At 39.0% G+C, this 144,179-nt stretch overlaps 2 protein-coding genes across 5 annotated transcripts; both read left to right on the top strand.

Annotated features, from left to right (window-relative positions):
* Window positions 1–11,173: 11,173 nt before the first annotated feature.
* TACSTD2 (tumor associated calcium signal transducer 2) lies at window positions 11,174–12,988 on the top strand. Its single transcript, XM_059898866.1, has one exon. It carries the CDS (start codon window positions 11,289–11,291, stop codon window positions 12,258–12,260), a length of 972 nt encoding a protein of 323 aa, XP_059754849.1. The 5' UTR covers window positions 11,174–11,288; the 3' UTR covers window positions 12,261–12,988.
* A 25,576-nt stretch (window positions 12,989–38,564) lies between these two features.
* OMA1 (OMA1 zinc metallopeptidase) lies at window positions 38,565–120,627 on the top strand. 4 transcript variants are annotated; one of them, XM_059898824.1, is made up of 9 exons: window positions 38,565–38,677; window positions 46,960–47,478; window positions 49,922–50,150; window positions 53,348–53,521; window positions 53,621–53,728; window positions 56,506–56,634; window positions 59,790–59,864; window positions 100,799–100,948; window positions 119,034–120,627. In XM_059898824.1, the coding sequence occupies exons 2-9, from the start codon at window positions 46,979–46,981 to the stop codon at window positions 119,241–119,243; spliced, it is 1,575 nt and encodes a 524-aa protein (XP_059754807.1). In that variant the 5' UTR covers window positions 38,565–38,677; window positions 46,960–46,978; the 3' UTR covers window positions 119,244–120,627. The 4 variants fall into 4 exon arrangements, with proteins under 4 accessions (XP_059754807.1, XP_059754825.1, XP_059754836.1 ...); XM_059898842.1 differs by lacking the exon at window positions 119,034–120,627 and adding an exon at window positions 101,532–101,687; XM_059898853.1 differs by lacking the exon at window positions 119,034–120,627 and adding an exon at window positions 91,881–91,974 and having other exon boundaries at window positions 100,799–100,866.
* The last annotated feature ends 23,552 nt before the right edge of the window (window positions 120,628–144,179 follow it).

Below are 144,179 nucleotides of genomic sequence, written 5' to 3'. Positions count from 1 at the left end.
TGATCCCCGGTCGGGGAACTAAGATCCTGCATACCACGCAGTGACCAAAATAATAATAATAATAAAAAAAAGCAGACATCTCGAGTTAATGATTTTAGTGCTTTTCTGTGTATGGGAAGATGTAAGAGTCTGGGCTCATTGAAAGTATTCCTTAGATATGCATCTTAACTATCTAGGGCCAGTATTCAGGGCACAGAATGCTTCCTGTTTTTTTCCGTCCTGAATTCCCCTCAGGGTGCACTGTGGGTGCGTGTGGGTTGGCCGCAGTAGCTGGTGGCTTGATGCGAGAGAGGGGGCTGCAGGAGGCAAACATTCGTTGTTTTGTGGAATGGCAGGCAACATTCCCTTTCCAAGCGCTGAAATCAGGATTTGAACTCAGGCAGCTGGTTTTTAAGTTCCTTCTAAAAACCAAACTGCCTCATGTTTTCACTAACTGGCTGTGTGACCTTGAAGAAATCATTCCACCGTCTCTGTTAAATGAGGTGAAGGCACTGAACTCTATCAGAGATTCTAAATTGGGAGTGGGAGGGTCCTTGAGATGGATAAACTTCAGGGACTCTACCACCTCCACTGGTAACTACAAAGTTTAGTGTTTGTGCACAGTTGCATTTACTTGAGGTGGGAATCCATCACTTTCCTCAGAAATGGATTCCATAACTCAAAATAGATTGGAACTACTGGACTAGTTTTCTTGGAAAGTCATCTCCAACTTTAACATTCTTTGATGTTACTAGGTTGGGTTGTCATTTTTGTGCCTCACATGTTATCTCTTCAGCTGTCTTTTCTGCCCAAATATTTCAGTTGCCTTTTTAATGCAAATGTTATCTGTTGGGTTATATTTTTCTCCTCATCCCTAAAGCATTACATATTCATCACCGACAAAAATGAGAAAAACGTACAAACTTAAAAGCAAGTTAGGTTTTTCTACTGATGTATTCTGCAACTCTAGGTACATAACCCATATTAGTGGGGAGGGCAGGAACAGTGCTTTATAACCCTTTATTGTAATGATTCATATGTTTCTATGGTATTTATTCAACATATTTGTATTGAGACCCCACTAGGCAGCCATTGCTGTGTGGACCGTGAACTCCTGAGAGTCAGGGCTTAGGTGTTATTTGTCTTTCATCCTCTCAGCCTGGTACAGAGATGGTACATGGTGGGCACTCGGAAAGGGTTTGGAATGACTTAATGATGCCTGGCTGACTGGCTGAATGGATGTACGGGAGACTAGTCACGTGGGCAGGGAAAGGAGGTGCAGGGTACTGAGCAGGTTGGTTCTGTTGGCTGCTGGTTGCCTTCTAATCAGTGGCCTCCATGTTCTTGGAGAAGCCGTTGAGCGCAGCTAATGGGGAAATGGGAGGCCAGTCCTCATCTTCCCATCAGCCCAGTCATGGTTTGAAAGGTTATGGCTGAAGGTTAGCTGATGGAGCCAGGACTTCCCACGTGAATCCAAAGAAATGAGTCCAATTTCTTGCATCCTATTTAGGCCATAGGAACAATGAGTGCTTTCTGGCCCTTTGTTCCCACATGACAGAACAGTGAGTTCTCCTCTCTCCCGCCTGGCCTGCACATTCTCCCTAGACTTCTGAACTTTTCCTCTGTCCCACTCCTCCTCGCCACTACGTCTGTCCCCAGTGTGAGTCTAATGACTCACAACCACTGAGAGCAGTAGTGGAGTACAAACCCCTCAGCACACTGGCACCTGGGAGAAGATATTTGCAAATGATGTGTCCCCTGATAAGGGGTTAATACCCAAAATATACAAAGCAACTCAACATCAAAAAGACAAAAAAACAAAAAAAAAAACACAATTAAAAACTGGGTAGAGAACCTGAAGAGACATTTTTCCAAAGAAGACGTACAGATGGCAAACAGACACATGAGAAGATATTCCACATCAGGGAAATTCAAATCAAAACCACAATGAGATATCACTTCACACCTGTCAGAATGGATGTCATCCAAAAGATGACAAGTGTTGGCAAGGACATGAAGAAAAGGGAACGCTTGTGCACTGTTGGTAGGATTATAAATTGGTATAGCCACTATGGAAAACCGTATGGAGTTACCTCAAAAAAATTAAAAATAGAACTGCCATACAATCCAGCAGTTTCACTTCTGGGCATTTACCCAGAAAAACAAAAACACTAATTTAAAAAGATATATGTATTCCAACGTTCACTGCATTATTTACAATAGCCAATGAAACAGTGCCCCTCAGATCGGGACTTGAACCCAAGTGCTGGGACTCGAACCTGGCCAAAACCCAGGTTGGGACTTGAACCCACGGTCTTTTAATTAGAATCACTCACTTGGTGTCTGGACTTACTGAGGCTCAGGTTCTTTGTGTCTCAGCACAGAAGGAATTCAGTGAGAGGCAAAGTGATAGGCAAGAAGTAGATTTATTAATGTAGGACGCTTGTAAGAGTTGTAAGCGGGCAGGTGAGGGAGCTCTGCCCTGAAGATTAAGTGGGCTACAATTTTATAGTCAAAGGAAAGGGGGAGGGGAAAAGACCGTCTTCTTCAAGTAGACATGAGGCTTACATCACTAGTTCCTCCTTCTTATCAGGCAGGAGAGTGTCTGACCCTATGAGGTCAAACTAGGATTATCATAGCTCTTATTCAAATGAGTAGAAGGGTGGTGACATTTTTCTTCCACTTAATGGCCTGAGGCATATCTCGTGCTTTTATCTATGGCTTTATAGTTAAGCAAGCCTGCTTCGTTCCACGACGTTCCAATAGCTTTCTTGAGTGATCATTTACTTACAGTGGTCTCCTAAAGTTTCCTAGGATTCCCTCTCTATCTATAGTCCCCTACTGGGACTTCTACAACTACCTATATAACTAGCCTATTCTATCCCTGTCACCAAGGTATAAAAGCAACCTAAGTGTCCATCAATAGACAAATGGATAAAGAAGATATGTTTTATATATATATGGGTATATATATATTAGAATATTACTCAGCCATAAAAAAGAATGAAATCTTGCCATGTGCAACAACATAGATGGACCTGAAGAGTATTATACTAAGTGAAATAAGTCACACAAAGACAAATACTGCATAATCTCACTTATATGTAGAATCTAAAAAAATAAAACAAAGCACAAAACAAAGTGAAAACAGACTCATAGAATCAGACAATAAACAAATGGTTGCCAGAAAGGGGGTGGGGGGCAGGTGGATGAAATAGGTAAATGGGATTAAGAGGTACAAACCACTAGTTATATAACAAGTCATGGGGATGTATAAGAAATAATACTATAATAACTTTGTATGGGGGCATATGATTACTAGACTTATGGTGATCATTTCACAATGTATACGAATGTAAAATCATTATGTAATACAGGTGAAACTAACATAATATTGTATGTCAACTATATGTCAATTAAAAAAATTTTAAAAGACAAACAGCCACAGAGGTAGGGAAGAGCAGAAGTGCAAACAACAGAGGAGAGATGACTTTGATGCCTTGATTTGGCAGCTGTAGAAGAACAAGAGGTTGGGATGTAGTTTGAACTTGTACACTAAGTGTGGTGGAGTTGAAAACCTGTGGGTTTGGGAAATTCACATGGTCTGTAACAGCATGGTGTAACAGAAAGAGCATAATCTCAGAGCCAGACAAGATGAATGTGAATTCCAGCTCTGCTGTTTACTGTCTTTGTATTCTTGGGCAAGTGCCCTTTTTCTTGAGTTTTCGTAAGTGAGAATAACAGAACCTAGATGTTGCAAGGATAAAGATAACACATGTTCAGAAGCTGACCCATAATAGGCTCTCAGTAAATTGCAGATACTATAAACATTGCCCAGAAACCATGTGTTTCTAGAAAAGAGGAAATTGGTAGCCTGGTAAGGGACAGTTTGGATTACACCTACCTTCCTAGGCAAAGGAGTAGAGAGGTGAGACAACAGGAACAAGCCCTCCTCCACGGCTTCCTGGGGATCCTCTGCTGGCAGCCTCCCAGTTACACACATCATTTGCTGAACAGGGGCACTGGTGGAAACGCCACAACCCAGGGTGTGAGGTCGGCACAGGAGAAAGGATGAGGGAATAGCGATGTCTCACAGAGACAAAGGCAAGGGAAGAGGCAGAAGGAAACAGGAAGAGAACTGGGGGACAGGAGAGCTGGCTTCAAATACATACCTGAGGAACCACTGAGTGGAGGGTGAAAATCACTTACTATTTAGTGCTCTGAGAATGAAAATTCGGATCAGTTTGTAAAAATTACAGAGGCACAGAATTTTCCTAAATATTATGATGAACTTTCTCATAAAGCTGTTCAGGACTAGAGTGAGTTGTCTTGTGGGGAAGAATGGATGATTCATCAACCCAGGTAATGCTTAAACACCTGTTTAGGATTTGGAGAAAAGATTCCTCCCTTTGGGTGGGAGACTGGGATAAATGACCTCTGAGATTTTTTTCAGTAATTCTAAGGAGCATCACTTGGGCCAGGACTGCCCAGAGAAGCAGGTTAGTGCAGGGTGCTCTCACCACCTGCCCTCACCTTTGGAACAGCTAGAAGTGCTAAGAAACAGCACACACCTTCACTCCCCTCTATGGGGAATCACACATCACCTGGCCGGCTCAGGGAAAGGAAACACCATGACTCATAGACGTGGGGTTCAAGAAACATGGCTGCCTGGGGAACGTTGTGATAAGATTTCCCAATCTCTCCTCATTTGTTGCCAAATCTCTCTGGAAACTGATGGGCCCAAGAGCCAGTGAGATGATGATGATGATGATTATTTTAACCTTTTTTTTTTTTTTGGCTGCGTTGGGTCTTCGTTCCTGCACGCGGGCTTTCTCTAGTCGCCACGAACGGGGGCTCCTCTTCATTGAGGTGCGCGGGCTTCTCACTGCGGTGGCTTCTCTTGTTGCGGAGCACGGGCTCTAGGTGCGCGGACTTCAGTAGTTGCGGCACGCGGGCCCTAGAGCATATGGGCTTCAGTAGTTGTGGTGCACAGGCTCAGTAGCTATGGCTCGTGGGCTTAGTTGCTCTGCGGCATGTGGGATCTTCCCGGACCAGGGATAGAACCCGTGTCCCCTGCATTGGCAGGCGAATTCTTAACCACTGTGCCACCAGGGAAGTCCAAGCCAGTGAGATTAACTACAAAGTTACTGGGTATTTTATTAGCTTTTCCCCAGTCATAAAGCCCTGGGGAAAGAAGCCAATTACCGCTATAGGAAGAGACCACAATGAGAGGGGAACCACTTATGGTTTGCAATTCATGGCGAGGAGATTGTGACAAGATCATGAAGAGAAGATCATGGGCAGAAGATACTGAAACGACCATGACACAGACTTTCAGGTGAGACTGTAGTCTGATGAACTACAAAAACCAAGCACAGCCATAGACGTCACAGCCAACCTCTCCTAAAAAAAGAAGTCCCACCAAAATGAGCAAGCGCAAACAGAGACACATGCTGTCTTGCCAGAAAAGTGAAAAGATCAGACTTTCCATTCCCTAGGCAGCCAGGTCCCAAAACACACCCAGTCTGCCATCCCAACGTCTTTAAACTACTCTCACTCATTCAACACTTTTCAGCAAGAGACCAAACTGTGCCATGGAAAAGTGCAGATGATTGCGTCACCAGACCTGGGTTCAAATCCCTCCTCGAGTGATTCCTCACTGAGTGATCTTAAACCTCAGCTTCCTGATCAGATGAATGGGGACAAGAATATTTATTTTGTAGAGTTGTTGGGGGGATTATATGGAATTTATAAAGTGCCCGGCACAATGTTGGTGATCAATAAATGCTAGTTTGTATTAAGAGAAACTATGGTAATGGAAAAAAAAAAAGTAGAAGTAAAACCAGAAACTTCACCCCACATACTTCCTCTAAAACTTAATTTGAGGGATTAACTTGATTTAAAATTTTTTATTATAAACATTTTCATAACAGCAAACAAGGAAATACAGAGAGTGTTCCCATCGCCTGGCTCTTTTGAATTCTAATAGTTTGTAATACTTGAGTCGCATTTTTAAAGAAACGAAACATTGAAGATAGAGTCCTGTACCTCTTGTCTATTTGATTCTCTGCACCCTTGTCCCCAGCCCCTGGGCTGACTTCCCATTCTTTCTGTGGTTTGTTTCTTGGGGCCTCTGTCCTCTATCCCGAGCCAATGATCACCACAGCCACCTTCTCTCTCTGCATTTTCTACATTCTGGCTGAAGGATCACCTGATTCCTCCAGGGCTCCAAACTCCCTCTGAGGAAGAAGGGAAACCCTGACCAGCCTTCAGGCACTGTCCACTGTCTCAATGGCTGCTCCTTACAGAGCCTGAAGCTGACCCTGGCCAGGCCAGAAAGAAGAGTGAGCGCTCTTGCCAACATGGCACAAGGCAGCTTCATAGACATTACACCGCTGAATCCCCCCAACATCCCTAAGAGGTAACCATTACCCCTCTTCTACAGAAAAGGAAACCAAGGTGAAGAACCTGCCCATAGCCAGGCAGAATTCTAATGTAGGCTGTTTTTTCAGCAAAGCGGAGACATCAGGGACCACTCCCACTCCAATGTGAGAGGACCTAGTGGTTAGTGGCGTTAAGTCCTAGCGTTTTCAGATGTGAGCTCACTGGTGCACCTTACACAATTAGTTATTTTGTGCTCCTCACAGAACCAGAACTTTCTAAAAAGGATTCGTACAGTTAAGGGAAAGAAAAATAGTAAAAGACAGCCCAAGGAACATGAGATGAGAGTCTCACCTCTCCATTCCTTCAATCCTCTTCCATCTTAATTAATTTATATGTATATCTGCAGTCAGGAGACCTGGATTCTAGGCCTGGCCTCTCCACTTATAAACCTGTGACCATGAACGAGTCCTTCTCTTCCCCTCCACAGGTCTCTGCTTCCACATCAGTAAAATAGGGATAATAATATCTTCTCTGCCTACACCCAAGGGTGTTGTAGGTATTCCAACAGAAAATGGGAGTAGAAATGCTAAACCACTATCTGCCTCTAGATATTCTCCATATTCCTGTATCCAGTGGGGGTGGGGGAATGATAAGTGTTCTTGGGCAGCTCCCCTCCCTAACACCCAGCCCCTTGGACCATATGGTCAGCAATCCACACAATCACCAGCTTTGTGCTTTTATGATCTCAAAACAACCTCACATTCCTGAGATGGCTGATAATGACAGCTAAGATTAATTCCGTTTAGTATATGCTAAACATTCTGTTGGGTATTTTATATTCTTTATCTTGAATCATTAAAATAATTATGGATGGTAAGTATTTTATTTTTATTAATCAAATGCACTTTTATTTTTGCATTTTGTTTCTGTGAATCACCTCCTTAAATATAAAACTGATGTGTTGGTATTGGTCTGATACCAAGGAAAGTCAGATAATCAACACCAGTTTAGAAAACAGAGCACAAGAATATATGAAGTATGAAGTTCAATGGGAGAAAAGCATGTTCTTAAGAACAAGGTGAGAAATCACCCTTTTCACAGATGTTGGGGAAATGTAGGCCTTATTATCCCCATTTTATAATTAAGGAAATTGAGACTCAGGAAGATGAAGTAACACACAGGCACTGAAGTGATATAAAACCAGAATGTGAGGCAAAGTATCACTAGATCCAAAGCTCATTTTCTTTCACCTATACTACACTGCTTGCCTCCAGAATCCCTGTCTGCTCTAACCTTCATCAGACTACATCTTTCCTCCCTACAGCTAATAAAATCTAGGATCATGCATAAGAGCAAAAATAACACTCATGTATCATTACCCAGTCTTCCTTGAAACTGGGTATTTGAAAGGTGGGTTATAGTGGGGATAGAGGTTCGTGGCTGGGGTAGGTGATGAGAATTGCACTAGAAGGGAACTACTGAAATGGTCAACTTGAACATTCCTAGGAGCGTATATTGATACTACAACACTTTGGGCACAACTCAATGTTAATTAAGCCAATAAATATTACTGAATGCCTAATATATGCTGGTGCTGGGGCTACAGTGCTCAGATGTGGTTCCTGCCCTTGATATACAGTTGAGAAGCCTGAGTTCACGGCATGCTTTTGTTAAACATTTAAAAATTTTAGAAAAACCCCACAAAAACACATGATGTTTTGCAGACCTAGGCAGGAAACTGACAAAGGGAGAAGGGAGAATCAGAGTTGGGGCTGCTCTTAATAAACTCATCTTGGTATTTGTGTGCCTGTTGGAGAAAGTCTGCCAGAACCACAAAATTTAAGAAAGTGTGTATGGGGGGGGAGGGGAGGTCATCTTTGCTTCTCTCCATCTTCCACAGAAGATATTGAGGATGGGTTCCTTTTATCCTCTTCTTCCCAACACGTAACATGGCTAGAAAATCCAGAGGTTTGGAGACCGCAGAACACAAGCCCAGGTAAGGCCCAGGCACTGGGGTTGTCCTAGCTAAGTAGACACCACTGTATACGTTCCTCAGCCCTGAGACCCCTTCCCCATCAGCTTTCCTTTTGCCAGCATGGGACCCATTGGAATATCAAGCAGGTGGCTCTCAGTTATAGAGGATTGTGGCTACCTAGTCAGTAGCTGGAAGAGTGAGAAGATAGGATAGATATTTAAAAACTAAAAAGGCAACGTATTATTTTTACAGTGTCTTACAGTTTACAAAGATTTGGCATCTACCATCTCATCTATTTACATTTGATTCTCAGAATGACTTATGAAATAGAGAATTACTATTATCTCCATGTTAGAGGGGAGGCCAGAAGCCCAGAAAAGTTGGTGTTGTCATTCTGGTGTTATAGGAATTAGGAAAGCACAGAGAAGGGGCATTGCCCTGAGTGCAATAGGAGGACCAATCAGGGAAGGCTTCCTGGAGGTGACCCAAAAGCTGAGTAAAAAGCACAAAATTATTCACTAAATAGGTGAAGAAGGGGAGAGTCCAGGTAGACGACTTTACAAAGGTTTGAAAACATGACGAAGACTGGAGAGGCAAGCTGAAGCTAGATAAAGATGGTGATGATGGTGGTGACCACAACAACAGTTAACACCTATCTACGCTTACCAAGTGCAGATACTGTTCTAAGCGGTTTATTTAGGTTCATTTACATTGATTCTAACACCTACCTTCTTAGGTAGGTAATTTATCATCCCATTTTATTTACAGATGAGGGTAGGAAACTAAGGCACAGAGCAGTTAAGTAATGTAACTTAAGAAGTATGCCCGGGACTTCCCTGGTGGCACAGTGGTTAAGAATCCGCCTGCCAATGCAGGGGACAGGGGTTCGAGCCCTGGTCCAGGAAGATCCCACGTGCCGCGGAGCAACTAAGCCTGTGCGCCGCAACTACCGAGCCTGCGCTCTAGAGCCTGTGAGCCACAACTACTGAGCCCGCGTGCCGCAACTACTGAAGCCTGGGTGCCTAGAGCCCGTGCTCTGCAACAAGAGAAGCCACTGCAATGAGAAGCCCTCACACCGCAATGAAGAGTAAACCCCACTCGCCGCAACTAGAGAAAAGCCCATGCACAGCAACAAAGACCCAACGCAGCCATAAATAAATAAATAAATAAATAAATAAAACGCTCCCAATCTTTAAAAAAAAGAAAAAAAGAAGTATGCCCAAGATCACATACGATCTTGTGTGCTAACTTAACAAGTATGAATTTTATCCTAAGAGCCAAGGGCCCCTCTGACTCTGTGCCTGAAAAGTTCTCAGCAGAGAGGAGATGGGCACAGATTTGTGATTTAGAAGGCCTTCTCTCATTCAGGGTGGACTGTGTGTTGGCGAGGGGAAAACTGACTAGGCTCCTGGTTCAAGAACCTGAACAGAGACAGTGCAGTGTGGGTAGACAGCAGAGGAGGGTTCCCACAAGGCCTGGTGCTTGTGGGTAAGAAATTGCCCGCCGCATGTCTCTGTTTTCTCTGCCTGTAAAGGCAGAATGATATATATCCACCTACCTGCCTCAGGAATTGCTAGAAAATTAACGGGGTAGAGGCCTGGCTGGCTTTCATCTGTTAAACAACACCCTTGAACCACTGCTGGTGTTCTTTAAATGGTGAACATATAAAATGTGCTTTCACCTGAGGAGCCGGGAATAATTATAGCTTGCTATTTATTGTTAATTTTACCACAGCTTTGAAACCCTGGACTTTCTCGATGAGTCAGAAAAAGAGAGGGCAACTCCTCCATCCCATGGAAGTAGCCACACAGAGGCAGTCAAGCAATTTCCCACGGGCTCTAGCCTTTCATTATTTGCAGTGGTTCAGCTACTTATATGGGATATAGTGAAAGAAAGCAATGCTTTGCTCTTTTAGAATCAAATTGTACAAAGAACTCCTTATAGTCTTGCTGATTCTTTGAAAGAATTTGTTCCTTTTCATCTCTCTATACTGAGTACATGCATAAATATTCCGGGTTTGCATGTGTGAAGGAGAGGGGGAAAAAAGTGTTTAACAGAACTGTTAAACTGTACACTGGCCACCAGGACACCTGGGTTTTACCCATGATATGGTAACAGAACGGCTCCCTAACCTTTCTTCAGATTTTGCACCACTCCGTTTCCATAAGCATTTGTTTAAGGTCTCGGAAGAGCCAGGCAGAGTCCCAACGGCACCTCCGAGGAATCTGAGGAAACTGATGGCTGGGCGACTTTAAAGTCTCAACTACACCACCTTTAAAATGCGTCTGATACAGACTGCATACCTGTCAGGACCTGACGTGAGGATGAGATAATGTTTGTAAACTGTAAACTATATAAATGTGTGCTATTACGGGACGCGGGGAAAGAAGCGAGGAAGTGAAAGAACTTAAAGCAGGGACAAGGGCTGGGAAAGGGAGAGAGAAAAGCGGGGGAGGGGGACAAAAGAGTGACAATCCCACGCCATACTTCTCAGTACAACTTCTGAGAATTCCAGCCCCGGAGAGCGGCCGGGACGCCCAAGGTCCTCGGCTGGAGGCCGCGCCTAGGGCGGGTCGCTCGGCAGGTGGGGCCGGGTGGGCCGGGGGCGGGTCATCGCAGCCCTCAGTTGAGTATCGGTTTTCCTGTTCCGGGCTTTCGGTCCAGAGGAGACGGGACAGCCTCCGCTCCCCTGATCCTACCGCGGGCTGCGCAGGGCGGGCTGGGCCTTCCGTGGGACTGAGACGGGGATGGGGGGCGGCGGGATGTGTCACCCAAATACCAGCGGGTGAGTCGCCGGCCGAACCAGCCGGGCAGGTCCGGTGGAGTATAAGAGCGGGAGGGGGCGGCGGGCGGCAGACGCCTGGAGACCTTCTCAGAGGGCGGAACCGGAGCCCAGCGCAGTCCCCAGCCCTCGCCAGCCCGCGCCCCGTCCGCGCTCCTCCGCCCCACCATGGCCCGAGGTCCGGGCCTCGCGCTGCCGTGGCCGTCGCTGCTGCCGCCGCTCCTGCTGCTGGCGGCGGTGATCGGCCACGCGGCCGCGCAGGACAACTGCACGTGCCCCACCAACAAGATGACCGTGTGCGAACGGAGCGGCCCGGACGGCCGCTGCCAGTGCCGCGTGCTCGGCTCGGGCCTGGAGGTCAACTGCTCCACGCTCACGTCCAAGTGCCTGCTGCTCAAGGCGCGCATGAGCGCCCCGAAGAGCGGCCGCGCGCTGGTGCAGCCGAGCGAGCACGCGCTCGTGGACAACGACGGCCTGTACAACCCGGACTGCGACCAGCAGGGCCGCTTCAAGGCGCGCCAGTGCAACCAGACGTCCGTGTGCTGGTGCGTGAACTCGGTGGGCGTGCGCCGCACGGACAAGGGCGACCTGAGCCTGCGCTGCGACGAGCTGGTGCGCACGCACCACATCCTCATCGAACTGCGCCGCCGCACGGACGGCCGCGCCTTCAACCACTCGGACCTGGATGCCGAGCTGCGGCGGCTTTTCTGGGAGCGTTACCTGCTGCACCCCAAGTTCGTGGCGGCCGTGCACTACGAGCACCCCACCATCCAGATCGAGCTGCTGCAGAACACGTCGCAGAAGGTCGCCGGCGAGGTGGACATCGCCGACGCCGCCTACTACTTCGAGAGGGACGTCAAGGGCGACTCGCTGTTCCCCGGCCACCGCGGCCTCGACGTGCGCGTGCGCGGAGAGCCCCTGCTGCTGGAGCGGACGCTCATCTACTACCTGGATGAGAAGTCCCCCCAGTTCTCCATGAAGCGCCTCACCAGCGGCCTCATCGCCGTCATCGTGGTGGTCGTGGTGGCTCTGGTCGCCGGCGTGGCCGTCCTGGTGATCACCAACCGGAGGAAGTCGGGGAAGTACAAGAAGGTGGAGATCAAGGAACTGGGGGAGATGAGAAAGGAACCGAGCTTGTAGGTACCGACGGGGTGGGGTGGGGTGGGGTATCGGATTTCAGCAAGGTCCCAGACGCAAGTGAGTCACGCTCCTTGATTCTTGGTCCCAAGGAGGCCTTTCTCCCCCCAAATTCCTGCCGCCCCCCGCCGCCACCAAATTTAATAGATCCTGTTCTCGGGGTCACTTCTTTCTGACTTTTGTCCCGAAGGAAGCATTTCTAAAATTCCTCCCCTTTCGGTCCAACCAGAACCCTGACTCGAAGAGTTAAGGGAAGTTTGGCATAAGGTTATGTATAAGGATCAAGTGTTTGTATGACAACTCAGCATCGTTTACGTGTGACTCAAAATCAATGCTGAAGGCTAAATGCGTTTAGATGGGAAACAGCGCTTTTACTGTCTTGGGTTTAAGTTATTTGATTAGCTCCACTTGTATTGTGGCTTTCCTGATGAGGAGTTCGCTACTTGGGCCCGTGTAGTATCCTCATTTACCATCGTTTGTACTGATATTACCGACCACACATGTTTGTCATCGGGAAAGAAGCCTGTTTCAGCTGCCTGAACACGTTTTAGATGTCTTTGTTTGCCGGCAGACTTCGGCCCAGAAACTCAGCATCTGTTCTTCAACTTGCCCTTATTACAGCTGATACTAGTAATGTTTCTTTTGTAAAATGTTTGTATATAGGTTGTCTTTGATAATGCTGTTGTGATTTTTAAAATAAAAAGAAAAAGAATGTAATAAAATATGAAAAAGGAACAAACCAAAAGATGGAGTTTGTGAAAACTTGCTCCAGGTTTATATCACTTTGGTCTCCTCTAATTTCCCACTACTCAGATTTCTTATTTCAAATTCTAACACGTTTTAGCAGGATGGGTCATTTCCTATAGCCACTCTGGTGTTTCTGAGATCCCTGAACTGGCAAGTGTAAACACAGGTCTTTCTAAATAAGATTGTTTGGAAACCCCCTGCAGGAGGGTGGGTCTGAGGGAGGAAGCTAGAACCAGCTGCTGTTGTTGGGAAAGGGGACCAACCTTAGGTTATCTCTAAATGAGAATTCTCCCCTGGAGAAGGAAAACTCTACCTTTGTTTCAGGAGCTGTATCTCCTTTGAATCCCTGCCATACTTGGAAGTAGCTGTGCTATTCACATTTAGTCCTTGGCAATTGACTTAATCCCAAAGTATTGCGGCTCTGAGTTAAATGACTTTCTTGCATAGTCATAGCAAGTCTGTAGCGGGCTTATGCTCTGGCTGTGTGTGCGTATGCACACCGTCTGTTTTCCTAAGATTCTACTAGTAATGTGCTTTAAAAACTTTTATTTCATTTTAGCTGCAAAAAATCTTGTCTCCTTCACATTTATCTCCTTGTTTGCACTCATTTCTGTGAAGCGGGGTGTGTTAGAAGGTCACTGTGGGGTAGCCTACAGGTAAACAAATTACTGCAATTCCTGGGAAATTGCTGCAACAATGGGCATGCACAAAGGACAGAGTGGTTCGTATATCCAACCCCAAATAGCTAGATCCAGGATATCAGTTTCTTTCCTGGAATCCATCTCACGTTCCTCCTCCCACTTCCACTCTGTGTCTGTGGTCTGTGCCGACCACTCAAGAATGAAGCACCAGTACGAACTGGGGCGAGGGAGCTCTCAGCTGCTGCCTTGGCAGCTTGGGGCCGCGGCTGGTGTGTGCTGGTGGAGTGATACCTTATGATCGCCAGAGTCTCTAAGTCTGTAAGCATTCCTGCTAGGGAGAAATGCCCATCAGGCTCCAAACATCCTCTCAGGCTAAAATGGGGCTTAACAAGGGGAGAAGGCTGATGTGGGTTGGCTTCCCCAAAGTGGAAAAGGCAGCTTAAGTGCCTGAGGTTAGAATGGGAAACTTAACAGAGTGAAACCACTCTCAGGCAACCCCCTACCCCCACCCCCCCAGGTCACTGAAATTCCTTAGCTAAAGGGACCTTGGCAATCACCTCTAACCTAGCCTCTCATCTTACAGATGAAAGGGTTAGTGACTTCTCAAGATTAATGTTTCTGTGGCACAGCTGAAACTAGACAGTCTCTTGATCCCTCGTCCAGTATTCTTTTCACTACATCACACTGCCATTGTTTCAAGAGTCACTTCAGAAAACTATCACTTGGCATTTCTCTGCCAGTCCAGTGGTTAAGACTCCATGCTTCCAGTGCAGGGGTCATGGGTTCGATTCCTGGTCAGGGAACTAAGACGTGGCCAAAAAAAAAAACAAAAAACAAACTATCACTTGACTCCCCAGAAAATAAACAGATTAAGGATTGAGTGGGCAGCTGAACAAAGGAAAAAAGTCCTGAGAAAGCCCATTCCTTCATCAGAATGTCACTTCTGGATAATTTCTAAATTTCTGCATTAATTCTGGACTATGAATCCTTGCACTTTATTGCACTTCATGGTTCTAAAAGCACTTTCACATGTATCACCTCTGAGGCGTTGGTTTACTGGTAATAACCCAAGTGTTGACAAACCTGAGTTCAAATCCTGCTCTACTGGGCAATAAGTCACTTAACTCTCCCCAGTTTCCTCATCTGTTGAAAACTATAAATCTCTATTACAAAAAATTAAATGAAGGTAATTGATGGGAGTGCCTAGAATGATCTGGGCACTTATAGTTCAATATATCTTAAATTTTTTCCTCTCCTATAGATTATATCCATTTCACATGTCAGAAAACTGAGGTCCAAATAGGCTGAGTAACTCATGATCACACATCCTCCATGTGCCAAAGCCAGAGTTTAGAACCTTTGTTTCGGCTTTCTAGCCCAGGTTGCTACCCCAGATACAAGACAGGTTGAGACACATTTCTTATTCACTTCTTCCAAGGAAGAGCCCCTCATGCTCTGTTCTGAAACTCAGGCCTCTGCCAATCACAGGATTATATTATCCAGAACCGGCTATCTGCAGGGGTTTAGTCTCCACCTCCAGATTTCCAGCCCCGCCCCCCAAATTAACATTTACTGTTTTGGGCACAGGCCTGGGGCTGCCCTTGGAAGGAATGAAAAGAGCAGGTGTGACTCACCTAGCATGTCACAGCTTGTCTTCTGAGCCCTGTGGGAGGCTCATCAGATTTACTTGTTTCGGTCACCAGGTCACCAGTCACCCGGGGCTTTCTCCACTCTTGCTATTTCCTTAATTGGAGCAATTGTTTTTTTTTTTTTTTGGCCATACCTTGCAGCTTATGGGATCTTAGTTCCCCGACCAGGGATTGAACCCAAGCCCTCAGCAGTGAGATCACCAAGTCCTAACCACTGGACTGCCAGGGAATTCCTGGAGCAATTCTTTAAATCATGTAATTTCTCCCTGCTTACATAGTTTTGGCTTCACTGTTTTTCAAATAGAATCACAGAATGTCAGAGCTGGAAAGAGGATCATTTAGTCCAAGACTCCATTCTACGGATGAAGAAACTGAGGCCCAGAGAGGAGAATAGATTTACCCAAGTCTGGCAGATAGTGGCAGAGCTACCCTACAACTCCAGTACCCTGCTTTTGTCTTGTCTAATGTCTGTTCCACTTGTCTCTCTAGTTGGTCTCCTGTTTATTTTCACTCGATCATTTCTGTTCTTAAATTGTAGTGGTGATTCTTTAGCTTCTTAATATCACTTAAATGGGAGAGATACTTTGGTTAAGTGTAAAATGTGTGGGCTTTGAAGTTATCGGCTTTTCAGACCTCTGTTTTCTTATTTGTGAAATAGGTGAGTCTTATCTAATATGCTTGGTTTTAAAGATTAGACATAAGAAAAGATTGAGTACGTATTTAGTAAATGATCACCCTTGTTAGAATGACAGCAAGACCCTCAAGACCCAAGGGAAGTAAATAACTAGTCATGGTTGGACTCTCTTCAATGCAATGCAAACAGCAATTCTAGTCCAGTTCCTTAAGGGGACGTCTCTGTCCCTAGGTGTCTGCTATTAGGGGGACGAAAGCAACCTTTGAAGCTACCTGTTTACAAAGGTGAAGCCACGGTCCACCTGGTTTGTATAAAATAGCCGTCAAAACCAAGCAAGATACTCACCTTTGACTCTGATATGAGAAAGAAATAAATGTCTTTGTTTTCAAATTATATCATTGCTGGGTCTCAGTCTTTTATTTTATAATAAGAGTCTTTTTTTAAATTTTAATATAATCTTTTACCAAAACAAGTATTGGTGTCTATATTATTATTCCTGTAACAGACAAAAAAACTAAGACACTGAAAGTTCAATTACTTGCCTATGGTCACACATCTAATAAGTGGCATATCTGGGTTTAGAACCCAGACAAATTGGCCCTTAAATCCAGCTTCTTAACCAATGTGCTATACTGCCTCCTAGACTTTGTAAATTTGTAAGCCAGAGTATATTAGTTTCTGTTACATCAAATTACTACAAATCTAGTGGCTTAAACAATACACACTTAATATCTTACATTTCTCTAGGTCAGAACCCTGACACAGGTCTCACTGGGCTAAAATCAAGATATCTGCACGCTGCATTCCTTTCTGGGGATGCTAGGGCAATTTTGTTTCCTGCTCGTTCAGGTTATTGGCAGAATTCAGTTCCTTTTCAGTTATGGGACCTTTCTCACTGGCTGTAAACTGAGGGCTTTCCCCAGTTTGTAGAGGCAGTCCACATTTCTTAGCTCATGGCTCCCTTTCTTCATCTTCAAAACCAGCAATGGCAAGTAGAGTCTTCACATTGAACTCTCTCCATTGTCCCACCTCTTTCTGGCCCAGCTGGGAAAAGTTCTCACTTGTGAGGACTCAAGTGATTAGGTTGGGTCACTCACATAATCCAGGATAAGATTATCCTCCCTCAAGGTCTCTAACATTAATCATATCTGCAAAGTCCCTTTTGCCATGTAATGTTACATATCCATAAATCCTGGGGATTAAGTTGTGGGCACCTTGACAGGGGAGGGCATTATTCTGTCTACCCCACAGAGAATAGCCCCCCAGATCTCTGCTCTTAACCACTATACTGTACTACTTCTGTAAAATTGCAGGGCAGAGTGCATTTTTGTATTTAATGACAAAAGAGTTCTTTCCCCCATGGCCCTCTGCTCTATCCCTTTTTGAACAAAGCCTTTGCAAGGAAGAAAATGAACTCTTGGGAGAATTATTCCTGTATCCCACACAGGGTCATGCCTAGCACTGAGTAGGCACTCAGGAAATGTGTGTTAAATTGAAACAATACCAATGGCTATCATTTATTGAGCACAGATAATGTGCCAGACATTGTCCTACAAGCTTTACCCTGATTATCTCATCCATTTCACAATAACCCCATGAACGTTAAGGTATGTTCTGTTTTTCCTGTTTTACTGCTGAGGAAACCAAGGCATTAATAAATGACTTGCCAGAAATCACATAGCTGTCAAGGAATACAGCTAGAATTTAGATCCAGGGCTACCCTCCTCGGAGTTTGTGCTTTATTACTATGCTCTACAACACTACAGGGTAAAGAACCATGTTCCGTGCCAAATAGTGATGGTGCAAGTTGGGAAGCTTATTCTTAGGGACCGAGAGGGAATCCCTCTAAGGACCACTTGGGAACTGAACAGATTTCTTCTGCAATCAATAGCGAATCCTGGTAGACGTCTTCCAGTTGTAATTTCTTTCCTGGAACCATTCTCTGTCATTGCTAAATACCATCAGAGGTTTCATTATTGCTTTTTATGATGAATTCTAGGAAGAAATTGTTCAGAGGGTGGGGATGAGTACGGGGGCCTAGGTTCATTCAGTGTTAGGGGATTACACTGAACACAGGAGAGCTGTGTCCCTGGCTCAACAGAAAGCTAGACACCCTCCGTTTCAGTGGAAATTCTCAGCTCCACGCTGTACCAGGAGGCCAAACCAAGAAGGGTAAGGAGGGAGAGAGAAATGTCCCAGAGCGACAGTCTGAACACTCAGCTAACCAACATCCTGTCTCCTTGGAAAGACAGGGACAAGAGTCCCTTGACTAGATCAGTTTAACCCTTTAGAGAACTTATGTCCTCATGGCTCCCACACTGGATGTGACTCAACCTCTTTGCTGGTCCCGCTACTCTCAATTCCCTGGTTCGTTGGTACTGTTGGCGGAAATATTCTGACCACCCAAATATTGGGTTGGCCAAAAAGTTCGTTCTGGTTTTTCCTTAACATCTTAATATTTTCTGTAACATTATCACATGCTATGAAAACACAACTTGATATAGAAGGTGTCGATTCAACTAGGTCAGCAGATGAAGCTTGATGTCTTGGTTCTCTCCTTTTAGCTGTGTGGCCTTGAATCTGGTAGTTTACCTCGCTGGTCCTCACATTTACCTTGTATCATGGATCTAATAATATCCACTCACTCTGGTTCATAGCACTCTTGTCTTCCAATCTCACCTCAGTGGAACTAAGGTAAGTATGACCAAAAGGCCAGTTTGACCAGTACTGGGAATACTTGGAATGAAGAGGTCCTGAATGACTGTGGGTGGTTACCCTGAAGCCATCCCAAACTGGACAACCTATGTCCTTAAGGATGCTGAGATTTTATCATTCACTCATTCCTTCAAATATATTTTGTCTCATTTTTTACCAGATACTGTACTAGTTTGGGGAATATATGATGCATTGAATAGACATGGTCTCTCTGGTGTTTGTTTGTTTGTTTATTGCTTACCTGGCATCCCCACAACCTTCTTAATGAGGAAACACACCCATTGTGTGAGTCTTGGTGACAGGCTAGATGCTCCTGGCTGATGGAATATGGGCATGTGACCTGGCTCAGCCAGCTGAGCTCTCCTGTCTGGGACATTGATCTAGAGGACATGAAGCCGTATGGCCACTTGATAAATTAGTCACAGCAGCGTTAGCTTTGCCAACCATACAACTGCTCCACGGGTGTCAACTGTCCAGTGACAGTAGCACCAGTGGGCCATCCCAATCAGACTGTCCCATTGCTTGCCCTGGGCCATGTTCCTACTGCCCAGCCAACATAATTTCCTGACCCTTTCCTGAATCTTGTTCTCCAGTCTTCCCATTGATTCTGTGAATTTACCCCAAATCCTCCAAAAAATTCCTTTTATGCTTGAGTTTAGCCAGAGTCAGTTTTTGTTGCTTACAACCAACCGTCCAACTGGTAGAGTCCCTGCCTTTGTGGAACTGAAAGGCCAGAGGCAGAGACAGTCATTAAGCACATAATCATAAAGGTAAGGGCACAAGTGAAAAATGAGATAAGTGCTCTGACGACGAAGAGCATATATGGAAGTTCTGACTTCCCCTACTCCATAGGGGGAGTCACATCCTTAAGGAATTGATGCTTGATCTGAGATTCAAGGTATGAATAGATGTTATTTATGAAGGAAGAGAAGCATTTTAGTAAAGGAGAACAGCATGTGCAAAGGTCCTGAAGCAGAGGGAGTGTGGCTTATCTGAGGACCTCAGATTAGGCCAGTATGCTGGAATGTGGATAGCAAGGAGAAGGGTAGTGCTACTTGAGGCTGGAGAAGTGCGCTGAGGACCGACTATGGAAGGCCTTTCTAGCTAATATTTATGCAAATTAGCATAGGGCACACCCTTTGTGCAGACAACCAGAAAAAGGCATACTGTCTAGCTGGACTTAACCCTGTAGTGCAAGCCTTGGCAAACGGGCTGGTGGGAACCTTTCTGTGAAGAAAAAGGTGCTCCTTCCCCCTTACCGACACCACCTTACCCCAACCCCATTCAAGAGTACAGTAAAATCATTGAACATACACACACATACACATACATTTATACAGGGAGTGACATAATCCAATTTTAAAAGATCACTTTGGGGGCTTCCCTGGTGGCGCAGTGGTTAAGAATCTGCCTGCCAATGCAGGGGACACGGGTTCGAGCCCTGGTCTGGGAAGATCCCACATGCCACGGAGCAACTAAGCCCGTGAGCCACAACTACTGAGCCTGCGCGTCTGGAACCTGCGCGTCTGGAGCCTGTGCTCCGCAACAAAAGAGGCCACGATAGTGAGAGGCCCGCGCACCGCAATGAAGAGTGGCCCCCGCTTGCCGCAACTAGAGAAAGCCCTCGCACAGAAACGAAGACCCAACACAGCCGAAAATAAATAAATTAAAAAAAAAAAAAATGAAGACCCAACACAGCCAAAAATAAATAAATAAATAAATAAATAAATAATAAAAATAAAGGAATTCCTAAAAAAAAAAAGATCACTTTGCCTGGAATATGAAGAATAGACTGAAAAAGAGCAAGGAAACAGTAGAAGACCAGAAGAGAATCTCAGGTGAGAGATAAAGGTAGTTTAGACTGAGAGCATGTGTAGAAGATAGTGATGGTGATGGAGAGAACTGAGTGTATTGGAGGGACATCTAAGATTTAAAATCAATAGGACTTGGGGTGGATTCTACATGGGGGTGGTGAGGAAATGGGAGGTGTCAAGAACATTTCCCTGGTTTCTGGCTTTCATGATTGGTTGGTGGTACCATTACACAAGACAGAGAACACAGGAATGAGAATGTGTTTGGTGGGAGCGAAATGATAAGTATGGTTTTGGACATGTTGAGTTCACCCAGGAGTTGGATGTAGATGTCTGGCATATTTTGGGCTGCAGATGGGAATTTGGGAGGCACTGGCATATAGGTTTTGGGAGACACCTGTATGTAGGTAGTACAAAAAGCCATGAACATGGATGTAAGTGTCTAGGGGAAAGTGACAGACTGAAAAGGGGAGAGAGCTAGCTCCAGGCCTCCGATGACTTTAGCACTTCAGGACAGGAAAGAGGAGGATGAGCTGGTAAGGGAACCAAGAAGGGTCAAAACCAGGGATGGAGACAAAAGGACCAGCCCAGTCTGGTGCCAGGAGATAAGACCAAGTCAGAAGGCGGGGCCTACTGAACAGATGGGGAAGGGGAGCATTGGTGGGAGCAAAGGTCCAGATCAAGAGAGACCTGAGTGTCTGCCACTTACAGTTTTCGTCCAGCGGCTGCCTGCTCTTTGGGGACAACCACCTCGGGAAAAGGAGAGGGTTGGAGTAGACAGTTCAAGAGATTAATCTGTGAGTGTGTTGGGGGAAAACAGGGGGATGAGATTGCCTGGGAGCAGCTTCTGGCAAAGCTCCTTGTCAGCATATGATCTTGGATCAAGTTACTTAAACTCCTCATGTCTCAGCTTCCTCACTTGTAAAATGGGAGCAATAATGTACCACCTCCTTCCAGGGCTGGTGAGAGAAGTAACTACATTAGTACGTGTGAAGCACTTAGACTAGTGCCTGGCACACAGGGGGCACTCAAAAATGTTAGCTCTTATGAATCAGTGTGTTAAACTTGAATACACAGTGTCCAATGCAAGCTCCACCAAGGGGAAGAACTGTTTCCTTCTAGTTATCTCTGTACAGTTCATGGAACATAGCAGGTGCCCAATAATTAATGCTGATTCAATGGTTGGACAGATGAGATGGGTGGAGACCTCCTGGAAGGGCTAGCTCTGGCCTGGGAGTTTAAATGGGGGCAAATATGTCCCTTTGACATCTGGGATTAACTGTCCAAGGTGGTAAATTTCATATGATTCTACCCATATCTCACCACTCAAAATAATATTCAGGAGCAAAAGGAAGAAAAAGAAAGCTACTTAGAACTCCAAAAAGGTGTTTTAAGGAAAAGCAATGTGGAGCACATTTAAATAATTTGTGAACTAATAATAATTTGTAGAACTAATACAAAACAATAAGCAAGGAAAACACAGTCAGCACAATAGAATACACAAAAAGTTAATAGCTTTGGTATATAGAGAACCGAGACAAATTATTAGAAAAACAAAGATCTAATCAAGGCCTCAGCTAGGTAACTTTGTGCAAATTAGAAAGGGTACCCCCATCTGGGCAGATAAATTAGAAAAAGGCACCCCATTTATTTGGACCCAGTTTTATGGTGCAGGCTTGCCAAGTGCACAGGTAGGTAGGTACCTTTGTAAAGAGAAAATGATTGGAGTCAGACTTGATTTTGGCTACCGCACCCCTTGGCCTTGGTGCAGCACATACGCAGAACGATCTTAAAAGATGGCCTGTCTTCAGACAAAGGTCATGAATAGACAATTCTGGAAGAGAAACTAGAAATGATAATAAACAACTTTAAAAAATATATCTAACATCACCAGTTAGTTATCCAATGTGTTCAAAGCAAAATGGGTTAAAATCCTTCTTCTATGAAATTAATAAAACTGGTATTACTCAGAGCTGGTGAGGTAGGTGTTAACTGGTATAATTTTCTGGAGAACAAGTTGACAATATCCACCAAGAACATTAGAAACGTTTATTTTCATTGACTTCCCAATTCCATGTCAAGGAATTTATTTTAAGGAAATGAACAGTGATACAAACAAAGTTTCACATATGAGACATGTTCCCTGCAGCAATTTTATAATAACAAAAAGCTGAAAATAAATATCCAACAACAAGGGGATGGTTATACATATCCACAACTCCCTGAGACCGAATGTATTTCAGAATTTTCAAATTTTAGAAGAATAATTTGGTGCAAATATATATATATATATATATATATATATTTTAACATCTTTATTGGAGTATAATTGCTTTACAATGGTGTGTTAGTTTCTACTTTATAACAAAGTGAATCAGCTATACATATACATATATCTCCATATCTCTTCCCTCTTGCGTCTCCCTCCCATCCTCCCTACCCCACCCCTCTAGGTGGTCACAAAGCACCGAGCTGATCTCCCTGTGCTATGCGGCTGCTTCCCACTAGCTATCTATTTTACATTTGGTAGTGTATATATATGTCCATGCTACTCTCTCACTTCATTCCAGCTTACCCTTCCCCCTCCCAGTGTCCTCAAGTCCATTCTCTACCTCTGCTTCTTTATTCCTGCCCTGCCCGTAGGTTCTTCAGAACCATTTTTTTTTAATTTTTCTTTAGATTCCATACATATGTGTTAGCATATGGTATTTGTTTTTCTCTTTCTGATTTACTTCACTCTGTATGACAGACTCTAGGTCCATCCACCTCACTACAAATAACTAAATTTCGTTTCTTTCTATGGCTGAGCAATATCCCATTGTATATATGTGCCACATCTTCTCTATCCATTCATCTGTCGATGGACACTTAGGTTGCTTCCATGTCCTGGCTATTGTAAATAGAGCTGCAATGAACATTGTGGTACATGACTCTTTTTGAATTATGGTTTTCTCAGGGTATATGCCCAGTAGTGGGATTGCTGGGTCATATGGTAGTTCTATTTTTAGTTTTTTAAGGAACCTCCATACTGTTCTCCATAGTGGCTGTATCAATTTACATTCCCACCAACAATGCAGGAGGGTTCCCTTTTCTCCACACCCTCTCCAGCATTTACTGTTTGTAGATTTTTTGATGATGGTCATTCTGACTTGTGTGAGGTGATACCTCATTGTAGTTTTGATTTGCATTTCTCTAATGATTAGTGATGTTGAGCATCCTTTCATGTGTTTGTTGGCAATCTGCATATCTTCTTTGGAGAAATGTCTATTTATGTCTTCTGCCCATTTTTGGATTGGGTTGTTTGTTTTTTTGATATTGAGTTGCATGAACTGCTTGTTAATTTTGGAGATTAATCCTTTGTCAGTTGCTTCATTTGCAAATGTTTTCTCCCATTCTGAGGGCTGTCTTTTCATCTTGTTTATGTTTTCCTTTGCTGTGCAAAAGCTTTTAAGTTTCATTAGGTCCCATTTGTTTATTTTTGGTTTTATTTCCATTTCTCTAGGAGGTGGGTCAAAAAGGATCTTGCTGTGATTTATGTCATAGAGTGTTCTGCCTATGTTTTCCTCTAAGAGTTTTATAGTGTCTGGCCTTACATTTAGGTCTCTAATCCATTTTGAGTTTATTTTTGTATATGGTGTTAGGGAGTGTTCTAATTTCATTCTTTTACATGTAGCTGTCCAGTTTTCCCAGCACCACTTATTGAAGAGGCTGTCTTTTGTCCATTGTATATTCTTGCCTACTTTATCAAAAATAAGGTGACCATATGTGTGTGGGTTTATCTCTGGGCTTTCTATCCTGTTCCATTGATCTATGTTTCTGTTCTTGTGCCAGTACCATACTGTCTTAATAACTGTAACTTTGTCTGAAGTCCCAGAGCCTGACTCCTCCAGCTCCTTTTTTCTTTCTCAAGATTGCTTTGGCTATTCGGGGTCTTTTGTGTTTCCATACAAACTGTGCAATTTTTTGTTCTAGTTCTGTGAAAAATGCCAGTGGTAGTTTGATAGGGATTTCATCAAATATGTAGATTGCTTTGGGTAGTATAGTTATTTTCACAATGTTGATTCTTCCAATCCAGGAACATGGTATATCTCTCCATCTGTTTGTATCAACTTTAATTTCTTTCGTCAGTGTCATAGTTTTCTGCATACAGGTCTTTTGTCTCCTAAGGTAGGTTTATTCCTAGGTATTTTATTCTTTTTGTTGCAATGGTAAATAGGAGTGTTTCCTTAATTTCTCTTTCAGATTTTTCATCATTGGTGTATAGGAATGCAAGAGATTTCTGTGCATTAATTTTGTATCCTGCAACTTTACCAAATTCATTGATTAGCTCTAGGAGTTTTCTGGTAGCATCTTTAGGATTCTCTATGTATAGTATCATGTCATCTGCAAACAGTGACAGCTTTACTTCTTCTTTTCCAGTTTGGATTCCTTTTATTTCTTTTTCTTCTCTGATTGCTGTGGCTAAAACTTGCAAAACTATGTTAAATAATAGTGGTGAGAGTGGACAACCTTGTATTGTTCCTGATCTTAGAGGAAATGCTTTCAGTTTTTCACCATTGAGAACGATGCTGGCTGTGGGTTTGTCACATATGGTCTTTATTATGTTGAGGTAAGTTCCCTCTATGGCTACTTTCTGCAGGGTTTTTATCATAAATGGGTGTTGAATTTTGTCGAAAGCTTTTTCTGCATCTATTTAGATGATCATATGGTTTTCCTCCTTCAGTTTGTTAATATGGTGTATCACATTGATTGATTTGCATATATTGAAGAATCCTTGCATTCCTAGGATAAACCCCACTAGATCATGGTGTATGATCCTTTTAATGTGCTGTTGGATTCTGTTTGCTAGTATTTTGTTGAGGATTTTTGCATCTATGTTCATCAGTGATATTGGCCTGTAATTTTCTTTCTTCGTGACATCTTTGTCTGGTTTTGGTATCAGGGTGATGGTGGTTTCGTAGAATGAGTTTGAGAGTGTTCCTCCGTCTGGTATATTTTGGAAGAGTTTGAGAAGGATAGGTGTTAGCTCTTCTCTAAATGTTTGATAGAATTCACCTGTGAAACCATCTGGTCCTGGGCTTTTGTTTGTTGGAAGATTTTTAATCATAGTCTCAATCTCAGTGCTTGTGATTGGTCTGTTTATATTTTCTATTTCTTCCTGGTTCAGTCTCAGAAGGTTGAGCTTTTCTAAGAATTTGTCCATTTCTTCCAAGTTGCCCATTTTATTGGCATATAGTTGCTTGTAGTAATCTCTCACGATCCTTTGTATTTCTGCAGTGTCAGTGGTTATTTCTCCTTTTTAATTTCTAATTCTGTTGATTTGAGTCTTCTCCCTTTTTTTCTTGATGAGTCTGGCTAATGGTTTATCAATTTTGTTTATCTTCTCAAAGAACAAGCTTTTAGTTTTATTGATCTTTGCTACTATTTCCTTCCTTCCTTTTTCATTTATTTCTGATTTGACCTTTATGATTTCTTTCCTTCTGATAACTTTGGGGGTTTTTTGTTCTTTTTCTCTAATTGCTTTAGGTGTAAGTTTAGGTTGTTTATTTGAGATGCTTCTTGTTTCTTGAGGTAGGATTGTATTGCTATAAACTTCCCTCTTAGAACTGCTTTTGCTGCATCCCATAGGTTTTGGGTCATCGTGTTTTCATTGCCGTTTGTTTCTAGGAGTATTTTGAGTTCCTCTTTGATTTCTTCAGTGATCTCTTGGTTAAGTAGTGTATTGTTTAGCTTCCATGTGTTTGTATTTTTTACAGATTTTTCCCTGTAATTGATATCTAGTCTCATAGCATTGTGGTCAGAAAAGATACTTGATACGATTTCAATTTTCTTAAATTTACCAAGGCTTGATTTGTGACCCAAGATATGATCTATCCTGGAGAATGTTCCATGAGCACTTGAGAAGAAAGTGTATTCTGTTGTTTTTGGATGGAATGTCCTATAAATATCAATTAAGTCCATCTTGTTTAATGTATAATTTAAAGCTTCTGTTTCCTTATTTATTTTCATTGTGGATGATCTGTCCATTGGTGAAAGTGGGGTGTTAAAGTCCCCTACTATGATTGTGTTACTGTTGATTTCCCCTTTTATGGCTGTTAGCATTTGCCTTATGTATTGAGGTGCTCCTATGTTGGGTGCATAAATATTTACAATTGTTATATCTTCTTTTGGGGTTGATCCCTTGATCATTATGCAGTCCTTCCTTGTCTCTTGTAATAGTCTTTATTTCAAAGTCTATTTTATCTGATATGAGAATTGCTATTCCAGCTTCCTTTTGATTTCCATTTGCATGGAATATCTTTTTCCATCCCCTCACTTTCAGTCTGTATGTGTCCCTAGGTCTGAAGTGGGTCTCTTATAGACAGCATATATAGAGGTCTTGTTTTTGTATCCATTCAGCTAGTCTATGTCTTTTGGTTGGAGCATTTAATCCATCCACATTTAAGGTAGTTATTGATATGTATGTTCCTATTACCATTTTCTTAATTGTTTTGGGTTTGTTATTGTAGGTCTTTTCCTTCTCTTGTGTTTCCTGCCTAGAGAAGTTCCTTTAGCATTTGTTGTAAAGCTGGTTTGGTGGTGCTGAGTTCTCTTAGCTTTTGCTTGTCTGTAAAGGTTTTAATTTCTCTGTCGAATCTGAATGAGATCCTTGCTGGGTAGAGTAATCTTGGTTGTAGGTTTTTCCCTTTCATCACGTTAAAGATGTCCTGCCACTCCCTTCTGGGTTGCAGAGTTTCTGCTGAAAGATCAGCTGTTAACCTTATGGGGATTCCCTTGTATGTTATTTGTTGTTTTTCCCTTCCTGCTCTTAATATTTTTTCTTTGTATTTAATTTTTGATAGTTTGATTAATATGTGTCTTGGCGTGTTTCTCCTTGGATTTATCCTGTATTGGACTCTCTGCACTTCCTGGACTTGATTGACTGTTTCCTTTCCCATATTAAGGAAGTTTTCAACTATATCTCTTCAAATAATTTCCCAGTCCCTTTCTTTTTCTCTTCTTTTCCTGGGACCCCTATAATTCGAATGTTGGTGCATTTAATGTTGTCCCAGAGGTCTCTGAGACTGTCCTCAATTCTTTTCATTCTTTTTTTTTTTTTTTATTCTGCTCTGCAGTAGTTATTTCCACTATTTTATCTTCCAGGTCACTTATCCATTCTTCTGCCTCAGTTATTCTGCTATTGATTCCTTCTAGAGATTTTTAAATTTCATTTATTGTGTTGCTCATCATTGTTTGTTTGCTCTTTAGTTGTTCTAGGTCCTTGTTAAATGTTTCTTGTATTTTCTCCATTCTATTTCCAAGATTTTGGGTCATCTTTACTATCATTACCCTGAATTGTTTTTCAGGTAGGCTGCCTATTTCCTCTTCATTTGTTTCGTCTGGTGGGTTTTTACCTTGCTCCTTCATCTGCTGTGTGTTTCTCTGTCTTCTCATTTTCCTTAACTTACTGTGTTTGGGGTCTCCTTTTCACAGGCTGCAGGTTCGTAGTTCCCGTTATTCTTGGTGTCTGCCCCCATTGGCTAAAGTTGGTTCAGTGGGTTTTGTAGGCTTCCTGATGGAGGGGACTGGTGCCTGTGTTCTGGTGGATGAGGCTGGATCTTGTCTTTCTCGTGGGCATGACTGCATCTGGTGGTGTGTTTTGGGGTGTCTGTGAACTTATTATGATTTTAGGCAGCCTCTCTGCTAATTGTTGGGGTTGTGTTCCTGTCTTGCTAGTTGTTTGGCATAGGGTGTCCGGTACTCTAGCTTGCTGGTCGTTGAGTGGAGCTGGGTCTTTGCATTGAGATGGAGATCTCTGGGAGAACTTTTGGCATTTGATATTACATGGAACCAGGAGGTCTCTGGTGGTCCAATGTCCTGAACTCGGCTCTCCCATCTCAGAGGCACAGGCCTGACACTCGGCCAGAGCACAAAGACCCTGTCAGCCACACTGCTGAGTTAGAATTCAGGCTTCTTTTATACTAAAAGGGGAGAGCGTATGGCTGGTTGTTGCAAACTTCTGGGATGCTGGGATCCTTTGCAGCTGTCCACCTAGGTCTGGTCATAATCGTGCGTGTATTATTTAGCACCCTCAATAGGGTCTGGAGCAACATCATCAACACATCCAGATTTCTGCCATGAAACTTATTAATAGCCACGCTAATTGGTATAAATAGACCATAAATAGCTGTAGGCCACTTCAGGTCAGTTTTGCCATCAAATGGGTTGGCACCAAACTTTCAAAACAGCTTTCAGTTTTCAGAGCATTCTGAATTTGTGGATAAGGGATTGTGGATCTGTATAAATCATGGTTTAATTTTTGAGGAATTTTTAATAGGGGAAAGTGCTCACAATATATTGTTAAGTGAAGGGCAGGGGGAATAGTACCAAAGTGACACAATGACCCCGCTCCATTTTTAAAAAGAAAAATGGGAACACATTTGTAATTTAAATGCAAAATTGGCTGTTTTAAATCCAAACTGACCATAACTGCTTTTGTTTTCCTCTTTTTTTCTTCTTTCTGTTTTTAATCTTCGAGTGCAGTGGTATAATTTTTATCAGTGTAGAAATCAATCATTATTCCACTTGGTTTTCTTTGAACAGTCTACTGGGGCTGGAGAAAGGGAATCCCTCCTTGGCCACCGCCCAGTTGGTGAAGGAAAGGATAAGCCTTTGGATTTACAAAGGGAGGCCCCTTGCTTGGGGAACAGGAGAAAGAACCCAAACTGATTTGTATTAAGAAGTGGGAGGATATTTTTTTGGAGTTGGGTAGAAGCTGGGGGATGAGGGTGAGGTGGAGAGGATGGAGAGGCAAGGAGGGGAGATCATTCAGCATGGGGTTGACCCCTGTATTAGTTTCCTGGCTCCACCATAACTATGTACAACAAATGTAGTGGCTGAAAAATAATAGAAAGTAATCTCTCACAGTTCTAGAGGCTAGAAGTCTAAAATCAAGGTGTGAGCAGGGCCACATGCTCTCTGAAGGCTCTAAGGAAGCATCATGTTCCTTAGGTCATTCTTCGCATCCTCTAGCTTCTTGGCGCTCCTTGGCCTGTGGCAGATAGTTCCAATCTCTCCTTCCTTTGGCTGTCTTTCCTCTGTGTGTGTCTATGTCCAAATTTCCCTCTTCTTATAAGACACCAGTCATTGGATTGGGATGCACTGTAGTTTAGTATGATCTCATCTTAACTTGATTGCATCTGAGAAGAACTTATTTCCAAATAAGGTCACATTTATAGGTTCCAGATGGGCATATATTTTGGGGGGATACTATTCAACTCCATCCAGACCACTAGTGTGTGATTTGACTAAGCAAAGGCAATTCTAATATTCCATTTCCTTTAAAGGCAGTGCCTGCGGAATGAACGAATGAATGATGAATACGGAACTGTGATGTAAATTTCCTCCTTGTCTTTACCCCCAGATTTTCAGGATAAGTCGGCTATGCAAGTGTGGAAATCAAGGAAAAGGCATCTCTTTGCTTCTGTGGGATAAAAACGGGACACCCATGGGAAGTGAAATCAGGAATCCCGGAGGAGGGACCCTGAGAAGGTAAGACCAGGAGTGTCCCTGGGGGCAAGAGCCAGGATCTGAACTGACACCAGGTTACAGATACACACAAAAATAAAACACAAAGATTCATCAGTGGGGATACTGGGGCTTTCCATTTTCTCCAAATATACTTTTACATATTTTCCAAATTTTCTATGATGCTTATAATTTGCTTCAATAATCAGGGGGGAAAACGTTATTTAAAAGAAGGACAATTCAAGGTGATGTATTATTTAGATTTAAATCCAGATCTTCAGAAAATGCCTAAGGAACTGGCAAACTGAGCTCTTCCTTTCTTTAGTCTCATCAGACCGCTCAATACTATTAAAGCAATAATCTTCATCCTCCATGAGTATAATTATCCTCTTCAAATTATTCCCTTTGATCAGCCTGGGTGTTTTCAAAAAATTATTATTATAGTTTTATTAAGAAATCCCTAGGTAAAAGTAATTACCAGTCTCTCTACTAAAAATTAATCAGGACATATTACCATTGTCCAGTAGCCACACACACACACACACACACACACACACACACACACATACAGCAGCCATAAATTATATTTGGTCATAGCCTACTTTACCACACTTTGAAAAACAAATGAAGATTCAAAGTTGTGAATGAACAGACATTAGTCATCTACTACTTTTCATCACTATGCTAGAAACCAGTATAGAGCAATAAACAGAATTTTTTTCTGTTCTCAAAGATCTTACATTTCAGCTCAGAAATAGTGTTGGGACGGGGAATAAACTAAACAGGCAAGTACAATCATGTGAGATAAGTGTTATGATAAGGGAATGCTGGGCTATGAGAACATCCATCAGGTAAAACTGATGTAATCTGGGGTGGAGGTGGGGATCAGTTTAGGGAAGGTCTACTTGAGAAAGTTTAAACTGAGACCTGAGGATAAATAGGAATTTGTCAGGTATAAGAAGAAGAGAAGGGGAAATGGATCAATCAAGGAGGAAAGCAGATATGTAATACTTGATTGTATTATTAAGAACTATTTCAGGTGCAAGTGTTTGTTAGCAGCGAAACTCAAACTAGTTAAGCAAAAGGAATTTGTTGACTCATGTAACTGGAAAGTGAAGGAGAGGTATTAGCTTTAGGCATGGCTGGGTCCAAGGGCTCAAATAATGTCAGGTTTCTGTTTCTCTCTTTATATCTTTATTCTGCTCATGGCTTGGCTTTCATTCTCTAGGCCAACTTCCTCCTCATCTAGGGCAATAGGGCCACCAGCAGCTCCAGTCTCGTATTTTATTAATTTAAGAGCCACACAGAAGAACTTTTTCTCCTTCAAATTCCCATTGGAAATAGTTTTTGTAGATCTTAACTAAGCTAAGGATCTTGAGAGGAGATCATCCTGACTTAGGGTGGGCCCTATATCCAAAAACTGGTGTCCTTATAAGAAGATAGGACACAGAAACACAGAGAAGATGGTGATATGAAGACAGAGGCAGATAATAAGAACCTGCTGTATAAAAAAATAAATAAAATTCTAAAACTAAAAAAAAAAAAAAGACAGAGGCAGAGACTGGAGTTATGCATCTACAAGTCAAGGGGCTCACTTGTACGGGAGCGTGTTAGTGGTTTCATCCTGGGATTTGGAGTCAGGAGCCAACTTGGGTCTCAGAGCCACCACTTACAATCTCTTAGTAAGAAAAACATAAGCATGAAGTGCTGCTGGTACACAGAAAAGTGGGGCAACTCACCAGGTCTGCTGCAGATGCATGCAGGACTTGCCAGAGGGTGTGATTTCTGCCCTGTGTTTTGAAGAATGAATTAGCCAGGTGACAGTAGAAAAGGCATTTGTAGTAGATGCCAGTGGTGCCCACTCATATCTCCCTGGATGTTGGCATCTGGCCCATAACTCTGCACACGCTGGTTCTGCTTGCAACAGCCAGCATCTGCATTCCTCTTCTTGAGGCTTTTGGATCCCTCAGAAGCATATGCAAGATGCTGGAAGTGCAGAGAATTAATCACCCCCCCCCCCCCAGACAGCACTCAACCAATGACTGGCTGGAGTTGGTAGATAAATAGCCAGGCAACTTTCTCCTCCAGTTAGGAAAACTCTGTGTGTTACATAGTCTCCCCACACTCTTCAGAGAGACTCCACTCCATTTGACCCCATCTGTAACTAGTTGGGTAATGCATCATTTATTGGCTTCCTTCCTTTTCCTGTCTCACTTCTCTGCTCCTCAGCTGGTGCTACCTGGGATCATCTCCCAAATAAATTACTTACATTTGATTCCTTGTCTCAGGGTATCCTTCTGAGGGAAACCCAAATTAGACAACATTCCACATAGAAAGGACAGCATGTGCAAGACCATAGGAATATAAGCATGGACATCTCACAACACATTTAAGGGATTATCCAAATTATTTGAGAATCTGCTGCCTGGTCTCTTGGTCTAATGGGTAAATAATTATCCAGGGCTTAGAAATAAATGGGTACCGTTTTGTAATGACCCCTCTTTTATTTTAGGAATTGTTGGAGTTCAGAAGAATGGCTGGGGATTGTTAATTTTCCCTGGAGCCCTCACACCTACACAGTGCCTGGCACATAGTGTGCCCTCAGCAAGTATTTTTTTGAAGTAATGAATTTTATTGTGTTGAAATTGGGGTATTACAAAACTCCAGGGCTTACTATACAACACCCATTCAATAAATGTTTATTGAACAGAACTGAAGGACACTGGAAAGCCAAGGAAAAGCCTTTCTTTGAACAGGCATTGTGCCACCTGGTGGTGACTTTGAGGAGGGGGCCTTTGCAGGCACTGGTTGTGTGCTCTAGAATTTTGAGAACTTTTAGTTAGGGTGCAAGGTTGTAAGCTGAGTTCTTTGTAAGAACAAAACAACAGAAATATTTTAAATGTCCACAACAGGGGAATAATAAATTAAGTGATGTGATATCATTTACATAGAACACTATGCAGTGATTAAAATGAATTAAGTTGATCTATATACATTGATATAGAAATTTCTCCAAGACTTGCTGTTCAAGTGATAAACTGAAGTCACAGAAAATACATATAATATGATGTCATCATATCAAAAAAACTCACCAAAATACACCCCATATCTTTGCTTGTTTGAGAGGCAAACTCAGCTACAGATTGAGTGGGATGCTTAGATGATTTTTAAGTCCCTTCCAGTTCTGAGATTCTGTAATTTTAAGATGACAAGTCAAAGTTTATAGTTCCTTTAGAAAATATACTGCTTTGACTCATATAAGAAAACTGTAAAACTTTATGGAGGGACATAAAAGAAAACCTGGATAAATGGAGACATATGCCAGCTTCCTGGACTGATAGAGTCAACATTGCAAAGATATACATTTCTTCAAAATTAATCTAAGTTTATAAACAACAGCAATAACAAAATCAAAATCTCAATGCAATTTTGGTGGGGGAGGACTTGAAAAAATTTCTAAAGTTCATCTTAAAGGTCAAATGTATAAGAAGAGCCAGAAAATATTTGAAAATAAAATCTATATTATGAAGTTAGAATAATTAGAATCTTATACTAGTGCCAGAACAGACAGACAAAGGAAAAGATGTGGATTTATGAGAATTTAGCATGTAACAAAAGCAACACTTCAACTGAGTCAGGAAAGGATGGGTTGTTCAATTAATTGCTGGGACAGCAGTTACCTTGGTATCCTCACCATGGGAAGGGCATATGCATGTGTCTTTTGTAAAAGCTCCACTGGCCTAATCATTCAGAAAATATTTTAGGTTATATTTTTCTATCCTACTTTGCACCAAAATAAATTCCTAGTAGACTAAAGATTTAGGAACAAAGTCATTAAATATTGATACTAGAGGAAAATATTGGTAAATACATAATTTTGGGATTGAGACAGACTATAAATATGACCTCAAAGGCAAAAACCAAAATGAAAAGATGGATAGATTTGTCTATACCACAATTTTAAAAATTATTTATATATGCAGACATGAATTAAAGTTGAAAGGCAACTGTCAAGCAGGGGAAATATTTGCTACGTGAACGACAGACAATTCTTAAATATATAAAATATTTTTACCAGTCAATAAGATAAAAATGAATGTTTTTATAGAAAAACGGGTTAAGGCATGAACAGGCAATTTGCTAAAGAAGAAATTGAAAGAGCAGATAAGCATAAAAAATTGCTTACATTGTTAGGAATCAAAGGAATGCACATTAAAACAACAGTAAGAAATGTTTTATTCTAACAAAGTTTTAAGTATTTAAAGCAATTTTATTTTTTTTAATTCTTTTTTTTAAAACATTGCTTCTTTTTTTAAAATTATTTTATTTATTTATCTATTTTTGGCTGCGCACGGGCTTTCTCTAGTTGTGGTGAGCAGGGGCTACTCTTCGTTGCGGTGCATGGGCTTCTCATTGCGGTGGCTTCTCTTGTTGCGGAGCACGGGCTCTAGGCACGGGCTTCAGTAGTTGTGGCTTGCAGGCTCCAGAGCGCAGGCTCAGTACTTGTGGCTCACGGTCTTAGCTGTTCTGTGGCACGTGGGATCTTCCCAGACCAGGATTCGAACCCACGTCTCCTGCATTGGCAGGTGGATTCCTAACCACTGTGCCACCAGGGAAGTCCTAAAGTAATTTTAATTTTACTTTTCAAGAAGCTTACGTATCAAAATGTTAACAGTGATTATCTTTGGGTAGTGGGGTTAAGTGTACTTTTTTTTTTTTTTTGCTTTTCTGTGGTGTTATTTAACTTGTGTAGTAAAGAAATAGTAGTTTGCACTGACTCTTAGAAAAGTGCTCAGCTGGGATCTCTGGAGAACTAACCTCTGGAGAGTGAGCGAGGATGTGTCCAAGCTGTGGCTTCCTCTTGGGCCCAGCCTGGAGCTCGCTGAGCCATACTGAACCCTCTTGGCCCCCAACTTCAGGAAGTGGGTCTGGTTGGCTGTGTTTATACAGAGGTAGGGAGACCAGTCAGCAAGCTAGTGCAATGACAATCCAGGTGGCAATTTCTAAAAATTACACACTGTAATTTGGTGTGACAATTCTATTTGGGCAAAAAAAAAAAGAAAGAAAGAAAAAGAAAAGGGACTTCCCTGGTGGTCCAGTAGTTAAGACTCCCTGCTTCCACTGCAGGGGACATGGGTTCAATCCCTGCTTGGGGAACTAGGATCCTGTATGCCACACGTCAGGGCCAAAGAAAAAAAAAAGAAAAAAATATTATGTTATAAATTTAAAAAATGAAATGGCCTGCCTGTTCATGTTATATGGGAAGAAGAAGGTAAAAAAGGAGAAGAAAGTAAAAAAGTCAAATGTGGATGAAGAAAATACTGAGCTAATTTTTGTTGGAGTGGAGTATGCAAATGAAGATGTGGCAACTGTCTATGTGGGGGGCATTTCAGATGCAGAGCCAGCCATCTCCAACATCTGGAACAGTCAGGCCTAGCACGTATTCAAGAAAAAGGAAAGCCCGCTTTAGTAAAGACCGCCCGTGCCTTGCAGACTATCACGTATGTGACCCTCATCAAATCCTGTGCTCATCTCACCTGGCTCTCAGCCCGAATCTAGATCAGCAGAGTCCTCTTGTCTGTTGAGCTTCTGTCTATGCCTGGTGCTAAAACAATTCATCCCTCATAATTCTTCAGAGTTAGTCTCTCCTTTAATTCAGTATTCAGTTTCCAGTACTTCCTCTAGGAGGTGAGAATGAAAGTCTTTCTGTATCAAAGCAGCTTCTACTTCTGGAGAAAACTGAGTTGCCTTAGGTTGGGTTCCCCAGAAAGAGATTCTGAAAGAATTCTTTGTGTGCAGAGTTGCTGGAGAGGAAGGGAAAGAGGACTGGGCAGAAGAAGTGGGGCTTCTCCGCCAGTCCCATGGAGACCTGGGATGGCCCTGCAGGGTTGTCCTCAATTGAAATCCAAGGGTCAGGCCTTTGTCCCCACAGATTAACCAGTCATTGGATGTGCACTGTCCCTGGAGAGAAGGCATATTCTTGGATGAGGCAGGTGTCTTCATCCAAGGGAAATCTCCAGAGAGGAAGCCATCTGAATTGCTCTGGCAGACTCTAGAAGAAGGAAAGAAAAGCCCAAGGGAAGTGGGCTTGCTGGAATGATTTATTTTGTGGAGCCAGAAGACCAGACAGAGGATTATGTTCCATTGGAGGCCCAAAAGACAGATAATATACAAAGACAGCAAGGAAGGCACTGATGAGAGGAGTACCAGCTAGGGATGATGGTAAGAGAAGCAATCACAGGGCTGGGCTTGATAATATCCAGGAGGATGATAGCATCCTGAAGTAATAGAAGCCAAGTGGTGGCTTTAACCACCAGAAGTCTGGGGGCTGTAATTACTATAACAGCTGGCAAGGTCAAGGGGGCAGCCTTAGGGGGCTTGATCCACCGAGGTTGTGAAGGTATTTAATAATACAAGGTGTCCCTAGGGGAAAAAATAGATGGGCAGCCAACTGGGTTTTGCTTAACATCTATGACCGGAAAAACACAAGAATGGAGGAACAGGGCTTCTCTGGTGGTGCAGTGGTTAAGAATCCACCTGCCAATGCAGGGGACACGGGTTTGAGCCCTGGCCCGGGAAGGTCCCACATGCCGCGGAGCAACTAAGCCTGTGCACCACAATTACTGAGCCTGCGCTCTAGAGCTCGTGTGCCACAACTACTGAAGCCCACGCGGCTAGAGCCTGTGCTCTGCAACAAGAGAAGCCACTGCAATGAGAAGCCTGCGCACCGCAATGAAGAGTAGCCTCCACTCGCCGCAACGAGAGAAAGCCCGCACACAGCAACAAAGACCCAATGCAGCCAATAAAATAAAATAAAATAAAATAAAATAAAATAAAATAAAAAATAAAGAATGGAGGAACAGGTGTCTCAGAGTTGTTACCCCAATAAAAAGTCATGTTCTTTGCTTAATTCTCACATCTGAGTCAATTTTCAGACCCAGACCACAGAACCCATTGACCAAAGAGGTGGCTGGGTCCCGAGGAAGAAGAATCCTAAAACACTGAAACAAGTATTTACAGTAATGATTGCTCCATGGCCTATGACCATTTTCTCAGCTAACTATATATTGGGGAAAGAGGAATACCCAGACATTTCCCAGAGTCTGAAAGGATCTTGTTACTCAGAAATCCAAGTGTTATCAAGTCCTCTCTCTAAGACTGGGGACTTCTGGGGGTCAGGTAATAAGCGGAGTCCTGGGTAACATCCAGCTTACAATTGGTCCCTGGGCCCATAGACCCACCCAGTGGTCATTTCCCCAGACTCTGAGTGCATAACTGGGAGTATATATATTGGGAAGCTGAAGCAAGCCCCACATTAGGTCCTTGGCCTTGAGTTCTCATGTGGGGAAGACCAAGTGAAAGCCTCTGAAACTGTCCCCTCCCTATCAAGTCGAGATAGTAAATCAAAACCTGTATTTCATCCAAGGGGAAGCGGGGGATGATGGTGGAGTTAATGCCACATGAACAACCCAAAGGATGGTTGTCCCTGTCATATTTCCATTTAGTTTGCCTGGCTGGCCCCTTCAGAAACCAGGAGGATGGCTTACAAACTACTGCAGACCTAATCATGTAATAGCCCTGATCACAGCTGTTGTGTCAGCTCTGTGATCCATCATAGTACAGGATCTGGACCACTTGGTCAACCCACAGAATGTCACACCCGTTTCATTGATGACATCATGCTAATCAGGCAGGATGAGCAAGAGGTGGCTAGTATATTGGAAACCTTGGTAAGAAACATGCACTTCAGAGGGTGGGAGATAAGCCCATGAAGATTCAGGGAACTGCCCCTTCAGTTTTTAGGGAACCAGTGGTCAGAGATATGCCAACATAGTTCCTTTAAAGCAAAAGGCAAATTACAAAATATAGACAAGCAAGATAAAAGAAAAAATTACTTTAAAACACTCTAAAAGTGATACCTAAAAATAGTGTTTATATCCTTTAGGATGTTCTTCATTGTGCATAGAATATAAATATAACAAACTGACTTTGAAATTATGGATCATGTCACTATCTGATATCTTATTTATTTACTTGTTTACTTGCTTGTTGTCTCTTTCTTCACTGTGATATAAGCTCCATGAAAGTAGGGTCTGTCTTGTTCTCTGTTTCCCTGGCACTTAGAAGGCACTTGGTGCCCAATAAATATTTTTTGGTGGAATGAATGAAGTGTACTATACACATTACTTTGTAGCCAGCTATTTTCAACTATCTTCCAGATGCTTCAGGTTATTCTTCATCTTCCTTAGAATGTGCCATGTGGAAACAGTTTTCACAGTCCAAAGACTACTTCTATCAGTGCGACTTCTGAACCAAGAAACCTTAGCCTTTTGGCAGCCCTCGAAACTCCTTCCTTTTGGTCAGCACTGCCTTAGAATCTACAGCGGGCACAGCCTTGCCTGGATCACTCATTAGAGGGACCCAAGTCAGGTTCCAAGACCTGAGCAAGTGAAGATGTTCCCAGGCGAGCAGCTCTGCCTGCAGCCACGTCCCTCCTCCGGCCACGCGGGGGCGCTAGAGCGCCACAGTTCACATGGGATCGGGGCCTTCTGGGAGGAAGACTCTGGGCGGGTGTATTGACTGCCCGGTGTGGGCGGAGCCAAAGGCGTCCATGTCCGAGCCGACGGCAGGAAGTGAAGAGTTCGGGCTCCTTTGGCGGGGCGTACGCTTGCGCATAGGTCGGGTCAGAGGAATCTTCGTTTTCGACACTGCTAGGGTCTGTCCTGGTGGGGGTCGCCTTTGCACGGCTGTTAAGAGTGGGCCGGGCCCAGGGGAGGGGGCAGAGTACGGGAGTTGGGGTGGGGGGAGCTTGGAGGGGCGCTGGGGTGAGGAGCGGGGACCCTTGGGGACCCGGCTGGGTTGGGGTGGCCAGGCCTGGGGTGGAGGAGGGACGACGGGGAGCCGGGCTGGAGTGAAGCGCGGGGGCAGCGTGTGGAGTCGGGGGAGAGGGAGAGTGGGAAAGGAGGACGTGGCGGTAAAGTCTCCTTTTCCCGCCTGATCCCGTCCTGGTGTGAACTGCGGGGACCCCAGGTGCTACCCTGGCAGCGCGGGAGTTGCAAATAGGCAGGTGGCTGCATTTTCCGGGAAGATAAGCTCCCTCTCCTCCCAGCCTTCTCATTAGCGGCCCTTTTTTAAAAGTTGTGTTTTTTTTTTTACCGCAGTATCGTGTGCGTCACAGTGACACCTTCACCCGTAGAAAACCGCTTCCAGCCGCTTTTGGCATCTTGAGACTCAAACCATCTCTTTTACCTGTTCCCTCTTAAAGCAGAGAAAATAAAAGTTTCCCTACCCAAACCCCGCAGTGAAAAATAGGAAATTCCCTGTCTCAACAGTTGTAGGGTATTTAAATAATTTCTTCATGAACTTGTCTACAGATTCACTTTTTGTGCTCCTTAAATAATGTCACTTGCCTGCGTAAAGTGGAACAACAATTGTGTTGTGCCATACAGTCCTCAATGAGAAATTTTAGTCCAGGGAGATGAAAATACTTCATTGGGAATTCAGGGATTGAACAACTATAGTGACTCTGACCAATGCCATGTAACCCTCACTAAAAGGATTTGGGTCCATATCCATCATTCTCAGCTGTGGTGAAGGGGTGCAGTCTGGCATTTGGAAGCTTAAGAACCAACTCTGTTGCCTTCCAATTTATTATTATTTTTTTAAGCCTTCCATCATGTGTGTACTTTGCTTGAATGATTATTTTAAAGTACATGTTCTATTTTTGCCAATCTGACAGCTGTTTCCATAGAAACTAGGGAAGAAATAGTCACTTTCAGAAGAGTTGTTAAAACTGTCTTCCCGGCTTCAGCTGTGAGTGCCAGTGAGCGCTGTACTTGCTCATTCTGAGATGGTACTTAAAGAATTAAGGATCTGAAATGTTCGTAGAGGCTAACAATCCAAATTGTTTAATTTTCTCACATCATTAATTTAGTAATCCTGGAAGTCTGCCAGCTATGTTTGTTGACCTGCTACAGTTCTTTGAAGAGGATGTGTCAGCCCTGATTCTTCTGCTCTGTGTAGTCTAGTGATTGGATCTTTGAAAATGTATAAATAGTTTTCTTCTCCCATTCTTTACCCTTTCTTAAGGATAAAGCAGGGATTACAAAATATCAGGCACTATTTCTGTTTCAAGTGACACTTGTCTGATATAAATGATAACGTTTTTGCTTATATATGTACTACATATAGTGTTTGGGGCTTTTGCTAACTTCTGTGTCAGTAGAATAAATTTCACGTTAGTTGTGAGCTATGAGCAGGAGTTTGCTTGACGTGTGAACAGAGCTAAGCAGTGTAAATAGATGTGCACAGAGATGAGAGCTTTTCTGAGAGGTGTAAGTAAATCAGTGGGTCTGGAGCTTTGGAATGGGTGAAGGAGGGGTAGGGAAGGTGCCTGGAGAAACAGTGGGAGGTGGTATTATGAGGGGCTTGGTCTACAATATGCAGGAGTTTATTGAAGCCCATGGAAACCAATGGTAATTACAAATATAGTTGCCTTTATTGATTTGGGGCTTACAAAAGTAATAACACATCCTGTAAAAGTTTAAACAGCACGGAAATATATACGATGGAAATACTGAATCCCTTGCAATCATCCCGCCACCCCAGATAACCACTGTGAATGGTTTGGTGTGTATTCCTTTAGATTTATTTATATTTGTATATACTAGTGTGTTTTAAGCATTCCTATGTAAAAAATTTGAGTAATTTTCAAATAATTTGATATATAGATAATACTATTTATGAAAATTGATGTTCTGAAGCATCTTTCCAGATAATATTGTATTAGCCTAGACAGAGTTAGATTTATATATTTTTCCCTGTAACTTTTATTATGAAGATTTGAAACACTAAAAAAAACTGAAAAGAAATTTAATGAGCACATATATAACCACCACTTAGATACAAAGATTGTTAGCGTTTTTCTGTATTGCCTTTATGTTCTGTGTGTATGTCTGAATGTTTTTTTTTTAATTAATTAATTGATTTATTTATTTTTGGCTGTGTTGGGTATTTGTTTCTGTGTGAGGGCTTTCTCTAGTTGCGGCAAGCGGGGGCCACTCTTCATCGCGGTTCGCAGGCCTCTCACTATTGCGGCCTCTCCTGTTGTGGAGCATAGGCTCCAGATGCGCAGGCTCAGTAGTTGTGGCTCACGGGCCCAGTTGCTCTGCGGCATGTGGGATCTTCCCAGACCAGGGCTCGAACCCGTGTCCCCTGCATTGGCAGGCAGATTCTCAACCACTGCACCACCAGGAAAGCCCATGAATGTATTTTTATTATAAAATTTGAAAGTTTTATTCATCATGAAAAGAGAGTTCAGCAAGCATTTCAGGTATAAGATATTCACCTACATAACCACATCTTTATCACCTAAGTAAATAAGCAACTCTTATCTAAAATAACCTAAAAGCAAATTCATATTCAAATTACCCCAATAGTTCCAGTTGTCTTCTAAAACAAATTTTTTTTCTTTCAAATTAGGATCTAATCAGAATTCACACATTGCATTTGGTTGTCTCTTTTTAGTACCTTTAAAAAAAAATAGCTTAATGTATAGTTGATATACAATAAATTGGACATATTTAAACTGTGCATGTTTTGACTTATGTGTATATCTATGAAACCAACAACACAATCACAATAGTGAACATTTTAGTTGCCCCCCCCAAACTTTGTAATCCCTCCTCTTGCCCCTCTTTACCTTTCCATCCTCTGATTTCTCTATAAGTATAAATTAGTCTGCATTTTCTACAGTTTATATTATATAGCTGAAATCATAGAACATGATTTTTGGAGAGAGAGTAGTGTTCTTTCCTGTGTATTTTTCTTCCTGTGTATGGGTCTGGCTTCTCTCACTTGCTAGTGTTTTTGTGTATTGCTCTTGTATTCTGCCACCTTAAACTCATTCTAATAGTTTTTTTTGTAGATTTCTTTGGATTTCCTGGATAGACAGTCATGTTATCTAGGAATAAAGATCATTTTACTTCTTTATTATCTGGATGCCATTTATTTAGTTAGTTATGTATCTGTTTATTTAATTCTGTTGCACTGGCTAGCATCTCCAGTATAATGTTGAATAGAAGTGGTGGGAGCAGACATATTTGCCTTGCTCCTGATCTGAGGAGGAAAGTATAATCTTTCACCAGTAAACATACTGTTGCTTATAGGTTCCTGTAGATGTCCTAGTTACTGAGAGTTTTTATCAGGGTTGGTTGTTGGATTTTATCCATTACTTTTTCTGTGTCTTTTGAGATGATCATGTAGTGTTTCTTTCTTCAGTTAGGGTGAATTACATTGATTGATTTTTTTTTTTTTAAACATCTTTATTGAAGTATAATTGCTTCACAATGGTGTGTTAGTTTCTGCTTTATAACAAAGTGAATCAGCTACACATATACACACGTTCCCATATCTCCTCCCTCCCGCATCTCCCTCCCTCCCACCCTCCCCATCCCACCCCCCCAAGGCGGTCACAAAGCACCGAGCTGATCTCCCTGTGCTATGCGGCTGCTTCCCACTAGCTATCTATTTTACATTTGGTAGTGTATATATGTTCATGACACTCTCTCACCCTGTCACATCTCACCCCTCACCCTCCCCATGTCCTCAAGTCCATTCTTTAGTAGGTCTGTGTCTTTATTCCCATCTTGCCACTAGGTTCTTCATGACTTTTTTTTTTTTCCCTTAGATTCCATATACATGTGTTAGCATACTGTATTTGTTTTTCTCTTTCTGACTTACTTCACTCTGTATGACAGACTATAACTCCATCCACCTCATTACAAATACTTCCATTTCATTTCTTTTTATGGCTGAGTAATATTCCATTGTATATATGTGCCACATCTTCTTTATCCATTCATCCGATGATGGACACTTTGGTTGCTTCCATGTCCTGGCTATTGTAAATAGAGCTGCAATGAACATTTTGGTACATGACTCTTTTTGAATTATGGTTTTCTCAGGGTATATGCCCAGTAGTGGGATTGCTGGGTCGTATGGTAGTTCTATTTGTAGTTTTTTAAGGAACCTCCATACTGTTCTCCATAGTGGCTGTATCAATTTACATTCCCACCAACAGTGCAAGAGTGTTCCCTTTTCTCCACACCCTCTCCAGCATTTATTGTTTGTAGATTTTTTGATGATGGCCATTCTGACCGGTGTGAGATGATACCTCATTGTAGTTTTGATTTGCATTTCTCTAATGATTAATGATGTTGAGCATTCTTTCATGTGTCTGTTGTCCATCTGTATATCTTCTTTGGAGAAATGTCTATTTAGGTCTTCTGCCCATTTTTGGATTGGGTTGTTTGTTTTTTTGTTATTGAGCTGCATGAGCTGCTTGTAAATCTTGGAGATTAATCCTTTGTCAGTTGCTTCATTTGCAAATATTTTCTTCCATTCTGAGGGTTTTTTGGTCTTGTTTATGGTTTCCTTTGCTGTGCAAAAGCTTTTAAGTTTCATTAGGTCCCATTTGTTTATTTTTGTTTTTATTTCCATTTCTCTAGGAGCTGGGTCAAAAAGGATCTTGCTGTGATGTATGTCATAGAGTGTTCTGCCTATGTTTTCCTCTAAGAGTTTGATAGTGTCTGGCTTTACACTTAGGTCTTTAATCCATTTTGAGTTTATTTTTGTGTATGGTGTCAGGGAGTGTTCTAATTTCATACTTTTACATGTACCTGTCCAATTTTCCCAGCACCACTTATTGAAGAGGTTGTCTTTTCTCCACTGTATATGCTTGCCTCCTTTATCAAAGATAAGGTGACCATATGTGTGTGGGTTTATCTCTGGGCTTTCTATCCTGTTCCATTGATCTATATTTCTGTTTTTGTGCCAGTACCAAACTGTCTTGATTACTGTAGCTTTGTAATATAGTCTGAAGTCAGGGAGCCTGATTCCTCCAGCTCCATTTTTCGTTCTCAAGATTACTTTGCCTATTCGGGGTCTTTTGTGTCTCCATATAAATTGTGAAATTTTTTGTTCTAGTTCTGTGAAAAATGCCATTGATTGATTTTTGAATTTTTATTCAACCTTGCATTCCTGAGACAAACCTCACTTGGTCATGAGGTATTGTCTTTTTAATATATATTTGAATTAGATTTCCTGAAATATTATTAAGAATTTTTGTATCTATGTTCATGAGGGATATTATTCTGTAGTCTTCTTGTAATTTTTTTTCCTGTCTTTGGTATCAGGGTAGTGCTGGTCTTATGGAAGGAGTTGCAAATTATTCCTTTTTAATTTCCTGGAAGAGTTTATATAGAATTATTATTATTTCTTCTTTAAATGTTTGGTAGAAGCCTTTTGGTTCTGGAGCTTTCTTCATGGGAAGGTTTTTAACTATAAATTCAATTTAAAAATTGGGTATAGGGCTCTTCAGGTTGTTTATTTCTTCTTGAGTGAGCTCTGGTAGTTTGTGTTTTTCAAGGAATGTATCCATTTAATCCAAGGTGTCAAATTTAAGGTTTTCTCTTTCATTGGTTGTAAGAAATTTGATATACCTTAGAGTAGTTTCTTTTGTGTTTCCTGTGTGTGTGGTTTGTTAAACTTCTTGGATTTGTGGGTTTACAGTTTTCATCAAATTTGGAAAATTTTGGCCATTATTTTTTCAAGTTTTTTTTTTTTTTTCTGTCTACTATTCCTCCCCACTTTTTAGGGACTCCATTTACACATATATCAGGTCACTTGAGTTATCCCACACCTCAGTGATGCTGTATGCATTTCTTAAAGTCTATTGTCTCTCTGCATTCCATTTTGGATAGTTTTTTATTGATACGTCAATTTGTAAGTCTTTATTTATACAATGTCTAATTTGGTGTTAGTCTCATCCAGTATAATTTTTATCTAAGACATTATAGTTTTCGAATCTAGAAATTCAATGTCGATCTTTTGAAAAAATATATTCCATGTCTCTACATAACATGCCCAAACTTTCCTTTAACTTCTTAAACATAAGCAATATGTATAACTAGTTTAATATCCTTGAATTCCCAGCTTCATCTCTTTAATTTAGGAGGACCATTGGGCTGCGCTTGGTTTCCCCTCTTTGCATAGTGGCCTAGAAACTCTCTCCAGGCAGAAGGCTGGGGCAGTTGTAGGGCTTGCCTTATTTGTTTCCCATTTCTCAGGGATGACTGTTCTTCGTTGCCTGATGTTCAGTATGTTGAAACCATTGTTTTACTTATTGTGTCTGTTTTTTTTTTTTAATTGAAGTATAGTTGATTTACAATATTGTGTTAGTTTTAGGTGTACAGCAAAGTGATTCAGTTGTGTGTGTGTGTGTATATATATATTTCAGATTATTTTCCATTATAGGTTATTACAAGATGTTGAATATAATTCCTTGCGCTATACAGAAAGTCCTTGTTGCTTATCTGTTTTATGTATGGCAGTTTGTAACTGTTAATCCCATACTCCTAATTTATCCCTCCCCCCTCCCTTTCCCCAACAACCCTAAGTTTGTTTCCTATGTCTGTGAATTTGTTTCTCTTTTGTATATAGACTCATTTGTATTATTTTTTTGGATTCTAAATATACATGATATATAATATTTGACTTATTTCACTAAGTATAATATTCTCTAGGTCCATCCATCTTGCTGCAAATGGCAGTATTTCATTCTGTTTTATGGCTGAGTAATATTCCATTGTGTTGATGGGCACTTGGGTTGTTTCCATGGCTTGGCTGTTGCAAATAGTGCTGCTATGAACATTGGGGTGCATGTAGCTTTTTGAATTAGGGTTTTCGTCTTTTATGAATATGTACCAAGGAGTGGGATTGCTAGATCATATGGTAGCTCTATTAGTTTAAGGAAGCTCCATACTGTTTCCCATAGTGGCTGTATCAATTTACATTCCCACCAACAGTGTAGGAGGGTTCCCTTTTCTCCACACCTTCTCCAGCATTTATTATTTGTCGACTTTTTGGCGATGGCCATTCTGACCAGTGTGAGGTGATACTTCATTGTGGTTTTGATTTGCATTTCTGTAATAATTAGCGATGTTGAGCATCTTTTCATGTGCCTGTTGGCCATCTATGTGTCTTCTTTGGAAAAATGTCTGTTTAGGTCTTCATATTCTGTCTGTTTTTTTGGTTATTTTCAGTGACAGGATAAGTCCCTTTTACTCTGTATTGACCTGAATCAGAAGTGCCAGTATTATATTTGAACGGAACAAATTTGTATTTTATTTTTATTTATTTATTTTTGCTTTTTTTTTTTTTTTAGGTTTTTAAAAAAATATTTATTTATTTTATTTATTTTTTTGGCCGCGTCAGGTCTTAGTTGCGGCACACAGGGTCTTTGTTGAGGTGTGCAGGATCTTTTGTTGTGGTGTGCGGGCTTCTCTCTAGTTGTGACGTGCGGGTTTTCTCTCTCAGGTTGTAGTGCTCGGGCACCAGGGCACGTGGGCTCTGTAATTGTGGCACAGTGGGCTCTAGTTGAGACACACGGGCTCAGTAGTTGTGTCTTGCGGGCTTAGTTACCCCGCGGCATGTGGGATCTTAGTTCCTGGAGCAGGGATCGAACCTGCTTCCCCTGCATTGTAAGGTGGATTCTTTACCACTGGACCACCAGGGAAGTCCCACAAATCTGTATTTTTAAAAATGCATTTTATGTTAGACTTTACTATTCCATTAAATACTCTTTCCCCCCATTACTGCCAATTGCTGAAACTTAGTGCTGTTTTTATTTAATCCATTCCTTATTCCCCAAATAATATAGCTGTTAAAATAAAAATAGACTCACCCAACTAAAATTAAAAAATGAAAAGAAGAAAAAAATCCAGATTTTGAAAGTACATGTTGTTGAGTTAAAAGTTAGTAAAACCTCTTTGGTTTTTATTGTTAAGAGGAGTTGGTGCAGGGGGCAGTGAGTAGAAACCCAAGGTAATTTAGTTGGAGATGTGTTAAAGGAAGAACACCTTTTTCATAAGTGTTATATTCCCAGTTTGGTAATAAGTATTTTGCTTAGATATTTATAGTTTATATTTTGTGTTCCAGATAATCAGGCAAAACAAAGATGAGCTTCATCTGTGGACTGCAGTTTGCTGCTAGAAACTGTGTTTTCTTCCGATTGAATTTACTGACCAGCTGGAGAAAATGTAACACACAAGCTGTAACCTCACTGGACTGTCATCAAGTGAAAATTAACAATATAGTAAATAAGTCTCTGGGCCTGGGAGTAAATCAGGGTGATAGATGGACATTTCTGCCTGAAAACTTTCATTTCTATAGGACTTTTAATAACAAAAGAACAGGCTGCCTCTTGAGCACCAGAAGTAAGGAAATTTGGATGATTACCCAAAAATGTACTGCATGGAATAACTCTTTTTCAAGACAGCTACTGATGAAAGACGTTCCAGTAGTTCCTGCTCTTTCAGTGGTGCATCCTGTAAACTGTTTACCCACAAGAGACATCAGGAGTTTCCATACTTCTCCGCGGTTTCAAGCTGCTCCGGTTCCTCTCTTGTTGATGATTCTTAAACCAGTGCAGAAGCTACTGGCTATCATTGTGGGCAGGTAAAATGCTCTTTAAAATATAAACTCTTAAAAAGTATCTGTAAAACTCACTTTTAAAGAAAACTTGATAGATTTCCCTCCCATAATTAGCTCAGAATTCAGTTTCTAGACAGTTGGTTCTACTCAGTTTTTTTATGTATGCCTTAATAATCTTAAAATCATTTATTGCATATTATAGTACAGAAATGTGATCTTTAAAAGTTATTCTTGTATATTTTATATAGACACTATTTAAAAGGTCTTATATTTATGATTACAAGAATCAGAAATGTTTGTTATAACTCATGTATAAGAACTGTACTTACAAGCATTCCTTTTTAGTTCATGGAATTTGAGACAATGGATCATGAAACTGAAGAACTTTGCTTACTTAAGAAAGGGCTCATTCCTAGCCACGTTAACTCTTAATTAGTATTTATTATTTATTTATTTATTTTTCTATTCTGTTTCTGACAAATCTTTTATTTTCTCTTTGTGATCCTTTATAATACTTAATGTTTTTACAGCTAAGTGATACTTCATATTTAATTTAAAACTCCCCCTCATAATTCTGTTTTCTCTTATTTGCTCCATGAAGATTGAAGAAAGGTAAAGTTAAGCATTGTCTCCTTATAAACTTTTCTTATGTTTGATAACTATGAAGTGCCTTCTAGCCTTCTTACTTCCATGCTAACCAACCCAGTTTTCTTTTTATCAAAAATCGAGGACCTGTACTCTGTAATTTATTGTGTTCTTTATGACTAGGCTTTGGCACTCAGAAAATATACAGCTAATTTAGCTCTCAATTTAAGTAACGACTATCAAAGAAAGCCAGAGCTAGACAGTAGTTAAAGAAGTAAAAACAGATTTTATTCAGAACTTCTGCAGTAGGAGAAAAGAGACCTCAGTATAGAACCAGAGTCAGCTCTGAATACACCATGGGCTATGTGGGCAGGGCGGGGGGTTGGTAGATGGAAAACTACAGAGAGGAAACATCAGGAGCAAGGGGGGATTCCACCCAAACTGACCTACTAGAGTTATTGCTGAAGGCAGGTGAGGGTGATCAGGTATCACCTGGGGGATGATGAATGATAAGGACAGATTGGGTATCGTGATCAGATATGGAGGATGAGGGATTCTGACTTAATTGACCTAGCAGGATTCTTGCTAAAATTGGACAGTGCAGAGGTGAACACAGCAGTCCAAAAGACAAGGCCTATTTGAAAAAGAGTTCAGGGGAGTCTGAGTAGAGTTTGGGGGAGGAGAGAATCTTTGTCACAACTCAGCCCAAGTTCTTGGGCCAATAACACTTTTTCATACTTTTAAATTATTTATTTATTTTTAACCTTTTGTTGATATTACTATAGTAAATCACCTAAAATTTTATTTTAGGATATGTTTTCATACATTTTAAATAATAATGTCATAAACTTTTAAATTGGAAATAAGTATACTTCATAGTTTGATCTGAATCTTTTTAGGTTGAAACACTTTAAAGGCATTTTAGGTGTGTCACTTAACAAGATTAAGATAACTCAAAGAAGTTATTTTATAAAATAAATTTTGTCAAGAGAATGATGTATATATTTTAAATTCTTGTTGTAATTTCACAGATGAACTCATAGGGAAAAAGTTCTGTTCCAGTGCTGAAAACATTACTGGTTGTCAAAATGTCCATGAACCCTTACAAGCAGCAGAGAGTATATTGTTGCCTGGTAGAATTGGACCTCCCCAGATGTTATCTATAAAATCTCTCATTTCCGTATTTACAGTGCTTATGCTCTTTTTATTACCTCTCCTTTGTCATGTTCTTGAGGGGTTAGTGGAGTTTCTGCTACTGAGCAATACTTGTTTCTATAATCAGTGCTGAGATAGTTTCCCTTGTACCTTACTGAAGTACTGGCAGATTGTGTCAGATGTCTGACGAGCAGTGGGGGCAGTGGTGGTTAAAAGTATAGATTTGTTGTACCGTAACGCCTTCAGATGTTTATTTGGGCAGTTCATCCCTATTATATTGCCTTCCTTGCCTCATTTTCCTCTTACTAACTCTACAGCCTTGTATAAATTGTTTAACTTCTCTAAGTCTCCATTTTCTCTTCTGTAACAGGATTATTATGAAGATTAAATGAGATGATATACGTATAGCATTAGAAGAGTACCTTGAACGTGCTAAACAGTCAATAAATGTTAATGGTAGTTATAGTAAAACAGCTTCTCATTTAGCGTTTACCTTTAAAATAACTGAAGAAAATTCAAATGAGCATTAGAATTTTTAACTATAGCTCCATATAATTGATTACTTTTTCATCATTTAGCTAAGAATTTTTAAAAACTGAAAAAAACATCTATACAGAAACATATAAAAATTTGAGTATTTGATGACAGAATTTTAGCATAAGCATTAAGTTTTGGTGATATGTACTGATTCTATTATCAGAACTTTGAATTTTTCTTTTTGCTCTAGGGGCATAAGGAAATGGTGGCAGGCACTTCCTCCTAACAAAAAGGAACTATTTAAAGAAAGTGTAAGGAAGAATAAATGGAAGTTATTCCTTGGTTTGAGTAGTTTTGGATTGCTTTTTGTAGTATTTTATTTTACACACCTGGAAGTGAGTCCAGTCACAGGAAGGAGCAAGCTTCTGTTACTGGGGAAAGAACATTTCAGACTTTTATCAGAACTGGAATATGAAGCAGTAAGTAGAAAGAATTGTTTTTAACTACATTGCTTGATGTAATACTCAAAGGAGGAAAGTTTCTTAAATATGAAAGATGCACTAGTTTTTAATTTTAATCTCTGATAGCAAATTAGCATTTTTTCCGAAAGGTCTCAGACCTTTCATGCTTAGTATTCCTACTGCCTACATTGCCTTTCCTCTGGATCACCCAGCTAACTCCTGCACATCACATGTCACCTTAAATGTCACTTTCTCAGGAAAGCCTTCCTTGATTATCCTGACTGGGTTAGGCAGGGTGGCTACGTTAGGCTCTAGGGGGTATCCTTCATACAGACTGCATTATGAATTAGTCATTTGTAGCTATGCTCTGTGCTTGGCTATATTGGGGCTAGGTCTCCTACTGTTCTCTTTGCATACTGTCCTTTTCTTTTAAAACACTTATCATGAGGGTAACACCATAATTATTTGCATAATTATTTATTTGTTGATCTGTCTCCCTTTCTAGACTAGCTCCAGGGGGTCAGAGACCCTGTCTATTCTGTTTATCATTTCATCTTAAGTACTGGCACAGTGTACAAAATAGTGCTTAGTATATATTTTTTGAATAAATAGGTCTGTAATTTGAATTTTTGTACCTTGAAAATAAAGTAGAATAAGATATTCCCCCCCACCCCCCACACATCAATTTTGGCTATTTATTATATTTTTTGAATGCAAAATAAAGTTGGAATTCAGAAGTCATACCTCCTTGGAAAGTATAGTCACTCAAGTAGTTAAACATTTTATACCACTAGTGAGTTCCTTGAGGACGGATCATCTTTCTATCTCTCATGCTTGGCACATAAATAGTATAGACAAACCTCATCTTATTGTTCTTCACTTTATTACACTTTACAGATGTTGCATTTTTTTTTTTTAATTTTTATTTATTTATTTTTGGCTGTGTTGGGTCTTCGTTTCTGTGCGAGGGCTTTCTCTAGTTGCAGCGAGCAGGGACCACTCTTCATCGCAGTGCGCGGGCCTCTCACTGTCGGGGCCTCTCTTGTTGGGGAGCACAGGCTCCAGACGCGCAGGCTCGGTAATTGTGGCTCACTGGCCTAGTTGCTCCGCGGCATGTGGGATCCTCCCAGACCAGGGCTCGAACCCATGTTCCCTGCATTGGCAGGCAGATTCTCAACCACTGCGCCACCAGGGAAGCCCCCAGATGTTGCATTTTTAAAAATTGGAGGTTTGTGGCAACCCTGTGTCAAGCAAGTCTATCGGTGCCATTTTTCCAACAGCATTTGCTTACTTCATATCTCTATGTCACTTTTCGGTAATTCTTGCAATATTTCAAGCCTTTTCATTACTATTATATTTGTTAGGCAAAAAAGATTATGACTTGCTCAAGGCTTAGATAATGGTTAGCATTTTTTAGCTATAAAGTGTTCTTTAAGGTATGTACATTGTTTTTTTTAGACATAATGCTGTTGCACACAGTATGCACTGGGAAACCAAAAATTCATGTGACTTGCTTTATTAAGATATTCACTTTGTGGTAGATATCTCAATAAAGATATCGAGAACTGGAATTGAACCCACAATGTCTCTGAGGTGTGCCTGTATGTGCTCAATTAATATTTGTTGAATTTATAACCTCACTTGACAGCTTTGTCATGGTTAGATTTTTATATATTTTTATTTCAATTGAGCTTCTGAGTTTGTTAATGAAAAGTTACCATAAAAAAGGAAATAATGGTTTTTCACTAAAAAGACTGTTCTTAATAAAGATAAGACCAATCTCTTCTATACAGTTTATACAGAGATTTGAGATGTTTCTTAGAATAGTCTAGTTAGAAGCAAGTTTGAGGAAAGTGTTCTGTTAAGATTGAGAAAGGCCTAGTGTTAAATTAGTGTTATCTTCTACCATTTATATCACTAAGAAGCTTTAAAAAATTATATACATGTACATATATTTTTTTTCTTATTTTTTAGCCTACTAATGTAATACCTGCTTGTTATGAAAATTCAAACACATGCTCTTATAGGATTATTATAAAGTACTATAATTACATACAATTTTTTTTGTTGTATCTACTTCAGTGGTTTTCTTTGTTTCAGACGGTTTACATTGGTGACTTGTGCTTTTAAAAAATGCTATATAAAGACTTTTTTTTTTTTTTAATAAATTTATTTATTTATTTATTTTTGGCTGTGTTGTGTCTTCGTTGCTGCACGCGGGCTTTCTCTAGTTGAGGTGAGCGGGGGCTGCTCTTCATTGCGGTGTGTGGGCTTCTCATTGCAGTGATTTCTCTTGTTGCGGAACATGGGCTCTAGGCGTGTGGGCTTCAGTAGTTGTGGCACACGGGCTTAGTGGCTCCGTGGCATGTGGGATCTTCCCGGACCAGGGCTCGAACTCGTGTCCCTTGCGTTGGCAGGCGGATTCTTAACCACTGTGCCACCAGGGAAGTCCCGCTATATAAAGACTTTTAAATTCATGTTCTATAAAATCATCTGTTTTTAATGCATCTCAAGGAGGAAGGTTATGGACTTCTTGATTCATATATGAAAGAAATTATACGTTTTATGGAAATTTAATATTTTCAGAACATCCTCACTTTTCGAAGTACACTTGAAAGAGTCTCATGAATATAGCTTCAGAAAGTGTCTTCATATGGTGGTTAGTCTTAATTAGCATAATATAGAGAAAATGATATGCCCATTAGTTCTAAAATTTTAGTAATTTCAATCTGTCTGGCTAAAACACTTTAATGAAGTGTCCTTTTTTTGGTGGAAGTTTAACTTTCTTATTAAGTATAGGGTGTTTTTCTATTCAGTATGTTATGAAAGTAATTTTCTTTTGTATTTTACTTTCTTATATGAAATCTTACTGTTCTCTAGGCAATGTTTTGTTTTCTAAAATATTTAGGAAATTAGAAATAATATTTAAGCATTTTATTTGTTTATAGGCTAATAGAAGAGTAAAATTTTTATTTCAACCAATTTATATGAAAAATCTTAGTTATTAGAATTTATTCTCTTTGTGAGAAACCAGATTGCCTTTGCATAAATAATTCAAATTTGAAATTTTTTGAGTATTTAATATATGCATATTTTTACATAATTAAAAATTAAAGTGTTCAACAATAAGTGCCATATAACACTACTTAAAGCAATATAAACATTTTGTAGAACTAACACTCTCTTAGAGACTACTTTTCTTTTTAATCTTTCAGTGGATGGAAGAATTTAAAAATGATATGCTAACTGAGAAAGACGCCCGATACGTGGCTGTTAAAGAAGTGGTTCATCATTTAATTGAATGCAATAAAGATATTCCAGGGATCTCTGAGATCAATTGGATAATTCACGTGGTTGATTCCCCAGATATAAATGCCTTTGTGCTTCCAGTAAGTAAATGTTACCCAGCCTAATTTTTAATTGTTAAATTTAGCGTCCTTGTTTTTTATGTTGTTCTAATTCCTTACATTATTTTCATTATGGTGCAGAATGGACAAGTGTTTATCTTCACTGGGCTTTTAAATAGTGTGACTGATATTCATCAGCTATCCTTCCTTCTGGGCCATGAAATAGCACACGCAGTACTTGAGCATGCCGTAAGTACCTAAAATGAATGTTCAGTTGTTGAAACACTCCTTTGAAATTAGCAAGTTAAATCTTTTAGAGAACTGAATCTTTTCAGTTATTTTTTATGATGGAATTTTAGTTTTTAGTAATTGACTTATTCTGTTACCTGAGAAAGTATGATTGGGTAATTTTGAGAATTTTTATCGTCTTTAGTGTTTGATACTGAATAATTAGTGTTTCTATTAAATACTATTTTTATCACCTGTCTTTTTTGCTAAGAAGTGATTATTCTCAACCTGTAATTATTTCAAATTAGATTTTAAACTTCCTATAATTATTAACATACTTATAATCTAGTCAGAAAATCAACTGTAGGAAAGTGATATTACTATTCAAGTGGTAAATGTTTTCTTACTTTTTTATTCATTCTCAGAGGATAGCTTAGAGCATCTTTGAAAATGTCTAGAATGATATGCCATGTATAATTAATGCAGAGTAATAATAATGATACCTTGCCATTTTACACTTTACTGAGTTTTTTAATACCTTCTCATTCATAATTTTAATACTATCCTCATGAGGTAGGTATTTAATATCCCTATATTACAGGGGTCCTCAACCCCCGGGTCGTCGACTGGTACTGGGCCGCACAGCAGAAGGTGGGCGGCAGGCGGGTGAGCAAAGCTTCATCTGCCGCTCCCCATCGCTCGCAGTACCACCTGAACCATCCCCCCACCCTGTCCGTGGAAAAATTGTTTTTCATGAAACCGGTCCCTGGTGCCAAAAAGGTTGGGGACTGCTGCTATATTATATACGAGGTCTCTAATGTTTAAAAAGACTCTAAATAACATGACTAACGTGACAAACTGGCAGAATTGGAACTTTAATCAAGGTTTTCTGTTTGCAAGTCTGGCACTGCTTCCTTTTCCTACAGTTACCCGGCTGTTGGCAGCACTTTTCTCATAGATCATGGAATTCAGGTCGATTTATACCCTTGTGAATATACATCTGTTTGACTTGGTATGAATCTAGAAAAATAATCTATTTGTTTACTCATATTTTTATTTTTATTCATTAAAAATTGTGCATGGCTCATTTGTTCACATGATTAGAGAGAGGTATATTTTTTAATTGAAAACACAAAGGTAAATAGTGGAAGGATTGTGAATATATCAGAAATGAAAGTAATATTAACTTCAAGTGGAAATGATAATGTTATTAATCCCTCTAAAAGTCATCTCAAATTCTGTCTTTTCCTTAGAGTATCAAAAAGATGAGGTGGGCCAAAGTTGTGCTATTCTAGAGTGCAAATAGTAATTATCTCCTTTGTTTCTTCTGAGTTACAGGAAAATAGAAAAAAATCTTTTCCTTAAACAGATACATACAAGAATAAATCTAAGCAGTTGAAATACGTTATGTCTTTCTAGAAATGGCTTCATAACTCCAAAGTCAATCAATTTTGGCCATTTTTAGTTTTTAAAAGGTGTTCATTTCAGTACATTAATTTTTCTGGCCTCTAGGCCAGTGCCTTATTCAGCATAATGTTGTCATCTCTATCAGTGCAAGAGCAATAATTAGACAAGACATAAAAAGCAAATGGTCTTAAAAATAGTAAATAGTTATTAATATTTCTTTGTTAGAGGTCTTAGACACTGTCAATACTATGTTTTCTCTTTTAGGAGTCTCCATTTTATGTTTTCATTATTTCACAAATACAAATTTAAAAAATTTTTTAGTTTTCTAAGATTATGTAATAACAATTATATTCTTTAGTAATTAATTACAAGGATTTTCTCTTCTATAATGACTTCATCATTTAGTGCTAAAATAATTCCATAATTGTTTTTCATGAGTCTTACAATGAAGCAAAGAATGCTTTGTGAGGGCAGATTATATTAAGAAGTATTCTAGGTGATTATTTTTAGTTGTTAGCCATGTTTCATACATTCAAGTAATGATTCCTATATTATCAGTATCAGCATTACAATAACATTTATTCAGCAACTTTAGTGAGGAACAATGAACAGTCCAGTGCATTAAACTTATATTTAGTTATTACTACTCCAAACAACTATTTTAAGTAAAACATTTTTTGGTTACTGCTATAAGTAAATATAAAAAATCATATAACTAAATTTCCTGGTGGGAAATACCAGGCTGATAAAGTTACAAACTTGCATGACTCTTCACATATTAGGTCATGAAGTCAAAAGACTTTTATTTAAAAAATAAATTTCTAATATTTTCCTGAATTGTTCCTTGTTTTAACTGCTTCATATGTTAGGTAGTGTTTGGTCTCTGTCTAAAAGTATAAGCATAATAAACACATTTATTTGATTTTTTAAAAAGATTTAGCGACTGTATTAGAAACTGTCACTTCCTGGGTTTGATTCCTTGTTCTTTTACTAATTGCTTTGTGAATTTGGGCAACTCTTTTAATCTCTCTTCATCTTAGTTTATCTATAAAATAGGGAACAATTGTACCTATTTTACAAGATTATTATGCTTGCTAGTATAAGACACTGTAGGTTAATGAACCTGTCATTGTATCTGAATGGTGGTAGTGGCTCAAGTAGACATTAGTTAAATGAATAAATGAATGCATAACTATGTAAGCAAGAGCTGGGAAAAACAGACTGGGAAAGGATAAAGCACACGGAAGAAAAAGAATTTGCAATCTTACTTGGCGAAGTTCAGTTAAACACATGTAATTATTTAATGTGATTACACACGATGAACTAGAAAATATAAGCATGTACTATCTGAATTTATTAAGTGTAATTTTCATTATTTTGATTTTTCTCAGGCAGAAAAGGCTAGCTTGGTTCATTTCCTGGATTTCCTAGGTCTGATTTTTCTCACAATGATTTGGGCCATTTGTCCTCGAGATAGTTTGGCACTTTTGGGCCAATGGATTCAGTCTAAATTGCAGGAGGTAAGTCTGAGACAATAAGTTGAATTTGCAATGGCCTGTGGTGAGAACATTTTAATATTACTGTAAAGGAAAAAGTACCAGAAATGTTTTCATACCTTATCATGAATCTTATCATGAAAAACGGGTGCTAATTTTTAGTGTCTTACGTCTTCTTATTTTTAGGGGATATTCTTAATAATGAGCATTCAAATTAGAAAATACTACATCTCTTATATGATGGAGATAGATGGGTTAGAAGGGCTTGGCAACTTTTGGCTAGCATTTTTTTTTTTTTCATAGTTATTGTTCTTACAGAGGGAAACCCAGTCACAACCCTTTCTTTCCTTCTGTTGCTTTACCTTCAGACGTTCCCCTTTTGTCTCCTAGTAACAGTGGTGTACTCACTGGATGTCTCTCCCTTCCCCCAAATTATTTGCATTTTAATGGAGAACTCTTAAAACCTGTAAACTTTTATGGGCGCAGGGTTGGCAGAAGCTGCTTGACTACCCTCATCTCCTCACTCCCAGTTAAATTAATGTTGCCTGGAAAATACTGAAAGGACAGTCTCAATAGGTGTTTGTTAATTTTGTTTTTAGTACTTATGCATAATGATAGTCATCTGATAAAATTTGTTGAGTCCTCCATCTTGTTCAAAACAGTACACTACTGAAAGGAGGTCTTGCAATCTTAATATTTGCTTTGTTTAACTATCATTAGTTATTTTATTTTATGTCTTTCGTCAGATATTTCTTCTTGTCCTGGGAGGTTTGGTTATTTAGGAACAATCTGTTATTTGTTTATCCAGTGATTTGTGGAGCACCCATCAGAGTGCCATCTGGGTGCTGTTTAAGTCCAATGTATAAAATTCTTTGAGACAAATTGCTTTAGAAATTGAATAACTAAGTCTTTTATTCAGTGTTAGCATATCATTTGGTTTCATTTATATTGAAATAAAGATTCTTAAACGGAAAAAGAAAGAATGGTTATTGCTTAGATTATAGAATCTCATATTTTGAATTTTATTTTTATCATTAATGTGCTGGGAAGTCAAAGAAGGTAATGTAGTTTCCCCCCCCATTTATCAATATATAGCTTTTTCTGTAATGGAATCAGGAGATTAAGTCTTAAGAAAGATAACTGGAAGCTGTTTCTCCCTTGAAATACTTGATGATCCTGCTATTTGAGTATAATTCTTTAATAATTAAACTGAAAATGAAGTAAGGATTACTTCTGTTTGAAGTCTTTTTCCCTAAATCAAGGCCCCCTCCCAGTAATTTTGGTGACAAGGAAATATTTCTTTCTCTAGAAGCTTGCTCATTGTGATTGGAGAGTAGAGGGGAATGCTGATAGTGAAGTTCTTGAGGGGGAATTGCTGACATTTTTTTGTCAGAGAAAGGAAGAGAGGAAGGAAGAAGTAGGGGGCCCTCACTTAACTGTCTGGGTACAATGTAGCAGCCCTCATAGAGCGCTACCAGGTAGGGTTTTGAGAGCTATTACTAATGATTATAGTAGCTAACATTTATTGAGTACTTACTGTATTGTAGGCACTAGGATAAACATTATAGATTAATTTTGTACAGGGGTTAAGAATACAGGCTCTGATCAGATGGATCTGTGTTTGAATTTAATCTCTATTAGACCTAAATTTTATAGAACTTCAGCAGGTTACTTCACACTTATTATAGGTTTCAGTTTCTTTATCTGTAAGTTTGGATAATAGTAGTGGCTAACTCAAAGCATTATTGCGGGTTTAATTATACATTTAAAGCAGCATTTCTCAATATAGGCACTATTGACATTTTGAATTGACAAGATAATTCTTTGTTGTGGGGAATTGTCCCCTGCATTGCAGAATGTTCAGTGGCTTCTACACGTCTAGATGCCTCTACACATCTGGCCTCTACCCACAAGACGCCAGTAGCACTCCCCCCTCTCTCCCCAACCCCAGTTGTGACAATCAAAAATATCTCCAGACATTTCCAAATGTCCCTGAGGGACAATATCACGTCCAGTTAAGAACCACTGATTGAAAGCATTTAGCACAGTACCTGGTACCAAGTAAGGACTCAACAAATGGGAGTTATTATTATTTGCTCATTTTATCCTCTCTGCAACTCTAGGAGTTTGGTACTGTTACTGCTCCATTTTACATATGATGCTATTGGGCTTAGAGGGGTTAAAAAATTAGCCCAGAACTAATAGTTAATACACATCAGCATTTGGGCTTGAACACATTTCTTTCCTTTTAAAGCCAATGTTTTTAATTGGTTATACTACCGGCAGATTCGTTGGGACACCTGCAGACTGCTTATGGAAAGTGCAGACACTATATAATATAGTTCAGCAACCTAAAACAGACATGATCGAGAAGGAAGCAAGTCATATCTAATGGTCATATACAGTGGATTAGATTGATTTTACTATTTCTAGCCATTACTGACATGCAGCTACCTCTGAAAAATTGCTTCCCCAATTAATAGCTCTTCTCTCAAAAATCCTGCCTATTGATCCATCTTCTACAAAGTTTTAGTACTTACTGAAAATTAGTATTTAACTGGAAAGCATTCACATAAATACAAGTAATTAGGAAAATTACAGTTATAATATCTATTTGTATTCTTTTATTGAAGTTGGAAGAAAAGTTCATTTTCCTAACTAATCAATACTTAGAAATCAAAGAGGAAATTAAGATAATATGTCAAAGAAAGAACATTCTGCTATATGGTTAATTTTCGAACTGAAATAAATCCTCTAGTAGTGTCACTGGCTATTATATAGCTATAGTTTTTCAATTTTCTTTTAAAACTGCAAGATCACAATGTTCCTTGGTCATATTAAAAATCATGCATCAATAAGCTTTCTTAGGGAATCCTCTACATAGTAAGTAGAGATTATAATTGGAAAAATAGAAGTCCACTATATGATACTGTGGACTCTCCAAAAGTTTGCAGGCATGGTTTTTTCCTATTCTTTCCATGTTTTAAAAATATTAATCTCTGATGGAGGAAATAAAGGCTGCACTTTTTTTATACCATGGTGTTCTTTAAATGTTAATCATGGAGAGCATAAAAACTATATCCTAGGTACTTCATGAAATTAATTTTTACAATCTCATTTTTTGCTCCTTTTGTTATGAAATAGCCTTAATGGAAGTTTTCTTTCTTATTTCTTCTTAGTTTATGTTTGATAGACCATATAGTAGAACACTGGAGGCTGAAGCTGACAAAATTGGACTACAACTTGCTGCAAAGGTAAAATATTTAGTAGTTGAGAATACACAGTGTCCTTCACATAGTAAAAGATAAATGTGTATCATCTTAATGAGGTTTGGCATGGGCATAGAATGAAAGTTGGACTATATATAATTTTTCATTAATACCTTTTTAAGTCTGTGCCCTCTGGAAGCTATTGCTGTCTTTATTTTACTCCTTTCCCTTAGTTTGCTGATCGAAGGAGGCTTTTTGAGTAAGTACGATGATGTGTAGCTGTTTTTCCCCACTTGGAGAAAGGTTTATCTTACTGTAGCTATATTCCTGGCTAAGCAACCTGAATTTTCACCATTTAATAAACGATAGAAGAGCAGGCTTATTACTCTGTACCTTTCAGATTATTTTTGTTGCAGCAGATGGCTTATTTTTGCTAGCCACGGAGAGCAGCTCTGGGCCTTTTCTCTGGTTTACGTTGGCTGTGTTCATATCTACCTAACAGGGCACTTCTTGCCTGTCTGCTGTTTTTACTCACCTGTGATAACTGCGTATTATTGGTAGGATTTAACATTAAAAGTAAAACTGCATTTTTAAAAATGAGTGAAAACAATGCCACTTCACATATTAAATTCTTATTGTATTTGATTCTTTGTTGAGTTTTCAGTAGTTATTAAAAGTCCTAACTATTGAAAATTACTATTATCTGAATTTCTCATTATGAGTTTTATGGATTTAATTTCATAAATCAAGATATTACTCATTCACAAAAGCAGTGTTCTTTGAATGTTACATAAGTAGAATTAAGTGAATTATCAGACTGCATAGATTAAGAGGTTCCCAAATGATGGGCCACAGATTGGCTCTATCAAGAATTTCCTAATTTTAATGTACTACAGTCTGTGAAATTTTCCCTCTAGGTAAGTGCATTCTGTGTTCTGATAAAGAAATCTTTGCTTATTTCAGTAAATTGTTCCTGTTTTATTTCCAAGAAGTTTTATTGTTTTGTTAAATATAAGGAGGAGGTCAAGATAATTTTTTTCCCATGTGGATATCTAATAGACTCAGCACTATTTATTGAAGAGTTTATCTTTTCTCCACTATACTTCAGTGTCTCTTTGTCATCAGTGTGGGAGGCTATACGTAAGTCTGTTTCTGGACTCCCTGTTGTATTCCATTGGCCTGTTATTTATCTTTGAGCCAATACCACATTGTCATTGTAGCTGTGTATTAAGTCTCGATATCTGATATCTTGATATCTTGATTTCTGTCCTCCAATGTTGTTCTGCAGTATTGACTTGGCTATTCTTGGTCCTTTGCTTTTTCATATAAATTTCAGAATCAGCTTGTCAAATCACATACCTGTACAAAAACATGCCTGGGATTTTGATTGGAATTGTGTGCATCGAATATAGATCAATATGGGGACAGCTGACTAGTGTCAACAGTATTGAGTCTTCCAATCCATGGATGGTATATTTGTCCATTTATTTAGATGTTCTTTAATTTCTTTCAGTGATGTTTTGAAATTTTTTTGTGTGTATAGGACTTATACATCTTTTGTTAGATTTATTGCGAAGTGTTTGACATTTTTGATGTTGTTATAAACAATGTCATTGAAAAAATAAATTTGCCTATATATAGAAATAGTTTGTTTTTATCATTGACTTTGTATCCAGCAACCTTGCTAAATAAATTCACTTAATTCTAATAGTGTGTAGATTCTTTTAGATTTTTACATATACATAGTTATGCTGTCTGAGAATAATGACAGCTTTATTGCTTCCTTTCCATTCTGTATACTTCCTTTTTTTTTTTTTTTTTCCTAATTGCAATGGCCAGAAACTTCAGCACAGTGTTGATGGTGGGCACCTTTGTTTCTTCCTGATCTTAGTGGAAAAGCATTCAGTATTTCACCATTAATTCTGATGTTTGTTGTAAGCTTTTTTTAAACCTGACTTTTGTCAGGTAAGAGTTTCCCGTCTATTTCTAATATGCTAAGAGATTTTTTAAAATTATGAATGTTATGTTTTTCAAATGGCTTTTCTGCACTTATTGATGATTATATAGTCTTTCTCCTTTAATCTGTTAATGTGGCAAATTACAATAATTTTTTTTGTTTAAAAAATGACAATTTTTTATTTTTGAAATAAACCAATTTTGTCAATTATATTAACCTTTTAATGTATTGCTAGAGTTGGTCTGCTAATGTTTAGTTTAGAATGTTTCTGTGTTCATAGGAGGTAGTGGCTTGGAATTTTCTTGTAATGTCTTGTCAGGTTTTGGTATCAACATTATGCTGATCTCATAAAAAGCATTGGGTAGTGTTCCTTCTTCTTTGTAAGAGTTTGTGTAAGAATAGTGATATTTATTTTTTCAATATTTGGAGAATTCATAGGTAAAACCATATGGGCCTACACATTTCTTTGTGGAAGGGTCTTTAATTATGGATTCAATAGATGTGGAACTACTCTTTAATAGATGTAGAACTACTATACAGTTTTTTATATTTTTGTGTCAGTTTTCATAAGTTTTGTTTTTCTAGAAACTTAGGTTTTGTTTAAACTTTCAGTATTATTGGTATAAAGTTGTTTTGATATACTCTTCATATATCTTTAATGTCTCAAGGATTCCTGCATTCTACAGGTATATTTTAAAAATGTCCCCTTTGTTCCTAGTATTGGTGATATATGCTTTGTCTTTTTGCTAGATTTTATTACGTTCATTAATCTTTTCAAAAAGATGTTTTGGCTTTGCTTATTTTCTCTATTCTATGTTTGTTTCCTACTGTTTCAGTTACTATTGTTATCTTTATTTCCTTGTGCTTTGAGCTTTATCTGCTGTTCTTCCTAACTTCTTAAGATAGATACTTATGTCATTGATTTTATGTCATTGATTTGTCATTTTCTTTTCGAATGTATACATTTATGCCTAGCCGTTTTCTTTTTGGAATATCTCGTCATATTGCAAGTGTTGATATGTTTTTGTTTTCTTCAGTTTAAAATATTCTTGTTTTCATTGTAATTTCTTCTTTGACCCATGGGTTGTTTAGAAGTATATTCCTTAGTTTCTAAACATTTGTTGGGTTCCTTAGTTTCTAAACATTCCTTGATTTCTAAACATTTACCTTTTGTTTTTGATGTCTAGCTTAATTACAGTCTGATGGGAGAATATACTGAATGGTGAATTCTTTCAAATTTGTTCAGTTTTGCTTTATGGCTCAGCATGTTACCAAGTTTGTTAAAATGGTATGCACTTGAAAGTGGATTCCGCCATTGTGGGTGCAGTGTTCTACATATGTCAATTTTGTCAAGTTTGTTAAATCTGTTGTTTCAGATCATCTATATCCTTGCTGAATTTTTTTCTCTGCTTTTCTTTTTCTAGTTACCAAGAGAGGTTAGTCTCTCGTGATTCTGTATTTTTCTGTTTTTCCTTTTAGTTCTATTAATTTTTGCTTTTTATATTTTAATACTATTTTTAGCATACTCATATAGGATTGTTAGAGTTTACTGGTAGCTTGATCCTTTTATCAATATGTAATCCCTCTTTGTCTCTAGTAATGCTTCTCGCCTGAAGTTCTCTTTTTCCTTTATTGGTATTGTTGTGACAGCTTTCTTTAGGTTAGTGCTTGCCTGTCATATCTTACTCCATTCTTTTATTTTCAAGTTTTCTGTGTTCTTATGTGTGTGTCTCTTATAAGTAACACATAGTTGTTTTCTCATCCTTGCCCTATTTCGGATGTTTTTACTCTGTTTATATTTTTAATTTGTATTTCTTAATGACTAATGCTGTGGAGTGTATGTTCATGTGTGTACTGGCCATTCATGTATCTTCTTTTGTTAACTGTCTTTTTAGATATTTTACTCAGTTTTAAATTGAGTTGTCTTCTTATTCTTACATTGTAAGAGTTCTTTATACATATGCTGGATATACGTCCTTTGTCAAATATTTGTGCAAATATTTTCTCTTATTCTGTGACTTGCTTTATTTTTTTATAGTGTGTTTTGAATAATAAAAGTTTAAAATTTTTATGAAATCTAATTTTTATATTTTGTGTTTAATTTACTCTTTCTCTAGTTTTCTAAGGCAGGCGCTTAGGTCATTGGTTTTAGACTTTCTTCTTGTTTAGAATAGCATTTAAAGCTCTAAATTTCCCACTCTGCATTGTTTTACCTAGGCACAGATTTTGATATGTTGCATTTTTATTTTCAGTTAAGTCAGAATATTTTCTAAAATTTCCATTGTGATTTCTTCTTTCATCCATGTGTTGTTCAGAAGTGAGTCATTTAATATCCAGGTATTTGGAGTTTGTCTAAATGTTTACTTCTAATTAATTATTTCATGGTCAGAGAATATACTCTGTGAGAATTTAATTTTTTCAACTCTGTTGGGACTTACTTTGTGGTGTATCATTTGGTCTATTTTGGTGACTGTTCCATCACTTGAAAAAATGTGTATTCAGTATTTGCTGAGTGTATATTCTATAAATATCAATTAAGTTAAGGTAGTTTATAGAGTCATTCAAATCTTCTATATCTTCTGAATTTTTGTCTACTTGCTATTGAGTACGGAGTTTTGAAATCTTTAACTATGACTGTGGATTTGTCTATTTTTTCTTTCAGTTCTGTTAGTTTCTGCTTCCTGAATTTTGAAGCTCTCTATAGGTGCATACGCATGTGGGATTATTTTATCCTCTTATTGAACTGGTTGATTATTGTAAAGTATTTTTTTATTTGTCTCTATAGCAATACTCTGAAGTATTTTTTGTTTGGCATTAATTTTTTTAAATTTATTTTTTATTGAAGTATAGTTGAATTACAATGTTGTGTTAATTACTGCTGTACAGCAGTGACTCAGTTACACATATATATGCATTCTTTTCCATATTCTTTTTTTTTTAATTAATTTATTTGGTTGTGCTGGCTCTTAGTTGTGGCTTGCAGGCTCCTTAGTTGCGGCACATGGGCTACTTAGTTGTGGCATGCGAACTCTTAGTTGTGGCATGCATGTGGGATCTAGTTCCCTGACCAGGGATCGAACCCGGGCCCCCTGCATTGGCAACGTGCAGTCTTAACCACTGCACCATCAGGGAAGTCCCTTATTTTTCATATTCTTCTCCATTATGGTTTATCAGAGGATATTGCATATAGTTCCCTGTGCTACACAGTAGGACCCTGTTGTTTATCCATTCTGTATCTACCAGTTTGCATCTGCTAATCCCAAACTCACAATCCCTCTCCCACCTCCCTCCCCCTTGGCAACCACTAGTCTAATCTCTATGTCCCTTTTTCTGTTTCTGTTTCATAGATAGGTTTGTGTCACATTTTAGATACAACATATAAGTGATATCAAATGGTATTTGTCTTTCTCTTTCTGACTTACTTCACCTAGTATGATAATCTCTAGTTGCATTCATGTTGCTGCAAATGGCATTATTTCATTCTTTTTTATGGCTGAGTACTATTCCGTTGTATATATGTACCACATCTTCTTTATCCGGTCATCTGTCAATGGACATTTAGGTTGTTTCCATGTCTTGGCTATTGTGAAAAGTGCTGCTATGAACATAGGGGTGCATGGCCAATAGGCACATGAAAAGATGCTCAACATTGCTAATTATTAGAGAAATACAAATCAAAACTAGAATGAGGTACCACCTCGTGCTGGTCAGAATGGCCATTGTTAAAAAGTCTACAAATAACAAATGCTGGAAAGGGTGTGGAGAAAAAGGAACCCTCCTATACTGTTGGTGAGAATGTAAGTTGGTGCAGCCAGTGTGGAAAATAGTATGGAGGTTCCTCAGAAAACTAAAAATAGAATTACCATATGATTCAGCAATCCTACTCCTGGGCATATATCCTGGAATTAATTTTGTTTGACATTATTTTGCTTGACATTAATATACACCCTCCAGCTTTCTTAGGTGTTATTGTTCACTTGGAATATCTTTTTCTGCCCATTTGTTTTCAAACTATTTGAGTTTTTGTATTTAAAATGCATCTCTTACAGATGGCATAAACTAGGTTCTTGCTTTTTTTTTTTTTATAAATTTATTTCTTTATTTATTTATTGGGTGCGTTGGGTCTTCGTTTCTGTGCGAGGGCTTTCTCTAGTTGTGGCGAGCGGGGGCCACTCTTCATCGCGGTGTGTGGGCCTCTCACTGTCGTGGCCTCTCTTGTTGTGGAGCACAGGCTCCAGACGCGCAGGCTCAGTAGTTGTGGCTCACGGGCCCAGTTGTTCCGCGGCATGTGGGATCTTCCCAGACCGGGGCTCGAACCCGTGTCCCCTGCATTGGCAGGCAGATTCTCAACCACTGCGCCACCAGGGAAGCCCCGGTTCTTGCTTTTTTATTGTTTGACAATCTATGCCTTTAGTTTGAAGTGTATATAGTCCATTTATATTTAATGTAATTATTGATATGCTTGTATTTAGGTCTACCATTTTGCTATTTGTTTTATCTATGTTTTGGTTGCTCTGTTCCTCCTTTTCTTCCTTCTTTGAGTTAATCATACTTTTTAGTATTCCATTCATTGGCTTTTTAGATATAACTCATTGCATTATGTTTAATGGTTCCTTTTGGGATTACAATATACATCTTTAGCCTTTTGAAATCTACTTCAGGTTTTTTTTTTCTTTTTATACAGCAGGTTCTTATTAGTCATTAATCTTATACACATCAGTGTATACATGTCAATCCCAATTGCCCAATTCATCACACCACCACCCCCACTGCCCCGCAGCTTTCCCCCCTTGGTGTCCATATGTTTGTTCTCTACATCTGTGTCTCAATTTCTGCCCTGCAAACCGGTTCATCTGTACCATTTTCTAGGTTCCACGTATATGTGTTAATATACGATATTTGTTTTTCTCTTTCTGACTTACTTCACTCTGTATGACAGTCTCTAGATCCATCTACGTCTCAACAAATGACCCAATTTCGTTCCTTTTTATGGCTGAGTAATATTCCATTGTATATATGTACTACATCTTCTTTATGCATTTGTCTGTCGATGGGCATTTAGGTTGCATCCATTACCTGGCTATTGTAAATAGTGCTGTAGTGAACATTGGGATGCATGTGTCTTTTTGAATGTGGTTTTCTCTGGGTATATGCCCAGTAGTGGGATTGCTGGATCATATGGTAATTCTATTTTTAGTTTTTGAAGGAACCTCCATACTGTTCTCCATAGTAGCTGTATCAGTTTACATTCCCACCAACAGTGCAAGAGGGTTCCCTTTTCTCCACACCCTCTCCAGCATTTCTTGTTGGTAGATTTTCTGATGAAGCCCATTCTAACTGGTGTGAGGTGATACCTCATTGTAGTTTTGATTTGCATTTCTCTAATAATTAGTGATGTTGAGCATCTTTTTATGTGCTTCTTGGCCATCTGTATGTCTTCTTTGGAGAAATGTCTATTTAGGTCATCTGCCCATTTTTGTACTGGGTTGTTTGTTCTTTTAATATTGAGCTGCATGTGCTGTTTATATATTTTGGAGATTAATCCTTTGTCCATTGATTCATCTGCAAATATTTTCTCCCATTCTGAGGGTTACCTTTTCGTCTTGTTTATGGCTTCCTTTGCTGTGCAAAAGCTTTGAAGTTTCATTAGGTCCCATTCGTTTATTTTTATTTTCATTACTCTAGGAGGTGGATCAAAAAAGGTCTTACTGTGATTTATGTCAAAGAGTGTTCTTCCTGTGTTTTCCTCTAGAGTTTTATAGTGTCCAGTCTTACATTTAGGTCTCGAATCCATTTTGAGTTTATTTTTGTGTATGGTGTTAGGGAGTGTTCTAATTTCATTCTTTTACATGTAGCTGTCCACTTTTCCCAGCACCACTTATTGAAGAGACTATCTTTTCTCCATTGTATATCCTTGCCTCCTTTGTCATAGATTAGTTGACCATAGGTGCGAGGGTTTACCTCTGGGCTTTCTATCTTGTTCCATTGATCTATGTTTCTGTTTTTGTGCCAGTACCATATTGTCTTGATTACTGTACCTTTGTAGTATAGTCTGAAGACAGGGACTCTTATTCCTCCAGCTCCATTTTTTTCCCTCAAGAGTGCTTTGGCTATTCGGGGTCTTTGTGGCTCCATACAAATTTTAAGATTTTTTTGTTCTAGTTCTGTAAAACAATGCCATTGGTAATTTGATAGGGATTGCATTGAATCTGTAGATTGCTTTGGGTAGTAGTATAATCATTTTCACAATATTGATTCTTCCAATGCAAGAACATGGTATATCTCTCCATCTGTTGGTATCATCTTTAATTTCTTTCATCAGTGTCTTATAGTTTTCTGCATACAGGTCTTTTGTCTCCCTAGGTAGGTTTATTCCTAGGTATTTTATTCTTTTTGTTGCAATGGTAAATGGGAGTGTTTCCTTAATTTCTCTTTCAGATTTTTCATCATTTGTGTATAGGAATGCAAGAGATTTCTGTGCATTAATTTTGTATCCTGCTACTTTACCAAATTCATTGGTTAGCTCTAGTAGTTTTCTGGTGGCATCTTTAGGATTCTCTATGTATAGTATCATGTCATCTGCAAACAATGACAGCTTTACTTCTTCTTTTCCAATTTGGATTCCTTTTATTTCTTTTTCTTCTCTGATTGCTGAGGCTAAGACTTCCAAAACTATGTTGAATAATAGCGGTGAGGGTGGACATCCTTGTCATGTTCCTGATCTTAGAGGAAACGCTTTCAGTTTTTCACCATTGAGAATGATGTTTGCTGTGGGTTTGTCATATATGGCCTTTATTATGTTGAGGTAGGTTCACTCTGTGCCCACTTTCTGGAGAGTTTTCATCATAAATAGGTGTTGAATTTTGTCAAAAGCTTTTTCTGCATCTACTGAGATGATCATATGGTTTTTATTCTTCAATTTGTTAATATGGTGTATCACATTGATTGATTTGTGTATATTGAAGAATCCTTGCATCCCTGGGATAAATCCCACTTGATCGTGGTGTATGATCCTTTTAATGTGTTGTTGGATTCTGTTTGCTAGTATTTGGTTGAGGATTTTTGCATCTATATTCATCATTGATATTGGTTTGTAATTTTCTTTTTTTGTAGTATCTTTGTCTGGTTTTCGTATCAGGGTGATGGTGACCTCGTAGAATGAGTTTGTGAGTGTTCCTTCCTCTGCAATTTTTTGAAGAGCTTGTGAAGTATGGGTGTTAACTCTTCTCTAAATGTTTGATGGAATTCACCTGTGAAGCCATCTGGTCCTGGACTTTTGTTTGTTGGAAGATTTTTAATCACAGTTTCAATTTCATTACTTGTGATTGGTCTGTTTATATTTTCTATTTCTTCCTCGTTCAGTCTTGGAAGATTATACCTTTCTAAGATTTTGTCCTTTTCTTCCAGGTTGTCCATTTTATTGGCATAGAGTTGCTTGTAGTAGTCTCTTAGGTTGCTTTGTATTTCTGCTGTGTCTGTTGTAACGTCTCCTTTTTCATGTCTAATTTTATTGATTTGTGTCCTTTCCCTCTTTTTCTTGATGAGTCTGGCTAATGGTTTGTCAATTTTATTTATCTTCTCAAAGAACCAGCTTTTAGTTTTACTGATCTTTGCTATTGTTTTCTTTGTTTATATTTCATTTATTTCTGCTCTGATCTTTATGATTTCTTTCCTTCTTCTAACTTTGGGTTTTGTTTCTTCTTCTTTCTCTAGTCCGTTTAGGTGTAAGTTTAGATAGTTTATTTGAGATTTTTCTTGTTTCTTGAGGTAGGCTTGTATAGTTATAAACTTCCCTCTTAGAACTGCTTTTCCTGCATCCCATAGGTTTTGGATCGTCATGTTTTCATTGTCATTTGTCTCTAGGTATTTTTTGATTTCCTCTTTGATTTCTTCAGTGATCTCTTGGTTATTTAGTAATGTATTGTTTAGCCTCCATGTGTTTGTGTTTTTTACATTGTTTTCCCTGTAATTGATTTCTAATCTCATAGCATTGTGGTCAGAAAGTTGCTTGATATGATTTCAATTTTCTTAAATTCACTGAGGCTTGATTTGTGACCCAAGATATGATCTATCCTGGAGAATGTTCTGTGCGCACTTGAGAAGAAAGTGTAGTCTGCTGTTTTTGGATGGAATGTCCTATAATATCAATTAAATCTGTCTGGTCTATTTTGTCATTTAAAGCTTCTGTTTCCGCATTTATTTTCATTTTGGATGATCTGTCCATTGGTATAAGTGAGGTGTTAAAGACCCCTACTATTATTGTGTTACTGTCGATTTCCTCTTTTACAGCTGTTAGCAGTTGCCTTATGTACTGAGGTGCTCCTATGTTGGGTGCATATATATTTATAATTGTTATATCTTCTTCTTGGATTGATTCCTTGATCATTATGTAGTGTCTTTCCTTGTCTCTTGTAACATTTTTTATTTTAAAGTGTCTTTCCTTGTCTCTTGTAACATTTTTTATTTTAACATTTTTATTTTATTTTATTCTATTTTATCTGATATGAGTATTGCTACTCCAGCTTTCTTTTGATTTCCAATTGCATGGAATATCTTTTTCCCTCCCCTGAGTTTCAGTCTGTATGTGTCCCTAGGTCTGAAGTGGGTCTCTTGTAGACAGCATTTATAGGGTCTTGTTTTTGTATCCATTCAGTGAGCCTGTGTCTTTTGGTTGGAGCATTTAATCCATTCATGTTTAAGGTAATTATCGATATGTATGTTCCTATGACCATTTTCTTAATTGTTTTGGGTTTGTTTTTGTAGGTCCTTTTCTTCTCTTGTGTTTCCCACTTAGAGAAGTTCCTTTAGCATTTGTTGTAGAGCTGGTTTGGTGGTGCTGAATTCTCTTAGGTTTTGCTTGTCTGTAAAGCTTTTGATTTCTCCATTGAATCTGAATGAGATCCTTGCCGGGTTGAGTAATCTTGGTTGTAGGCTCTTCCCTTTTATCACTTTAAGTATATCATGCCACTTCCCTCTGGCTTGTAGAGTTTCTGCTGAGAAATCAGCTGTTAACCTTATGGGAGTTCCCTTGTATGTTATTTGTCATTTTTCCCTTGCTGCTTTCAATAATTTTTCTTTGTCTTTAATTTTTGCCAATTTGATTACTATGTGTCTCGGCGTGTTTCACTTGGGTTTATCCTGTATGGGACTCGCTGCGCTTCCTGGACTTGGGTGGCTATTTCCTTTCCCATGTTAGGGAAGTTTTCCACTATAATCTCTTCAAATATTTTCTCGGGTCCTTTCTCTCTCTCTTCTCCTTCTGGGACCCCTATTATGTGAATGTTGTTGTGTTTAATGTTGTCCCAGAGGTCTCTTAGGCTGTCTTCATTTCTTTTCATTCTTTTTTCTTTAGTATGTTCTGCAGCAGTGAATTCCACCATTCTGTCTTCCAGGTCACTTATCCTTTCTTCTGCCTCAGTTATTCTGCTATTGATTCCTTCTAATGTAGTTTTCATTTCAGTTATTGTATTGTTTATCTCCGTTTGTTTTTTCTTTAATTCTTCTGGGTCTTTGTTAAACATTTCTTGCATCTTCTCAATCTTTGCCTCCATTCTTTTTCTGAGGTTCTGGATTATGTTCACTATCAGTATTCTGAATTCTTTTTCTGGAAGGTTGCCTATCTCCACTTCATTTAGTTGTTTTTCTGGGGTTTTATCTTGTTCCTTCATCTGGTACATGGCCCTCTGCCTTTTCATCTTGTCTGTCTTTCTGTGAATGTGGTTTTTGTTCCACAGGCTGCAGGATTGTAGTTCTTCTTGCTTCTGCTGTCTGCCCTCTCTCTACTTCAGGTTGATAGTGAGTTATTTCTGGCAAAATGTACAAACTTTGCAATAGTGTATTTGTCAGTCATCATGTATTTAAGCCAACATGAAGTTCACCCTTCATGTTGTTTTCTTGCTTCTGAGGATTTCCTCTTAATTTCCATTTGTGCTGCTGGCTTCCAGTTCTTTTAACTGACTTGAAGCCCATAAGGCTTCACCTTTTTGTCATCCAAATTGCTCATGGTTGAGGAGTACACTGAGTTTAAAAAAAAAAGAAAGAAAGAAAGAAAAAAGGCAGCAGACTTACAGATTTGGCCCCCACAGTTTTATTTTTCAAGAGTCGCTTTCTCTCTGGTCTTTGCTTGCTTTTCTACAACTCCCACCCACCCTCCTTGTAATTCCCTGCCTTAAATGTAGTTTAGATGCCAGTCAGGGATTTGGGTGGAGTTTACACAGAGTTTCTCATTCCTTTTGTAGTTCCCTGATTGTCAGAATTCCTCCTTTAGGTTTCTCACTGCTTTATCATCCCTGAACTATGATCTCTGGCACTTTGGCTGATGAGCCTGTTGCCATTTTCTGCAGCTTTGTCAGTGGAAGCTGGGCAACACCTTCAGGCCAGAAAGCAAGAATTCTTGTCTTATCTCTGCTGTTGAAGTTTTTCAAGATCAAATTCTCTTCTGGCTTCTGTTTTTGTACACTTTCCATTATCTTTAGATAATTATTTTAAATCAGGTTTTTATAATTGTTATCTGCTGGAGGGTTCACATGTTTCCTTCCCTTTTCTTTTGTTACTCAAAATTTCACGTTTCCTAAAATAATATTTTTGCAAGGCATAAAATTTTTAATTTGCAGTTATTTTCTTTCAGTATGTTAATGACGACATTTCAATTTTCTCTAAGTTATTGTTCCTGTTCAGGTTTCAGCTGTCAGTCTTTTTTTTGTTCCTTTGAAGGCAGTGGGTCTTTTTTTTCCATGACTGCTAAAATTCTCTGTTTGTCTTTGCTTTTTTATAGTTTGTGTGTCTAGGTGTGCTTTTCTTTGTATTTATTGTGCTTGCTGTGGCTTATAATGTTTCACTAGTTTGGTAAATTCTCAGGCATTATTTTTTAACATATTGTTTTTGCAATATTTTTCTCTTTTCCCCTGTAGCTTTGGGATTTTTATACTTCCATTTGTCTCTTGCATTTTTTTTTCTTAAATTTTCTGTCCTTATCTCTCTACATTTCAGAATGTATGTTTTCCTCTCCTGTCTTGTGGTTCACTGATCTTATTTTCAGCTGTGTTCATTCTGCTATTAAACTCATTTTTGAGTTTTAAATTTCTGTTATATTTTTCCATGTAGAGTCTTAATTTGATTCTCTTTTATAAATTTCAATTATCTGGTAAAATTCTCCATTTTGTCATAATTTTCTTGAATGTGTTAATCACAAGTTTCTTTAAACATTCATGTTTGTTAACTTATTTTTATTATCTCTGAGTCTGTTTCTGTTGTGTGTTTTTGCCTTTGGTCTTTTTCTTGGTATGCTTGCTTATTTTTTTTTAATTATGACTTTATATTAAGTTTTTTTTTAATGAAGTATATTTATGGAATATATGTATTCTTTTTCAGATTCTTTTCCATTAAGTTATTACAAGATACTGAGTATAGTTCCCTGTGCTATCCAGTAGATCCTTGTTGCTTACCTATTATATGTATAGTAATGTGTGTCTGTTAACCCCAAATCCCTAATTTATCCCTCCCCCTTCCCTTTGGTAACCATAAGTTTGTGTCTGCAAGTCTGTTTCTGTTTTGTAAATAAGTTCATTTGTATCATTTTTTTAGATTCCATATATAAGTGATATCATATGATATTTGTCTTTCTTTGTCTGACTTCACTGAGTATGATAATCTATAGGGCCATCCATGTTGCTGCAAATGGCATTATTTCATTCTTTTTTATGGCTGAGTAATATTCGTGTGTGTGTGTGTGTGTGTGTGTATACACCACATCTTCTTTATCCATTCATCTGCTGATGGACATTTAGGTTGCTTCCATGTCTTGGCTGTTGTAAATAGTGCTGCTATGAACATTGGGGTGCATATATCTTTTTGAATTATAGTTATCTCTGTATATATGCCCAGGAGCAGGATTGTTGAATCATATGGTAACTCTGTTTTTAGTTTTTAAGGAACCTCCATACTGTTCTCCATAGTCACTGCACCACTTTACATTCCCACCAGCAGTGTAGGAGGGTTCCCTTTTCTCCTTACCCTCTCCAGCATTTATTATTTGTGGAATTTTTGATGATGGACATTCTGACCAGTGTGAGGTGGTACCTTATTGTGGTTTTGATTTGCATTTCTCTAATAATTAGCAATGTTGAGCATCTTTTCATGTGCATTTTGGACATCTATATGTCTTCTTTGGAGAAATGTCTGTTTAGGTCTTCTGCCCATTTTTTGGTTGGGTTGTTTGTTTTTTTGATATTGAGCTGTGTAAGCTGTCTGTGTATTTTGGAAATTAATGCTTGCTTATTTTTGATTAAATACTGGGCATTTTATATAAACAGTACTGTTGATTCTGATCAGTAATTTCTTCTATCATCGGGGATTCTCCTTGTAGTCTGGTGGACAACTAGAATAGAGCAGATCACTTCAGTCAGTCAGAGCCTGAGCTGAGTCTTTATAAGTTTCAATTTACCTCTAGTTCACCTTCATTCATAAGGGTATTACTGTCTAGCAAAGCCTACTGAAGGCTTGGAGTATATACTGACTTCCTTCTCTGTAGTGGTTCCTGAACTTCAGTTTTTGTTCTCACGGCACCATAAGACTGTTGAAATCTTTACTCAGTTTTTCATCTACTTTTTGTTTTAAAAAGTGCCCTGTGCAGCTACTTTGGTGAACTGGCATCAAGTGTTGTCTCTGTCTCCATACTTTCAAATCTTGATTTCTCAAATTTGGTTGCTTTGTCAATCTTGACTTCTAAGTTTTGGCTCTCTAACCCTGATAGACAGTCAAAAGCTCGTAGTCACCTCCTTCTGCTTCTGCTTGGATTTCTTTTGATTTCTGCTTGTATTCTCAGTTTCTTGCTCTTCACTGCTTAAAATTTAATAGATTTGCTGGATGGCATTGTGAAACAGAAGATCAGACTCACCTCAGTGAGTTTTCCTTCTTTCTGGGATTTTGGCTTTTCTAGTCTTGGTTGACTTGGTAACTCTTCAATACCTTTGAACAAATATTATTTATATTTTATCCAGATTTTCTAATCTTTTTTGACAGGAACGTCAGTCTGCTATAATAAGCTACTTGACTCCATCACTGTTAGGAGAAGTCCCTAGCTTAGTGTTTTGAATAGCTACCTAATATTCTGTAATTTGGATAACTCATTTAATTAGGTATCTATTAGTGAACTTTTGGGTTATTTATTGGTCTTTTTTGGTTGTTGTTTTTATTACAAATAATTCTGAATTCGGCAACCTTATACACATATCCTTCTGCTCCTTGGGCTTTAATAGCTATAGGGTGGGATTACTGGCATTTCAGTTTTTATTTTAAAAGATACTCCCAGTTATTTCAAAATGTTAATAGCAAATCTTACTAGTGACAACTCAGGATGCCTTTTTTTTTTTTTTTTTTTTTTTTTTTAATTTTCCCAGGATGCCTTTTTTTAATACCCACTTCAGTACTGTTTTCAATCTCTTTTTGTTAATTTGGACAAAAAATGAAATCTCATTGCTTTTAAGACTTGAATTTTCTTGCTTAGCAGTCAAGTTGAACATAATGCTTCATTTTCATTGGCTCCTTTATTTCTTCTTTTGCAGATGGCCTTTTATTATGTTTGATTAGTAGATTTTAAAAATACATACTCTAGGCTCCCCCTTGGCAATTCTGATTCAGTAGCTAGATGATGAAGGTCTGAATCTGAAAATGTTTAGGAGCTGCCAAGTGATTCTGATATCCAGGCAGATTTGGAAATTACAACTTTGAGTAATCAAATGCCAGTTTTGTGTTTTGAGGTGAGTTGGTAAGTTAAATTTCCTATTTTATTAAAAAAAAGAGGAATGAAATTAGAGAAGTTATTAAAGAAATATTGATACTCCTTTGATTATTTATAAATGCAAGCCATATTTTTTTTAAAAAGTATATCTTGATAGATGAAACTATGATCTTATTTTCTAAAGCACACTAAATATTTTGTTATGGACTAGTGACCTTTTGGTATTATGGTTTATTTAGTTCAAAGGAGAATATGATATTGTTACAGATGTAAAGTCATGAATATATAGCGATAAGATAACATCTTTGTTATGGAGCACTTAGGATATAAAAGTGCAATCTCTGAATACAAGTATTTCTTTCCTGCCAAAGGGAGAAATAGTATGAAAACCTGAAATATTATATTTATACTACCACTTACTCTGTGTCACCTTTTTAGATAATAACACCGTTATCTGCTATTTAATACTTATTATGTTCCAGTACTTTGCTTAGTATTTTATATGCATTGCCTAATTTAATCCTTATAGTAGCTCCATGAAATAGTTGTTATCAGTATCTCTATTGTATAGATAAAGGAACTGAAGCCCAGATATGTTACTTTCTTGTTCTCAGCTACAAAATGGTAAAGCCATGATTCAAACTTGAGTATGTTTGATTTCAAAATCCATGCTCCAGTTTGCTATCCCTCTACCACAGTTACACTTCTCAAGGTCTTCTTGTCTACCTGTATGTTGTCGTATCCCATGCTTACTTTGCCACGTTTATCATGTTCTTCTCCTTAGTAGCATTTGATACTATTAACCGTACTCCCCTTTAAAAAATATATGTGTCTATTTGTGTGTGTAGCCCACATTTCATTATAGCATAGAAAGTAATCTAGTGTTATAAACTCATAATGGGAAATAACAACCTTCACTGCCCCCTGCCTTATACCCCAGAGGTGAAAATCACCTTAACTTCTCTTTGCTATTTACCTCTATATTTCTACATAATAAGTTTATTTTGCAATATCTTGACTCATTAAGTTTAGGCATTATTAGTTTCTTGTTATAAAAGATTTAGTCTGATTGTTTTCTTACTATTGACTTTAGAGTGTTCTTTACATATTCTGGATACAGTCATTTGTTGGTTATGTGATTTGAAAATTGTTTTTCTTCATCTGCGGGTCATCTTTTCTTAACATGGATTTTTTTAATATTTTTTTTTTGCAGAGCAAGCATTTTTAATTTTGATGAAATCCAGTTTAAGGAATCTCCAAGTAAACTCCACACCAGTTTCTGGGGCAAGCTCTTTCTGACAGCTTGCCCCACAAATTCCTGCAACTTCTGCAGCTTTAAACTCCTGTCTTCTAATACCTTAGCTCAGTCAAGCTCACCATTCTCTGCTTGGGTTCTACCTCCCTGTGGTGTGGTCAGGAAACTGCCCCCAGGCAGAGAACAGGGGTAAATCTCGGAATCACTCATGTTTTTCTCTTCTCTCAAGGATCATAGTCTTGTCCTGCTTGTTGTCTAGTACTTGAAAACGTGTGCCTTTTAGATTCATTCCATTTTATAGATATTCATGTTGGGAGGACAGGTCCAGTACTAGTTACTTTGGTGGATGGAAGTGTAAATCCCCAAATTTGTGATTCATGATTTTCTGTCCATATTTTATAAGAAGGCATTAAGAAACTTTTCAGAAGCTCTGTATGCAAAAGTTGGGATAGTGGACTTCACTGTAAGATTATAGCTCTTTCTTTGGGAATTTCCATATGGAATTTATATATATATATATATATATACATATATATATATATATATATATATATATATATATATATATATATGTCTTTTAGGTGTCTTTGCAGAAGAATCTTATAAATTGTTTAGGGGTTGAGCTGGGAGGGGAGGTGGGCGTTTTCTCATTCACTGTGGAGACTTTTACTTAATTCTCTACTTGAGTCTTTTTACGTCAACCCTTCTCTCCTGGATGCCAAGTGGTGAACCGTTCTGGAGTTCCCCCAGCGTGGGGCTGTCAGTCAGCTGCCACGGAAGCAATACAGTCTAGTGATAATGAGTGAGCTCTGGGGCCAGACTTCCTAAGCTTGAGAGTCTGCTTTGCCAGAGACAGTACTAGCTCTGTGATCTTGGGCAAGTTATCTTTCCCTTCTGTACTTCAGTTTTCCTTATCAGTATGAAAGGAACAATAATAGGACCTATATCACAGAGTTAATACAGTTAAAGTCCTAAGAGCGTGACTCTTCTAATTATTTATATTCAAATGTCTGCTGTTATTTCCTCTTTCTATTTCACAAGTATCTCAAACCTGATATATTCAATGTTAAATCCTTGATTTCTCCTCACAGCTATTTCTCTTCTAGTCTTCCTTTCCCCCAGATTATACCACCTTCTATTCAGTTGCTTTTGGAAAAAATCTGGAGTCCTCCTTAGTACTTCCCTCTTCTTTATCATTTGCATGTAATCTTTCACCAAGTCCTGGTTGTTCTCTGTATAAAATGTATCTTATTATGTTCCCATTTCCACTATCAGCGTCTGCACAGCCTCGTTAATAGCTTTCATTGACTCCAATCATACTCACCTGCATTCTGTTCTCCCCCATGCCGCAAATAAGAGGCAGGTTCAGTGAGCTAGGATGCTCACTTTCTCAGGGTGAGACTTAGATGGTCACTGGCCAGCATTTCCACCAGATTCTTCAGTTTCTGGGCTGAATAACCCCCTACTTCTGACTGGCACATTCTCTTTCCTATTTGTTAATTCAAGCAATTAGAAGACAGATCTTTGAGGCCCAGATGTCACTTTCTTTAAGTGATGTACATAGCTTTTCTCTGACCTATTGGGTTAATTTTCATTTATTAGATCAACATATATTTAGTGTGTGCCTACCATTTACTACAATGTAGGGATACACAATAGTTACACAAGTGGTAATTAGCCTGGTGAAGATGTTGATGGGTGTGTTTTTGGCATGGCAGGCAGCATGTTCAAAGGCAACAGAAATGATGGTCTAGTCCAGGGGTTGAAAATTCTGTATGGCTAAAATGTAAGTAGTATTCAAGAGCACCAGTGTCAAGAGATAAAACTGAAAAGTAGGTAGAGACTTCTCGTTAGCAATTTTAGGATTTTATACCTTATCCAGCATAGCGGTCGGGACCTTGGACTCCAGAGTCAGACCTGTGGTTTGAACTCTTGTCTCCTCGACATGAGTAGGTAAATCCTTTAACCTTCAAGTCTATTTTCTACTCTGAAAAATAGCAATAATGATTGCATTTACCTCAAAGGTTAATTTGAACATCCTGAATTTGATTCTTATTTGTGGCTTATGTCCTCTTTTTGGACACTGATGCATCAGACTCCTTTGACTTCTTGCCATTTAGTATTCAGATCACATAATTCTCTTATTCCTAATTCCTTCCTTATTAGGCAACCTTCTGATTATAGTCTGGCTTCCTTTGTACCATGCCTACGAGGGAGAGAACATGCTGACTTGACACAAATGCCCTGTGCCCTTGTAGTTTGGGCAGTTATAGTTACTGCTGTAAACTAGTAAGTTGGCATTCTTATTTTATGTCAATCTTGTGAGCTTGATTAATGGGAACTGTTCCTGAGAGATGGATCTGTTGGTCATGTGCTGTCCCATTGGTTTATGAGATTTTAAGGCCAAGAGCTAAACAATATGGAAAATTCATTAAACTCAAGTTACTCATGAGACCTCTTTCAAAATATGCAGCTTGCCTCCTCTAGAGATACTCTATATCTGCTCTGCTGTTGGCTGTGAGTTTATTTTGTATCTTTACATTTTTATAGTTGTAGTTTTAATTTTTCATTTATGAGATATTTATTTTATCATTACATAAATAATCAGAATGAAAAATATAGTTATAAAAACTGGTAGGACTGAGGTGTCCCAAGTGCAGAATAACAACGAGCTGTCCAGTTATCAGCTGAAAAAAAGGTGTCCCGTGAAGTATTTGATTTTGTTGTGTGTGTATTCATTTGTCACTGTAAAGAGAATTTGACACTTTACAGTCATTTAGAGAAATGACTTTTATTTGATTTCACAAAAAACTAAATCATATATATATATTTTGAATATCTGTTTCTTAAAGATGAGAAAGAAAACTAATTTTCTTTTAGTGGTTCTACGCTAGGGGACGGCCTCTTAGGGCACTGTATATGATTGTTATTGATTGTCACAGTGACTGGGAGGTAGGATTACTGGTGTTTAATGGGCATGGAGGGGGCAGGGATATTAAATATACTATAGTGGCCTGGAAAGCTCTCCAGAGAGAGGAGTCCAGCCCCAAAAGCTTGTAAGTGCCCCTCTTGAGAGACATAGCTGGGTTATTTCTTCAAGTAACCTGAATAACTATGCAGATAGCACCATCTAGTGAGGGAAATAAGTAATAAGCAAAAATCTACTTTCATCGCAGGAATAAGAGAAAATTCTAAATTCTAAATTTTCTGTAAAATAATAGGTTATAGAATCACAGACTTTTGGAGCAGGAAGGAAAATTGGCGATTATCTGATCCACCTTCTCCTTTTACAGATTAGGAAATTAGGGTCCAAAGAGTTGCAGTGATTTGTCTAATAGCATACAGCTAGTTAGTAGCAAAAGCCAGGGCTAGAATTCAGGTCTCAGAGTTTTCCAGGTTAGTAATCTGAGCCTTCTTCATAGCAAACTATCTTTGTGTTCTATTTGGGTTAATATCTTAGGTTCTTTTTCAGTGATTCATTTAAGAAAGAAAAAATAATAAATGAGAACATTTCACTTACTTGGTGTGTTATGAAGTAAACTTTCATAATGCAAATATTATGCATTACATCTCATTTTGAACCTAATTGTTCCACCTAGAGAAATGAGACAAGCTTTTGTGTTTAATGTTTTTAGTTCCTATGATTTCAGCACTAGTATTGAATCTTATGATAAAACTTTAGGATAGAGAAAAAAAATAAATACATGAAAATCTATTAAAATTATGTTGATGATGAACTGACATGTTGGAAATCAAAAGACGCAGAAAATTTTAAAATGAAATGAATTATAAAATAATGGCAGTCTCATTTTTCCTCTTTGTTAGGGTACTTAAGATAGTTTTGATAAGTCAAAGTTTTTTCTTTCTTTTTAAATAAGAGAGATTGGCATATATTGAGGATGGTTTAGCTGTAACCATCCCAAGACTATATCACATTTAGTTGGAAAAGAGCTCTTTTTAATTATTGACTAGAAAAATGTTGTTTAGACAAGAAGTAAAGTGAGCTTTAACAGGCAATGTCATCCATCAGCAGTATTGGGAAAATGAACCTGTTAAAGTGAGAGACTGAAACAAACTAGTTCCCTGGTAGATGATGATGACAGTGATTACTGTAGTGCTGATAATACTGATGATGATTTTGACAACAATGATAATAATATTGGTTAACATTTCTTTATGTGCTGCACATGTTCTGAGTGTTTTAAATATGCTAACTCTTTTAATCTTCATAGCAACCCTGTGAAGTATAGGTTCGTTTTTACGTATGAAACTGAGGGATAGAGAAAGCAAGTAACTTGTCAAAGGGCTCACATGTAGTAAAGTTTTTCCCTTCTATTTCTGAAATGGAACTTTTTATCATACTTTAACCTGCTAGGAACAATTTTGGCCATCTGCAGTATTGCCCCTAAGATGACCATTTTTATACCTGTTTTAGTTCCTTTAAATCTAATTTTAAAATAGCCTCAGTGTATTCTTCTACATCTAGGAGTCCAGTTACCCTTCTCGAGACCACAGTCCTTTGTAGTATTATTTCAGATGGCTGTTTTATTTACCACATGTCTACATGGAATAGAGGAGAGAATGCCAGAATGACTGGGACAAGTGTAGGGTGTTAATGCCATTCCAAAAAAAAATTCAGAACTGCTAGTGTCAGAATTTACCTCTTGGAGAGGGTGATGGCTGGCAGGAGTTTGGTTGGAGAGTCTAGGTGAATAGAAAGAGCACAATTCAGAGACACTTTTCTTCTTTGTACTTCTAATGAAAATTTTGGCTACAGGTAGGGTGTACTTAGGTCTAGGTCTAATCATATATTTTTCTCTAATATTGTTTTGATCTTGGGAAGTGTTCAGATTATAAGAATAGCTCTTATACTATTGTACTCTTATGAATATGAGTTTTTAGTTGAATAGTAGCAAATTGTCAATTAATATATCCCCTAATGCTCATTCTTGCATATTGATATTATAGGCTGAATAAACTAGATCCTTCTTTAGTTGTAAATTCACGACATCATCACTTATGATCGTACTGAGGATCCTGCAATAACCATAGGCCTGTGGTTGCTCACCAGGGGAAAAGAAGAGTAAAAATAGTGTCTACTATGTTCTAGATTCTGGGCTGGGTACTTTACAAGAGTTACCACATTTAATCCCAATGATCCACTGCTTTAATTTCATTTTTACAGATAAGTTCGAGACTCCTGCAGACTAAATTATTGGCCCAAGGTCACACACTCTGGAATCGGTCTCCTTGGGTTCAAATTGTAGCTCTGTCACTTATTGGCTGTGTTACCTTAGCAAATTATTTGACCTCTGTGGGCCTTGGTTTCTTTGATCTGTAAAATGAGCGTAATTATAGGATTTACTTCATGAGGTTGTTATGATTAAATGAGTTAATATAATGAATTAATATCTGTAACATAGTATCATGTAAGTGATTATTATTTAAATAAAATAAATAACTGGTATTTTGAACCCAGTCTTTCTGGTTGTAAAACCCAGTCTCTTCCCATTACCCCAGCATAATGTCTCAAAAAGTATTCCAGGACCAATGTATTTTACTAAAACATATTTTCTTATGTTTCCTTTGAACAGCTGTGGCCATTACTAGTTCTCTTTTAAAAAGGAAATGTTGTCTAGAAAGTCTCATTCTTTCTATCTTTATGTACTTATAGACACTTGATAAACACAAATTCCTTACTTTGCCATAATTTTTACTGAGGCAAGCAAGTTATGCTTGTGATGGGCTAAATATTTATTTTAAAAATATTTGTATTTTGATCTGTAATTATCACTTCTTTTTCTTTTTTTATTGTGGTAAGAACATTTAACATGAGCTCTACCCTCCTAACAAAATTTTAAGTATATAATACATTACTGTTAACTATAGCCATGATATTGTACAGCAGATCTGTAGAATTTGTTTATCTTGCATAACTGAAAATTTATGCCTGTTGAATAGCAACTTCCCATTTCTCCTTACCCCTAGCTCCTGGTAACCACCATATACCCTCTGCTTCTGTGAATTTGACTGTTTTAAATACCTCATTCATATAAGTGGAATTGTGTAGTATTTGTCCTTCTGTGACTGGCTTATTTCACTTATTGTTTTTGTTTTTTAATTTTATTTTTAATACAGCAGGTTCTTATTAGTTATCTATTTCATACATATTAATGTATGTATGTCAATCCCAATCTCGCAATTCATCCCCCCACCCCCCTCTATCCCCCGCGCTTTCCCACCTTGGTGTCCATATGTTTGTTCTCTACATCTATGTCTCTATTTCTGCCCTGCAAACCGGTTCATCTGTACCATTTTTCTAGGTTCCACATATATTATGCGTTAATACAAGATATTTGTTTTTCTCTTTCTGACTAACTTCACTCTGTATGACAGTCTCTAGATCCATCCATGTCTCTACAGATAACCCAATTTCGTTCCTTTTTATGGCTGAGTAATATTCCATTGTATATATGTACCACATCTTTTTATCAATTTGTCTTTCGGTGGGCCTTTAGGTTGCTTCCATGACCTGGCTATTGTAAATAGTGCTGCAGTGAACATTGGGGTGCATGTGTCTTTTTGAATTATGGTTTTCTCTGGGTATATGCCCAGTAGTGGGATTGCTGGGTCATATGATACTTCTGTTTTTAGTTTTTTAAGGAACCTCCATACTGTTCTCCATCCATACTGGCTGTATCAATTTACATTCCCACCAAGAGTGCAAGAGGGTTCCCTTTTCTCCACACCCTCTCCAGCATTTGTTGTTTGTAGATTTTCTGATAATGCCCATTCTAACCAGTGTGAGGTGATACCTCACTGTAGTTTTGATTTGCATTTCTCTAATAATTAGTGATGTTGAGCAGCTTTTCATGTGTTTTTTGGCCATCTGTATGTTTTCTTTGGAGAAATGTCTATTTAGGTCTTCTGCCCATTTTTGGATTGGGTTTTGTTTTTTTTTTAATATTGAGCTGCATGAGCTGTTTATATATTTTGGAGATTAATCCTTTGTCCATTGCTTCATTTGCAAATATTGTCTCCCATTCTGAGGGTGGTATTTTCATCTTGTTTATGGTTTCCTTTGCTGTGCAAAAGCTATTAAATTTCATTAGGTCCCATTTGTTTATTTTTGTTTTTATTTCCATTACTCTAGGAGGTGGGTCAAAAAAGATCTTGCTGTGATTTATGTCAAAGAGTGTTCTTCCTATGTTTTCCTCTAAGAGTTTTATAGTGTCTGGTCTTACATTTAGGTCTCTAATCCATTTTGAGTTTATTTTTGTGTATGATGTTAGGGAGTGTTCTAATTTCATTCTTTCACATGTAGCTGTCCAGTTTTCCCAGCACCACTTATTGAAGAGACTGTCTTTTCTCCATTGTATATCCTTGCCTCCTTTGTCATAGATCAGTTGACCATAGGTGTGTGGGTTTATCTCTGGGCTTTCTATCCTGTTGCATTGATCTATATTTCTGTTTTTGTGTCAGTACCATATTGTTTTGATTACTGTAGCTTTGTAGTATAGTCTGAAGTCAGGGAGTCTGATTCCTCCAGCTACGTTTTTATCACTCAAGACTGCTTTGGCTACTCGAGGTCTTTTGTGTCTCCATACAAATTTTAAGATTTTTTGTTCTCGTTCTGTAAAAAATGCCATTCATAATTTGATAGGGATTGCATTGAATCTGTAGATTGCTTTGGGTAGTATAGTCATTTTCACAATGTTGATTTTTCCAATCCAAGAACATGGTATATTTCTCCATCTGTTTGTGTCATCTTTGATTTCTTTCATCAGTGTCTTATAGTTTTCTGAGTACAGGTCTTTTACCTCCTTAGGTAGGTTTATTCCTAGGTATTTTATTCTTTTTCTTGCAGTAGTGAATGGGATTGTTTCCTTAATTTCTCTTTCTGATCTTTTGTTGTTAGTGTATAGGAATGCAAGAGATTTCTGTGCATTAACTTTGCATCCTGCAACTTTACCAGATTCATTGATTAGCTCTAGTAGTTTTCTGGTGGCATCCTTAGGATTTTCTGTGCATAGTATCATGTCATCTGCAAACAGTGCCAGTTTTACTTCTTCTTTTCCAACTTGACTTCCTGTTATTTCTTTTTCTTCTCTGATTGCCATGGCTAGGACTTCCAAAACTATGTTGAATAATAGTGGTGAGAGTGGACATCCTTGTCGTGTTCCTGATCTTAGAGGAAATGCTTTCAGTTTTTCACCACTGAGAATGATGTTTGCTGTGGGTTTGTCGTATATAGCCTTTATGATGTTGAGGTAGGTTCCCTCTATGCCCACTTTCTGGAGAGTTTTTATCATAACTTTTTTATCAAAAAGGGTTGAATTTTGTCAAAAGCTTTTCTGCATCTATTGAGATGATCATATGCTTTTTATTCTTCAATTTGTTAATATGGTGTATCACATTGATTGATTTGCGTATATTGAAGAATCCTTGCATCCCTGGGATAAATCCCACTTGATCATGGTGTATGATCCTTTTAATATGTTGTTGATTCCATTTCTTGTATTTTGTTGACGATTTTTGCATCTATATTCATCAGTGGTACTGGTCTGTAATTTTCTTTTTCTGTAGTATCGTTGTCTGGTTTTTGTATCAGGGTGGTGGTGGCCTCGTAGAATGAGTTTGGGAGTGTTCCTTCCTTTGCAATTTTTTGGAAGAGTTTGAGAAGGATGGGTGTTAGCTCCTTCTACTACTTTGGGTTTTCTTTGTTTTTCTTTCTCTAGTTCTTTTAGGTGTAAGGTTAGATTGTTTATTTGAGAATTTTCTTGTTCCATGAGGTAGGATTTTATTGCTATAAACTTCCCTCTTAGAACTGCTTTTGCTGCATCCCATAGGTTTTGGATTGTCATGTTTTCATTGTCATTTGTCTCTAGGTATTTTTTGATTTCCTCTTTGATTTCTCCAGTGATCTCTTGGTTATTTAATAACGTATTGTTTAGCCTCCATGTGTTTGTGTTTTTTACGGTTTTTTCCCTTTAATTGATTTCTGATCTCATAGCACTGTAGTCGGAAAAGATGCTTGATATGATTTCAGTTTTCTTAAATTTACCGAGGCTTGATTTGTGAATCAAGATGTGATCTATCCTGGAGAATGTTCTGTGTGCACTTGAGAAGAAAGTGTAATCTGCTGTTTTTGGATGGAATGTCCTATAAATATCAATTAAATCTGTCTGGTCTATTGTGTCATTTAAAGCTTGTGTTTCCTTATTAATTTTCTGTCTGGATGATCTGTCCCTTGGTGTCGGTGAGGTGTTAAAGTCCCCCACTATTATTGTGTTACTGTCGATTTCCTCTTTTACAGCTGTTAGCAGTTGCCTTATATATTGAGGTGCTCTTATTTTGGGTGCATATATATTTATAATTGTTATATCTTCTTCTAGGATTGATCCCTTGATCATTATGTAGTGTCCTTCCTTGTCTCTTGTAACATTCTTTATTTTAAAGTCTATTTTATCTGATATGAGTATTGCTACTCCTGCGTTTTTTTGATTTCCATTTGCATGGAATATCTTTTTCCCTCCCCTGAGTTTCAGTCTGTATGTGTCCCTAGGTCTGAAGTGGGTCTCTTGTAGACAGCATATATAGAGGTCTTGTTTTTGTATCCATTCAGCAAGCCTGTGTCTTTTGGTTGGGGCATTTAATCCATTCATGTTTAAGGTAATTGTCGATATGTATGTTCGTATGACCATTTTCTTAATTGTTTTGCGTTTATTTTTGTAGGTCCTTTTCTTCTCTTGTGTTTCCCACTTAGAGAAGTTCCTTTAGCATTTGTTGTAGAGCTGGTTTAGTGGTGTGAATTCCCTTAGCTCTTGCTTGTCTGTAAAGCTTTTGATTTCTCCATTGAATCTGAATGAGATCCTTGCTGGGTAGAGAAATCTTGGTTGTAGGTTCTTCCCTTTCATCACTTTAAATATATTGTGCCTCTCCCTTCTGACTTGTAATTTCTGCTGAGAAAGCAGCTGTTAACCTTATGAGAGTTCCCTTGTATGTTATTTGTCATTTTTCCCTTGTTACTTTTAATAATTTTTCTTTGTCTTTAATTTTTGCCAGTTTGTTTACTATGTGTCTCGGCATGTTTCTCCTTGGGTTTATCCTGCCTGGGAGTCTCTGTTCTTCCTGGTCTTGGGTGGCTATTTCCTTTCCTATGTTAGGGAAGTTTTCAACTCTAATCTCTTCAAATATTTTCTCGGGTCCTTTCTCTCTCTCTTCTCCTTCTGGGACCCCTATAATGCGAATGTTGTTGCGTTTAATGTTGTCCCAAAGGTCTCTTAGGCTGTCTTCATTTCTTTTCATTCTTTTTTCTTTATTCTGTTCTGCAGCAGTGATTTCCACCACTCTGTCTTCCAGGTCACTTATGCGTTCTTCTGCCTCAGTTATTATGCTGTTGATTCCTTCTAGTGTATTTTTCATTTCAGCTATTGCATTGTTCATTCATTGTTTGTTTGTTCTTTACTTCTTCTAGGTCTTTGTTCTTTAATTCTTCTAGGTCTTTGTTAAACATTCCTTGCATCTTCTCGATCTTTGCCTCCATTCTTTCTCCGAGGTCCTGAATCATCTTCGCTATCATTATTCTGAATTCTTTTTCTGGAACGTTGCCTATTTCCACTTCATTTAGTTGTTTTTCTGGGGTTTTATCTTGTTCGTTCATCTGGTACATAGTCTTCTGCATTTTCATTTTGTCTATCTTTCTTTGAATGTGGTTTTCATGCCACAGGCTGCAGTATTGTAGTACTTCTTGCTTCTGCTCTCTGCCCTCTGGTGGATGAGGCTATCTAAGAGGCTTCTGCAAGCTTCCTGTTAGGAGGAACTGGTGGTGGGTAGAGCTGGGTGTTGCTCTGGTGGGCAGAGCTCAGTAAAACTTTAATCCGCTTGTCTGCTGTTGGGTGGGGCTGAGTTCCCTCCCTGTTGGTTGTTTGGCCTGAGGTGACCCCGCACTGGAGCCTACAGGCTCTTTGGTGAGGCTAATGGTGGACTCTGGGAGGGCTCACGCCAAGGAGTACTTCCCAGAAGTTCTGCTGCCAGTGTCCTTGTCCCCACGGTGAGTCACAGCTGCCCCCCACCCGCCTCTGCAGGAGACCCTCCAACACTAGCAGGTTGGTCTGGTTCATTCTCCTGTGGGGTCACTGCTCCTTCCGCCTGGGTCCTGATGCACACAGTGCTTTGTGTGTGCCCTCCAAGAGTGGTGTCTCTGTTTCCCTCAGTCCTGCAGTCAAATCCTGCTAGCCTTCAAAGTCTGATTCTCTTGGATTTCCTCCTCCTGTTGCTGGACCCCCAGGTTGGGAAGCCTGACGGGCTCAGAACCTTCACTCCAGTGGGTGGACTTCTGTGGTATAAGTGTTCTCCAGTTTGTGAGTCACCCACCCAGTGGTTATGGGATTGCGCCCCTCCTACTGTCTCAGTGTGGCTTCTCCTTTGTCTTTGGATGTGGGGTATCTTTTTTGATGAATTCCAGTGTCTCCCTGTTGATGATTGTTCAACAGTTAGTTGTGATTCCAGTGCTCTCACAAGAGGGAGTGAGTGCACATCCTTCTACTCCACCATCTTGAACCCATCTTTGTCTTGTTCTTGGTCTTAGAGAAAAGTTTTCAGTTTTTCACTGTTGAATATGATGTTCTCTGGGGTTTTTTCATATATAGCTTTTATTATGGTAAGGTAATTTCCTTCTGTTTCTAGTTTGTTGATTTTTTTCCTTAAGGGTGTTGAATTTTTTGAAATGCTTTTTCTGTACCTATTGAGATGATCATGTTATTTTTATCCTTCATTCTATTAGTGAAGTATATAACATTAATTGATTTTTGTATGTTGAACCACCCTTGCATCCCAGGCATAAATCCCACTTGGTCATGATATGCTATTCTTTTAATGTGCTATTGAATTTGGTTTGCTAGTGTTTCGTTGAGAGGTTTTGCATCTAATATGTTCATCCGGAATTTTTGTCTATAATTTTCTTAGTGTCTTTGGCTGGCTTTGGTATCAGGGCAATGCTGACCTTGTAAAATGAGTTTAGGAGTGTTCCCTTCTCATCAATTTTTTGGATGAATTTGGGAGGGATTCACATTAATTCTTCTTTAAATGTTTGGTAGAAATCACCAGTGAAGCCATCTGGTCCTGTGCTTTTCTTTGTTGTGAGATTTATTTATTACTGATTCAGTCAGCTCTTAGTTTGTTGGGTTATTTTTTTCTATTTCTTTTCTAGTCTTTATTTTGTTTATTTCTACCATTATAATCTCTATTGTATTCTAATTTCTGCTAACTTTGGGCTTAGTTTGTTCTTCTTTTTATAATTCCTTAAGATGTAGACTTAGGTTACTTATTTGAGATCTTTTTTAATGTAGATGTTTATTACTATAAATTTCCCATTTAGTATTCCTCATGCTGCATTGTATAGATTTTAGTATGTAGTATTTTTGTTTTTGTTGGTTTCAAGATATTCTCTGATTTCCCTTTCAGTTTCTTCTTTTCCCACTGGTTGTTCAGGAATATGTTATTTAATTTGCACACATTTATGAATATTTAGTTTTCCTTCAGCTATTGATTTCTTGTTTCGTTTCATTGTGACTGGAAAAGATACTTGTTTTGTGACCTAACGTGTTCTATCCTGAAGAATGTTCCATGTGCTCTTGAGAAAAATGTGTATTCCGGTGTTGGGTGGAATATTTTGTATGTGTCTTTTGGATCATTTGGTCTGTCATGTTGTTCAAAGTCACTGTTTCCATATTGATTTTCTGTCTGGATGTTCTATCCATTATTGAGAGTACGAACTTACAGTCTTCTGCTACTATTGTATTGCTGCTTCTCTCTTCAGTTCTGTCAGTGTTTGCTTTATGTATTTAGATGCTCTGATGTTGGGTGCATGTATATTTATAATTGTTAAATCTTCCTGGTTTATTGATCCTTTTATCATTATATAATGCCCTTGTCTCATGTGGCAATTTTTGTCTTAAAGCCTATTTCTAAGTATAACCACCCTCCCTCTCTTTTGGTTACCATTTCCATGGAATATCTTTTTCTAGCTCTTCACTTTCAGCCTATCTGTGTCCTTATAACTAAAGTGAGTCTCTTGTAGATAGCATATATTTGGATCTTGTTTTTTCATTCTTTCAGACACTTTATTTTTGGAGTGAGGACTTTAATGCATTTACATTTAAAGTAATTATTGATAAGAAAAGTCTTTCTGTTGCTATTTTGTTGCTTTCGGTCTATCTTGTAGAACTTTTGTCCTTTCCCTTTCTGGCTGTCTTCATGTTTCTTTGATATTTTGTATTGATATACTTTGAATCCTTTCTCTTTTTCTTTTATATATTTTCTACACGTATTTTCTTTGTTTTCACCATAGGGCTTACATAAAACATCTTCTAGTTGTAACAGTCTATTTTAAGCTGATAACAACTTAACTTCATTTGCATACAAAACCTCTACATTCTACTTTTTCTCCTCTACACACTTATGTTATTGATATTACAATTTACATATTTTTATATTTACATCCATTAACATACTCTTTTAGTTATTTTTGATACTACTGACTTTTATTCAAGAATTAAAATGATTTACCTACTACTAGTAGAATATTACAATATTCTTTATTTGTCTATATATTTACATTTACCAGTGAGTTATACAGTTTCATTGCTTTCATATTACTGTTTATAGTCCTTTTGCTTGAACTTGAAGAACTCCCTTTAGTGTTCCTTGTAAGGCAGGTCTAGTGGTGATGAACTCCCTCAGCTTTTTTTGTCTGAGAAAGTCTTTATCCTTCATTTTTGAAGGACAGTTTTGCTATAGTATTCTTCATTGGCATTTCTTTTCTTTCAGCACTTTGAATATATAACCCCACTCCCTTTAGCCTGCAGTATGTGTGCTGAATAAAGCCACTGACAGTCTTATGGGGTGCCCTTTTACATATTGATTCACCTTTCTCTTTCTGCTTTCAAACTTATCTCTTTGTCTTTGACTTTTGGCAAATTGGTATATAATGTGTCTAGGTGTTGATTTCTTGGAGTTCATCTTTTCTAGAGTGTGCTTGGCTTCCTGAATATGGATATCTATTTTTTTCTCCAGAAGTGGGAAGTTTTCAGCTATTATTTTTTCAAATAAGCTTTCTGCCCCATTTATCTCTCTCTCCTTCTGGGACTCCTATAATGTATATATTGGTCTGCTGCTGGATAATATCCCATAAATTCCTTAAGCTTTCTTCACTCTTTTATTATTTGTTCTCTTCTCTGACTAGATGATTTCTAATGACTTGTCTTCGAGTTCACTGATCCTTTCTGGATCTAGCCTGATGTTGAACCCCTCTAGTGAATTCTTCAGTTATTTATAGTGTTCTTCGGCTCCAAGATTTCTGTTTGGTACTCTTTAATATTTTCTATCTCTTGGTTGCAGTTCATGCATTTCTCCTGATCTGGATGAGCAATTTTATGATGGTCAGTTTGAATTTTCTGTCAGGTAAATCATGTATCTGTTTCATTAGGGTTGGTTTCTGGAGATTTAACTTGTTCTTTTGGGGCTTATTTCCCTGTTTCTTCATTTTTCTTGATGTTTTGTACTGGTATCTTCACAGTGGAAAAAACAACCACTTCCTCCAGTCTTCACAGACTGGCCTTGTACAGGAGAAGATCCTTACCAATCGGCCCAGTCAAAGACTTTGGGTAACTTCTCAAACATTCAGGCTAGTCCAAACCTCTGTCTTTGGTCTTAGTGCTCCCCAGGCATCTAAAGTATTCCAGAGCCTGTCAGTGCTCTGAGATAGGTGTGACAGTAGCTAGTCCCTCTGGCAGCTCCCAGAAATGCAGGAACATTAGATATGGGTTTCACCTCCTATCCCCAGGGAGGAGAGCCAGGAAGGAGAAGCTGGGAGCTGGGAGTTTTTTTTTTTTTTTTGCCTGCTCACTCTGTGTTGAGCTGGGGGGAGGGGCTGTGGTGACTGCTTGTGTGCTAGTTCACTCTGTCATTTTGGTTCTCACTGGTTACCAGGCATCTAGTGTATGCTGGGTCTTGTTAGTGCTCTGAGTCAGGTGAGACAGAAGCCAGTCTTTGGGCAGCCATGGAAAAGTTGGAACATTGGAAGTGTGGTCTAACTCTTTCCCTCCCTAGGGAGAAGCTGACCAAAAAGGACCCTGTCCTCCAAATATCAGGGATCTGTGCTCTGATCACTGAATGCTGCTTTTGATCACACAGATGCAAAGAGGTAGATAGCCATTATTGTTGCACCTCCCTCCATTATTGCAAGCCCCTCCCCTCCTGGCTGAAGTGACTTTCAGAGGATTTAAGTGTCCAGTGCCCTTCCCCCCTTTCCTTTTTTCCCTTTTTATTTTTTCTTTTGGGAGCCAGACACTAAAGACTGGGGCATTTAAAAACGAATACATACATGGGGAGATTTAGAAAGTGACCACACATGCTAGGAAAAACCTGAGAAGACATTAAATTTACACCTCAGGCTGATCCTCAGCACAGAGACAGCCTACAGCAAAACAAACAAACAAACAGTAACAAAACAACAAAAAACCCAGCAAACCCTGAGGAAGGGGTAGAATCTGATTTCCAGAGTTACCACATTATTAGATTCAAATGTCCAGTGTTCACCAAAAAGCACAAGATATACAAAGAAACAGGAAAGTATGGCCCATTCAAAGTAAAATAGTAAATCCACAGAAACTGTCCCTTAAGAAAACCTAATGACAGGTATACTAGACAAATACTTTAAAATAATTGTCCTAAAGATGCTCAAAGAACTAAAGGAAGGTGTGGAGGAAGTCAAGAAAGTGATTATCAGCAAAATGGAAATATCCATATAGAGATAGAAAACCTAAAAAGAAGCCAACAAGGAATTCTGGAGCTGAAAAATACAGTAATGGAAATATAAAATTCACAAGACAGATTCAAAGGCAGATTTGAACAGGCAGAAGAATCAGTGAACTTTGAAGATAAGACAATAGAAATTATTAAGGCTGAGGAACAGAAAGAAAAAAGATTGAAGGAAAGCAAACAGAGCCTAAGGGACTTGTGGGAACCATCAAGTGGACAACATACACATTGTGAGAATCCCAGAAGGAGAAGAGAGAGAGAAAGGGGCAGAGAGAATATTTGAAGAAATAATGGCTGAAAACTTACCTAAAATGAAGAAAGACATAAACATAAACATCGAAGAAGCTCATTGAACTCCAACGGAAGATGAACAGGGAGACCCACATTGAGGTACATTATAATCAAACTTTAAAAAGGCAAAGACAAAGACCAGATCTTGAAAACAGCAAGACAGAAGCAAATCATCACATTCAGGGGATCCTTTATAAGATTTTCAGCAGATTTCTCACCAGAAATTATGGAGACCAGAAGACAGGGCTCAGTATGTTCAAAGTGCTAAAAGAAAAAAAAACCTGTCAACCAAGAATCCTATATCCTGCAAAACTGTTCTTCAAAAATGAGGGAGAAATGAAGACATTCCCAGTTAAACAAAAGTTGAGGGAGTTTGTGACCACTAGACTTGCCCTGCAGGAAATGTACAAGGGAGTCCTGCAAGGTGAAATGAATGGATACTAGATAGTTACTCATAGATGTATGAAGGGACTTCCTTGGTGGTCCAGTGGTTAAGACTCCACGCTTCCAGGGCAGGGGGCGCGGGTTTGATCCCTGGTTGGAGAACTAAGATCCCACATGCTGCATGGCCAAAAAAGCAAACAAAAAACCAGAACAAAACAGAACAAAAGCTGTATGGAGAAATAAAGATCTTAATAAAGGTAAAAACATGGGCAGTTGTAAAAGTATTATTGTAACAGTGGTTTGTAACTGTACTTTTTGTTTGTTTTCTACATGATTCAAGAGACATGTATTTAAAGGAAAAAAACAACTATTAGTATAAAAGTTAGTATTACTGTAACCTTGGTTTGTAACTTCAAATCTTGTTTTTTTAAATGTAATTAGGAGACTAATGCATTTATTTATTTATTTATTTTAAAATTAAAGTGTAGTTAATTTACAGTGTTGTGTTAATTACTGCTGTACAGCAGAGTGATTCAGTTATACATATATATACATTCTTTTTTTGTATTCTTTTCCATTATGGTTTATCATAGGATATTGAGAATAGTTCTCTGTGCTATACAGTAGGACCTTGTTGTTATCCATTTTAAATATAAAAGCTTGCATCAGCTAACCCCAACCTCCCACTCCATTCCTCCCACAACCCCCTCCCCCTTGTCAACCACCAGTCTGTTCTCTATATCTGTGATTGTGTTTCTGTTTCATAGATAGGTTCATTTGTGTCCTATTTTATATTCCACATATGAGTGATATCATATGATATTTGTCTTTCTCTTTCTGACTTACTTCACTTAGTATGATAATGTCTAATTGCCTCTATGTTGCTGCAAATGACATTATTTCATTTGTTTTTATGTCTGAGTAGTATTCCATTATATATATGTACCACATCTTCTTTATCCATTCATCTGTTGATGGACATTTAGGTTGTTTCCATATCTTGGCAATTGTAAATAATGCTGCTATGAACATTGAGGTGCATGTATCTTTTTGAATTATTGGGGGGTTTTTTTTTGGATATATACCCAGGAGTGGAATTGCTGAGTCATATGGTAGTTCTATATTTAGTTTTTTGAGAAACTGCCACACAGAGGTTTTCCACAGTGGCCGCACCAATTTACATTCCCACCAACAGTGTAGGAGTGTTCCCTTTTCTCCACCAACATTTGTTATTTGTGTTCTTTTTGATTATAGCTGTTCTGACAGGTATGATGTCATAACTCATTGTGGGTTTGATTTGCATATCCCTGATGATTAGTGATGTTGAGTATCTTTTTATGTGCTTGCTGGCCATCTACATTTCCTCTTTGGAAAAATGTACTCAGTTCTTCTGCCCATTTTTTAATCAGGTTGTTTGATTTTTTGATACTGAGTTGTATGAGCTGTTTATATATGTTGGATATTAATCCCTTATCAGTCATATCATTTGCAAATATTTTCTCCCATTCTGTAGGTTGTCTTTTTGTTTTGCCAATTGTTTCCTTTGCTGTGCAAAAGCTTTTAAGTTTAATTATGCCCCATTTGTTTATTTTTGCTTTTATTTACTTTAGGACACAGATCCAAAAAGATATAGCTGTGATTTCTGTCAAAGAGTGTTCTGCCTATGTTTTTCTCTAGGAGTTTTATAGTATCTGGTCTTACATTTAAGTCTTAAATCCATTTTGAGTTTTTGTATATGGTGTTAGAGAATGGGGATTTTTTTGCCTTGTTTGCTTGTTTGTTTTTCTTTTACCATGCCACTCGGCTTGCGGGATCTTAGTTCCCCCACCAGGGATTGCACTTGGGTCATGGCAGTGAAAGCGCCGAGCCCTAACCACTGGACCACCAGGAATCCCCTAGAGAATGTTTTAATTTCATTCTTTTACATGTAGCTGTCCAGTTTTCCCAGCACCACTTACTGAAGAGATTGTTTTTCCTCCATTTTATATTCTTGCCTCCTTTGTCATAGATTAATTGACCATAAATGCATGTATTTATTTCTGGGCTCTTTATCCTGTTCTATTCATCTATATGTCTGTTTTTGATTACTGTAGCTTTGTAGTATAGTTTGAAGTCAGGAAGTGTGATTCCTCCAGCTCTGTTCTTCCTTCTCAAGATTGTTTTGGCTATTTGGGCTCTTTTGTTTCCATACAAATTTTAAAATTATTTGTCTAGTTCTGTGAAAAATGCCATTGGTAATTTGATAGGGATTGCATGGAATCTGTTGATTGCCTTGGATAGTATTGTCATTTTAACAATATTGATTCTTCCAATCCAAGAAAATAGGTATATCTTTCCATCTGTTTGTGTCATCTTCAGTTACTTATATCAGCGTCTTAAAGGTTTCCAAGTACAGGTTTTTTGCCTCCTTAGATAGGTTTATTCCTAGTTATTCCTAGGTATTTTATTATTTTTGGTGCGATGGTAAATGGGATTGTTTCCTTAATTTCTCTTTCTGATAGCTCATTGTTAGTGTATAGAAATGCAACCAATTTCTGTATATTAATCTTGTGTCCCACAACTTTACTGAATTCATTGATGAGCTCTAGTAGTTTTCTGGTGGCATGATTAGGATTTTCTAAGTATAGTATCATGTCATCTGCAAACAGTGACAGTTTTACTTCTTCTTTTCCAATTTGGATTCGTTTTATTTCTTTTTCTTCTCTGATTGCCATGGCTAGGACTTCCAAAACTCTGTTGAATAAAAGTGGCAAGAATGGACATCCGTGTCCTGTTCCTGATCTTAGAGGAAATGCTTTCAACTTTTTACCATTGAGTATAATGTTAGCTGTGGGTTTGTCATATATGGCCTTTATTACGTTGAGGTATGTTCCCTCTATGCCCACTTTCTGGAGAGTTTTTATCATAAGTGGGTGAGTTTTATCAAAAGATTTTCTGCATCTATTGAGATGATCATATGGGTTTTTTTTTAACATCTTTATTGGAGTATAATTGCTTTACAATGGTGTGTTAGTTTCTGCTTTATAACAAAGTGAATCAGTTATACGTATACATATGTCCCCATATCTCTTCCCTGTTGCATCTCCCTCCCTCCCACCCTCCCTATCCCACCCCTCTAGGTGGTCACAAAGCACTGAGCTGATCTCCCTGTGCTATGCGGTTGCTTCCCACTAGCTATCTATTTTACCTTTGGTAGTGTATATATGTCCATGCCACTCTCTCACTTTGTCCCAGCTTACCCTTCCCCCTCCCCGTATCCTCAAGTCCATTCTTTAGTAGGTCTGCATCTTTATTCCCATCTTGCTCCTGGGTTCTTCATGACCTTTTTTTTTAGATTCCATATATATGTGTTAGCATACAGTATTTGTTTTTCTCTTTCTGACTTACTTCACTCTGTATGACAGTCTCTAGGTCCACCCACCTCACTACAAATAACTCAGTTTCATTCCTTTTTATGGCTGAGTAATATTCCATTATATATATGTGCCACATCTTCTTTATCCATTCATCTGTTGATGGACACTTAGGTTGCTTCCATGTCCTGGCTATTGTAAATAGAGCTGCAATGAACATTTTGGTACATGACTCTTTTTGAATTATGGTTTTCTCAGGGTATATGCCCAGTAGTGGGATTGCTGGGTCGTATGGTAGTTCTATTTGTAGTTTTTTAAGGAACCTCCATATTGTTCTCCATAGTGGCTGTATCAATTTACATTCCCACCAACAGTGCAAGAGTGTTCCCTTTTCTCCACACCCTCTCCAGCATTTATTGTTTGTAGATTTTTTGATGATGGCCATTCTGACCGGTGTGAGATGATATCTCATTGTAGTTTTGATTTGCATTTCTTTAATGATTAATGATGTTGAGCATTCTTTCATGTGTCTGTTGGGATCATATGGTTTTTATTCTCCAATTTGTTGATGTGGTGTATCACATTGATTGATTTGTGGATATTGAAAAATCCTTGCATCCCTGGGATAAATCCCACTTGATCATGGTGTATGATACTTCTAATGTATTGTTGGGTTCAGTTTGCTAGTATTCTGTTGTGGATTTTTGTGTCTATGTTCATCAGTGATATTGGTCTGTAATTTTCTTTCTTTGTGATATCTTTGGTTTTGGTATCAGGGTATGGTGGCCTCGTAGAATGAGCTTGGGAGTGCTCCTCCCTCTGCAATTTTTTGGAAGAGTTTGAGAAAGATAAGTGTTAGCTCTTCTCTAATTGTTTGATAGAATTCACCTGTGAAGCCATCTGGTCCTGTACTTTTGTTTGTTGGAAGATCTTTAATTACAGTTTCAATTTCATTACTTGTGACTGGTCTGTTTATATTTTCTAATTCTTCCTGGTTCAGTCTTGGAAAGATGTACCTTTGCAAGAATTTGTCCATTTCTTCCAGGTTGTCCATTTTATTGGCATATAGTTGCTTGTAGTAGTCTCTTATGATCCCTTGTATTTCTGCGGTGTCAGTTTTAATTTCTCCTTTTTCATTTGTAATTTTATTGATTTGAGTCCTCTCCCTTTTTTTCTTGATGAGTCTGGCTAAAGGTTTATCAATTTTATTTATCTTTTCAAAGAACCAGTTCTTAGTTTCATTGATCTTTTCTAATTTTTTTTTAGTCTCTATTTTATTTATTTCTGCTCTGATCTTTTTTATGATTTCTTCCCTTCTACTAACTTTGGGTTTTTTGTTTTTGTTTTTTTTTTTTAGAATTCAAATTTATTTATTTAACGTTTGACAGTCTCTTTTTTTTTTTCCAAACAGAAAGTCACAAAAATTATAATCATCCTCATCAGTTAACTCATTCCCATGTAATTAATGTTTTTTTCATCTTGATCTTTTGTTAGCACTTTTATGAATTCATCAGTTTTCCATTAACTTTAGGTTTTGTTTATTCTTCTTTCTCTAGTTTCTTTAGGTGTAAGGTTAGGTTGTTTATTTGAGACTTTTCTTGTTTCCTGAGGTAAGAGTGTATCACTATAAACTTCCCTTTTAGATCTGCTTTTGCTGTGTCCCACAGGTTTTGGATCATCATGTTTTCATTTTCATTTGTCTCCAGGTATTTTTTGATTTCCTCTTTGATTTCTTCAGTGATCCATTGGTTGTTTAGTAACATATTATTTAGCCTCCACTAAACAATATACTTTTAAACAACCAATGAATTTAAAGAAGAAATCACAAGGGAAGTTAATAAATACTAGAGATGAATGAAAATGAAAACATAATATACCAAAAGTTATAGGACACAGTAAAAGCAGTAGTAAGGGTGACTAGTTATTAGACTGAGAATCAGTAATCAAAATCTTCCAGCAGAGCAAAGTCCTGGATCTGACAGCATCACCAATGAATTCTACCAAGCATTTAAAGAAGAATTAATACCAGTCCTTCTCAAACTTTCCCATAAGACTGAAGAGGAGGGAACACTTCCTAACTCATTCTGTGAAGCCAGTGTAATCCTAATACCAAATCCAGACAAAGACACTATAAGAAAAAAAGCTACTAACCAATATCCCTTAAGAACATTGATGTAAAAATTCTCAACAGAATACTAGCAAATATAATTCAGCAGCCTAGTAAAAGGATTATACACCATGGCCAAATGAGATTTATCCCTGGAATGCAAGAATGGTTCAACATATAAAAATTAAAGTGATATGCTGTATCAACAAAATGAGGGAAAAAAGCCACATGATTATCTTAATTGATACAGAAAAAGCATTTGGCAAAATTCAACACCCTTTCATGATAAGGAACATGCAACAAAATAGAGGTAAGAAGAAAACTCCATCACTGCAATAAAAACCATATATGAAAAACCCACAGCAGCAAAGGCTGAAAGCTTTTCCTTTAAGATAGTGAACAAGGCAAGGATGCGCACTTTCACTTCTATTCAACAAAGTATTGGAAGTTTCTAGTCAGCAAGAAAAAGAAATAAGCCTCCAAATTTTAAAGGAAGAAGTAAAATTATCTCTGTTTGCAGATGATATGATCATGTATGTAGAAAATCCTAAAGACTCTACAAAAAAAGTTGTTTAAACTAATAAACGAATTTAGTAAAGTAGTGGAATATAAAGTCAGCACACAAAAATCAGTTGTATTTCTATACATGAACAGTGAACAATCTGAAAAGGAAACTACAAAAATAATTCCATTTACAGTAGCGTCCACAAGAATAAAAGACTTGGGAATTAACTAAGGAGGTGACAGGCTCATATGGTGAAAACTACAAAACATTTCTGAAACAACTTGAAGAAGACATAAATGAATGGAAAAACATCCTGTGTTTATGGATTGTAAACTTAATATTGTTAAAATGTCAGTACCCAAACGAATCTACAAATTCAATGTAATCCCTATCAAAATTCCAATGACTTCTTTTTTGCAGAAATAGAAAAACCCATCCTAAAGTTCATATGCAATCTTAAGGGACCTGAATAGCCAAAACAGTCTTTTTCAAAGAACAAAACTTAGAAGGCTCACACATCCCGATTTCAAAACTAACTACAAATTTGCAGTAATCAAAACAATATGGTATTAGCATGAAAGGCATATAGACTAATAGAATAGAATAGGTAGCCCAGAAATAAACCCTCACACATATGGTCAAATCATTTTTTTGTCGAGGGTGGAAAATGGGTAAAGAACAATCTTTTCAGGAAATAGTGCTTGGGAAAGCAGGATATCCACATACAAGAGAGTGAATCTGGACCCTTACATAACACCATAACACCATATACAGAAACTAACTCAAAAATTTTTAAGGACCTGAGTGTAAGACCCAAAACAATAAGACTGTTAGAAAAAAGCATAGGGCAGAAGCTTCACAACATTGGTTTTGGTAGTGATTTCTTAGCTGTGACTCCAAAGGTGCAGTTGACCAAAGAAAAAATGGACAAATTGGACTTCATGAAAAAAAAAAAAAAAATTGCATCAAAAGACACCAGCCACAGAATAAAAAGAGACAACTCAGAGAATGGGAGGAAATATTTGCAAATCATATATCTGATAAGGGATTAATATCTGAATATATAGAGAACTTCTAAAACTCAGCAACAACAAAATCCTGATTCAAAAATGGGCAAAACTGTCTTTTCTTTATATTTATTTGAGGTCTTTTCCTAATTATTCCAGTGGTATAGATGAAGAGTAAAATTTCTTTAGTACAGTTTAATAACAGATTAGATTTTAAAATCTTTATGTGAAACCTAAATTTTTTTAATTCGTGTGGAAGATTTTTGCCCTTGATACATGTTCTTAATATCCATCATACTGAATGAAAATAGTGGGTTATCTTTGGGAGTGGGATTATTGTGAATGCTGTGTAGGGGGAAGGGCAAGGGAGGAAGATTCTTTTTGAGTTCTATAATACCATATTGCTTGAGTTTTTTTTTTTTTAAAGCAATGAACATATTCTACTTTTATTAAAATGATAATGGAAAATATTTTTAAAACATGTAATGACATAAAGGTAAATTTAAAATAATGTCCTCATAAGTAAGCTTACTTTGTGCTTTTATTAATTTTGATTTTAGGCTTGTGTGGACGTCAGAGCCAGTTCAGTGTTTTGGCAACAGATGGAATTTGCAGAAAGCCTCCATGGTCTTCCCAAGTTGCCAGAATGGTTATCTACACACCCTTCTCATGGAAATCGAGCAGAGCACTTGGATAGACTCATACCTCAGGTAAGCTAACATTGCGTAAGGCAAGACATTATTTTTACTGTATCATATATTTTTAATACTTTACTTCTTGTGCTTAGAAAAAGAGCACTAGAAAAAAAAATCCTTTGTATTAGTTTGCTTTCTGGTTATTTCTTTTAAAAGATAGAATAAATAATCAGCTATTTTGATTACCATCAGTTTTCAAAGGATTTGACTGAAAAGTAAAATCCTGCTAGTCCACAAGTCTTAGTGAATAAATTGGTGTGTATAGTTGACTTTTCTTCATGGTGAAGCTTTACCCTTTTTAGTATCATACTTTTTAATTTTAAAAAAATTTGGTGAAAGTCTAAAACTCAAGGCATATTTTTCATCATACTGATCATAATCTTTTCTTAGTGATTTAAGCTTATCATTAAACATACCAGTTAATGAGTTGTGCAAAAATTTTGGGTCGACTGGGTGTTAATTCCAGTAGTGACACTGGAATTTGTTTTCTTAGGGAAAAAAAAAATCCTTCGTTATTAGTTTGCTTTCTGGTTATTTCTTTTAAAAGATAAAATAAAGCATGTGCCATGTGCTCTTCTTTTTCTCGTTTTTTTTGTAGAATTCATTAATGGATCAAGCTGAAGCAGCTTTCTCCCAAGTAGTATTCACTATCTTCTAAAAACCTTTTGATTTAACATCATTCAGAATGTTTTCTGTGCTTTCCACATAGGTACAAAATGAATGTCAGACATCTTTAAGCCAGGCTACATGCTCTCTTCTGTCTCTCTTGCATTAAATTTGCTGGTTGGTTATAAAAGCAGAATATTCTTTACCAATTTCAGAATTGGTTTTGGGCTTATTTGCTAAAGGATAACACAACAAATACAGATGTATTATAAAACTATCTTTAAACATGTCTTCAAATTCAGATGAACAAACATTGACTACCTATTATAAGAAAGATACAAAAGAAATAATACATGGTCTTGATATTTGCAGATGCTAAGATAAGTACAAAATGATTCTTAATATAGTAAAGAATATGAATTATCATAAGAAAAGTAGAAATACAGTGGTATACATTTTGAAGGAAGAATAGCCTGCATCTCATTTGGGATAAGAAACTACCATAAGATTCATTAATTCATTCGTGAATATTTATTCATGTTCATTGCTAATCTACCATTCTGTGTTCTATTGCTGGGGAATGAGCAAGGAACAAAACAGTCTCTGTTTTCTTGGAGCTAACATTCTAGTTAGGTAATGCAAACAATAAACAAGCAAACAAACATACATACAGTATGTCAAGCAGCGATAAGCACGTTGCAGAAAAACAAAGCAGGTTAAAGGTAGGAGAGAAGGCTGGGAAGCAGAGAATATGTACTAGTCATTGTTCGTTTGTCAAGGAAGACCTCACTAAGCAGAATCTGGAAAGAAGCAGGGGAGCAAGTCCTGTAGGTATGTGGAAGGAGAATCTTTTAGTCTGAGGAAGCAGCAAATCACAGGACCTGAAGTGAAAGTATGCTTGGTGTGCTCAGGGAATAGCAAGGAAGACATTGGGGCTGAATGTAGTAAGGGAGGGGAGAATGATTGAGGTGTACGGGGGCCAGGCGGTGAAGGGTCGTCTAAACCATTGTAAGAACTTGACTCTTATTTCAAGTGATATGGGAAGCTAAGAGAGGGTTTTGAGCAGAGGAGGGACTTGATCTGACTCAAGTGTTTTATAGTGATCACTGGAGCTCCTGTGTGGGCTGTAGTGGGGCAAGGATGGAATCAGGAAGACTATTTAATAGGCTCTCGCAATAATCCTGGTAAGAGATTATGGAGGCAGAAGAGAGGGAGAGAAGTGGTCAGATTTTGGATTTATTTTGAAAGGAATGATGACAAGATTTGTTGATATTTTGAGCATACTTTGTGCCTTTTATGAACACTGGGGACAGCCAGACATAGCTTCTTGAGACCTATCCTAAATATATTTCATTTAAATGAAATTTGAAGAAAAAATATGTGAGAAAGAAACAGCAGTGAAATTTACTTGATATCAATTTACTTGATATAATGTGTAGTAATTATTCATCTTAAAAGACAACATAGGACTGGGACAATAAATGTTTCATTAGTAACTGGTTTGTATTGAAGAGCACTGACTCTAAGAGTCTTCTTAGTGCCATCCAACACCCAGGGACCTCATACTACCCTGGGAGGCTTAACCTATCTCTAAAGCCATAATAACCACATGGTTTTCTCTTAGAATTTCCTTTCTTTTTTATTTTTGCTTAGGGAAATTCTAAAAAGATATGGTTCGCTTCAAATGGATAATAAGTTCTACCCAACTTTTATCTGATGCCTGTCGTAAATTCCAAGTTTTCATTTCATCATCAGATAACTAAGGATCTTTAAAGAAGTAATAAATGTGCTTTGAAAAGTCTTTAAAATAATAATGAATTGATTAGTGAGTATGAAGAAAAATGGTTGGAGAAACTGATATGTTATTTGGAAGCCAATGGCAAAGAAAAAAATTGAGAGATATTTTTCTTCTAAAAATAAACTATGCTAGTTCAGAAACTTAATTTGAAAAACTCATATAATTTCTTGTATTTTCCCCCCAAGTGATTAAATTCAATTTGAAAGTAATAAAACTCTACTACAATATTGGGAATAATTCAGTGGTTGAAGTGAAACTTATAGTTAAGGCATGAGTATATTGTTAATTAGAACACATAGTCATAATTCAGAGATTGGCATTCCCTACTATCATAGGTCTAATTTCTGTAATGGAAGAAAGTGATTCCTCAGGCAATATATAGAATTATGTGAGTCTGTATACTACTAAAGACTACCTATTTTGGGTTCGATTTTATTTAAGGTTTTTTCCTACTTAGGTGAGGACAATGTTATATTCTACCAAAAGCTCATGTCCTTTGACATTCCTGACAGTATGCCTGAAGTAATGTATACCTCTAAGGCAGTTGGGAATCTAGCACCATAGTACAGAGGTGTCTAGGCCAGAGATGAGGATTTCAAAGTCACCAAAAAAAGGTGATAGTTGAAGCAGTGAGAGCGAGTTCATTTAGGAAATAAGCAAAGAAAATGATCCTAGACAGTTAGCAGTATTAGGTGGATTCCACATTTAACAGGTAAGAGGAAGACAGAGCCTGTAGCAGATGAGGTTCATAGGAGGAGAAAAGATCAAGAAAATCAGGAAAGATTCTTTGGTCCTCTGAGAATACAAATCTTGGTAACTTTGATTTTTTTTTAATTTAACTTATTAAAGATTGCATATTTTTATTTTTTAATGTTTTCCTGGAATATCATCACAGAAGTGTATTATTTCTTACCATACCATATCAACATTTAAGATGTTTTAAATCTGTATTTTATGCATTCAACAAATATTTATTGATTACTTGTTATGTGCCAGATTTTAGGAATTGTAGGTTCAGTGACAAAATAGACAAAAAACCCTGCCTTCAGGAAGCTTATTCTGTAGTAAAGGGTGACAGACAATGAATAGAATAAATTAGTAATGTACAGAATAAATCACCAATATATATGTTAGTCAGTAATAAGTGTTAGGGAGGAAAATAAAGAGGGAGGAATAGTGTATTATCTTGGGCTGCCATAACAAAATACCATAGACTGGGTAGCTTAAGCAACAGAAATTCATTTCTTCACAGGCTTGAAGGCTAGAAGTACAAGGTCAGGGTTCTGGCTTAAGCAACAGAAATTCACTTTTTCTCAATTCTGAGGGCTGGAAGTCCAATAATAAGGTTATGGCTGATTTGGTTTCTGGTGAGGTCTCTCTTCATGGCTTTCAGACAGCTAGCTGCCTTCTCCCCGTGTCCCACTTGGTGGAGACAGTGATTGCACTAGTGTCTTTTCTTTTTATAAGGGCACTCTTCCATCATGAGGGCCACACCCTCATGACCTCATCTAAACATTACTTCCCAAAGGCCCCATCTCTAAATACTATCACATTGGGAATTAGGGCTTCAACATATGAATTTGGGGAGGACACAGTACATTCCATAGAAGATAGGTAATGTGTGAGCAGAGGTGGTCATGGTGCTGGAATAGCTGTTTGAAATGGGGTTGGGAAAAACAGAGCTGGAGGAATCAGGCTCCGTGACTTCAGACTATACTACAGAGCTACAGTAATCAAGACAGTATGATACTGGCACAAAAACAGAAATATAGATCAATGGAACAGGATAAAAAGCCCAGAGATAAACCCTTGCACATATGGTCACCTTATCTTTGATAAAGGAGGCAAGAATATACAGTGGAGAAAAGACAGCCTCTTCAATAAGTGGTGCTGGGAAAACTGGACAGCTACATGTAAAAGAATCAAATTAGGACACTCCCTAACACCTTACACAAGAATAAACTCAAAATGGATTAAAGACCTAAATGTAAGGCTAGACACTATAAAACTCTTAGAGGAAAGCATAGGCAGAACACTCTGTGACATAAATCACAGCAAGATCCTTTTTGACCCACCTCCTAGAGAAATGGAAATAAAAACAAAAATAAACAAATGGGACCTAATGAAACTTAAAAACTTTTGCACAACAAAGGAAACCATAAACAAGACAAAAAGACAACCCTCAGAATGGGAGAAAATATTTGCAAATGAAGCAACTGACAAAGGATTAATCTCCAAAATATACAAGCAGCTCATGCAGCTCAATATCCAAAAAACAGACAACCCAATCCAAAAATGGGCAGAGAACCTAACTAGACATTTCTCCAAGGAAGATACACAGATTGCCAACAAACACATGAAAGGATGCTCAACATCACTAATCATTAGAGAAATGCAAATCAAAACTACAATGAGGTATCACCTCACACCAGTCAGAATGGCCATCATCAAAAAATCTACAAACAATAAATGCTGGAGAGGGTGTGGAGAAAAGGGAACCCTCTTGCACTGTTGGTAGGAATGTAAATTAATACAGCCACTATGGAGAACAGTATGGAGGTTCCTTAAAAAACTAAAAATAGAACTACCATACAACCCAGCAATCCCACTATTGGGCATATACCCTGAGAAAACCATAATTCAAAAAGAGTCATGTACCACAATGTTCATTGCAGCACTATTTACAATAGCCAGGACATGGAAGCAACCTAGGTGTCCATCGACAGATGAATGGATAAAGAAGATGTGGCACATATATGCAGTGGAATATTACTCAGCCATAAAAAGAAATGAGTTATTTGTAGTGAGGTGGATGGACCTAGAGTCCGTCATACAGAGTGAAGTAAGTCAGAAAGAGAAAAACAAATACCATATGCTAACACATATATATGGAATCTAAAAAAAAAAATGGTTCTGAAGAACATAGGGGCAGGACAGGAATAAAAATGCAGACGTAGAGAATGGACTTGAGGACACGGGGAGGGGGAAGGGTAAGCTAGGACGAAGTGAGAGATTGGCATGGACATATATACACTACCAAATGTAAAATAGATAGCTAGTGGGAAGCAGCCGCATAGCACAGGGAGATCAGCTCCGTGCTCTGTGACCACCTAGAGGGGTGGGATAGGGAGGGTGGGAGGGAGACACAAGAGGGAGGGGATATGGGGATATATGTATACATATAGCGGATTCACTTTGTTATACAGCAGAAACTAACACACCATTGTAAAGCAATTATACTCCAATAAAGATGTTAAAAAAAGGAAAAAAGAAATGGGGTTGGGTCAGAGGAGGTTTCACTGGGAAGATGGTATTTGAATGAAGACTTGAAATAAGTGAAAGAGTGAGCCATGTAGCTTCCTAGGAGGAAGAACCTTGCAGGCAGAGGGAATAGTAAGTACAAGTCCCTGAGGCAGTAGTGAGCCTGGTATTTGAGGACCAGCAAGGAAATCAGTGTAATTGGATGGAGTAAGCAAGGGAAGGTGGAGGGTGCAGGCTCTACAGCCCCGCAAAAAAAAAAAAAAAAAAAAAAAAAAGACTGGCTTTTGCTCAGAGATGGAACACCACTGGAGGGTTTTGAGCTGAGGATGAGAGGAGCAACAGGATCTGAATTATGTTTGAAAAGAATATGATCTACGGCTCCTACAAAGCAGTACAATCATATAATTTTGGAATATTTTAGTATAGTATATTGTTCAGAAAATAGACTAGTTCCTTTCTTGTTTTGTTTCTAAATCAAGAAAATGCCCCGAAATTAGAAAAAAAAATGCCCTTGTTTTTTTTTTTAATGTGAATTCTGAGATAAAGCATGTGTAAATGCCTAGTTAAATATAATCTTGTGATCCACTAGCATTTGAAAAGGATAAATATAGGGTTATAGTAATAATATTATTTGTAGTTAATAATATGATATGTTATAATTTTATTTACTTGAAATAATCAGTTAAATTTAGGAAACACATGTTCCACATATTCGGTTGCCATAACAACTTGGGAGAAAAACTGAAGAACAGATGTTATATCAACCTGTTGATGTTTAATAGTATGACAGTTTTGAAATTATATTTACAATGTTCAGATTTTAAATTTATATATATATACCATACATTGTCCTCGAAAGACCTTATTTAATTTTCCTTCTGTAAGTATCGTTATACAGTATGAATAGGTGTGAATAAGAGAAACTGTATGATAACCCAGGGTAGAAATTTACGTGAAAGATTTATCTTACAACTGAAAGCATTTATACTGAATTTTGTATTATTTCTTCTCTCACCAACTCTATGCCATCCTTTCCTTGGTGAGGGGGAAGGGGATGGAGAATAATAGAATATGTAGGAAAAACGATTAATATGGACTTACTGGTTGTCTGGGGTTATGTTATTGTAATCATAATTTTGAATAGGATTTATTTTTTAACGTTCTTAGAACTTTCAATGTCAGCTTTATTTGTAAACTGTGTTTTAAATCTTGAGTTTCAAAGTTACTACATTTAATTTTTAGACATGAGAATCAGTGGCAGACTACAAATGCATTCATTTTAATCTCATTTTATTTCAAATTCTTTAAACTTTCAGGAAGCTGGGGATTTTAACTCATGTGTAAATCATTCTTACACATTTATAATTGGACAAAGTAAATGCATAAATCATTAATATTATACATCTCATAAGTAGAAAATATGAGTGTGTTTAACATTGAAGTGAAATGTCGTTGTTGGCCAATGTACACAAACATACGCTGTTCACCTTGCAGAATTTCATTTTGTCTGACAAGAAGAGTGTTGAGGAAAAGGCAAATATCATAGCAGCTACTGTAATTGAATTGGCCTCTGAATCATATAAAGCCAGGAAGCCTGACAGTAACATTGTCTAAAACCTTAAAAAAATATTATGGTGCATGTGATGTGTATCTACTTGAGGCTGAAATGAATGGGCTATTAGAAAAAAATTGCTTTTATAGGGAAAGGGGAGAAAAGTAATGATATTTTTAGAAAAATATGTTTAAAAATTGAGGTGATTTTTTTTCCTTGAAATGTCTTGGTTTCTATTTTCAAAGGAAGCTTTTAATCTAATTATGAGGCTTCTTTGGCTTTAATTTTTTTTCCTGTCTTTTTTCCTTTTTTGAACTTATTATAGTTTATATTTTTATGCATAAATAAATGCTGTTTTACTTGATATATAGTACCTAGAAGAATCCTGACATGTACCAGCAGTTGTTTTATAAATATTTCTATTACTGGGAATAAGTATAGCCATTTCTTAATACCTGATTCTCATATGTTAGGAGTGGTTGATCATAAAATTTTATTTGAAAACTTTTCCATATTATTTTATCATTCCAAAGGATAATTGACCTGTGTCAAGGTGGCCTTAATTTTTAATATTTTATATCTATTTACTTCAAAGTTTTAGTTATTTATACTTAATTAGACCACTTACAAAATTAGTCAGACTCCAATTTCCATTGCAGTTTATGAAAGGAAATGAGTCAGAGGAAAAAAAAAATTTTAAAGGTAAAATTATGACTTACACAAATATAAAATGAACCACATCTGAGATTTTATTTAACTTATTATTAATGAGAGAGCCAGTAATATCTTACAACTAGTTCAGATGACTGTACAAGTAGGTGCAAAACTGACGCATTCATAAGGCAATAATCAGTTGCATTTCACCAGACATAGTTCATTTCCTTTTCTGTGGACAAGTATCATTTACATTGTTTTAAGTTTTCTACAACTTACAGAGTGGTAAAATCGCTCTAAAGCCATGAAAGACTGGGATAATACCAAAGGATGCATTTGACAGGATACCAAATGATCTTTTAATGCCCATTTCAAATTCTTTCACAGTTTTCTGTTTTTATTTCTTGTTGTCTTCCATTAGCCTTTCAGGTTGATACCAAATCAAATCATCCTGTCAGACTAATATATAAACAGAAGTTTTGTTTTGTTATTTTTAAGTAGCCACATAGACGTTATCCTTGTAGTTTCTGTCTCTTAAAGTGGTAACCTACTATTCTCATTATTTTCTGTTAAATTTGTTTCTAGTGAGTTTTTGCATTGAGATTATTGATGCTAAAATTTCAGATCTTTTGAAAAGTATATGCTTAACCTTCAGAAATCAAGGGAAAGAGTTGGAGATTGAGAGGGTGTAAAGAGACTGCTTTCATTTTTCAGAAGAAACATTTAAACCTCTCATGAGCCATTTAGAACTAAAGATATAGATGTAAAATCAAGAATGAAGTTATAGAAATGCAAAAATGACAGAGGAAAAGGGAAGCTAGAGAGGAAAAAGTTTTGTTCTAAAGAAAAATTTTTTAGTTTACCTTTTGATGATAAAAATTTAAAAACGTATGTAAAGATAGAGAATAATTTAATAAACCCCCGTTTTTCACTTACATTCAGTAGTATCAACCTTTTTATACACTTGCTTCATCTGCCTCTTCTCTTATTTCTTTCCCCAGAAGTATTTTAATGCAAATCCTAGACATGAGGGCTTTCCCTCCTAATTACTTCAGTATGTATTTTAGAAAGTAGTATCATTTTCTTTCATAATCATACCATTATCATAGCTAAGAAAATTAAGTAATTCTCCTCAACAAAATTAAGTATCCTGTGCATATTCAAATTTCTCTGTCTCAAAATATAGTTTTCTGATTGTTTTGTTCAAATCATAATCCATCAAGGTCCATACACTGAATCTGGTTGCTATGTCCCTTAAGTCTGACTTTAGAACAGTGCCCCTCCCCTCTGTTTTGTTTGTTTTTAAACATGTGAATGTGTTGAATAAATCTAGTCCCACATTCTAGATTTATCTGATTGCTTCTTTGTGATTTTGACCAACTTGTTTCTCTGTATACCTATAAATGGAAGTTACGTTTTTGGCAAGAATATTTTATAGGTTGTGCAACTGTGCTTCATATTGCTTCACATCAGGATTCTCTTAATCTGGCTGCTCCATGTTTAGTGATGTCATATTTGATCAGGGGGGTTGGATGGTGATGGCCTTAACCCCTCCTTTGGAAATGTGGTTTTCCCCCTTATGGCCAGCAAGTGATTGTGGAGTGGTGATTTGGCACTCTGCAAAGGATCCAGTTCTTTAGCAACCTGAGAAGTGTTTTTGATTGAGGAAATATGATCCTCCTCTGTCTCAAAAGGCTTAGCTAAATGTGTGTCTTCAGGAGGAATCTATATAGAACAGTGAAGAAGGAACTCAGACCAGCCAATTCAACTCTAACGGAATAAAAGATGTTGCAGCCACATTTTTCTCCTACTCAAGAGTAGATTTAAGATGTAGGTAAGACAGATTTTTTTAAAAAATCAGAATGATGATGAGTGCATAAGAGTTGACAAGAAAGGAAAGTTGATCATAGGTAATTGTATTTAAAAGACTAAGTAGTGTCTGAGTGTCCTTAACTAATACCACCACAAAGACTCTCATCTAAACTAAATCCAACAATAATGACAAAAAAACAAAGCCCCTGAAATGCCCATTTTCCCCCAGTAAGATAAGCTTCAAAGAGTAGAAAAATCTAAAAAACAAAACCAAATCTCAAATCTCAGTCTAATTTTAAAATGTTACTTCATTGGAGAGGACAGCCTAGGTGATGAAAACTACAGAAGCAGCACCACGTGAAGCTGGCGTGATAAGGCTGATTTAACTACATTGAAAGTGACAGAAGAAGAATGACTTTACAAATGTAAGATACATCCATTTCAAAAAATTGCTAAACTTGCGAATACAGCAGAGAAGCTTGTAAAACTTTCATTGGAGGTTGTAAAGAGAAGAATTGATGCTTGGAGATAGAGGAACATAGCACAACCAAATTAAAACATCCAAAGCTAAAAAGTGTCTAAACAATGGAAGCATATTGAAGACACAAGGAAATCCAAACTGCATGTAACAGTGGTAAGGATTCATTCATGTCTTTATTTCTTTGACTTTGGTTTCTATATCCATTTTTTGATTTAGATAACATTTCTCAAGATAGGTTTTTAGAAGAATCCCAGAGCATCATGCATGAGAAGCCTGACATGAATATCCCTAGGTAGTTAAATTTATCAAGTGTTTAATCGTCATTGCAAAGATAGGCTCTTAAAGATGCCAAGGTATAAAGAGAAAATTTAAAAACACTTAATAGTAAGAATGACTTTGGATCTTACTTTTCAGACTTTGGAGAACTGTAAGAGTTTAAGGGGGAAAGAAACAAAACCAGCCAACCAAACAGAAACCAATGGAACTAATAAACTTTGCTATGGTATCTAGCCAAACCAACTTTTCTTTCTTTTAAGGTGGAAGATCCCTTAATAAATGAAACACATAAAACAATATGTCAGTGAAGTGCTCAGTAGCAGTAGGGCTCTTTACAGAATCCACTGACGCTCGAGAATTAGATAAAATATATAGTTTAGTTTGTTTATATATGATTGTGATTATAGCTTGCACCTTGCTGTTCTTAGAAAACCACAGATCATGTAAAGGAATTAACAAAAAAATGAGTTGAATAGTACAAAAATAAGATTTAACTGACATTAGAAACTAAATGCTTGGAAATAGATGTATATTTTCTTCTTAAATGTGCATAAATCTATAGCAATATTGGTCATACAACTTTTTTGGACAAAAAATATGTGTATGTAATATAAAAAATGTTATGGTTCAAATTGTCAGAACACAGTACATTAAAATTAGCATAACAAAAATTAAAAGATGGGTGAAAGTTAAAATAAAATTGTGTATAAGGCAAGAGAGAAATCCATAAACAATAAGAGCAGTGATATAGTTATGTTTTCATGGGTTGCTGTCAAACTGATGTGTAAAGGAAATTTTATCAATTTAAATGTCTATATTAATAAGACACAAGAAGAGACAAGAAATAGAGTAATATGTCCCAGATAGGGAAAATACCATTAATAAAATTAAGCAGAAATAAGCAAAATTACAATAGTTGTTTCTTTGGATAATTTAGTCAAAGTGAGAATCATTGGTTAGTTAGACAAAGAATGAAATGCAAATATGATCAGGAGAGGAGCTACAATAATTAACATACAGGAGAACCAAAAATATTTCAAAGAATATTATTTTTAGTTGGATATTAATTAATGGGCCAGGTCAAAATCAGAAATAAAGTGTGTGCATGCATGAGTGTGAGTGTGTGTGTGTGTGAGTCGTGCCAAAGTGGATGCAGCTAGAAGTAGAAATTATAACTAGAATGAACCTCCTCAAATTAAATTTTGTGGAAAGTGGTAAGGTGTAATTAAATCAAATAAACAAAAACAACTGTATTAGAAACCCAAAGAGTCATAACAAATAAGTAAAGAAAAGGACACCTAGCCCTGATGGGGATTAACTTTGGAGAATTTTTTTAAAAGTTCAAAGAACAAATATTCAGTGAATAATTAATTCTAGCTTCAAAATATAGAAAGGGGCATTGTTAATTATTTGATGAGCAAAATGTTAATCATTTTGTGAGCAAAAAGATTTTGTTTGGACAATTTGATAAGAACAACACCTTTAAAAGAATTTATGGACTGGTGTCATTAACCAGCCAACGATACAATACTGCTTAACAATAATGATTTGCAGTGAGCAAGTAAATTATCCTCAGATGCATGGGTAGCATAATAAAAGAGACGCTATTAACACAGAGGAGGAAATTTAGGGCTCATCTTTAATTTCTCTCTTCCCTTCCTCTCTGTATCTTGCCAACTAGAAAATTTTGTCGACTGCCTCCACAAGGCATTAGGGATGTATTCCCTTCTCCATCAGCATTGCTACCGCCCTAGTAAAAGTCACCATCATCTCTTCCCTAGGTTAACTGCAGCCATCTCCTATTTTAATCTTCTTGTTCCACTTTTCACCTCAATCCCTAACAACGTATTTTCAATACAGTAGCCAGAATGCTCTTTTTAATGTCATTTCCATGCTTTCAGTGGCTTCTCATTTAACTTTGAATAAAAATCCAAACTCCTTAATTGGTCTTTAAATCATGTAATTTGGCCACTGCCTGCCTCTCCAGCTTTTTCACGTGCCACTCTCCCCAGGTTTTCCTTGATTCCAACTATTTCACGTGGAGCCTCTTTCCTCCTTACAACCCTTCTACTTGCCGATTTCTCAGCCTGGAACATTCTTCCCTCAGCTCTTTATGCAAACGTTATGTGCCTAGGGAGGCTTTTCCTGATCCCCCAATCTCCAATAGCCTCTCTTCCATGCAGTCATTCTGTAACACAGTTTACTGTTTAATTTCTTTGTGTACTTAACTAAAGTTCCCTTGTTTACTTATTATCTATCTCCTCCCCCAGAAGGTAAGGCCCCTTTTCACTGCTATATCCGTAGTGCCTGAGACCATTTCTGAGATGCTTAGCGAATATTTATTAAATTATTTATTGCATGATGGTAATAATAGGAAGGGTAAGTAATAAAATGTTGTGTTAAAAATAGAAAAATTGGGCAATGCAGTTGAATAACAGTTACATTCTCTCAGAAATTTAGCATGCAGCAGATTAATAGTCCATGATGGGAAAAGGATGCTTATAGGAAGTAGTGAAAAAATAGCAGTGGTCTAAGGAGTTTGGGGTTTTAGTCTGACCCACTCACCTAACTTTGAGGTAGCTACCTAATCTAACATTCAGCTTTCTTCATCTGTAATATTAGGAGAGCAATAAGTCCTGGATGTTTTATGTATGTACTTGTATGTTTGTGGGGTAAGGTCCTGCCTCCTTCCCTCCCTCCCTCCCTTATAAGACACTTTAATGGTAAGTATTCAACACTGAGCCCAAGATTTCATAAGTGGTTCATATCATAATACCAATTTAGATAACAGGTAAAATACCTGGCACAGTGCAAGGTACCTAGAAAATGAACAGTAAATGTTAGTTCCTTTTACTCCTAGTTGGAATCTTTAGGCTGGCTAATCCCATATTCATCTCTAGATCTTCCATGGGATTCTTAGAACTGTGTATTCTTGTTATGAGAGTGTGTTCCTCTTTACTCTTAGACTGTAAACTCTTAAGAGTGTTTTTCTTATGACATTTATCATAACCATTTATTCATAGCTTGTGTTCTCTAAATGTTTGTTTAACATTCAGCATGCATTTGTTAAGTACCTATTATGTGCAGTGCATGAAGTTAAACACAGAAAACAAAGGAAATAGAAAGGCATATTCTAGCTGTAGAGTGGGAAAACATTGCTTACTTTAAAAGAGATGAAGGCATGTTTAATAAGATTTGAATTTATAAAAAATAAAAGATGTTGACATGGCAAAATGTAATAAAATTAATGTGGAAACAAAAGTGAAAAAAGAATATTTTACCAACATATGCAATAAAATATTACTATGCAAAACAGATGAAGATTTGATGGAAATATGTATGGTCTGTAACAGGATTCTGCTTGATAGGTAGAGGAGAAAAACAGTTCACAGATGAAGAAATAGTAACAGAAAACCTTTATAAAGTATGTATAGTTTTTCTAGCAATTAAGGAAATGTAGTTCAGACATCTCCAAAGTGCATTTTATTCAGTAAAAGATTTACTCAAGAAACATATAATGTGATGCCAAAAAAAAAAAAAACCACATTAGTACATGTAATGCAAAAGTATTAAAAACAACAAAAGTGGGTCCTAATCCCTTTTTTCTAAGCCTTTTTATCAGTACTTCCATGCCAGCTTTTTAAAAAACAGACTTTATTTTTAAGAGCAATTTTAGGTTGATAGCAAAATTGAGTGGAAGGTAGAGATTTCCCATCTACCTCTTGCTTCCATATGGAAACAGGCTCCCTCCACTATCAAAATCCTGCACCAGAGTGCTACATTTGTTACAGTAGGTGAGCCTACATTGCCCCATTATTATGGCCCAAAGTCCATAGTTTACATTAGGGTTCACTCTTAGTGTTGTACATTCGATGGGTTTTGACAAATGTATAATGACATGTGTTTATCATTATAGTACCACATAGAGTAGTTTCATTGCCCTAAAAATGCTCTCTGCTCTGCCTGTTCCTCCCTATCTTCCCCCCAACCCCTGACAACCATGGATCTTTTTAGTGTCTCCATAGTTTTGCCTTTTCCAGAATGTCATGTATGTAACTAGGATCATACACTATGTAGCCTTTGCAGATTAGCTTTTTTTTTTCACTTAAAAACATGCATTTAAGGTTCTTCCATGTCTTTTTATGGCTTGATAAAAGCCATAAAAATAGCCAGCACTATATCTTATTAGTGCTGAAGAATATTTCATTGTCTGCTTGCATCACAGGTTATGCAGTAACCTACTAAAGGACATCCTGGTTGCTTCCAATTTTGGCAATTACAAGTGAATAAACAAATGCTAAGCAGATTTTTGTTTCCTGCCAGTCACTTAACCTCTCTAGGGCTCAATTTTCTTCTCTGTAAAATTTAACTGATGACTTCTAAGGATTCTGAGGTTTGAAATTATGTGGTTATCTAGATAGAAATCATAAAATCTTAGGTTCTGTTGATTATGAATAATTCAGGTATGTATGTATGCGAATGACATTATAAGGTGATAAAGCCTTTCTGGTGAAAGCAGTCTGGTCCTATATAACAAAAATTATACTCTATTCTCACTCTTTGATTAGATCATTCTATTTTAGGGGGTCTCCCTCAAGTAAACCCAAATGGAGGTTAAAAAATAACATCTTTTTTTTAAACGAAGGTTTTCATAGCAGGGTAATTTATAAAAGCCACATAAAACAAAACTATGGAAACAATGCAAATGCCCAGTCGTGGGGAAACGCAAAGTAAATTGCATGAGGGCAGGGACCATGACTATTTGCTTGATCAATGTGTACCTAGCACCTTACTCAGTGTGATGTTCTAAATATTTGTTGAATGTAAGAGCACTGAATAAAATAATTTAAGGGAAAGAGAAGAGCTTTTACTGAATATAAAAGATGGTAGGAGATGGCACTCTCTTCTCTTTGTTTGCTGCTTTGCATCTCTCATTGCTAAATTCAGCTGTGCCAGCTACTACCTGCTGAACTCCACACTTGGCCCTTTACTGATACCAGTGAAGGCCTTAGGCATGTGATGTAGCAGCCGTGACAGGTTAGCTTCTCACTCGGAAAAGAACATCAACATGGTTGTAAAGGAGTTAAAGCAAGAGTAGACTGTACGTCCCAGTTTTGACAGGACAGTCTCAGTTTATGCCTGATGTCTCAGTGTAAATCTTATTTTAATAGCATTTCCTTTCACTCCCAAAGGTACCCTTGTTTGGACAGTAGGTCACCATGTAGCTGAGGGTCTGAATTTCTTTTTACTTTAGTGCGCTATAGTTGGGAAACATTTTCTTCCTTTTTTCAGTTCAGTTTACTTTAACAAACATTTATTTAACACTCAATACATATTAAATCTACTGTATTGTGAGATACAAAGAAACTTCAGACAAGGCCCCTATCACCAAAGAATTTCACTTTAATGCTTTTTCCTCTTCAGTTTATTTTGGTAACTTATAGCCTCATTCAGGGTCAAAGGTCTCCTAGACCCAAGCTCTTGCCCTGGCCTCGACCATTAAAAAAGACCCTTTTCTGGCTTGCCTCTGGTTGCATGCCCCCCTCTCCCGTGGGAGCTAAGGGAGTAGTCCCTTTTTAAGAACCTGTGCCCTCACCACATGGCACTCTGGTATTTGGGATAGTGGAATTCGTCGCCCAAACGCTTTGGAACCCGCTTTCAGGGCCTGCATGGACCTCTTCCTTTGGACGCACGCACACAAGGTCCCTCACTGTGCCAGGTAGGCCAGGGGTGGGAGGAGAAGGGAGTGGACAGCAGGCCAGTGGCAGCAGCTGGGGTAGGCTCCCTGCAACCTTACATGTGAAATTAAAGAATTCTAATTTTGTACTTGGCTGTCAGAGTCGTTTTTTTTAAAAAGGTACAGCTTTTTTTTTTAATATTAATTAATTAATTAATTAATTAATTTATTTATTTCTGGCTGCATTGGGTCTTAGTTGCAGCACACGGAATCTTTTGTTGTGGCGCGCGGGCTTCTCTCTAGGTGGGGCGTGGGCTCTGTAGTTGCAGTGTGCGGGCTTAGTTGACCCCGAGGCATGTGGGATCTTAGTTCCCCACCCAGGGATCGAACCCGCGTCCCCTGCATTGGAACGCGGATTCTCAACCACTGGACCACCAGGAACGTCCCCGTCAGAGTCATTTTGATTGTCTGCTCCTCAAAGTAGAATAAAACATTTTTTTATGTAGTCATTTTAGATGTTTAAATATATGGTATCTGAGCCTCCATTTGCATTCTTGCCATGGACCCCACAAATATCAGGAGCAGGACCACTCAGAGGAAAACCTAAAATCCGTAGCCTGACCTGTGAGATCCCGCAGTCTGCTCCTGCCTCCTTCCCGCCTCTGCTGCAGCTGCCCCGGCTTCGTCGCTGCTCCACAGCGCTCCCGCCGTGCTCCCTTCTCAGGTTCTGCCACTCGCTACTGCTGCTTGGAATTCTCTTCTTCCAGGCACCCATGCGACCTCTTCCCTCAGGTCCTTGTCCTTTAGGTCTTCTCCCCACTGCTCCAAGTCGTTATTTTATCAGTGAGAACTTATAGTTTTAAAACTTTCCTACTCCCCAAGCACTGACTCTCCCCTCCCCTGCTTTTCTTCCCTTAACATGCATCACTATCAAACATTTAGAAGTAGTAAAAACCTAAACTAGCTTTTCCCCTTAAACATCTTTCTTTTAAAACCCCTTAGGTATTAAGACTTTTTTCCCGTAAAAAAATTGCTATTTTCGTTTTCATGTCTTAAAGTCATTCATGTACCCGCTTTGAAGAAGCACATAGTTCTCTACGGCTAGTACTTAAAGCGGCAGTCTGCCTATCCTGCCTTCAGTTTCAAGGGTAACCATTTGCAACTCTATTAAATGATTCTTTCGGTATTTCCCACCTTATCTGTATAACGTGCTTATATCGCTACTTCCTAACTTTTCGGTTTTAGGTATTATCTATTTCTTTTCCCCCATAGAGGATGAGAATTAAGTTCTCCCTTACCACTGTCACACCCTGTGCATACACACACACATATCCAGCTCTCCCCCTTCCCAATATGGTTAAGTTGTGATTTTGGTTAGATAAAGACGCAGTTTTTAAAAACTGTAAACACTAATCACAGCTGAGCCATGTCGTATACTGTGCTTACTTTTCTTTACCCGCCATCATTTTATTTTTCCTGGAGTTAAAAGTTGTCATGATTTTGATTTGCTTACTTTTCTAGGTTATTAGTATCATTTCCACCCCAGACTGTCCCAGTCATGTATATCTTCTTTCAGTAGGTTCACATCTATTTTCTGTTGTTTTCTTTCTCTTGAAAAAAAGCTCTCTGCGTCTTCAGATCTTCTCTAATCTGAATAACGTTCTCAGGATTGGCTCGAGTTTGGCAAATCATAGAGATACTTCCAAGAAGGCTTATTTATCCCCAACAGGACAGTGGGCAGTCATTGCAAATACAGTTGTTTTTTGAAGATATTATATGAACAAATCATGTAAATATAACTATTTACTATGAATTTGTATATGGTTCTCTTTCATATGTTGTAATTAAGATACCTTTTATTGCAGAAATACAGAATGTATTCTTATATTTATTGTTTTACATAGAGCATATTAGGAATTACTGGAATAACCTTAATTAATTTATATATGTGTATATATTTTGTATTGTATTGTTTCTTTATAGGCACTCAAAATTAGAGAGACCTGTAATTGCCCACCACTTTCTGGACCAGACCCTCGATTACTGTTCAAACTCAGCATGAAGAATTTTCTTGAAGAAGCAGAGAAAGAAGACCTAAATATCACTGTTAAACCGAAAATGGATACTCTTCCCATTCAAAACGAGAAGCAAATACCATTAACGTGTATAGTTGAGAAAAGAACTGGCAGTTGAATTAAAATTTATGAGACACCAGATATATGAAGAATGCAGTAATCCTTACATTTTCATGTTACTTTTTAAAAAATATTGTTTGAAATAAAAAAATGGGTACTCAGGGTCAAATCATGTATATTACAGGTATTATCTAAATTCTTATACTAGGTATTTATTTTTCATAAAATATTGATATATTTTAATCTATTTTAAAATATCTTCAATGAGGAAAATGTCACAGAATAAATTTATATTACACATTTTACTCTGTTGTATACTTTTGATTTGGAAGGCAGAACTCTAGTGGATGAAAAATCAGAATATCAGAATGTGCAGTAATTGTTACTGTCGAGAGGGTTCCAGCTGAGCCTAAACTGAATTTCAGAGTCCGGGTGGTTATGATGAACTGGGAAACTGACAGTCTGAAATATGCAAAAATTGGTTTGCATTAGCGTGGGATTATATGGAATAGGGGACCTTGAGATAGAGAGATTCCTGGTCCTTGCTTATGGCCGATGAGGGATTAAGAAGAAGCTGAAGAGGCTTTTTTCATACGGAGGCACAAGTAGTGCTGTTTGTGGTCCAAGTGGCCAAGGGAGAAAATGGGGAGAGAGGATCATCTTCTGCATACATAGTGTGCTTGTGTTGCATTGAAGTCTTAACAGGAAGTCATGTCATCTTGGCCTCTTGACGGTATTAGTTTGGGTATCTCTAGGGTTCTCAGAGAAGACAACCACCGTATTCTCACTGAGGGTCACCAGGAGACGCAGGGGCGAGGCGTGGCCCCCAAGTTGATCTTCCTGGGCAGCAGACATCGACAAAGGGCTGAATGAAGATGAGAGAAGCACAAGACACATCCCTAGTGATACCCAGAAATTACTGTATTAGTTAAATGTGGAAATAAGTTTTAAAAATGTATTAGTATTTATGTATTATTAGTACTCCCAAGCTGGTGAAGTCCAGTGATGTTGAGGTTATATTTCTAAGACAGACATTTTTCTTATAAGTCATTAAATCAAATAAATCATTTCTTAGAATTAAAGGGAAATAAACTACCTTTTATTGAGTTTCTACTATGAGCTGTGCCCATGTATTACACAACCCTGTGAAGTAGGTTTTATTGCAGGCATACCTCAGAGATACTGTGGGTTCGGTTCCAGACCACTGAAAGAAAGCGAATATCACAATCAAGTGAGTCGCAAATATTTTGGCTTCCCAGTGCATATAAAAGTTATGTTTATACTATACTGTAGTCTATTAAGTGTTCAATAGCATTACATCTAAAAAACAGTGTACATACCTTACTTAAAAAATAATGCTGTTGGGAAACTGTGACTTTGTAAAAAATTTGTAAAAAACACGATATCTGTGAAGTGCAATAAAGTGAAGCACAATAAAACAAGGTATGCCTGTATTTTCATTTTACGATGAGAATTAGGCTTGGAGAGGTTAAATGATATAGTCAATATCTCTCATCTAGAAAGAGCAAAGCTAGATCTGTCTGACTACAAATCTGTCCACTTCCACACTCTCGGCATCTAAAAACTAAGCTATCAAAAGAAAAAGAACAAACTCTATTCTCAGTTGTTTGTTAGCTTCTTCATGTATGACTTCGATACAGGTAAAAATCTCCTCAGTACAAAATCAAGGATCGCTTATATTATCTCTAGGACAATTTTCCAGGTCCTCCTCTCAGACCCTTCTATCTAACTTCACATCAAAAACCTGGAGTGAGGCAGGATAGGAGTGGAACCTCTCGCCCTGCCTGTGAAAGCCTGTGACTTCTCATTTGGGGTGTGTCCTGACACAATTACATTTTCTTAGACAAAATATTGACCTAGTTGTTAAGAAGACAAGTCCAGAGCCTGTTTATGTTTCTCGGGGCTTACTATAGATTGCTTGTAAGGAATTTCCTGATCTGCCCACAAGACGACACTTGTAAGGCAGAGGTTCAGATTGACTGTTCTCCATATAGTTGTTCTTTCCTCTCCCTAGTGATTGATGTTCTGTCACAGGCACTCCATGACATGTAAAGACATCTGGAGAATGTCACCTACAGGTAAACAGTAAAACACACCATTAGATTTCCCTGTAGGTTTCCTAAGAAAATAGTATAGTGGAGACCCTAAGTCTATTTTTTTTTCTTCCATTATCACGTCTAATTGTTCAGACTTCCTAGAAACACATACAAGTTGACATCATGTCAGAAAGAGCAGAGAAAATATAGAGATAATACCTTTATAGTACATATGAAAAAGGTTTATTTTCAACCCATGGAATCAATAAATGTAAGAGAAATGTTACATTTCAGCTCAGGGTTTTAGGAGAAATTAAATAACAATTGGAATGTAATATGTGTATGTATGCTTTAAGTTGTACATGGAAACGACCTCTGTATGTCCTGCATTTAGTTGCATAACTTACTTTTAGTGCTTTTTACGTGCCTGTAAGATTTAGATGTTGTTGGCTGGTTAGCTTAGTTGTAAGAAACATGGTTCTAGTAAATCCAAGGCACAAATTCAATCTAATCTCTTATAATCCAGATAGTTGTAAGACTGTATCCTCTAAAACTAAACTCAAAGAAAATATGTGTATTTACTGCTATGTCCCTAATACCTAACCATTGTTGGCATATTAGCGTTTTACTGATAATGTACACTCAACGTCATCTGGTCAAAAGATTTTTAAAAAAGGAAATAATCATACCTGGTGAAATCTCTGCCTCTTGGTAGCATGGGCAAGTCACTTAAACCCTCTAACCCTCATTTCTTCATTTGTAAAATGGGGATAATAAATCCTACCTTATAGGTTGACGTGATGATTAAGGGAAATGATGTACTAAAAGCATTTAGCACAGTGTCTAGAGCTCCAAACATAATAAAAATAGCTCCAATTTATTGAATTCTTACTTTGTACTAAGCACTGTGCTATGCATTTTTCAAGCACTATTGCACCTCACTGCGGTTGCAATAATAGATGATAGATGATAGGTATTATATGATCCCCCATTATAGATCAGGAAACTGATGTTTAGGGGGTTAATGAAACTTGCTCAAGGTTTCATAGTATATTTCTTAAGATTATTGTACTTGCAAGAACAGAAAAACCAACTCAAACTCAATCAAGGAAAGTTATTGCCTCACCTAACAGAAAAGCCCAGAAGTGCACTAGCTTTGGACACAATTTGGTCCAGAGGATCATGATATCATCAGAGCAATGGCTCTCTCCCTGTGATTTTTCTCAGCTCTGGCTTCTCTCCCGTGATGATATCAACATGGCTGTAGGCAGCTGCCAGGTTTACTTCACAACTAGATGGAAAGAGTGACCCATCTTGCAACTTTTGAAACAAAGCCTTCAACACTAACTGCAGCCTCTAAAGAGCATCCCAGAAGCAGTCACCATGGCAGGGGATGCGATTGTCCTAACTGTCTGGAGCCGAGGATGGGTACAGTCAACAGTACCTAAACAGAGCTCTACAGCATGGTGAGGGACATGCAACCACGAGGTCTGTAAGTAATGAATAAAAACCTGTTACCTTTGTCCTCTTTGAGCAAGAAAAGTAACAAGATGATCCTTTGAAGATTGATCTGAAAGTATATTTAATCTGAACAGAAACAATGTAGCAAAATGTTACATTGATATGATAGTGGATTTGCATTGACACATTTGCTTTACTATTTACAAGGTATTTTTTTCTGACCTGAATTATATCCTCAAAACCAACCTATGAGATTGGAAGGACAAGTGGCATTTACTCACAGGGGAGAAAACTGACGCTTGGAGGAATTAGGCAAATTACCCAAGTATGCACTCCCAAGTAAATGGCTGAACTGGGATTGGAAGGAAAGGATTCATTGATTTGTAATCTTGTGCTCATTCAGCAATACCACATTCTTTGGAGAGAGAGGCATTACCTCCATTTTTTATCTGGAAACCGAAGCTCAGAGATATTAAGCAACTGTGTGCCCAGCACTACTCAGCAAGTAACAGCAGAACTGAGATTCAAACCCTCATCTTCTGACTCCAGAGTCTGTGCTCCTCATCCATTTACTACTTCAGCTGGCAAATCTCATAAAGCAAGTGGAAACGCAAAGGGTTTCTTTCCCTTCACCCTTCGCCTGTGAACAGTGGGGCAATACCCTCTCTTCCCTCACTTAAAAGCACTCATTGTAATACTCTATGGCAGGTGGTAAAAATTATCTATTTTAAGTATATTCCAATACATGGAGATAAAATTCCTGGTAATTGTCCTATAACTTTTTTTTAATTGAAGTATAGTTGATTTACAATGTTGTGTTAATCTCTGCTGTACAGCAAAGAGACTCAGTTATACATGTATACATTCTTTTTTTATATTCTTTGCCATTATGGTTTATCTCAGGATATTGAATATAATTCCTTGTGCTGTACAGTAGGACCTTGTTACTATCCCTTCTACATGTAATAGTCTGCATCTGTTAACCCCAAACTCCTAGTCCATCCCTCACTCTTCCCCCTCCCTCTTGGCAACCACAAGTCTGTTCTCTTTGTCTGTGAGTCTGTTTCTATTTCGTAGATAGGTTCATCTGTGTCATATTTTAGTTTCCACATATAATTGACATCATATGGTATTTGTCTTTCTCTTTCAGACTTACTTCACTTAGTATGATAACCTCTAGTTGCATCCATGTTGCTGCAAATGTCATTATTCCGTTCTTTTTTATGGCTGAGTAATATTCCAGTGTGTGTGTGTGTGTGTGTGTGTGTGTGTGTGTGTGTATAGACACATACACCACATCTTCTCTATCCATTCATCTGCTGATGGACATTTAGGTTGTTTCCATGTCTTGGCTATTGCGAATAGTGCTACTGTGAACATTGGGGTGCAGGTATCTTTTCAAATTAGAGTTTTGTCTGGATGTATGCCCAGGAGTCGGATTGCTGGATCATATGGTAATTCTATTTTTAGTTTTCTGAGGAACCTCCATACTGCTTTCCATAGTGGCTGCACCAACTTACATTCCCACCAACAGTGTAGGAGAGTTCCCTTTTCTCTGCACCCTCTCCAGCATTTGTATAACGTGTTTTTATTTGAGACCTAGAGAGTTCCTTAATCTGGTAAGAAATATCTCTCATTTCATTGTGGAAAGAAAATGCTATCAGTGCGCTTCCCCTTTGCACCTTACTCCCTAACTTCCATCGTAAAACCAATAGCCTTCAAAGGTAGGCCAGTGACTCTAGCTTTTTAATGACAAAGAACTCCTTTTATATGACCTAGCTGTACGTGCATGGACTTGTGCAAACAAGTTCTCTCTGCCTTGAAGGGTTAGAGTGTCTAGACACATGACCAGGGTCTCTTGCTGCGCTGGCTATTTAGGAGCTGAGATCATTGGGCATGGGGCATGAGTCGCAGTGTGGTCCTGCTTCCAGGTCTCAGAGTTGCTATGATGTCATCAAAGACCAATCAGGACCGCTGATCATCATGTGATCTCTGGTGCTACCAAATTCCAGCCAAAAGAAAGATTTGTGATTCTAATTAGTCTGAGTGGCCTAATTATATGAGAGAAAATATAACATTTTTAGTTAGGTTCTTTGAAATATTAAGCATAACTGGCAGATTCCAATAACACCTTCACAGGCCACAAGGGACCTGGGACTTCTTCCTGGGCAGCATGGGTTTACAATCAGATTTGCTTTTTTCTCTCCAGAATATAAAAGAAAGTAAAATTAACATGTATTAATTTTGACCAATATATCAAATTATAACCATATTTTTGTAGGTTAGTGATGATGGATGGTCTACTCAAGGATTCTGTTGTTCCATATTAAAGGATTTTTTCAAGTATTATTTTTGCAGAGAAACAAGTTGAATTTAATTTTTTCCACAACAATTCCCCTCTGATGTTAGAATACCTTGAGAAAAAGCAAGGGCAACATGACTAGTCTTATTTTTAATTTGGGAAAATGGGATGATAACATTTTCCCTGCCTGCTTCCTAGGGTTATTAGGGGTTTTAAGTAAAATAATGTGTATCTGCTTTGTACAACATCCAAAATGTTGTACCCGGGTTGATTCTAGTGTTGTCTTAGCCTGGGTGATAAGATTATTATTTAGGATAGGCCATTTCCAAAAGGATGGCCATTTGCCTGATGTGATACAACCCAGAATTGATGATGATCTGTTCTTATCCAAGGGTGAGAAAAAGGGAAACTTATTTGTACCATGTTTTGGTTTAGTCTAATTTAGGAGTGTGCATGTGTGTGTGTGTTTAACCTAGTTATTCTATTAATCCTATTAGGATTAATAATTAATCAGTGTCCCTGATTTCCATCAATTTCAACATTCTGATGCTTAAATCTAGAGAACTAAGATCAATGTTTTCTGGAAGGGCCAGCCCGTTCTCCAGGTGACGGACTGGGAGGAAGGGAATTAATATTTGCTGAGCACTACTGAGGATGAGATGCCACAACTTTCCCTCCTTGTAATCCTGGCAGCAGCTCTCAAGGCACAGGGTATTCTCCCCACCTACGTATAAGGAAACGGAGCCTCCCAGGGCTGGGTAACTGGGCCAAGGTCACACAGATAGTCCAGGAGTTTAACTGGGTTTGTGAGACTCACAAGACTTTACTGCCTTTCACATGCTTTCTCTCACACAGAAAATGAGAGCAGTTGTCAGGACAACACGGGAAACATGTATTCCGGGCCCTTCGTTCTTGCATCCAGGGCTTTTCTCCTGCTCCATAAGCTCTGAAACTTCCCATGATCTCACCTCTCAACACTCATCTCTTGCCAGGAGCCAACCAGCTAACTGAAGGGTGTTCACGACAAAGGCCCAGCAGCCCTCGGGAACACAAACTGGCCCATAGTAAGTGCTCAGTGAATTGAAGTCCAAGGATTGAAAGAATGAGTGACTGGAGAGATGTATAAATGAATCCAAACAAGCAAGCTATAGGAGTCATTTTAATGCTGAGACAGTTTGGAGGTGAGCTTTATTTATAATATAGTGAAGATTTGGAAAGTCTCACCCATGCACACAGGGGTGTTTCTAGTTCACCTCCTCCCAGCCCCAGGGTTGTGTAAGCCTCGACTCTACCACAAACACTCCATGGCAGGAGATAGACAAATCCTGCCAATTCTGCACGCTCTAATATCTCACTCACCCTCTGCTCTGCTTTATGCGTCTTCATAGGACTTCTCTCCATCAGAAGTGATAGACCTCTTTGACTCTATGGCTACCCAAGGTCCTTGGGGTCACCAGGTTTGATCTGAGCTGGTCACAAGGAGCTAACTCCTCCTCTCGAGGGAACTAGTTCAGGAAACACTGAGGATTCAAGGGCTGAAGATGCGGGTTCAGATCCTGCCTTCCTCACCGCTGTGTGACGGCTTAGGTCACTCTGCATCTGTGGGCCTCAGCTCATCCTCACTGTACGCTGTGAGGCTGGAGAGAGCTTTGCCACTGCCCCTGCCTCATCCCACTGCAAGCCCGCCCCGTGCCCGGGTCCTCCTCGAGGGCAGGGGCTCTGTCACAGCCTTCTTTTTTATCCTCAAGCCAAAGGTCTGCTCAATACCTGTTTCCTAAATCAGTATAAAGAATAGTAACTAGCATTACCTTTTTTATTTATTGAAGTATAGTTCATTTACAATGTTGTGTTAGTTTCAAGTGTATAGCAAAGCGATTCAGTTATACACACACACACACTTTTTCAGATTCTTTTCCATTATAGTTTATTACAAGATATTGAGTATAGTTCCCTGTGCTAGACAGTAGGTCCTTGTTTATTACCTATTTTATATGTACTAGTATTAACTTTTTAATGTCATCTGGCAAATTCCTCACAATGGGAGTCTCCATCTTTCTGTGAAACGGGCTAATTTTCCTTTTAGGTTTGCCCTAACGTTTGCCCTTAATAGTCCAGCCTCTGCAGCCAGACAGACCCGGATCTGAGGCCGGCTCCGTCTGGGTGACTTACTTTACTCTGTAAGGCTCAGTTTGCTTCTCCTGGAAAATGGAGTCTATGCTTCCTGGGGGTTGGTGTGAGGACCAAATGTGTGTCCAGTGCTGGGCCGTTTCCTGGCATGAAGAGGTCAGCGGCAGCAGTGAATGTCAGCATCACCGGTGGGCCACACCCGCGTGCCCTCAGCCCCCTGGGCTGGCCTGCAGCAGCAGTGGAGAGTTTCTTTTCCACTGCTCTCCTCACCCTCCTGCTTCCTTCTCTCCTGAGGCATTTCTCTGGTACTACAGGATTTCGCCCAGCCTCAAGCAGGGGCAACCCACAAGCACAGGGTGAGGGGAGCTCCCCGGGGTATCCCGCAACCAGTGGGGCATCAGAATCAGTGGATAAATGTCTCATCCTCTTGGGATGATTCTAGGTTGTGTTCCCCAGTCTGTCATAGGGTCCCTGTGGGACTGAGTCCCAGTCGCCCACAGCTTTAACCCACTCATTAATGCATCCTGCATTGCCTTTCTCCCTCCCCACTCTGTTTGTCCGCTTCCTTATGTGAGCTTCCTGAGAGCAAGGCCGGATAAACGACCTGGTGCGTACCTACTTTCCCCTGGTGCCTGTCTCAGGGCCTGCTTTTGGGGGGACCCAAACTGGGAAGTTAGCTATCAAACATTATTATTATTATTGAGTCCCCATAACAAGCCCACTTAACAGATGACAAAACTGAGGTTCAGAGAGGTGGGAGCTGGCCCGTGGTTACGCAGCACATGGTTCTAATAATCCCTACCTCTCAGGGTTGTTATGAGGAAGTAATGAGTCAACTCTCAAATATAAATGGGCTTCATAAACTGTAGTATTGGGCACGAGTTGTTTATTGTCCCTTCATAATGCCACCTCTTCTAATGATGGTGACACGGAAAGTGATCCTCTGATGCCCAGAGTAGACATAAACATGCCCAAGTACAATAGCTAATCATTCCTCTTTCAGGCCCCATAATCAGTCCCCAGAGCAGCCTCAGAGTTTGAACCTGTTATCTGTGATTCATAGACTCTGGATCTGGAGCGACCCTAATAGCCACCCCTGCAGCGGGAGTTTTGACTTGGAAATCACAGTCTAGGCATAAAGTGGTTTTTACACACGCGCGACAGCCCGTCCGGGAGCAGGAGAAGTTTATTTAACAGCCGAAACGGATTGCGGGGTAACACTAAAGGCCTCGTCCGGAACACAGAAATCTGTCGGGAATCGAAATGTGAAGGAAACGCAGGCTGGGAAGACAAACCAGTTTTGGAGAAGCCTGCTCAGAAGCGCTCCAACTTACTCTGCAGGGGACATTCAGGTTAGATTGTTCTGGAAATGCGGTCACTAGGGCTCAGCAAGGTCCTGAGTCACTGACAATAAGACCAGTAACCAGAGCAATAACGAGAGCCACCATTCGTTAGTGGATGAATAATGAATCACCTCTTACAAGCCAGGCCCCGAAAGCACTTGACGTGCAGGAGCTGGTTTGATTCCTGCAACCATTCTGTGAAGTGGATATGATCGTCTCACTTTATAGATGAATGCAGAAATCAGAGCCTAGAGAGCTTGGGTGACTTGACCCAGAGTCACAGTGAGGACTATCCCCATCCTCCAAGCTCATGGGCCCCAGATTTAATGCCATCTGATGCCATGAGATGAGGGTGGGTTGGCTGTTTGGCTTGTTGGTTGGTTTCTAATGCACAAAAATACAGTGTGATGTGGAGAAGTGTCTTTTGAATCAGACAGACCTTAGACAAATTCCCTCACTTTCCCAGGACTAATTTCACTCCTACCAAATATTCAGTGATATCTTCTTCACAGAGTAGCCATGAGAAGGTAGTGAGTTTACGCATGTATGTGCCTGGCACATGGCAACCGATCACCACTTGCTGTTTCTCTTTCCCTTTCAAACTTATGGCTTATAGTCCAGTTACTTCCAAAGATGATCTGCAAAGGAAAGTTTGGGGCCAAAATCTAAGAGGAGATTCACTTCTTGCCAGGCCTCAAATGATTTAAGAGATTCTTTTGTAAGGCAGAGAATGTCAAGAGACAAATACAAGAAGGGTTTTTCAATGAGGTCTTTTGTTTTCTACTCAAGGTAACATTACGTAATATTCAGGCAATACCTTCCCTGGTTTCTCTGCCCTCTGCCAGTGAGCTCTCTCTCTTTGAACTATTTCAAAGGTGGCGGCAGAGCTGGAGAGCCCTCCTTACCCCCAGCCTCACTGACATATGAATGGCAGACAGAGGTCCCATGGTCAAGTTCAATGACCACAACTGGTCACTGACTCTCTTCCTTAAAGGGAACTGCCTCTCCCTGTTTTTACTCAAGATGTTGATAAGATGTTGAACTAGGCTAAGTTTCTACATGACACTTATGAAAAGTAATAATGATCAAAATAAAACAAAAATGAAAACTAAAGTTTTCTTAGGGCCAAATATACCACGAACAGGAGAGGACCACTTCTTGGAGAAGATGGTATGGCGAAGGTGGACGACACAGAAAGAGCTATTTTACTACTCATAGGACTGAGGCTAATGGTCACACAAGTTATATACTGCACACCTCCAAGGGGCGCCATCCACCCAAACTACAATGTGGACAACACCTGGTAGAGTTATACAACAAGGCAGCCCTACCTATGATGCTTTTATCCTTTCTGTCAAGGAGAATGATCATTAAGGGTGAACTGAAGTTCTAGGTGGAAGAAGAGATGGTCAGAGAGAACCTGGATGCCTTTATTAATGTTTATAATCACAGTAGGCAATAGTAATAGTTAACACTTAAGGAGTAAAACTTGTCAGAAATGCTACTAAGCACTTTGCATATATTATCCCATTTTACCCTCAAGTATAATATTGTTGCCAACAGCCGTTCTTCCTCTTCCCTTCCAGCAAAGCTTTATTTTGTTTAAATGGCAGTGTGCCCTGCCCAAGGAGATAAATCATGATCATCTAAGTCAGTCATAGCAATGCTGTCTCCCTAAGCCAGTGATTGGTCTAGGAGTAGGTATGTGACCAGATCTGGCCAATGAGAAATAGAGAAAAGTCCAATATTTTCCAGGATGGCCAATATTTTCCCCGCCCGAGAAAGACGAGAGAGGCCACAGAAAAGGCTGGTTGTTTGTTGTTGTTTGTTTGTTTTATTTTACATTTTAAATTGAAGTATAGTTGATTTACAATGTTCTGTTAATTTCTGCTGTACAGCAAAGTGATTCAGTTATACATATATACATATATATATTCTTTTCCATTATGGTTTATCTCAGGATATTGAATATAGTTCTCTGTGCTATACAGTAGGACCTTGCTGTTCATCTATTTTGTTTTTTTTTATAAACCTGTGTCTTCTGTCCCTGCTTTGCCAGTTTTGTGTTAAAATATGATGTCTGTTGCTGCTGTGGCCTTTCAATGAACTTGAGGACAGGCCAAGAGAATCATGAAGATACCAACCTAGAACGCCAACCTCACTGTATTGCTGAGCCAATGCTGGCACTGCCTCCCTTGAAACCTTTTATGAAATGAGATAATTAAACATCTGTATTGTTTATGCCACTGTTAATTAAGTATTCTCTTACTTGCCCCTGAAAGAAATCCTACTGATAAAACATTTTGGGTTCAATTTTGCAAATTAGTTAACTCTCCCAGTGTCACCCAGCGAGTAAATGGAAAGGCCATGCTTCAAGCCAGGTCTGTCTGGGCCTGAGCTTTTCACTGCTGCTGTTCTGCCTGGGGCCAAGTCTAAGGTCCAGGGGAATTACATTCCAAGGGCACTATGCTGGCCCAACCAAATAAGAAGAACTCTCAACAGTAGACAGCTTCGCCGGGGAGGGAGCTCTAGGTTACTGGAAATAGTCAAGCAAAGACAAGACTACCATCCGTAAGGTTTGTTGGAAAGGAGAGTCCGGCTCTGAGTGGGCACAAGTGAGGAAGTGGGACGATGAGTGAGAGGCAAATGTTCTGTGAATGTGTTCTGGAACAGAACCAAGTGGCTCCAAAGACTAGGTAAAAAGAAGTTGCAGCCCTGGCTAACCAGGGTTGCAGTCTGAGACAGCATCTCAGGCATCTGTGCTCAAGGAACAGGTATGATGGCTCTGCTTCTGGACCACCAAGGGCAACGATGTGGTGACCCATAAAGGTCAGGTCTGAGTCTACATCAGGGTCCTAGCTCTTCCATTTCTTACCTGTGAACCTCAGCTTCCCCCTTTGTCAAATGGGAAGAATGGACTTGGTATAGTTCACAGGGCCACTGTGAGGATTAAATGAGACGATTGTACATGTCCACAAAGATTTATTGAGGACCTACTACGTGCCTAGCCTTCTGCTGAATCCTGATGTCTGTGTCAGCTATAAAGTGTTCCCCAAATTTAAAATGTTAAGTATTATTCTTTATTTTAAAAAACTGTCCAACTCTTCTCTCCTTCCCACCCCACCAAGGGAATAAAACAAGGACCCCATTTATCTATTTTGAAAGAAATTGAGCTCTTATCCAGGAAAACAGAAGAAATGGCTCCAACAGACAGAGTTTCCAGCAAGACAAATCCCCCAGTGGCCTCTCTCTGCCACCGCTCAATAACGGTGTTTGCTCTAAATCAGAGAGCTTCTTTATCAAGTGCCTTGGAAGCGCTTGGGACCGATTTAGCCCTAGAGTGAGATTAATCACAAATGCTGCTTTAGAAAGAGTGATGGGTGTGAATAAGAAGGGTCAGGAGAGATCATTTCGATTTACCCCGATTGCTATAGATAGCTGGAGTTTGCAGAACTAGGGCTCTAAGTTTTTAACATTTCTGTTTGAGAAAAATTATTGCAACCAAGAATGCTTCTATACCCCTAACAATGGCCTAGAAGGACAGGGGAAGGAACTAATGTTTTTTTTAAAGTACCTACTATGTGTGCCAGATGCTATGTTTACATCATCTGTTTTAATCCCCATAACCACTCCATGAGATAGGTCTGGTTACCCTCATTTTTGAGACCTAGAGCAGGGAAATGCCTTGTACAAATGACCAAGTGGCAGAGATGAGAATAAAATGCAGGTCTGTGTGACTCCAAAATCTTACCACGGAGCCTCTCAGGACCTTGACTGTAGATCCTTGGCAGCAGAGTTCCATGCAGTTACCAAGACCAAAATGCAAGTAGTTTCCTGAGACTGCTGGCCCTAGCAACGATGTCTGAAACAGTCCTCTAGGAGCCAGCTTTCATGGCACTGTTCTGTGATGACCTCCTCAAACATCTCACATTTTTTCATAAGATAGAGAATGAATGAATGAATGGATGAGTAGGAATCTGCCTCCTCTCTGCTCATGCACAATATGGCAGCCACGGAGGGTGTGGACCCACTCAGCACCCCCTTCAAGAGAACCTGCTGTAGGGAGCTTAGCTTACTGATGCTCTAGCTGCCACCACACCTTCAGGTCCACTGTAAGTTTCACCTGGATGGCTCCCAGCTGGGCACGGCAGGGGTGCTAGAGCTGGGCTGGGCCATTCCTGCCTCACAGGAGGCACCTGTAATAGACAGACTTTGCTTGGGGACTCCCTGTTGGCCTAGCCGAGACTTTCTTACAATGGCACTAGTCAGAAGTCCTCCCGACTCAGTCCTCCTTCCTTCCCACTCTCCCTTCCTATGTGTCAGACCTCATCACAGTCTGAAGGCTCTCCCTGCCTACTCCTCTCCCCTCCACACATCATTCACCTACATTTCTCCAATACATCTCTTGCACAGCTAATCCCGTCTTGGTGTCTGCTTCTTGGGAGACTCTAGTAGACAAACATAGTGATTCTATTTCCCCAACCCAAATGTCTATCACCAGGAAAACAGATCAATATTATGATATTGACATGCAATGGAATGCTACAGAGCAGTGAAAATGAATGAATTAGAGGTAAAGGCCTCAACATGGATACATCTCAAAAATACAATATTGAGCAAAAACAAAAAAAAGTTGCGAGTGATAGATGCAGGATGTGATATTTATATAAAGTTTTAAAACATGCAGAACAAAGCAATACATCATTTGTAGATATGTACATATGTAATCAAAGTATAAAAACACACTAGGTAGTGATAAGCACCGACTTCAGGAGTGAGGCTGCCATTGGGGAGAGAGAAAGGAGAAAGAAAGGAGAGAGAAAGGAGAAAGAAAGGAGAATGCAGTCAGGTTTTCTATTTTAAGCTGGGTGGTTGGTACATGGTTGCTCACTGTACCTGTGCTTTTTATCTGCCTAAAGTATTTCATGATAAAAAAAAATTAATATATATTAAATCATACCCAACAAATCGCCTCTTTTGAAAATATATTAAAATGATTTGAAATTGCCTCTGCTTCGGAAAATCTTGGATCTACGTTGTCACGTGCCAGCAACTGAGTCTTAGTGTACTGTGGCTTTTCCTGCACTGAGTAGCAATGCCTTATTTTTATGCTTCTTCTACTCTCTTTCTCTCCCTGACCCTCACTGGACCATGAGTTCTAAGAAGACTCTCATTTCCTTATTTCTGAATCCCCAGTGGTTACGACAGTAGCCGGGGAGCAATATGTGTTTATTATGTTTTTAATAATCAGGAGGTGATAAAACGAGGGACTGGGAAGAGAGAGGGCAGGTAGAGCCGATGGCAGAGCATAGGTAGCTTTTCCAAAAGCCGAGAAGGCACCTTCGTCCGAGCAACGCTGCGTGTGAGTGATAGGTCTGCTGTGGGGCACCGGGGTAGCCAGGTCAGGGGGGCTGATGCCTGAGTTCCTAGCACTGTGCCAGCCACTTTGTTAAATGCTTCGTGTGCTTTATTTTCAATCTTCACCACTTGGAGAGTTAGGCATTACAACCCCTTTTTACAGATGAGAACACTGAGGCTCAGCAAATTTGAGAACAGCTGGAGCCACCCAGCTGCTCATTAGCAGAGCCAGGTCACACGAAGGGCTTTCTGGCCCCAGTGGTCCACTGTGGGGCTCTGCCTCCGGGTCCTGTGTCTGTTTTACACAAGTCAAGTGATGTGTTTGCTATGAGGCCAATCATCCAGGTATTAATGTGTTCAGTTATTCGTTTACCACTCCTACGTCCCAGGCCCCAGAACACAGAGCACAGACTCAGACCCACTGACCATCTAGCAGGGGACACAGAGACACAGACAGGTGCCTGTGCAGTGGGATGAGTTCCATGATAGGTGAAGGTCAAGGGGCAGTGGCAGCACAAAAAGTGGCACATCACCCAGTGTCAAGTTGTCCCGGCTACCTGGAGGATGTGACCTCCAGAGGAGACCCCGGTGGAGCCGGTGAAAGGAAGAGGGGCGGGCGTGTGGCAGGGGAGGGAGGTTGTTTCTTCAAGAAAGAACTGCTTGGGCTTCCCTGGTGGCGCAGTGGTTGAGAATCTGCCCGCCAATGCAGGGGACGTGGGTTCGAGCCCTGGTCTGGGAAGATCCCACATGCCGCGGAGCAACTAGGCCCGTGAGCCACAATTACTGAGCCTGCGCGTCTGGAGCCTGTGCTCCGCAACAGGAGAGGCCGCGATAGTGAGAGGCCCGCGCACCGCGATGAAGAGTGGCCCCCGCTTGCCGCAACTAGAGAAAGCCCTCGCACAGAAACGAAGACCCAACACAGCCATAAATAAATTAATTAATTAATTAAAAAAAAAAAAAAAGAAAGAAAGAACTGCTTCTCCGATGCCTGAAGGAGGGAGAGTAAAGTGACAGGGTTTCATGCGATACCACTTGGACATCCTCCCCTTCCTCTGCCTTCCAGGTTCAGAATTCAGCGCTCCAGGGACTCCGGCTGGGCACCCACATTGCTCCTACTCACACTCACCTGATTCGTATTAGTCCAGGTCCTTAGAGAAAGTAGAAACCAGAAACTGAGACAGGATTAAACATGCAGGAAATCTGAAACAGGAGAGAAAATGAAGGGGGGGAAGCCAGGAGACGTTGCAGGAGCTACAGCGTGTGGAGTTGATGTGACCCTGAGTAAAGGACAGAGGCAAGGCAGGAGGGTTGGGTAGAAAGGTCTTAGAGAATCCTAAGTTTGGCAAGGCTGTCTGGGAGTCCTTGAGCCCAAGTTGCCTGGGAGAGGAGACCCGAGTCTTCCAGGAATGGCTCTGCCTGAAGTGTCCCTGCTGGGCTCTGCCACTGGCTGGGAGCAGCCAGGGACCAGCGTGGTGCAAAGGCGGTGCTGGACTTCAGAGCACAGCGGGTGGGACCACTGGTCAGTTACACTCCCTGAGGTTGGACACCTGAGAGGCATGTTCTTATAGCCACCACACTGCCCTAGGTTTGTTCGTCCCCAAAGTCCGGCTTCTCCCTTGGCCTCAAGTCCTGAGTTCTAATGGGGGAAACACGTCTGACCAGAGGTAGTGTAAGGTTACAGCTTGGAGCCATCGCCCCAGCTCGGACACTTATCAGCTGCGTACTTTAGTCAAGCTACTTTATCCTCCAGTTTTCTCATCTGAAAATGTGGATACTTACATTATGTCATAGGACTGTTGTAGGATTAAATGAATTAAAACACATGACAAGTGCTCAGTAAATGTTATCCATTATGACTTTAATGGAGCCATTTTGGTTCGGAGGCTATTTCAATGCGTCACTTTGATAGGGCTGCATCAAATGTAAAACACCATGCCCTAGCACTGATGTGTCAGATACACCCAGCCCCACTCTCCCCATCTTTTGCAAAGCTTCTCCTGACCCTGAGGCTCGGTTTGGGGTCCTCCTCTGATCCTGCAGTCTCCCTCGCCCATGGAACTTTCCACAATGATTGGTTGCAATTTTATCATTGTTGTCCACCAAACTGAGAGTTCCTGAGGGGTGGGGACAGTGTCTGCCTCACTGCTGCACCTTCAGAGCCTGGCATGCTGGCTGGTTGCCACCCTAGCAAGGCTCAGACACAGGGCCACTCTGTACCATGTTGCAGGGCATCTGCTTGAGAGGGGCAGGGGCTGCGGTCTCGCCCGTGCTCTGGACCCCAGGCTGTGTGCTGAGAGGCCATGTGTCTGCCTGGAGGAGGTACGGTGTTCTAATCTGCATTCACTCCCCGTAGGTGACAGCTCACCAAGCTGGGCCCCGCGGGGCTGCACCTGCCCAGAGGAGGGTCCTTTTCTTATTTGAAAAAGGTGCTGCCAGCTAACAGCAGCTCTGCCAATCAGTGGGGCTTAGAATGTGTGCAAAAGCATGACATGGTGCCTCATACTGTGTTAGCGTCTCCTTCCAGAAACTTCTGGAAGGTCTTGCATGAGCCCTTTTGAGTCTCTTTCTGCCTCTGTAATATGAGAGCTTGGGTTCGTGTTCCTCTAAGGTCCTCCACTGCCCTGACGTTCAAGGGTTCGAGGGAGCCGGCTGTTTGGATCTTGCTAAGGTCTGAGGACAAGCGCTGACTCACGTGGAGGTCTGGATCCCGCACGTCCTCTCTCAGCCCATCACCTGGTCAGTCTCTCCTCTTCCTCCCAGGAGTCTGCTGGACCAGGCCCCCATCCACCACATATGCTACATAATTTATACTTTATTAGGTGACTTCCTTTAATGCTCACAATGACCGAGTCATATCGGTATTATTATCTCATCTTATAGATGAGGGAAATGAAACTCAGAGAGGTTAAAAATTTGCCCATGACCACAGAGCTAGTAGTAAAAGGCGGAGTTCAGACTTGAACACACATCTAGAAAGTAGAATGCCTACTTGTAATTTTAGGTTGCTTGTAATTTTTATCTGCATTGTGTGTCATTCTTCCATTTAGAGCCTCAGGCTCAGGGGATGTGATTCCACTTCATTCAAGTCCCTCCCAAACACCTCATGTGTACAATAGGTGCTGTCTAAATGCTGCCTGAGTAAAAGCCAACATGCTTGAGATGCTGTCGCATCATACGTCAACCCCCAGAGAAGCCCCGTGTAGATACAGCCCCCGTGTATGCACGACAGCCCTCAAACTGGTACTTCCTATGTGTGCACTCGGGGCAGCTGGTGCGGCACCTTTAAGGACACATCTCTGGTTAAAAAATAAGATGCTCTCTGCCTGTGCCTGTGGCAGTGGATTTGTCAGCCAGATGCTCTGCTTCCCCCTCTCTGCACCGTGTCCTTCCCTGTCCTCTCCCCCCCACGGCCCAGGCTCCACATCTCCTCTCGTTTAGATCCGCTCTTCCTTGACCCCTCTTGCTGTGAGCTCAGCTTCTCCCAGCCACACCTTCCTGCCTTTTCCTAGCTTTGGGGCATTTACCCAGAGTCTCCCAGACCCGGCTCCACAGACATCCTGTGGGCAGCAGCCCACAGCCTGCCCTGTCTCAGATCCCAGGCACTACCGAGACTCATGGCAAGAGCTGTACAAATTCGTATGTGCCCGTGATGCCAGGAACTTACACATATGGGCCCACCTCTCCACATGGATCCATGTCCACTGGGCCAAGAGCAGAGACACAGACATGCATTTATGCCCATGGGGGCAGACCCAGGGCCCGCATGCAAACCCACACGTGTTTCACATGCAAAGTGTGCCCAGATGCACAGGTACATGCGCACGCAGACTCTCCAGTGTGCATGTGACCTTATGCGTTTGAGACCGAGTCTGTGGTGCCCATACCCCTCAGTACGCAGATACCAGTGTATGCAAACTCACTGCCGCGTGCCCTTCCGTGGAGACACGCACAGGCATGCAGAGGCAAGGGACGCAAGCTTAGCCACCTCCTAAGGCTGCAGGATTCCATCGCAGCTCGTGGCCTTTTCAAAGACACAGGTTCACACCTTCTCTTTGGGGTCAGCTCTGCCTGTGTCAAGCTGTCTGGCCCTGGGAACAGAGCCAGGGCTTCTGGTCTGGGATTCCCCAGGTGCGCACACCCGGCCTGTCACCTCCACACGCAGACTTCCCTCCCACTAGGAGCTTGCTGCTCTCAGCGGGGAAGGAACTGAGGCTGGAGGTAATTAAATCTCTCTTTTCACTTCAGCAACATTGATCTGTACAGGGACACGCTCTGACTCCAAAGGATCAAAGCTTTTAATTTCCCGGCTGGAATGTGCTGTTCTTAGACTTGTTTCATGTGTGAGTCAGAAGAGTGAAAAGTACAGCATATTTTCTCATCTTCAGAGCATGCTGTAGCTTGTAAGGCACTTTTGTACCATTTCATTTGAGTCTCACAATAAGCCTGTGGGTAGTAGGTAGTATATGAATTCGCCCATTTTACTGATGGGGAAACTGAGGCTAAAACAACAATAACTGTCACTGATTTCCTGCTACATGTGAGGCATTGGTCTAAGTATTTTGCATGTTTTGATTTTTAAAAATTCCTACCACAACACTTAGAGGTAGGTCTGTCTTCACCCCTATTTTATAGTTGAGGAAACTGAACACAATAAAGTCTTACTATCAGCCTGAGGTTACTTAATAAACAACCTGTCTGGCTTCACCAGATGCTATATGAAGTTGAAGGGACTTGACGCAAGGTATTTGTCTTCTGTTTGTTTGTTTTTAAATATTCACTTTATTCAGTTATCATTTTTTTGGATGCATCGGGTCTTAGTTGTGGCATGCGGGATCTTTCGTTGGGGGTGCATGGGCTTCTCTCTAGTTGTGGTGCACAGGCTCAGTAGTAGCGACGCATGGGCTTAGTTGCCCCATTGCGTGTGGGACCTGAGTTCCCTGACCAGGGATCGAACCGGCGTCCCCTGTGTTGCAAGATGGATTCTTAACCACTGGACCACCAGGGAAGTCCCGGTATTTGTCTTCCGAGTAAAAATCTAAAGCAATGACTTCTCCTTCTTCTGACCACCAATAACCACATATATGATTTTCATACATCTACTCCACCCTTGAAAGAGTTTATCCAGTATAAGCACTGTATTTATTAAGAAATAGCCTGTCTTATGCCATTTCAAGAGACTTTTTGAAGTTTTGAGAATAGCTTGGAGTACCCTGAACCTCTGAAACATTTCTACTGACAGAGATGCCTTGGGATTGAGAAAATTCAGGCTGGAGACACTTGAGATGTGGAAGAGAATTTAGTTAAGGTACTTCCTTTATTGATCTGGGTCCAAATCCTGGATCTGCCATTTACCCCTTATATGTCCTTGGTCCAGTAACACACCTCTCTGAGCCTCAGTTCACTTCCCTGCGGTGTCAGATGGAAAAAATAGCACCCACAACTGGAGCATCAAGGCACAGCAAGGTGATCATGGATAACCCACAACACCACCGAATGAGGAAAGAAGTATTTGTAACGGTCAGAAACACGATACAGCCGGCAGAAGTACATGAAATAAGTTACGTAAATTGTGAACTATGTGTCAAAGTTCTATTTGTCCTGAGACAGGGTGGAAATCATCACATTTCTCATCAAGATAGAAAATAAAAACAGAGAAAAATCATGAGCGCTTTGGAATAACTCAGCCACAGAGAAAGCTCTTTCTCTTCATGGGTGCTCTGTTGGGGCACCCACAGGACTACCATTGTTCATCTCGATGCCTGCCTGCTTCTGTATCCATTAATGTACACCTTTTGACTCTTTTTTTTTTAAAGCTCTTTAGTAGTTTAGCTGGGGTCAGTTGTGGTTTTGTCCTTGGTTACTGTGCTTATATGAAACCAACTTCAGAAGGAACAAATCTTGCTTTCTCCTTGGCAATCCCTGAGTAGCTCTGACTCTCCAAAGCTTCCATCTCTTGTGTGTCTTCATCTTTGCTCTCTCCTTTCTCGCCCATCCTGCCTTTTCCTTATTTAGAAATGTTTCAAGACAATGAGCACGAGTCTCAACCACATTAAGACAAATACCTGGGCTCTAGATCAATCCTTTTGGTCATGAGCCTCTATTGGCATTGGAAACTTTGAGCATCCAGTATCAATGTATGCACATTTCTTTGTTTACAAATGGTACAGTTACATATGTACTAATATTTTGTGTGTAAGACATACACAAATGGAGATTTTTAAGATGGGGATTTTTTTTAAGCATGAGATAAAAATGAACAATAATTTAAAAATAACTTATTAATGAGACAGAAATGCACTAAAATATTATGATTTTGAAAACCTTGTCTTAACACTTTCTGAAATAGTTATTTAAACGTTTGGCCCAAAGTTTAATTTATATGAGAGGTTGAATTTAATCATTGTCTTAGCTGTAAGGGACTGCCAACAGCTGGTTTCATCACCAAAAATGTCAGTAAACTGCAAACCTTTGTCTTTTTGAAAAACAGTTTTATATCTCAGCTTTATTCTAGACAACCCCTTTAAGTACTCAGCTCTGGGATAACTAGTGAGCCTCTCTTTGGTATAGAAGATTTTCATCATCTTCACCCAACTCTAGTATTTCAGATAATATAATCTGTAAAGCCACTTAACTGTGCACGTGTCCACTACACTAAACCATGAAATGTTGGAAACCAAAAACTGAATGAGAACTCTGTGGGTAGCCCTTCTGCATTGTGAGACACTTACACTTTCCTCAGGATCCCTCAGGGAGAGTAGGTGACAAATAGATTTAGTAAGGGCATCAGGGCCCATCTGTATATTACATCTTAGTAAACATTAATATTTTACTTATTTGAAGTTTAAGCATATAAATAGAGGGCTAATATGTTTTCATCCACAGCTCCCATAAATCATTATGCATGCCGTCTGGGTAGGTCAACCTCATTTTGCAGGCCACTCAGAGAACAGTGAGATTCAGGACTAGGGACAGCTACATACACAAGTGGGATTACACCGTATTTTAATAATCTGTCTCTGACACCTATCTGGTAGGATTGTGAGAAATAAATAAAATGGCATAGTAAGTGTTCAATAAATATTAATTCCTTCTGTCCTCTTCTCTGCTGCTCAGCCTGAGGCCAAGTGAAGGAAAGGGGATGGATTCAGGGAAGATGCTCTGGCCAGAAATAAAACAATGCAATTTTGGAAGTGTTTCTGGTGCCTCCCTCTGCAAACACAATGCCCCAGTTAGGAGAAAGGATTTATGTACAATAAGTTTGTATCCTATTATAACACAGATGATGTACCCTTCTTTCCCCGCCCCACATATATATTACTGATATGTCCCACGGATGCCAACTTCTTCATCTGATAAGGCCTTTCGCTATCCGCCCAGATCTGACTCAAGCTCCTGAATGGTAAAGTGGTGTTTGTGCACCTAGACATTTTGTCTTTGACTCTTTTTGATCCATCCATGTACTCTGCTGAAAAGGAGCCCTGGGCACTCAGCCCAGTTCATGCTTGTGGTAGTTGTAACACATGTCCACAAATTCTTTGATGCTCCTCCTTAGAAGATGTGGAGATTAATTCCTCTCTCAGTCCAATGTGGGCTGGATTGAGTAACTTGCTTCTAATGAATAGAATATGGCAAAATAGTAGTGTGTTATTTTTGAGATTACGTTGTAAAAAGTCTCCAGATTCTCTCTGTCACTTGCTCTCTCTCCACCTTGGGTCAGTTGCTCTGGGGAAAGCCAGCTTCCATGTCTTGAGAACGCTCACGGGGCCTTGTGTAGAGGCCCATATGGTGAAGATCCAAGGTGACCAAACAGAGCTGGAGCGAAACCCAGACCCCCTGCCAACAGCCTTGTGACAAAATCCTCTTGCAAGTTGATTCTTCTGCCCCAGTCCAGCCTCCAGATAATGCAGCCCCAGCCAGAAGCTTAAACGCAGGCTCGGAAGAGACCCTGCGCCAGAGCCACCCAGATAACCTGCTTACAGATTCATGACCCTCAGAAACTATGAAATAATGAATGCTTGTTGTTTTAAGGCATTGACTGTTTGGGTAACTTGTTATACAGACAAAGAACATAATGCTCAAAATCCTGGGCTTACCTTCCTTGTTCCTCACTGATTTTAATTTTTCCGCTCTTGAGTTTTCCAAAACAAATGATTTCTGGGTGTCTCTTTTATTTCTGGTTTTTAATCACTATTGTTACTTCTGTTATTTGGAGCTCAACTTCCTCATCAAAACCAACAATTGCTACCATACATTGAGCATTTATCCCATACAAGGGATGTGCACACATACGTTATCTTACCACTCATCTCTACCAGAATATGAAGTGATCCTATGATTATCCCCACGTGATGAATAAACTGAGGCTCAGAGAGGTTAAAAAAACCCGGCTCGAGTTGATACTTAAACTTTAGTAGGTCATCTTGCAAGCCACATGCTCTAAACCACTTTGCCATTCTGCCTGTGGCTTTGATCCTATTTCCTTTCACTTACTTAAAAGTTTTGGTGTAGGAGAAACCTGGGTTCAAACCCTGGTTCCACAACTGACCAGGTGATCACTGTTCCCTCCTCTCTAACATAGGGGAAACTGCACTTACTTCAAAGGTTCTGTGAGGGAGAGCTGAAAGAATACACAGAAAGTGCCTGTCTGTCCCACTAGACCAGTGCTGTCCAACTGAACTTTCTATGAAGATGGAAATGTATCCTGTCTATCCAATATGGTAGCCACTTAGCCACTGTGGCTATTGAGCACCTCAAATACGGCTAGTACAAAGGAGGGACTGAATCTTTTTATTGCATTTAATTTAAACTTAAGTAGCCACCTGCGGCTAGAGGCCACTATACTAGATAGCACAGAACTAAACCAGAAGCTCCAGGAAGGCAGGGGCTGTGCCCCTTGGGCTCACCAGCATATAGTCAGCACTTAGCACAGTGCCTGAGACCAAAGAGCTACCTGTAATTAATTGTTGAATGGATGAATATATACACGAATGAGTGGCCCATTGTGGGCCTTCGATAAATAGCTTCTAACAGGCGGCAGAGCATTGACGTTTCTCGGACCCCTCCTGCCTGTGCGCGTCTTGCCTTTTCTCCCCTCGTCCACAGCAGCCAATTATGCTCTCCTGCAGAAATGTCATTTGAGCCAAGAATTGGACAGAGGCTGGATTTCAGGTGACTGGGGGAAGAGGAAAAGCAGCCCCCTGCATCTCTAATGGGCCACAGAGGACAGGAAGCCCCCTCCTCACCCCTCCAAGGCTAACTAGAAAGTTTGTCTGTAACAGAGATGGTTAAATTAATGATGAGGCTCGGTGACAGGGAGGCCAGAGCGGCCCCCCTAAATGTCACCTTCGTTATTTTTCAAGCCCACACAAAGAACTGCCTCCCCAGTCAACGTCCATGTTGTTATTGTTCTGCCTCGGGGTGGAGGGATTTTTTTCCCCTAATCCTTACAACACGCGTGGTGTAAGTTCAGCAGGGGCAGAAGATGAGATGGCACAGGACGCTTAATAAGGGTTTTGGCTGTCACTGAGCAGGAGCTATTGTGTAGATGTGGGGAGGGGACAGAGTGAGGGTGGCCTGCTAGGGTTCCCTTTCTCGCTTCCTCCCTGTAATACGGAGTCTGCCTTCCCAGACGTGAGAGAGAGGGAGCGCCCTCTGACACTCTGACCCGGCACTCGGGTGCTTTTCCTCGCTACTCCTTCTCAGCATCAATATTCTAGTCTGAAACAGAACACGGCATGGCTGGGAGCAGTGAGTTCTGGGCTGGGGGTCTGGAGATCCAGGTAGGAGTCTGGACTCTGACACGACTGGTGTGGGTGACCTCTGGCAATTCACTTCCCCTCCCTGGACCTCCATTTTCTATTCTGTGAAATGGGACTGGACATGGCAATCTTTAAGACCTCTTTAAGCCTCTAAACTTGCAGAGTGGCTTGAAAGTATGGACTTCGCAGTTACATAAAGTTTGAACCCTGGCTCTGCTCTTTCTTGGCTATTACTTAGCCTCTCTGAGACAATAATAATAGAGCCTCATAGGGGTGCTGTGAGGATTAAATGAGATAATGAATTCCGGTGGTCTCAGCCCTGGCTGCGTATTAGAATCACCTGGGATACTACAGCTTCAGCCTCAGAGATACTGACTTAATTGTCTGTGTCCAGGTCTAAGCACTAAGATTTTAAAAATAAACTTCTCAGGTGCTTCTAAATCATATTTAAGGCTTGGTGGGGTTTTTCATATTTAGCAGAAACTTAATGAGTATTTGGTGACTCAGTGGCTTTTTTTAAGGTCATCTGTGTCATCCTCTTTCCCGAAACCTGGCTCTCTGGCCCTAAGTTACAGAAGCCAAAAAAAT

This window comes from Balaenoptera ricei, chromosome 1 (assembly GCF_028023285.1).
Source record: "Balaenoptera ricei isolate mBalRic1 chromosome 1, mBalRic1.hap2, whole genome shotgun sequence".
NCBI classification, from domain to species: Eukaryota; Metazoa; Chordata; class Mammalia; order Artiodactyla; family Balaenopteridae; genus Balaenoptera; species Balaenoptera ricei.
Note: the sequence above shows the minus strand (reverse complement) of the source record. Positions and strands in the feature narration are given on the sequence as shown.

What these genes read in the sequence shown, in the direction of transcription:
- TACSTD2 (XM_059898866.1), top strand. Translation starts at nt 11,289, where the DNA reads ATGGCCCGAGGTCCGGGCCTCGCGCTGCCGTGGCCGTCGCTGCTGCCG.
- OMA1 (XM_059898824.1), top strand. Translation starts at nt 46,979, where the DNA reads ATGAGCTTCATCTGTGGACTGCAGTTTGCTGCTAGAAACTGTGTTTTC. An exon ending in TAAATGCCTTTGTGCTTCCA is followed by an intron (nt 53,522 to 53,620) that starts GTAAGTAAATGT and finishes ATTATGGTGCAG; the next exon opens with AATGGACAAGTGTTTATCTT. An exon ending in GACTACAACTTGCTGCAAAG is followed by an intron (nt 59,865 to 100,798) that starts GTAAAATATTTA and finishes TTTTGATTTTAG; the next exon opens with GCTTGTGTGGACGTCAGAGC.